We start from the raw sequence: 135,143 nt of genomic DNA on the forward strand, positions 1-135,143 counted from the left end.
CTGTTATTATTTCACCATTTCCACAAGATGTCTTCTTTGAGGATAGTATTTTTTTTTTCTCAGGTACCCGTATATCTTGTCCCGATTACTAGAATGGTCAAAAAAATCATAGTGCACCAATGTATTTACGTTGTAGGGAACTCGAGAGCACTTCAAAAGTTACTTGAAATGGCCACGCCCCTTAGCTTTCTCATGTTAATATATTTGACTGTGTTGGTACCTATGGGGGGACTATTATAAAATTGCATTTAGTAAACAAGGTATATTTTAGACACACACACACACACACACACACACACAAATGCACATGCCGGGTATACCTACCCTTATACAACATTTTTTTTTGTTTTTTCAAAGCATTTATCGATTTTTATAAAATAGTTTTCTCTTATTGGGACCAGGAAACTGGTTACCATAAGGGAAAAAAAAGTGATATTTATCACGTTGTGGGGACATTGTATCCCCGTAAGGATAGGTATACGCTCGCACACACACACACACACACACACAAACACACACACACACACACACACACGTGATACATCAGTAAAAAACACTAGAAATTACAGCTGTATTCTGGCAGTTATAAAAGAAAACAGAATGTCAGAGAGAATATAGCTCCATGCCATGGGAGCTGATGTCGAAGTGTCATATACCCAAATACTGTATCACACAATTAGATATTAGTAGAATTGTTCTAGAAGCTTCTTTAAATCCTTCACATAATTATTGGGTTTTCAGTGGTCTAAAATCACAATCATGGTCTGAAATAGTCACATGATTAAAAATGATATATCTGTTGGTTCTGATTTTTTTGCGGCGGCAACATCCATTTTTATAATAAAGAACTAAAAATGCATTTTCTGTTTTTTAGTATTCCCTGTTGAGAAGAACCACAACAGGCAAATTATGAAGATTCCACACGGTAACCAGAAGAGTTCTGTGTTAATTTAGAGACATGATGGAATCAAGCAAAAAATGGCTTTGAAGTGGTGTTTTTACTGTACAAAGCATTAATCTCATTAGGGGTTTTGTATTTATTTGGCAAATGATGTGATAAATAGCCCTTTACTCTTGATACATTATGCTCACATTTGTTGACAATTTTCTTGAATTGACATTTTAAAGCATAGATCATTGCATCATTGCTTTAGATATGCAGGCCATGAACCACTATCGTCTGTCTCATTTCTGATGAATGCTGAACGCCTTCCTTGAGATTTCTCTCCTTTGTTGGATAAGGGTGACCTCTAGTGGATAATATATATAGCGACTTTATTGAGCATTTCCCAGGCCTGGTCATTGTCGCCTACCACATCTGCCAATTTCCAGATGAACGAACAAACATTTTAAATATTTTTTTAATTTTTGATTTAAAATTTTTGGGGCGGCATGGTGGGGCAGTGATTAGCACTGTTGCCTCGCACCTCTGGGACTCAGGTTTGAGTCTCCGCCTGGGTTACATGTATGCGGAGTTTGCATGTTCTCCCTGTCATACCCGGCTCGTCGGCTCCTCGTGTGTGCCACGCCCCCTGATTACCCACGTGTGCTTCCGTGATTGTTTACAGCTTTGTCTGATTGCTTTGCTTAGTCTTGTCTTATTTAAGTCCTGGTCTTACCTATTCCCCCAGTCCGTCATTGTGGTTGGTGATGGTATTCCGCCTGTCCCCTGGTCCTAGTCCTTGTTCCCTAAATAAACCCTGAGATTTACCCCGAATCTGACCTGTCTGCTTGTTCCTTACCTGCCAACCCGCACGATCGCCGCTCAGCACGCCCACGATCGTGACACTCCCCATGTCGTCGTGGGGTTTCCTCCAGGTACTCCGGTTTCCCCCCACAGTCCAAAAACATGCTGAGGCTAATTGGAGTTACTAAATTGCCCGTAGGAGTACTTGTGTGAGTGTGCCCTGTGATTGGTCGGCGCCCCCGTCCTGGGTTATTCCGTGCTTCCGGGTTAGGCTCCGGACCCCCTGCAACCCAGAAGGATATGCGGTTTGGAGGATGGATTTTAAATTTTGTTAGGAATATGTTAAAAGGATTACACGGCCATTTCCTACATAGAGAGCAGTGTTCCAAACCCTCCAACATTCCACCTTTTTGCTCACTCCTAGCTCCCTACCAGACAGTCCACATTTTTGCTCCATCTCACACAGTTCACATGTTTGTTCCCTCCCAGTTCCCTGCTGGACAATCTATGTTTTTGCTCCATCCCAGCTCCATCCATCCATCCATCCATCCATCCATCCATCCATCCATCCAGTTTCTGAAACTGCTTGTCCTCTTCAGGGTCACGGGGATTCTGGAGCCAATCCCAGGCAAAAGGCAGCGAACAACCCAGGATGGGGTGCCAGCCCATCTCCCTCGCCACTCTCGGTAGAAAAACAGACTGTCTGGGGGGGGGGCCTTCAGGTACCGGCTTGAGAAATACTGACACAGGGCTAGACAGGATGCCAGTCCATTGCAGGGCACACACAGTATGCACCCTACAGGCAATACAGAGATTTATCTGCATGCTGGAGGAAGCCCACAGAACACAGGAAGATCTTGCAGCCTCCACCCCCCCCATCCCCCCACGCAAAGCACACAGGCCCCCGAGTTTCCCCGAGAATCGATTTACACCCCCCCCCCCCCCCCCCCGAATATGAAACCAGAAGCAGAATCCCACCCCTCCGTCTCAGGAGGTGTGAAATAACAGTGCCCCCCCCCCCCCCACGGGTGCTCCCCCCCCACCCAGAGTGCCCCCCCCCCCCCCCCACCCGAGCAATCGTGCCAGAGAAACAGTTTTATTTTCGTAAATATATTTGGATTTTTATTTTTATTTTAAAACAAAACTGTGGCCATTATAAATTCTTGTTCAACTAATCAATAACTACCCCTTTGTAGCCTCTTAGCAAATCAGTAAGAAACTGGTTAATTATTATTTAATGTTTTATTATACTTAGTCAAATGATCAGATGAAGGGAATCTATTTAATGTCATTAAATTCTTAACATAGAAGCCCTGAAATAGCATATTTTGTCATATAATTCAAGTATCGTCATCCATTCTTCAATATTTTAATTTAAAAAATTATTTAGAGCTCAACTGAACTGGGAAATCAGCGCTGGATGACAGATGATAACTAGGGTTGACTAACATTACTCAGTGGTTATGTCTTGGAAATATGTAAAAATTTACAGAGAAACCAAGGGAGGGCAACAATAGCTTCTGACTGCATTTGTGTTTGGATATTGTATGACTGTGATAAATGCTATTTTTCTCCTCGGTGATGCACAAGTACTGAGTACTCACTCACCTTAAAATGTGTATATTACCAAGTGACACCGGGTGACATTCACTGCCAAGAAGGATTTAATAGCTGTCTGGTAAGAAAGCTCTGTTCTCCTGTTTATTAGGATTGCTGGGGATGACACCGAGAGTACAGCTGACCTTTACTTTCTTCTTCGTGCATGTCGCGCGTTGTACGCGCCATCAGGATGTAGTTACGATGAGTCACCACATGATGTCAGTATCTCTCTTTTATTTGCCTCACCATGGCTAAAGTTAGTATTGTTTTCAGAAGGGCAGTTATATGCGCTGTATGATTAGATTTCTATCAAAGGGGTATCCATGTAGTGTAGAGAAGATGGATTTTGGACCCTGAAAGAGAAGAAGCTTTAATACTGACAACTATGTTAAGAAATGGAATACAGAAAGTTAGATCGGTTCCTGGAAAGTACTCTACATCTGGAGCACTTTAGACAAAACTAACATCAGCAAGCCAGAGCCAGTGGTAATGAAAAACCCCTTCATAGATAGAAAGTTTGGGAGGAACCAGACTCAAAGGGGGCCAGCAGAGCAAGTCAAATTAACAGGATTGAGTTATCTCACCCAAAAACCAAGTTTATTGTTTTATGTTCTTTGTACAATGAGATACTAAGCCACCTCCAGCATGTTGTCAGTTACACGTAAATGAAAGAATAACAGTCAGTAGGAAACAATGGACAATATTCACCACATGAACGTCGAGTAACACAGAAAACAAATAACACTGAACAATACTGAGCAATGGGAATCCCAACCATCTGAGAAGGAGGCAGAGCATAAGGGACATATTGGCCCCGCCTACTGACAGCCATGGATTATGGGCCACAGTGAAGCAGCCAGAGATTAAAACCAGGGGTGGAAAGTTCAGGTTCGAAAGTATAAATCCAGACCAAAGCTTGATCAAAGGCTGGAAGATCAGGTGTCCTGATCTTTACACGCAAGCATCCCTGAATGGACCGTGAATGCAGACGTCACTAAACAGAGCACAACTGAAACAAATACACATATCACATGTACAACTAAGAAAGATAAAATGTAGAAAAACCTGAAAATATCTTCCAGTGAGCTAATCTCCGGCTGCTATATTTGGGCAAACCTCATTAGTTCCACAAACTACTGTATAACTCAACAACTTTCAACCTCAATTGTTCTCAATTGTGTTTACAGTAAGGCAACAAAAAACAAACATAAAAGAACATAATGACAAGGGACAAAGACACCAGACAATAAGACAAAGGGCACTGAATGCAACAGCCTGGGAAGCAACAGTGTTATAAACTAAACTAGCAGTTAAAACTAGCATTTTGAAAAGGCAAGATAAAGGCCTGCTGCTGCAAGACAACGAGCTAAAAAAAGACAAGCTACTGCAGAGGGCTCACAGTGAGCTAGGGAAAGTAGCTGGTAGAATAATCTGGAATGTAGGAGGAAAAATATTGTGAGTAATTTTATACACAATTTGCTAAATTAATCATATGTTTTCAAAATAATTATCAGATCATTTAAAATAAGAAATCTGAGTGAGTATTGGTCATTTTTCCAAAAGCGAGTGCAAATATAGAAGACAAACCTCCAATTATCATATAAGTTATGGAAAATTAATTGGAAAAAAAAAATCTATGGAATTCAAGAAATCTGGATTGGATTTATTCTTCCCAAATCCTAGGTGTAAATGGAAGATGGAAACATGATGAGTAATGTTGTTTAATAAAATGCTAATGTTATTTCATATCTGTAACAGTGTTTTTTTTCTAGCTTAACACTAGAATGCCTGTCAGGAGCTGAAGCAAATACAACACAATACATTGTATTGTACAGTGTGTTAATCATAAATTTGCCACCCAAATTCACTCTGACCTTTTAAAGACTATCAGGTTTACTCAACTTCAGTAAAGTGTATTAAACATGGTTTTTAAAACAATAACATACCTATTAAACATTAATGGGCTGCATTTAGGGTTAGTGGCAGGGTTGGGTTTTCCATTAGCATTAGAGCTAAGGGTTCGGGTTAGGGTTAGGGGAAGACTTCTTCTCCTGCAACTCCCTAAAGCCCAAACACTTAGGGTTAGACTGAAGGGTGGGGCCAGGGTTGCAAGTGAGATTAGGATTTGAATTTGGGTTTGGGCTGCATGTGGGATTAGAGTTTAGGTTTGTTATTAGGGTTAGCGTTAGGCTAACCCACGTTTCAAAATGCTTCTGACGCCCCTGCTCTTACGGATAATCCTAACTTTGCTTTTGTACTTGTTATAGAGGCCAACATTTTCTTTTATCAGCCATAGGTTTTACTAATTCAATTTTATAAACAATTAAGATCTTGGGAGATAAACGGGCAATCTGTCCTGTTCTTAGGGTAAATCGGTCGATTTCCATTAGCAGCGGTCCAAGACGTGCAGCTGCCGTAGTGCTGGTCCACAGGTGGTCACAGTGACAGGTTGTAGAACCCTGCCTCAGTTGGTGTTGTCTCATTAGCTTCTGAAAGTCATGACAGCATGCTGAACAGGACCAGGACTGATGTGCAAATCATGTGCAGCAGCTGTACTATAGCTTGTTGCCTCCAAACGTGCTTGGCAGTTCAAGAAAAATATATCACTTAAATTTGAGCCTATGCGGAGTAGGAGGCAAGGGTAAACCATGACCTCTGAACTAAATTTTTTCCCAGCAAATGACATACTGTCTTTGATGCTGTGTAACATCTCACCTTGTGGTAAAAAAAAATCACTGTACTCATAAAATTCGTTCGAAAATAAAAACACTATCAGCTGCATCACTAAAAAGTAACAAGAAAGTAGCGGATATTCCTAAACAATCGTAGAACAGAAAAAGCAGGCAGGTCCGCTTTTAACAGCGTGCATAATGATCTAAAATAAATAATCAATAAAGAAGCCAGAAATAGTAGGCATTAAACTCGTAGAGATTCTAGCAAACTCAAAGTCGAACTGGATGGCACGTTGTTCCAGAGAATGGAGATGCACATCGCGCACTTTCTTTTTCTGAGGCAGCCACATTGTCATTCTCATTTAACCGAAATTTTTACCTTTTTATAATAACATTTGACTGCACGAAAGCATAATATATTACAAAAGCTTTCACGCAGAGGTACCGTAGAGTACCGACACAAGACCTCCCTTACGGTACGTTGCCATGACAACAGTCATGGATGAAGGAGCTTAGTGAGCCAGAGCAGCGCTGCGCATCGCTGTACAGCGCGCCGAGTATGTCGGGGAGCCAAGACACCCACGCAGTCCTGCCATAGAATTTTCACGTCTTCGAATACTTAGACGTAGAAAATTGATTATTTCTTAGTTGGTAGCTCTGCTAGAAGCCACAATGGTGCACCATTCGCTGTCCTTCCAGTCCTTCAAAAACCCAAAGGGTGAGTACCAACGCGCGTTCCCCGCTGATACTGGCGTGCCGGGATGCGCTGGGAAAGGTGCGCGTGAAGCTTCGCGTGCGGCAGCGTGTCAGATACTTTTTCACTGAGGGTCGCTCTTCACTAATAAGACTTTTATTAAACTAGGTTTGCATTCATTATATATATTGACTTGAGTGTTAGGCCTTTGTCAAATTAAATCGCATCCTATTTTGGTACTGTAGTATCCGTAATATTACATTGCCATTTATTTGTTTGATGGTGTTGTTTGTCTAACTTCTGGACTGGAGAAAAAAATAAATATTGTTAGTAAATAAAACTGACAAAACTGTATACATACGATTCTGTGTAAACTCATATTAGACGTACATTCCAAAGAAATTTAGAGTATCTGTCACTTTTAAAATAATTTTTAAATACGTAAAATCGGTGCTGGTATGAAATTATGTATTTATATAACTGTTTGCCCTGGAACATGTTCTCTTGTAGATATTTTAATTGGTTATTAGTAACACCTGGCCATGTGGTATCGATTTAAATATATGTTAAGTTTTAATTTATACCCATGGAACAGAGAAAACAACAGCACACAGTAACCCGGATTCAGACAGTCTCCTTCCATCATTATGCATCTGTAAAAGTGCGGTAAACAAGCTGGTGTTAAATCATTTGGCTTTGCTTATAAGATAAAAGGTTATTCATGTTATCAACTTACCTGTGAGTTATGTATGTTCATGTTATTGATGTTTAAAGATGCCTTATTCAGTATGTATACATGAAGTAAGTGTAAAGATATTTTTTGTAGACCCTTAGGAGGGGATGCTGAGCATTTTTTAAAGTGTAATACATGATTCGTGAAAATGTACCAAAATTGTTATATCAAGTGGGTGATATGGTGGTGCGGTGCTTAGTACTGCTGCCTTATGCCGGCAAGGTTCTGCTTGTGTGCAGCCTGCATGTTCTCCCCGTGTCATTATGGGGTTTCCTCTGATTTTCCCCCATGGTCCAAAAACATGGAGCTTTACTGAAGTTACCAAATTGCCTGTAGGTGTGAGTGAATGGTGTGAGAATGTGCCCTGTGATGGGTTGGTGCCCCATCCTGGCCTGTTCCCTGCCTTGTGCCCATTGGCTCTGGAACCCCTGTGACCCTGGATAGGATAAGCTGCTTCAGAAAATGGATGGATGGATATTATGTAAAGTGTAAACTGGTAGACATCATACATGCTTAGACACAGTTTATTTTAAATGCTCTTGCATGATTAAGCTATTGAGCTGTTATTTACACCATTTCTTTTGAAAAAAAAGCATGTTCTCTCACTTAGGAAATGAGTTAAAGCATCCAGCAGTTTTATCTTCCTGCTGTCACAATAGAAAAGCTCCACTACTTTAGTGCTGAGAGAAGCAATTGCAGTAAGAGATATTCAGGGAAACATCACGCTGCTTTCAGCACATAGCTCTTTGCCTATAGGCCGTTATTGATTCTAGAACAAGTCCTGCTCATCAAAGAACATTAGCATTACACTAATGCAGACATACTTAGTAATTTGTGTCCCTGTCACCACTGTTTAGAATATATCCAACTCTCTTCACGGAAATTTGATATTTTAAGCTTCGGAAATGAATGATCTCGACATTTGCATGATGACTGTATCGTTCACAGGTCTGGTTAATGGGAATGGGTATTCATGTTAATTGTTCTTATTATGCAGTGCATTCAGAATACTGTAGGGCATGTAGTTTCCAATGATGAATGACTTCCAAGCATTTGGGTTATTGATGTTCCACTATTTAGCCATAAAGCCATCGTATAAGCTTTTTCTTTGCCATCTGAATGCCTCTAGTGCTCACTTGTTGTTCCCTAGAGTGAAACTTGTAGAGAGACTGGAGCAGGTGAGCTTATGTTTGAGGCTCCTGCGCACAGGGAGAGTCTTCTGCAAGGGTTGCAGTTTTCTACCTCAAAAGGATAAAAGTACAGGCAAAAGATGCATTCAAAGGCACGAACCCCAAAGCAAGAGTAATGCAACTAAGCTGAAAACAGATAAATGGAGGACTGCTCATTACATTGTGTTGTACAGTGTGTTAATCATGAAAACTACAAGCAACTGCAACAATTTTAACGCTCATTTGTACTACTGTCTAGGCCTAAATGTCAGCTAATACAAGTGATATAGGAAAATTTGTAGCCATATGCCTTAGGGAGACCACCCCCATAAAACATTTCAAGCCCACAAGAACCTTATTTCAACCTCACATTATAGATTTTTTTTGTGAAAACCTGCCTTTTGTGTTGTTATTCAAATTTATCTTCCACTATATTTCTATTGTGGATGTAATTTTGTATTCTCTTACAAGTACTGACATTAAAGTCGTCCCTGGCATTGAGCTTATCAATTAATCAAATGTCATTGCTCAATAAATTTAGAACTTCTAACATTGCCCTTGGCAGCTCTTTAGCACAAGGGATCCTTCTCATTCTTCTTTGCTGGATCAACTATAAAGTAGAAGTATTTTTGACAGGTGTTGCCCAGATCTGTACGCAGTATTATAGATGAGGACTTAGCAGTTTATTGCTGAACCCCACGATGACGTAAGCATTTTGTTTGTATTTGTTCATTACTCAGAGTAAAAATGTCGCATTATTCATAAGAAAGGTTGCATTTTAATCCTTTTCTGATGAGACCTTGGATAGTGTCACAACCAGCTTGATTTTTATTGGCTACGCTAGCTACAGGAAAATATGCAAAAACAAAAACAGCAAAGCAGCCCAAAGGAATAGAGATATGTGGCATATCAGAATTAAGATGTGCTTTAACCATCTTATGTGGCACAATGAAAATAAGAATTATAACCCTATCTTACACTGAATTAAATATTTATCTTCAAGAGAGTAATATTTTATAATTAATTCATGATACAGTTTAATTATAGTTTTTCCACGCTCATTTCAATTGCGTTGTACTTTATACTGTAATAGTGCAATTACTAGATGATGAGTTACCTGATTAAATATGATTTGTGTCATATTTTTAGAAGTTTCTCCCTCATGGTTACTGTGATTTCCTCAAGTCATGCAGTAAGGCTAAGTGGTGTCTGTAAAAAGTCCACAGAATATGATTGCATGTGTTAATGTATATGCCCTGCCATGGATTGACATTCCTTCTGGTGGGTGCTCTGAGTTGCCAAAGCCCCTCTCCCCATTGACCCGACTAAGAGAAGTGATTAGTAAATGGATGAGGAGGTGGATGGATGGATGGATAATCCACTGCTGGCTCTTTTCATACTTACCATCTTTCTTACAAAATTCTTCTATACAAAGAAACATGTAATTCAAAGGAAATATAGAGGCAAATATGTGGAAACGGGAATGAAAGCAGCTTGATGCTGTGCCCTGGCATGGTGGGGCTTGTTGGCCAAACACACATGCCGTGGGCATGACTTGGGCATGGAGCTTGACTCTCCACAGCTGAAAGGGTGACCAGTGGAGTGGAGACCCTTGAAAGTGCAACATTGTCGCAGCTACAGTCCAGCCACCTGTTAGCTTACATCACACAATGGGTGGATTAGGAAACACAAATGTCAGAAGTCAAGTATAATGACACTGCAAGGAGTTATTCAGGAACATGCTTGCCACTGCCTGCTTATATTGTTCATTAGCTGTGCTGTGCATCCTCTATGCTTGGCGTGAGAGAACACCATATTCAATTGCATGTAATCTGCATGACACTAATAGTTGTATTCAGTAATGCATACCGCATTGCTAATAATGTGTATTTATTTTCTTTGAAGGTTTTCAGATAGTCTTGGAAACTGGACCAGTTATGTTCGTCCTTCCACGCATCTTTCAACTGTTTTTCCATGTGAGGGTCACAGTTTGGCCAAATTCCAAGGTCCAGGACTTAGACACGCTGAGACCTTCCAGCCACTTAATCTTACTTGCGCTGCGAAAAGCTCAAGGGCAAGTGTGGCATTGCCATAGGGCTGCTTCGTTGTCATTTTAATCACACAGCTGCTTTGTACCCGAATGTGACGAGAATATGAACCTTGTGGTTCGTTACACTGAGGAAGAGTGATTATATTCTCTCTTTTTAATGAAAAGCAAAATGAATAAACAGGGTGAAACCCTCAAATAATGCCCCTAGATAATAGGCAATAGTGTGGAACTGCATGTTATATGGTATATGTAAATTCTTTTAGTTAAATGCATATGCTAAGCAAATGAATATTGTAAAAAATAATAATAATAAATGCTGCACTTTTCCCCAGGGGTTCTGTAAATTCTCACTGGGCCACTTTCTGCATTCACCAAACCAAAACAAGGACAGTGTATTTAGGTACAGTTTAATCTTGCACACATCAATTTAGGAAAGAATTTGCAGAAATCCCTTGCAGGGTGGTAGTGAGGGCTGGACACATGGAATTTAACATATAATCTGCAAGCAAAGACCGTGACCAAAAAGAGGAGGGGGGGGTAATCTTTTTCAATGATGCAGTATTAGGGATTTAGCAGGATTGTGCATTGTGGCTTTGGACCTGTAAACCACATAATCTGTTTCTACCGCTAACTGTAACTGCATGGCTAAATCATGCATTGAGCAAGTGGCACCTTGGGGATGTTCTGGCAGACAGATTTTACTGTAAAAATTTCGAAATCCCTGGTAGCCCGATGGGAAAATTTGATCTTCCCGGGTCATCAGGGAAGGTTTCAGAGTCTTGCTGTGTCTCTTGTTTTCTTAAGGATGAGCATTAGTTTGTTTTCTGGAATCACCTCCAGGTATTGACAACTTCATACAGTTATACGGCGAGAAAGAACTTTGCCTTCAACTAAACATACTTTTATCTTGTCAAAGCACCTTCGAGTCAAAGGGAGCATTAAACATGATGATGCCATTTTTTGATTGAGGTTGAGTTTAACCGTATCAGTACAGGAGTGACAGCAAAAGAGAAATTAGGTTATAATCTTTTAAATGTAAGTTTTCTGCTGATTGTTTAGCATCTATTTGTTTATGAAGAGGTAAACCCTCTTCCATGAATGGCTGTAGTATTACCAGATATTTAGGTTATCTTTTGGTTAGAGACCGATTTACACTAGAGTAGATCCTAATAATAGCTCCACAAAAGCAATTAAGTGCTAAGTTGAAGCGAAATGCAGCGAAATGCAGCAGAGCCCTGGAGCTTTCGACAGCGCTCGGGTGCCCGCCAGCATTTAAAGCACACTGACCAACATAACCCAGATAAACAACACGTTTTCTCTATTGCTTTTCATTCACATTCCTGTTCCTACTGATTCACATGCCTCTTGATATTTACTTCGATCTGTCCTTAAATGCAAAGCATCCTTTCATGAATCAGGTTTCAACTGCACAGCGTGGCATAGCTTACTCACTAGGACTATATCCAGAGTCCTGCACAGAATACTAGGATATCATTTTACTTCATTGACTGGTATAAAAATCAGTGGCTAGTGTCAGTTTTGGCTTCGGTCTTTGGATGAAGGAAGCAGGGGTGTGGATTTGGCTATGTACAATAGAGACATGTACCTACTAATATTATGGGAGTGCTGTGTGTGTTTTTAGAGGGCTGGTGGGTTCCGGGCTGATTGGTTCTCACTGTATACCAATTTTGAAACCAAATTTATGCCCTTTCAATATCCCTATTAAATCAGTAAGATGCAGAACACCATCCTTCCAGGGAACAGACTTTTTAAGGAAATTCTTTACGGTATTCATTTAGAAGCTAAAATAAGGTTAATGAGAATGTTTTTCTCATGCTTTGCTAAGGAAAAGCAGAAAGAATACAGTATATTCTTTTTCTATTGAATATTGCTGCATTCAAAAGTGTAATGTATACATGTTTAAATGCCACTCATTTCAGCAGTTACTGTATTTAGTTGTATTTCCTCATACTGCCTTGTTGTTCGTTCATACGTATAGAGTATAAATTCTAATGCTCAGAAACACAGTTGTCATAGAGACAGTTTTTTTTCTCTTCACACGGTGCCAGCAAGCGTCATAGTCCATTGCATAAACTCGTGAAGAAGAGAGCAGGGACTAGTGGAATGCTGCATTATGACATTATCGGCACTGCACCACCAGTGAGCCACACAGTCGGGCATCAGCAGTGCTGGTGCAGGTGTGTGTGGCGCAGGAAAACTCCGGGTAGCATCGTAATAGTGAGGATTACTGGGCGGTCTCATCCATTATTTCCTCAGCAGGACCCGCTATATTAAATAAGGCAGGATTGATATCCAAGGTCAATTAGGAAACATGTGAACCTCCATTATTTCCTGTCACTTGGGCAAATAGGAAAAAAAAGGAATTGAATTGCACTCTTAAACTACCAGAAACGGTGAAAATTCAAGCCATCAGGTGCGGTAAAATGTGCAACTTCTGGCCGGAGTGTCTGTCTCAGTTTTGCAGAACATGGAAACAAGGAGTCGCGTGGTACGTTGTAATGGGAAGAGCTGCATGGTAGAGAGTCCCTCTTAAGGTGTATGCGGGACACCTTGCATTATTCGTATAAAAATGTCTGTGTCAGATGTTTTTAGGTGTTTTTACACATGAGTCACTTTCTGTTGTTTCTCCAGCTGTTTCCTCTTAGTGGGATGTGATCCCAGTCCTGGATACTGCGTGCAGCTCTGATGCCGGTGATGAAATCACGCCACACTTATTGTGTGACCTAATTTTTTTTTAACGCACAGTTTCTCCTGTTCAGTTCTTTTCTTTCTCCTTCTCCTTTCTCTCTCTCTTGCTTTCTCTGTCTCTCCCTCCTGCACACACACACAGACATACACACACACACACATGCACACTTCTGCTGCTGTGGGACTATCCAGACTATTCGACATTTGTGACATTGAAAATATAGGTCACATCTCTTTTTGTACTTTTATTAAGGGCTAAAATTACAGTCACTGTTTGAAATAATATGAAAACAACTGGGATTTGGGGAGTACACTGTTTACATTATGGGCTTCCATTATGATTCAGACTTAAATATATATAAGTACTAAGTGATTCTCTTCATTTGATCTGCCCATGTTTCTTCCTGCAGTTAAGTGGCGAGTCAAATGGTGTTTTTTGTGTTTTTTTTCTTTCATTCAGGTTGTTGGTAAGTACAGTGGCTTATGGCGGATTATGTCTGTTCTGACACCCTCCTGTGGACATTATTTACAATAGAAGGACAGTTGGCACGTATGCTCATTTATTTAGTCTATGGGGCATGATGGTACAGGGCCACAACTCCTTTATGGTTGTGCGTTTGCGTCTGTGTGTAGATTTCACACGTTTTCCCATCCCCCTAGACAGATGCATTAGTGATTCTGAAAAGTCCTTTATACGAGTATGCTTGTATATATGCCCTGTGCTGAATGCACCCTACCTAATTCCCTTTCTTTGCAATGATGGTCTCCTAGATAACACAGAAAACGACCGAGGGTTCTCAATAATGCAGTAATGACTGTCTATTGATTTCGAGATTTTACACCTAAAATGCATTCCGTCAGTAATAACAAAACCCAGGCAGTGCTTATTCTTATTGGTTGGTAATACTGTGCCATATGAGACGCCTCAGGGTTAGCTTTTGATCTGTTTATGTTTACATCATGTCATTAGCGCATTTGTTCTGGACAAACCTCAAATCCTGGCATTCTGCGGGATTTAAACCAAGCACTGTCAGTTTTCCTGCCATTAACTTGGTGTGACACAGCAGAGACAAGTAAGCAGGCATTCCGGTCTTGCGGGCAACACCCACTGTTTTTGTCCATCTGTTCGAATAACCAGCCTCTCTTTCGTTTGATTTTGCAGCTCTATATTTGTGTCACTGTGACATCCTGTGCTGGGAAATTGGGCCTTTTTGGGCTGCACTGTTTTGACACGTAACTGATGAACTGATCCCGTATAAACCCTCTGTCCCGTATCAGCTGTACAGTACGGGACCTGTATATTATCATAGCTCAAAGTCATTGTGAAATCCGAGGCTACCGTGAGTGATAATAATGGCTAAATCGAGGTCTGTACCAGTATTTAAATGCCTTTGATGTGCTTCCGGACGCATTCATTGGTTGAGGAGGGACCCCTAAAGATGGGGGCAATGGTGGCATAAATGCTGAAGACCATAGACACAGGTACAACACTAAAAGGCATCGTATCACCTAAATGTGGGAGACAGAGCAACCTCTGATTGGCCCACATGGTCTGTCTGCCTCCCATCGCCTAGGGAGACGCTCCCTGCAGTGGCTACCTGTATCTCGCAGCAAGCTTCCTGTGGTTTAACATCCACCCCCTCCCCCCCACCACCACTGTGTTTTCCCTGGCATCATCCTGAGGAGGATCCAGGAGTGTAAGCGGATCAGAGACAATCCCCATCATGGCCGACGAATGGCCCTTCAGATTTCCTGCCGGCCTGCACCGTAAACACCGGAGCTCAGTGAGTCCGTGCTGTGGCTGCAGGCGTGGGTGTTGCTGAGGGGGAGACTGAAAACTCTCATGTCGCAGCTCGTAATGCGGTGCCACCTTTCTCACTAACACTCATTTTGCTCCCTCTCTCCAGCATTCGCTCTCTCACTCGCCCTCCTTTGTCACACCACTTTAGATTTATCTTTATAAGCATACCTCAGTCTGTATGATAAGGGCTAAATTAGAAACTGGCTTTAACATAAGGAAAAGCCCCAAAATTATGTAATAATTTATGTACAGGAGACCACATTTACAGGAGGATCACGTGAAAGATCTGTGGGAACGTGACTGAAATCATTCCCATGCCGTGGGCTGGAAATCCTGGCGAAAAATTCAGAAAGCGGATCCGAAATGCTGTCGGATAAATATGTTTATGCTTGACAGCAGAAGTGCAGGATATCTGATTAGATCCTGAGAACATCTCCTGTGTACTGACTGATACCTGAGAATAAATGATACATAGATAGTCCAACATAGGTTATGGGCAAATATCGGCCGTTTTAGATGGGCAATATAAAGAAAAACAAAATATTGGATTTTGTATGGATGAAACAGAAAGCACTTGTGTTGTATACATGTTTATCTTCTCTGTTTATGAAACTTGTGTGTTGAGTTGTGATACTGATGGATCGTGAAGCTGAACAGCACTGGAGTGCAGGGTGTGCGGGTTGTGGTGACAGTGGCCGGCTCAGGTTAATGCAGGAAGGGAATTAGGGCTGTCAGGGTGGAGTTTGAAAAAAAAAAATTGTCAAAATAGACAAAAATTACTGTATTATATTCACATTATGAATATAAAAATGAAATTGTCATATTATGATTATGTATGTGTGAAGAGTTTTGACCTGATAGATAAATGGATGATAATTAGACCAGTACGAAACAGAAAACTTAATAGCTCTGGTACCATTTTTTCTCATCATCTACCTGAAATCAAAAACTGGAGGTGATGATTAATGCTTGTGAGTCATTCAGTAAAGGATTGTGAGTTTTAGAATAGACTGGGTATCTGTTTCTACTATTTAGCGAGTCAAATAACCTCCTGCATGCCTCCAGGATTATTACACGGGTGTAGCATTGGAGACGTTCCAGGAAGAATGTAATGGTGAGATGCCACGCTGGCACAGTGAACTCCGAATTAGCCCTTGGTATAGGAGTGGGTGGCCCAGACAGGCCCATTGAAGAGGAGTTATAACTCTCTTGGGTTTGAATTGGCAGGTGGGATTTATCAGCAAGCTACACAAATCGCGTCGGAGCTTACAATGGGAACGAATGATGTTTGACACAATAATGTCTCCCAGTGAATAACTCTGGCAGTGTGACCAGTGTTGTCTGAGATGAGCAATATATGCAGTGTGGAAGCGTCTGCTCAAAGAGGCCAAACTGCCATGAAATCTCAGCCAGGTCTTATATAGTGATAGAAAAAAATTGTAGGACAAACAAAAATTTAATACGAATATGCATTATTTTTTTTGTGACATTAGAGTACTGCGGAAGATTTTTATATTTTGCTGAAACCGGAATGTTTTGTAAATCCCTCCATTTTCCACAATCGCTTAAATCAGTACAGGGTCATGTGAAGCCTGGATCCTCTCCCAAGAAAACGGTGACACTGGGCCAGGGACTGACCCAGTCCATCGCTGGGTCGACACTCACACGCAATTACACACCTCGGGCAGTTCAGAGACCCCATTTCAGCCAACCAGCAGCTTTTGGAGGAATCTAGATTGATTGGACGGTACCTCATAAACATGAGGAGATCATGCAAATGCCGCATTCAAGGACAGGAATCTAACCCAGAACCCCAGAGATAAGCGCTGAGCCGCTGTACCCCTCCCTCTCTTCCATTATACTGTTTTGTAAGCTGTGTAACTGTAATTTAATATATCACTAAATGTTAATAAAGTCAATTTACTAGCATGAGTAAATATTGGGATAATTAGCAAATAAGGCAGTCTGTATGTAAAATGAGAAGGTAACAGACAATGATCATTAAGACTCGCTGCGCTTTTGCAGAGATTTTTGAACAGCCTGTCGGCATATATGAGGGCTTCCTCTCCGGTTTCTGATTCAAAACCTGAACTGGATGCTTATTTTTGTCCTTAACTTTAGTGCAGGCTTTTGAAGTATTTACGCGTGTATTGTCTGTTTATATGTGTGTATATTTTATTATTGCATTATTTATTCATTTACTCTGTACAGCACTTCGGTCAATGACGGTTGTTTTTAAAAGGCATTATGAAGTTTACTTACTTACGTACTTACTGACTTACTTACTTACTGTGTACAGTATATGTGACAGGGGAGATACGTAGTAAAATACAGTATTTTAAAGTCAGTATTTTACCAGGAAGCTGGCAGGTGGGTCCAAAGACACCACAATAATAATAATAATTATTATTATTATTACTATTATTATTATTATTGTTGTAGCTGTCACTGTCGTTGTTAACAACAACAACAACAATCATAGTAATCATCATTATCATCACATTATTTAGATGTATGATTATTTACTATAGATTTCTTCCTGTTCCATGCAAGCATTTTGAGACTTAATGTAGGAATAAGAAGCATCTGGGTTGCTGCTGGTGCCCAGTGAGATGATCAAACACCCACATATGACATATGATATGACGATATATGATTTCGCATTTGATGTGTATATCTGATGGCTTTACAGTTAGGTGTCTACATATTATTGTGTACGGAGCTCCAAAAGCATGAATGCATTTATCAATCGTATTTCTAAATATAAATAAGATACAAAAGAATGCATTACAGTTTGTGCACATTGTTGTCGCATTCTCCTGTCAAACCAGATCAAAATAAATGAAAGGGAATAAAGGATGCCTCTCTTTTGTGTGATGCAATAATATAGCGAGTGGCTTGAGGAACTGGGTGAAGCCCTCATTCTCAGTGGACAGGGTGTGTTCCCTTCAAAGCAGGGAGCCTGTGCATGCATTATGCATCTCGGCAGAGAGTGGGCCAGCGCGATGCCTTCCCCTCCTGTCTGGAGGAAAGCTCCACATGGCATACGATCCTCCTTTTCCGCCTGTGTGGAGAGCGTCTGCAGAGTTGCGTCAAAACCTGCAAGATAAAAATAGAAGATGGTAATCGTGTCTTTTCTAATCAATTAAACATAAACCCTCTGCCTTTAGGAAAGGCCCTTGAATGCATGAATAAACAGTAGGAAAACATCAGTAACAGGAGGCAAAGCTGGGGGTTTGCTGTCTCATTGAATTGGAAATGTCCCCCATTGAGTTTCTCATTAAGGTAATACGATATCAGCTTTCTTCTCTGCTTTTTTTCACTTCTTTATGGTTTATAATCTGCCTAAAATGAACTACAAACAGCTGTAGTCTAGAATTCCCTATGCAGAAACTGTTTGCAGGGCAGGTGCACAATAGTTTCTTTATTCAATTCTTTTTTTTTTGCAAGTGCACCATGGTTAAAAATGGGGCACCCAGACAGGTACTCAGGCAGCACCACCCCTCCCCCACCCCCACGTATGCCTTCATTACTTAATCAACCTTGTAAATCTAAAGTGATCGGTACTTTATTGGGTAACACTTTATATAAACTGCACCTTCATAATGCCTTTATAATGCATTCGTAGAGCATTTAGCATACTTTTATAATGCATTTCTAGAACAATCATAAGCAGCATGTAAGTATACCTGAACATGTGTACATACCTTAACAGCTTTAATATACATTAATAGCAAATTAATGGTCCAAAAGCTATGGGATGTTAGGATGTTACGGTGATGTTAAGGTTCCATGCTGTTTAGAAATGTTCTATGAATGCATTATGAAGGGTCACTGAGTATTCTACGAATGCATTATAAAGGCATCGAGAAAGTACAGCTAATGTAAAGAATTATCCTTTGTTGTGAACACCTACACATCACAAGATTTTGGAATTTTGGGCACTTGACTCTGTATTGTCATCCTTCCATTTTGCAACCATTCATCTAATAAAAGATCACAGGACAATTGTGCTGTTTAGTGAATAGGTTAAATTATTTTGAGTGTAAACATTTATACCAGGGGTCATCGTGGGATTTTCGCCAGGTTCTCCGGTTTCCCCCCACAGTTTAAAAACATGCTGAGGCTAATTGGAGTACCTAAATTGCCCATAGGTGTGCATACGTGAGTGAATGGTGTGTGAGTGTGCCCTGCGATGGGCTGGCCCCCCATCCTGGGTTGTTCCCTGCCTCGTGCCCATTGCTTCCGGGATAGGCTCTGGACCCCCTGCGACCAAGTAGGATAAGCGGTTTGGAAAATGGATGGATGGATGGATGGATGGATATTTATACCAGTTCAAAAGAGAAAAAAGGTAATTTGTGTAATTTATAATTCTAATTAAATTTGAAAGTTCAAACACAGCTTTGGGAAAGGCAGGCATAAGTCCTTATTTCCATAATATTTGTTGCAAATTGGATTTACCAGAGCTTTGTAGACTGGTATTATGAAAGGGGGGTATAAGGCAAATGCATGAATGACATAGCAACTACAAAGGAGTTCCTACATTTACAAAAACAACTAAGTATTATCACCATTCAGACCCTAATCTGAATGTCAAAGACGAATTTTCATTATCTGAGAATCATCATTCAGCCTGTAATCCATCACTGTTATCAGCAGCTCTTGACTCAATATAGGCTTTGAAGGACTCTTTAGTCCAAAGTGTTTGTCTGCCAGCCCACTCTGACTCATCATGTCCAAATAAACAGGAGTGAGAAACTTGAATCCTCTGCCCAAATGTGAAAATATTTTCTCCAATCTGATAGGTTCCAAGAAATGGGTTGTATTTCCTGAAGCAGCAGAATACCTGAATTCAGTCACAATGCCGCAGTTATATGCATATATAGCTTAAGAAATTTCCATCCCGGGTTTATGTAAAACAGAAGCGTGGCTCCAGCTTCTCTAATAAGGTCGATATAAAACACAGCAAGTATGCATACTGGCCCTACTAATGCTGAGCATTTTTCAATTTCTGACCCAACAAAATCTATCACCCAAGAACGATAATTATACCGACATTTATAATTAGCTATATCAGAAATGACATATGTCATTACTGAGGCAGAAACTTTATAACTGATTGATTGGTTTACTCATTTTTTGAAGGTGCTTGTCATGTAGGGAGGCATGGATGTACACTGTTCCCTCACACCTCTGGAGACGTGTGTGTGTGGATGAAGTTTGCATGTTCTCCCTATGCCATTATGGGGTTTCCTGATGGCCCTCCACTTCCCAGTTGAACCAGAGCTGCCAAACTGTGCATTGTGTGAATGGTGTGTGTGAATGGTGTGTGTGAATGGTGTATGTGAATGGTGTGTGTGAATGGTGTGTGTGAATGGTGTATGTGAATGGTGTGTGTGAATGGTGTATGTGAATGGTGTATGTGAATGGTGTATGTGAATGGTGTGTGTGAATGGTGTATGTGAATGGTGTGTGTGAATGGTGTATGTGAATGGTGTGTGTGAATGGTGTGTGTGAATGGTGTAAGTGCCCTGCAGTGGGTCCTGGGTTATTCCCCATCTTGCACCCATTTTTTTCTGTGATAGACTCTGCATCCCTGAATAAGACAAGCAGGTATTGAAAATGGAGAAATCAGCAAGGCAGCTCTGGATTTATCCCTTTGAACAGGCACTCTGAAACATCACTTGGTTTGTGGCTCATTCCCATCAGTCACTGTTGGTGTTGGTGTTGCTTGTTCTTGCCAGCTATGCACACCAGTATCAGTGAGATCATCAAAGAGAAGACGCTGAGACCGTCCCGCCGCAGCCTGCCCTGCTTAGCCCAGAGCCAAACACACCCCCAGAACCTCAACCAAGTCCTGGCTGTGGCTCCCTCGGCGCGCCAGGCCCTCTCCGCCCAGAGCTCCAGCCCCCCCTGCACCCACGTCGCCAGCAAGACGGGTGAGTCCTGTCCCCCCAGATTCCCCAGGGAATCGGTCATCCAGCTCCCTACCTCAACAGAAGGCCCTCTGTTTCTCCCATCCAAACTGCTTACTTCTGCTAGAAAATTCTATCAAATTTCTCTGATAGCAATAAAGCATGCAAATCTGATTTTGTTCTTTAATCCAAGTCCTAGGCTTTGAAGTCTTACATCTTAAATCCTGATTAAATAGTGAGCAAACTTATCTGGAATAATGTTTAAAGTGCACAAGATGAAGTGACCAGCTTCTCAGCCTTCTTATCTTCTTATCTTGAGACATCTTATCTTGGTTTGAATAACCGGACCAAGTTTATGTTTTGGATTTTGTTGTTCCTGATTGACTTATTTCCTTTTTTAGACCTTGTGTCCCAGGTGGTACTGACAGCCCATAATATTAGCCGGCATAACTTCATATGGTCTATCAAACAGACACCACCTAAGATTTTAAACAGTGTTTTACTCCCTGATATGTTTAGGTAAATTACTCAAACCGCAGAAACTCAGAATTAAAATATAAAACAAGGTACAGTAGATCTTAAAACAAGTAAACAACTCAGAAAAAAAGATCAAATATTTAAAGTACATTGTCTGTTCTACAATAGTGCCTAACAAATGATCAAAAAAGCATTCTGTTCTAAAGCTTTTGTCTGGTATAATAGAATTCTATATTTCCATTCCTAGTCAATCATTGACAACTAGGGTTTTAGCAGAGAATCTGAATCGGGGTTGAGTCTCTATGGTATAGCTGCATCAATTCAAAACCTCCAATCCAGCTCTAATTTGAAGGAAAATGGCCAATAACTGATAAAGTCATTACAAATCGCTATGTCTATTTAATATTGTTCCTAATCAAGTAAACTTCAGTCAGCTTCCGTGTCAGATGGTTTTTGCAGTGCTAAATAAATACTACAGCGTAGCCAAGAATTATTTGTACACTGTGAATAAATGGTCAAAAATGGAAGTGAAACTGAGGATATTAAAGAACAAACTTTAAAAAACTGTCTGAAATGTTCCAATTATGTGTGTTGTGCAAAGAAACAAGAAAATCCATTGAGTCTTTTCACTGTGTACAGATAACTTTTGGCTACACTGTATAACTTGTTCAGAAAGCATTTTGAACATGCTCTTACTTCAGTACAAGTCAAATTGATCTATATCATTGCTGGACTGAGCAGAAGTATATAGGGTGTGACATGGTGGGTACACGTTCTGGATGATCGTCTGCTCTGCACACCATGAAAGGACACTGAATGTGGTGTTAGGGTGAGTATAGGGACAGGCAAGCTTGCAGCCACCACACTACCCATGGTGCCGGAGCATTTAGCTAGGCAATTTAGTGAGGTACATGAGTGCTTCAATCGTAAGTGTTATGGCAACAGATCCAGTATCTGTGCCGTTCCGTTACGCATTTGAGTGAAGTAATGGATGCGTACAAGGCAATAAAATTCAACAGAAAATCTTTATCTATTAACGCAGTTTATAAACACCAATAAAGATAAAGTAGAATATGTTTAAATAATTCTTCATTTCATCCAACTTTCTTCTTCCAACCAAAACTGAATAAGCATCTTTATGCACAGAAGGGGTCATATCAAAACTTCAACATAGGGGTCTTGATTTACACATTATTGCTAACAGAAACAGATATTACTATAACTTCAGTGAAATAATCAATACAAAAATAAATTCAGAGGGCTGTGTGGTGGAAGAGCTTCTATATGTTTATCATGGAGGAAAGAATCCTAGGGAATGTTGTTGGGGTATTCAGTTAGATGGAGCATGTGTATCAGAGATCACTGTTTGGGAAATGCAGTTAGGTATCATTTTAGAATATAATTTAAAAAGTTCATGAGACAAGGTTATTGGCACTAATATTAGGATTAGAGTTGACAGGGTTCACATTGTAGTTAGGGCTAGGATTAGGGTAGAGATTAGAGTTAGGGTTATTTGGATTGGGGATTGGGGCTAGGGTTAAGTTTGAGGATAGGGTATTACGATTGATGGAGAGTTAGGGTTTGAATTGGCATAAGAGTTAGGGCTTGGGATTGGTTGGCTTTAGGATTAGGGTTAGTTTTAGTATATGGGTTAGTGCTATGGTTGGGTTTAAAATTTCAGCAGATTGTGTGTTTGGAAATTTGAAGTTGAACATTGTTAAGGCTATATTTCACCAAACACTATTGACATTGTGCGTTGTCTGAATAATAGTACAGCTGTTTTGGTCAAACAGGAACATGATGAACGGATATGGTAGAGTGATAATCTCGTAAGTAAAATTAAATTAATAACTACTTTACACAATTACACAATGATGTTTATTATGCCAGTTAACCAAAATTATGTTTATAGATCCCTCCAAAAATAATAGCAATGCGAAATTAAATGTAATATGTTACCTTTTTAATCCTATCAACAGTAATTTAGTTCAGGTTAATTGATCAAACAGTAAAGGAGCAAAGATTAAATATTCCAGCTAGGTATCAGAAGATGAATAGTAATCTAGTAGTTTGCTCACTAGACCATTAAACTGTAGAAGGAATCTATTATTTTAGATTTATTGGTGAACTTAAAACACACTCTTGTTCTTGTGTGTATGTGTGCATTGATCTTTCTTAGGAAGATGACATGCAGTTAGGCTTATTGGTGCGTCTTAGTTTGCTTGGGAGGGGGTTACAGTGCAGGGTAAACTGTCTTGTGGTTGACCCTGGAGCTGCCTGTTAAGGATCTTGCTCCAGGGCCCACAGGACTGTTCTGTTGAGGCTGGGGCTTGAGCCAACAACCTCCTGATCACAGGCACAGCATCTCAGCCTGCTGAGCCACTCACCACCCTGTTTGCCTATGGGGATCAATAAAAGTGCCATTATTAAATGAGTTAAATGTTTTCAGTGATTTTCAGGAAAATAATCATTTAATGCTATATGAACAGTAGTTATGACTTGGGCAGAATCCCTATGGACCCCTGTCTCCACCAATATGGAAGCCAGATGGATCCTTTTCTCTTCTGAAGTACAGAATGTTAAGGTAATGGAGTAGAACGATGTGTATAGCACCGGTACTGTGGAAACTACATTGTTTGGGCTGTCCGTCAAACATGGATCGTCTAGCCAGCTTTGTAGAACACCCACTGTTACATCTGCTGTTGCGCAGATGTACTGCCCAAAAATGGATGGCACATCTTTGCCAGTGTAGCCAAAGACAGATGCCTGCTTCTAGGCCAAGAACTGTAAATTATTCATGTAGTTTTCGACATGGAGGATAGACAAACATCCATTCCGTAGAGGTGCACATTGACATAGTTGTAGGAATTCGGGAACATATGCCTTTCAGTTCATGGACTGACAGTCAGCTCAGACAATCTAATGAACATTAGGATCTGACAGACACTATCCTGGTATCTTTGCACCTTCTTTATGCGTAGCAGGTAGCAGTAGCTGTCATTGTGGGAACCTGAAGTCCCACATAACCCCAGCAAGGTGCATATCCATTACACACCTGCTGCATGTTTGTTTTCCTGGTTGTGACAATGCCAGCTCACTCCCAGGCTGGTGCTACATCAGCCACTTTGGTGCTGAGATTCAGATTCTACAGCCTGGCAGCTATCAATGAGGTTGCCATTGGTGTTGCATTCGTTTGGGTGTAACTGACTCCAAAGTGACATAAAGACCTAGATTTAACTTGAAATTGGAATTTGATCTGTATCTTAATGGACTGGTCCTTTTATCTTGAATGATTGTTTGTGTGATATAAGGTTATAGGGTTACGTTACTATGTGCACATTTCTAGTGCTACTTTCAGTCCACAAAATATATGCAGAAAGCAGTAAATTGTGATCTATAAACCAATTGTAAAGTAAGAGAGCATGTTTCTGTACTTTAAGAACGCCACTCCTGTTCTAATTTCAGTTGGAGGAAATGTTAGAAAATTGTTCAGTGACATTTTCCTCTGACTTTTCTTTGTTTTCTTTTTCTGTCAAAGAGCTGGAAAAACCAGTTGTGCTAAACAAAAGACCAGGACTGCTTTGGGCAGTGTTGGAATGGCAATCATATTTGTTTGTGGCTCAGAGTGGTGAAGCACATGGTTGTTCTCTTTATGACAGGAATAGGAGTAGCGTCAACGTCAATACAATTTTTTTTGCGTCATTGACTGTTACTGAAATTTGGCAGGACTATCGCAAGTCAAATGCCCCATTCCTCTAGAGGCTGGATTGTCTTTCACACTTTCACTGTGTTGCTCGTCGCTAAGTATTTTCTACAAATCCTCAGAGAAATACTTTAAATTGTTCTGATAAATCAGTACAACAGACGCTCCTCTGCTTACGAACTTTCAACTTACGAACTTTTAGAAATACGAACGAAGAGTACTGTAAGTCCAAATTGTGTTCGTTGGGATCCCACAACATCAAAAATAGTTCTCTGCGCCAATTCTGCCCAGTACGACTTCTGTCCGGTACTCCCGCCGTGCAGCAGTGTAGCGTGCGTACTCCCATCATCCTAGTTCTTTGTACTTGCGTGTTGGTAAGATGTGTTTTATGTATCATTAGTAATGTGTTTTAGGATAAGACAACATGTATTGACATTATACCATTATGTCATTATACTATATCATACTTATGCATGCAGGTTTGAGTACCCTTAAAATGATATGACGACTTGTCACGAATGGCCGTTCGGAACTTATCTCGTTCGTAAGTAGAGGAGCGTCCGTCTGTAATTGATTTTTTTCAACACAGGGTGCAGACCAACTAAGTTAATGTGATGAACTTAAAATGATTTCCTACAGGCTACACATGTCTTGACATTTGATAAACACACAAACACAAGCCCCCATCTGTAGATGCCAAATATGTAGTAATTCATATAATAATTTTATTGGTCAGTGGGGAAAGTGTTTTTGCCATACGGTCAGTATCTGAGTAATGTATTAGTGTGGGTGTCAGACAGAGGATGTTGGGCAATCTGCTGGAATGTGAGCCCTGCCAGGCCTGCATTATTTATCAGGTGCACCAGTTATCCAAAGGCCTGCCTTCAGAACCCTTTTCTTTCCTTGCCTGTATTATCACGTTTGCAGCATGCAGTTACAATTACCATGTCTTATCTAGCCGCAGTGTAGTAACTTCTATAGAAGGATTGTCCCTTTGTAGTGACACACCCAGTTTCTGTTTCATTTCAGCCAGCCTCCATTGTGGTACAATAAAAAGACCAACACTCTTTTCCCATTACTTCAATACTACGATTACTATAGCCAGAAAACATGAAACAGCTGAAAATATAAAATGAATGCATTTTAAAAACACATTTCTTGTAAAATTAAGCTAACCTAGAACTAGTGAATGTTTTGTCCTCCTCGATTTTTTTTTTAATAAGCGATAATGCCATTATGTCATTATACTGTATAATAGCATTACGCGCTTCAAGGAGCTAGATTTCTATTGAGTTTGCACATGCAAAGATTATTGAGGTTCTCATGTTGTGCCCTTGAGCAAAGCACTAAACCTCAATTTCTTGTCTCAAATACTGAACCTGAACTTGGTTGCAAAAACTGGCGAACTGTAAAATTAGAAGCGCTGCAAGTCACTTCGAGGAAAAGACCGTAGTGAAGAATTAAGAGGGTAAGGTGAAAAATTACTCTAATTGTTTTTCGAACGTGCCAGCTTTCACTAGAGGGTTAGCCAGTGCTCTATATCTGCCTGTATATATCCTCACTCTAGTCTGAACCTACGGATTCCAAGAGTGCTTAGGGGAGTCAATTAATTCTGTCAGTGCAGTGATAAGTGAAGCTCCATGAACTATCTCACTTGAACACAAGCCTGGAGCCCTGAAAGCTCTTTATTGTCAATAACTAGCTGAACCTCAGTGAGCACCAAGTGCAGAGAAATAGTTCAGAGACCAAAGCCATATATCAGGAAAGAGAAAACACGATATTCCTTAAAATGCAATGACCTAATTGTGAAACACTATATTTACTGTTTTAATCCAGATGCCATTATCTGACAGCAAAATACTATAAAATGATTAGAAAATGCAATTTTCAAATGCCGCAGCTTTACAGTATGCATTTCAGTTGTGACATTAACCACTACCGGAATTCAGCTTGAACTTTTGTCATCACTTATTCATCAAATCCTGCCACTCAAAATTCAGCAATGATTATAGGTGCAAGACTGGGGAAAAAAAACTGCTTATTTGCTATTTTTTTTTACTGCTGCCTCTCGCCTTCTAAGTTTATAAAGATAGAAAGTATTTCTAAAGCTGTTTCAAATATATTCAAAATACAGTCAGTGGATGGTTCAGGTGTTTGGATGATTATTGGTGAAGCTGTTTTTGAGCCCACTAAAATGAAATATGTAATTTCAGCATTCAATTGAATTTAAGTCAACTGAAAAAATGTAGAATAAAACCAGAAGCATATAGCCAGTCTGCTTAATCATCCTACGTCATCTACCACAGTAATGGAATGAGAAGATCAAAAAGAAATTAAAACTGAGAAATTATCGGGAGTGGCGTGATCCATGGCAGTCCAATTTATGACCATCTTGACACAGTAAGAAAAGCACATACATTAAGTACTGATGTCTGATTCCAGTTAGTCATGCACCGTCTGCTGCCACCTTTCATTAGATAATTATGTATCAATAATTAATTCATAAAACATATATAATAATTTTTTCATTTCTTGAATGTCACACTTTTGAACATTTACTCATTTTGTGTGTATTTTTTTTTAACAGTTTAAGGTGAATAATATCATATTAAATGCAACAGTAGTCCCTGTGCCTTGAACTGAAAACATTCAAAAGTTACACTTTGCATCATTACCCAACATGCTACCTGCCATCCTGGTTAATGTAATTAAATCTAGGTTATACTGCATACTGCATATAAACGAAGCTACCCTGGATATACTTCTGGTCATCTTTGAACTGCGAAGCTGGCCTTTGCACTGCTATCGCAGTGATTTTCAATGTGATATGGAATCCCGCTGAGAGTCAGTTCTTATTTGCAGCCAAATGTTCCAGTATAAATACAGTGCAAGCACTGAATTCCAGTTGGGATGATTAGTACTACAGAACTGGTATGTTCCACAATATCACTGGGTCTCTTCTGCTCTCTTGTAGAAGACACAGAATTTTCATTCAATTCTGACTGATTTTGTGAGATTTACAACAACTTGAATAATTACCCTAAATCAGAATTCATATGTCCTTCTTTCCAGAAGGTAGACAGTTTGATCAGTTATTCATTATTTGGTAACTAAGGAACCCTTTTCAACTTGCAGCTTGTCATATCGTTATAAGTATGTTCACATTAGGACACAGAGAACATATATTATACAAGGAAGGATTAAAAGGGAAAAAACCTCAGCAAAATGTTAAATTCTGTCATGTCAAAGGCAAGGAGGTGAAGGCAGGTGTGGGGAAAAGCAAAAGGGGCTTTATTAAATGAAACTACAGACAGGGCAAAAGGAAATGGAACACGAGGGGTCAAAACGGGTACGGAGGATCAGGCAAGAGCACAGGACACAGGGCAAACTGGAGAGCACACACAGGCAATAAGATGAATGACTAGACTGGGGAGCTTGAGATAGGGAGGTACTATATACATCACTGATGAGGGAGCAGAGAAGAGGCACCTGGGGTGATACACACAAGGGCTGTAACGAGAGGCAAGATTAAACAAGTAACAGGTGTGGCTCGTTAGAGCCACATAACGGAGAGAATGAGGGGAAGGGATGCAGGGTGTGACAAAGGGATGCAGGGTGTGACCAGCACACCATAGTTGAAGATTGCAATTTACATACATTTTTCCAAAAAAGAATCCACAAATATGACATCAAAGGATCCTGTTATCAGAGTTATTGTACTGATATAATTGACCATCTTGGGTAAAATTTGATCCCCTCTGGAAAGTTTTACTTCCTGTTCAATAACAAAGCAAATTGTTTTTAGATGTACTTGTATACTTATATTAACTGTGAATTATAGCTAAATTTATTAAATTTGCTTAATTTGGTAAGGTTATGATTAAATATATATGTTTTAAAATTCAAACATCCAAAACTGTGTCATCTTGGCACATTATTTGAGATGTTCTTTGGAGTCTAGATGTTCTTCACAGTTAAAATCCATGATCCTGTTTTCTAGTTGTTAATCTAGCTAACGTGCACCGAGGGGTTACAGAGTGTAACCCAGCCCGAATGTCACAGTAGGCAGAGGGAAACCTGGGATGGGTGGGTTCACACAAAGCTAGTCTCACTCTAGGTTAATTTCGAGATACCAGAAAATGTCACTGGAATGTGTGAATCAGAGTACTTGAAGGAAGCCCTCACTACGTTGGAACACGCACAGCACAACGGTAGAGGTGTGAACACCCAGTGTGACAGTGACAGCCTACAGTCAAAATATTATTATTCTGTCATGGAAGAAATTCGTAAAGGTAGTCTCCTTTAGTACAAATGAGATTCACATTATGAGCATTATGCAATGCTAGGGGATGACACTGAGGGTTTATTATAAGGTCACTAATATTAATTAATGATTGGAATATGTTTCCAGCATTATGGTAATGGTTTGCGAGGAGTGTGGCCTGGCATAGCAGAGAAAGTGAAAAGGGTGACAGGAAATGTCAGAGAGAGGCTGTAGGGAAAACAGGGTGATTAAAATATTCCCTGGGGATGCATCATGCAGTCAGAACGAATGACAAGTGTCCAGGAAAATTAAGCTTATTTTTAACCACTGTCAGTCATTCTGTGTACTGTATGTTCTCACTGTGTTACTGTAAGGATATTAAACACTAAATTATGAAACACATCTTAGTGTTATTTAAAAACAAAAATATGGTTTTTGCTACTGGATGTTTACAGTTCTGGTTTATTATTGAAGTAATTATCCATATCCGTGGTTTTTGTGTTATGGTGAGCTATTTACCCAGATGGGAATGAGAAGCACAATTATTGACCATATTTGGTGAAGGATTCCCACTGTCAGCTATAAAACACTGAGAAACAGCGGACTGAGAAAGAGACCTTGAAAGTAAAGTTTGGCTGCCCCCCTCCCATCAATAACTTTAACCAGGATACACATTTCACAGATGGATGCTTGGGTGGATGGATATTTAATGACTGACAAAGCTTGAGTATGAAACAAAAAAAAAATAAAGATCATATTTACAGAAACTAATTTTGAAATGAAATGGGGCATTTCAAGACCATGTTTTTTACAAGAAACTTCCATCCATCCATTTTCCAAACCGCTTATCCTACTGGGTCGCGGGGGGTCCGGAGCCTATCCCGGAAGCAATGGGCACGAGGCAGGGAACAACCCAAGATGGGGGGCCAGCCCATCGCAGGGCACACTCACACACCATTCACTCACACATGCACACCTATGGGCAAGAAACTCTAATTTCTTAATTATTTATGTTCTTTACAAAATTATATATTTTACATCAGAGAGTGTGTATACCGAGGAAGCATGTTGGAGTGGTGAGACTTCACACACTATTTGTAAGGCAGGTGGAAACCTCACTGAATGCCTGCTCTCCAAATGAGGTACTGGTGTAACATCCAGCGGAAACCTTTCCAATCCAGCAGAGTGATAACAGTCCCTCTTCCCTACCTCCAGTCTCTCATATACACTTATTGTATGACATTATTAAGACCTGAAGTGTGACCTGAGCACTGAGAGTGAAATCTGTAGTGTGCTTTATCAGCTGGGCCACTGACCCAGAACATCTTCAGCTCTGAGCTTCTGAATATATCCAACGTTCAGCTAAGGTCTGAGCCTGCAGCCACAGCTTAATCTCCCCTTCACACCCGTAAAGCATTACAGAATGTACCTAAATACTTCACTGGTTGACACAGCAATAAGACCAGTGCAGATAATAACACTAGATGAGGTTGAGACAAAGGGCAGACCCTGACATACTGCTCTTCTGATGGGCAATTAGCCTTTAACATGATTATGGCCCTACTTCTGTGACTTTCATATATAAAGGTTAAATATTACAGAAACCAGGTGCTTAGCTGTACAATGCAGGGCAGTTACCACCTGCCAACCGGCCAAGTGACCAAATATGTTCAGTTTGATTAACACGACACAGGGTAGCTGCAGGAGGCACTGTGACGTCGTCAAGGAGCTTCAGCTGTGGCCAGATGGTTGGACCAGATGAGGGTAACTGTTGCTACTCAGAGGGACTTCTTCAGTAAACATCCAAGGTATACTTCTGAAAATATGAGATATACGTACATCTCCTCAAAGTTCACAGAGGATGGAAAGACGGAGCTGAAATGTCACATACCACCAAAAACACTTCTAAAAACAAGCAAACAATTAAATAAAAATAAATGCCTTTATTGTACCACTGTGTCATATTAAATAAAGGAAATTGCTCAAATGATTTATAAGACTCCCAAGAATTATTAAGCCCCTAGCAGTGACATAGCCAACTAGAAGATGACACTTAATTGAATCCTAATTAGCTGTTCCAATTACAAAATTAAGGAAAAGGCTAGGAGGGAAATTACTGAGGAACAATTAAAGTGGTATCTTTATTTACACATTACAGAGCATCTCTAATATTGACAAACACTTTAGGTGATCACATTGGAAGCAAATAATGTTGGATTGAATTATAGCACATACAATAATCCAAAGATGTATTTGCTTTAGGGAATAACAAAGGATGTCAGTACCAACAAGACACAAGCTAAACTTACTTTATATCCGCAATTAACTATATTGCTAGTTAGCTAGCTATCTACCGATCAACGTTTAAGTTGCTAAAATTAGCGATGTAAAGTAATCCATACAAACAACCGTCATTCAAATGTTCATTTGTACAAATATTAGTTAGTTAAATGTAAGACTTCATAAACCATCTTTTAATTGTTAAACACTATCGGTAGACAGGAGAATAGGCATATCCCATCTATAGTACAAAGTCAATGAAATATGTGGTTTTCATCAGACAGAGATGATGCGCAGCTTCACCTGTGAGACGAGGTGGGTGTGTCTGGATATCTCAGTAGGCCATCAGCTCAACATATGGTGTGACAAATTCCACTGTACTTCAGAGGCAAGAAGTGTTTGCAGTGTGGAGAGTAACATCACTAAAATCATGCTGCCTTTTTGATATGCCCTTATTCTGGTTAAAAGGAAATCAGATGTTACTGAAAATATTACATGTTACTCCATCCATCCATCCATTTTCCAAATCGCTTATCCTACTGGGTCGCGGGGGGTCCAGAGCCTATCCCAGAAGCAATGGGCACAAGGCAGGGAACAACCCAGGATGGGGGGCCAGCCCATCGCAGGGCACACTCACACACCATTCACTCACACATGCACACCTACGGGCAATTTAGCAACTCCAATTAGCCTCAGCCTGTCTTTGGACTGTGGGGGGAAACCGGAGTACCCGGAGGAAACCCCACGACGACATGGGGAGAACATGCAAACTCCACACACATGTAACCCAGGCAGAGACTTGAACCCATGTCCCAGAGGTGTGAGGCAACAGCGCTAACCACTGCACCATCATGCCGTAGATGTTACTCATCTCCTTAGATTATTGTTAGTGGTTAAATATATAACTTTTACATTTAATATGTGGTACAAAGGTAGTTGAAGTTATAACTTCCGGTCTGCAGCTGAAGATGGACAGGACCAGTACACTGAGGAATCTGAAACTGGAGGTTATGGGTCTAGGACCGACCATTCGCTTCTGATCCGGCAACCTGTCACCAGACCTCGACTGGAGAGGCGCGCTGAGTCACTGCAGGTAGCAACTAACCTCCACCCAATTTTTACCTGCTTTGAAAATGCACATTTAAATACCATAAATAGAGTAATCCTATTATGAGCTGAAAATTAAGACTTCAAAGTTGGAAGGATTAGTACATGCAATTAATCACTGCTTGTTTGAACTTAATAGCTGCGGCAGAAGATCCTGGCCAGGGTAATATGGGCAATTACGCAGGCTGGCATCTTCGGAGTGGGCATCACCATAGCAATGCCCCCCTCCTCCCCCTCCGCAGTCAACACGTTTTACTGACAGCTTGGGGCAGGGGGTGTTAAGCTTGCCTAGGGCAACCCATAGGCTTCGACTGCTACTGCCTAATAAAACCAGTGTATCAGTGTTAAAACTTCAGCTGGTGATTGACATAACATGATTAGATTGGAAACCATTTATTCTTAAGCCTCCATTTGCATCTCACAGTTTTATCCATGAATCACACACAATGTAAGCCTCTTTGCGTTATAAAGAACAGATTACAATGTGGTGGAGTTACAAAAAAATAGCTATATTCCACCTTTGGTATTGTTGGTAGAAGGTCAGAATGAAACTAGTGGTTGTTCTACAGGAGCGCAGCAGAGCAGCCACTTCTGGACTCACATTCAAAGATGGGAAGAAGAGAATTGATTACATCTTGGTTTACAAGAAGTCCAGCCCACAGGTGGAGAAGCGATGCACGTTTGAGAGAAATCTGAGAGCCGAGGGGCTGATGCTGGAGAAGGAGGTATGGGCCCAATGTATCATGGGTAATGTAGTCTGTATTAGTGGTTTTATTAGCCGCAACATGTCTATAAGTAAAAAAAATAGGGGAAAAACAGAGGCTGGTTAATTTTTTTCTTTATATGTGAGTATGACTTTTATAGAAGACCAAGCAAAGCTTAACAGCAAAAGTTAATATCTGATTTTTTTCAAATTACTTACCTTTGATTTAAAAATAGCTATGTAAATTGAGGCTCCTTTATCTTATATCAACAAGAAGAACCAAATTAGTACAGTAGTTTATTAGTGCAGAGTACTGTGGCGCGCTGTCAAGCACAATGCCGCTACCTGCTGAGTGAGAAGCAACCTGAGCTAACACATTGCTTCTGTGTCTTTTGAAGCCGTCTTTGACCAACAACGACATCATGTTTGTGAAGATCCATGCTCCCTGGGACGCGCTGTGCAAATACGCCGAGCAGATGAACATACGGATGCCCTTCAGGTGACTCCCAGGCCTGCCGGGGCCCCGCAGAGTCGGGGGCAGCGTGGCTGTTAATGTGCGTAGCAGGCAGTATGTCACACATCTGCATTTCTGAAGGAAGTCTGTAGAAAATAAAGGGAGTTGTGACCTTCTGACAATATACACTCAAAGTGATTAATTTATATCGTTTACTACATATTGGGTCTGTTAAAGGTTTTTATGTTCAGTTTGATTTTGAGAAGATCCCTATTCTATATTCAGTATATATTTTGTTGTTTGATTTTGAGAAGATCCCTATTCTATATTCAGTATATATTTTGTTGTTTGCTGCATAGTCCCACATAATTCTATATCCAACCATAATCTCAGTCTACTTCCTGTCTGCATCGATATCAATAATCAGTTCTTTGTAGAAAGAAAATTGTCACACACAAAAATTTGTCAATATCGTGTTGTTAATTAGTCAATGGACGTCAAAATAGTACTGGCTGTTTTTGCTACAGATTCATATATTCGGTGCATGATTTTTACTTCGTTTTATTTTGAATTTTCAGGAAAAAATGTTACTTCACTGATTGGAAGAGTAGGACTATGGGCAGGTATGGTATGTCTAGGGTGAACCATCTGTCTGCCTTTCAGAAGATATGTCAGTTTCAGTATTGTTTTATGCTACATTATTCAATATTATTGTATATTATTCTTATTTCTTAGCATTGTGTCTAATTCTGGACACAATCCACATTTGAGCGAGTCCCTTATCAGATTAAATAAGGCTAGAGACCAGAATATGTATTATCAGAACTGAACCAGATTTTATTTATTGTGCTATAGAAAGATGCAGAAACATTTGTAAATCCTGCAGACAAAGCAGGGGGAAAGTGTTTGCGGGATAGGCCAGTATTATGGCCCTACGAGGACTGCATGGACAATGCCTGCTGCAGACCCAGAGGTAAGGCTGGAACTGTGGGCATGTCGTTGTGTCCCCCATAGGTTTCATCTCCGGCTGCGTCAGGTGAAGAGCTGGCTTCCCAAGAATCCCATGAAGCTGGACAAACAGGCGCTTCCTGATCTGGAGGAGACCGACTGTTACACAGCCCCCTTCAGTAGGGCCAGAATGCACCAGTGAGGGCAACAATGATTTTCTCCCCCCCTCATAGTTCAACTCCACAAATCATTTCGAAACGTGCTGAAGCGATTGTGGAGCCAAAGCTATATAACTGCTGATCCATATCTCTAAAATTAATGTCCTAACCTTTAAAGCAGCCTTCCCATACTAGATGATATTTCTGCTACAGTAAAAACCAACATCTCTGTCGTGTAATGATGAGTGCAATTATGATAAGAGATAGCCTGAAACACATGGCCAGCTGGCTCATGGGTAAGAGGGACTGCCTTGTTCTCATTGGCTGACCTGGAATGACACAGACTGGATGTCCAGGGTAGCATCCCACCCATCCCATTCAATCCCACAGATTATAAGGGGTTTAGTCTGTGCTGGAATGGAAATACCAAATCATTCTCTGGCCTTGGGCCTGGAAGTTATAAAGCAGGAGATGCACACAGCAGCAGCTGTGGTTTACAACCCCCCCCCCCCCCCACCCCATCCCTTAACTCCTAGTTAAGGCAGATTTTAATCCATTTACTGAATTTTCTCTTACCTCCTTTCTCTCATATTTTGCTTTTAAAATATCTCACACCGACAGCATTCAGGCATTATTGTTTAATACCATGCTGAATCACACTATGACATTTCTACCCAGCCCACGGATGCGTTAATTTCTTCAGAACCTTCAAGCGATCGCAAACTATGTAATATTTCATTGCTAATCTAGTATAGTGAACTGAGATCTTTCTCTGGAATGTAAGCATTCTCTTGGAAAAGTTAGATTCACTGTGGTTTTCGTTTTATTTATGCAACTGCTGTAATGATATTTTGCCAAATTTTTATTATATTAAAACAATTTCAAGTGCTGATCTAGGCACATGGTAATGGGCTCGAGATACATCTATGAGTCTTGTACTTTTTTGATTGGCTGGCTTTAAATATATTTAAAATATTCTTTCCTAATTAACTGATTTGGTAGTCAGGCATCTACATTGCAATTCTGCCAAGCATTGTTGTTCAGTTTATCCCCAAGGATTGAAAAACTTTAGCGACTGTGCTCTAGGAATAAAAAAATAATTTTTAAATATCCCATTTTCTTTTCAGTTTTACAATCATCAATAGAGAAACGTTCTTCTCCAACTCCACAAGGAGCAGGATAGTTCACCACGTTCTCCAGCGAACCAAATACGAGGATACAAAATCCAAGATGGGTAAGGATAAACAACACTGGTTTACCATCCACACCTGTTATGTTCTACTACAAATGCATTGCTTGTTTGTTGCTGAAGTAGAACACCTATACCCAGGTGGTGTAACACACTCTCCTACTGCGTGAGGAGCCCTCTACCCTCTGGCTACTTCCCTTCTATGTAGCCAGTGGTTACTCTTTGTCTGATGCCTGGATGCTAGAATGCTTGTAAGTGAAATACTGCGGAAGAGTCGTCTTTCAAATGACGGACAGTTATCTTTATGACATCTGGTCCCCATGGTAACTGGGTCCCATTGTAATCAACCTTCACGGTAGCCGAACCCTACAGTACTTACTTAAACACTACAGCAATTGACTTTGAGAATTTCACAAGCAATTATTTGGCTCTTTGTTGTCATTATTTTTAATCAGCCAGTAATACATACTTGAACTCCAGTCTGAATATGATAATATATAGAAAATACCAGTTAAATAATTTTTGCAGCAAGTAAAATGGATATAGGTATGCCCTCTAGGTGAGAACCATAAGGTGCAATTGCCTAGGTCATAGGTGATCTTTTGTGGACATCCACCAGTCGTCTCTCTTGCTTTAATCAACTTGACTGAAACTTGACATATTTGTATGGCAGAAGGTGTTTCCTTGGGTGATTTGTGTGTCTGGCAAACAGCTGTATTAATGACTCATCCGTCTTCTTAGGCATAAATCGGTTGCTTGGCAATGGGACGTATGAAGCTGCTTTTCCACCCCATGAGGTAAGAAAACTGACTTTCGGAGGCCTGAAGTGGAGGTTATGATTCACAGCTCAGCACTGTGTTTTCTTCTGAGAACCAGAAATATTGCTGATTGTTTCATATTCCATGTTTCTAAAAATAAAACCCAGAAATTTGTTTGAGGGACCTGTAAAATATAGATAACAGCGAAGATCATTTCATCAGTGTTCAAGTTAAAGGGAGGCTTGAGGATCTTCTGGATGGGACCTGAGATAAGCAATTCAATTTATTTTAAGCAGTCATGGATGTTATGGATCATGGATAGGAACAGAACCCCATTCATTAACAAATTTGTTATAAATGGGCGTGATTTTAATGAGTAAGGTACCTAAGAAGGCAGTATCAGAATATGTATGGCTTTTTGGCATTTGTAATGTACAAGTGAAGTAGATATTCACAGTCGAACATAACATTACTACATTCATATTACATCATAAATTAATATTAGTTTGATCCTAGTATGTAATGGAAATTGAATGGAATTCTATCACTATTGACTATGTTACATATATATATATATATATATATATATATATATATATATATATATATATATATATATATATATATATATATATATAGCTCACAATAGCAGGACCCACCTAATACTAGAAATCTTGCTATTTATGTTAAATGTTTGTTGTGGCCCTAAAAATTTTTTTTTAAATTTTGGATTGGTTTGGACTGGGGGGCCCAATATGATATGCTGTCATGGGGCCTACAATCTCTAGCAACACCCCTACCTACAGTATGCTATGTAATGTATTCCAGTTTTGAGAGTTAGTCCATTTAGCTGCGATTATCATAGGTAAACCTCATTAATGCACTACAAAAAGTATGTTTCATAATCAGTTAATTTTAATTGTAATAAATGTATTCATATAAAGCATATGAACAGCTTTTAGGAATTTGTCTTTTGAATGCACACAGAGAGTACACAGCAGCAAATGTGCTCGCATTCATTATGAATAATGATTCTTATGATTATTACATAAAACTCCAATATAATCATCCAGTCTCATCATACACAAACTCTCACTTTGGTTATTAACTTGTTCAGTAATAGCACACATTAAAAAAACAATGTAGCTGAGCAATTCAAAATTATGAGCCGCTGTCCGCTAGATGATGGCATAGTGTTGTGATATTCGCACATAATGAAGTGAAACGGGTATTTCAATATAACAATTATAATGATCTTTAAGCATGTGGAATAAACAAAACTGCACACATCTGCCTTATTGGAATGCAAGCTACATGTGTATTATTAATATTAAGGTTCAATTCAGCTTCCGGAATACACATTATTCAAAGCTAAATTGTATCCTTCGTTATACTCTTTTGTGTTCTTTGCATTCTTTCCAAAAAGCAGAATGAAGGAAATTATGTAAGAACACAGTATCTCATGGCAATTTTCTTCACTCTGTATTAAATATTACATCGTAATCTGCGTGCTTCTGTTGCTTTCTGCCATATGAAAGCAGAAAAGCTTGAGAGAGAGAGCTAGTCACAGCTAAAAGAGATTGTTAAACATGATACAAAGTATACTGTTATAACACGGTTGCCTCATGTTTAAAGCAACATTAAGGGGTTGATTGATTTTATTCATTTAACAGTTGTATACCTATGGTATACAAAAACTACAAACATAGCTGACATTTGCTAGTCTTCATCTTCACTTTCTTTTTCTTCTATTATTATTATTATTATCGTCATCATCATTATTATTTAGTCATTTTCACCACGTTTATGGTAATGTTTTTGTGTTGCAGTAATACACAGACACAGTGAAAAAAAGCATCAAAGTGTGATGTTGTTGTGGGGTAGTGTGTGACTGTAGGATAAGGGTGTGCTTGTGATCAGATTGTTGCCAGTTCAAATCCCAGGGTCAGCAGAGTGATTTCACTGTTGGGTCCTTGAGCAAGACCCCTAACCTCTAATTTCTCCAGGGACCGTCTGAGCCCGCTTTCTTAATTGCATGTTCATGAAAACTTCTGCTAAATAAATACATGCAAATAACTCTGCGGCCAGGGTGGTTACAGAAGCAGACACCCAATCAAGACGCATGGAGCCCAAAACCACAGGCACCTGCTGTATGAGAGGTGGGCCCGGTGGGGAATGTGGTACAAGTACCAGCCGCTTGACCTGATCAGGTATGCAGGGCCGCTGGCTGCCGTAAGCACATGGTACATAGAGTCAGAAACTTGGCTGGTGATATGCTCCCACAGGCTTCATAAAGAGGGGGAATTTAGGGCAATTCCAAGACCCCTCAAGTGACAGGGGTCCTAAAAAATTTGGAACATAATTGGACTGGTCTGGGGGCCCAATATGATATGCTTTCATCTGGTTCATAATCTCTAGCGGCACCTCTGTCTGCAACAGTCTATCTGACACTCAGCACCTGGGCCATACTTAATACATATAGCAACTTATGGAATATATAAGGACAATGTGCTTCCCATATACAAATATTATACCGGTTTAGGAAACTAGAATATTTAATAGTTAAATCTATTTCATGATGTATGTAGCACAGTCTTATAATGAATCCAGGTTAAACCAAGGGAAGTAATTTACTTATTAGCCTTAAAACCAATTCTCTGTCAATTCCGTGGCAATGTTTAAGAAACGTTTCCGCATGCACTTGTCCCTGTCATCCTTCTTCCTGGGCAGGCGATATTTTGGAGAGAAGATTGGCCTCTATTTTGCCTGGCTAGGTTGGTACACTGGCATGTTAATACCGGCTGCTCTAGTGGGCCTCTTTGTCTTCCTCTACGGTCTCTTCACCATGGACTCCAGCCAAGTTAGGTGAGGTCAGAATCCCGCTATGTGGTGCCACCTCTATCACTCTGCCTGAGCAACATGTACCGACACCTCTGCTCTCCTGTTGCATATTTTTACATATGACGTCATGTTCCTGTAGCTCATCAAATACAGTGTTTTGCTAACAACACAAAGATCATAGGTTCAAATCCCAGGGAGCACACATAAATTGTAACCATTCCCTCTACCGGGAGTCGCTTGGGATTAAAGCATCGGATAAATGTAACAGATATTACTCAGAAGGACTTTGAGAGGGAATCCCTCTTGTGCGTCCTTCCTTAGCAGGGAGATCTGCGAGGCCAATACTACCATTATGTGTCCTATGTGTGAGAGGAACTGCAGTCCCTGGAGGCTGAGTGACAGCTGTATCTATGCTAAGGTGAGCCCCGCCTCTGGGTTATCCCATGAATCCCATGTGACCATGCTTCTCCTATCATAGCACCTCACACGATGAAATACCATAGGCATAAGCTACAAATCAAAAATGTCTACTCTTACAAATGCGATTCTTTAAATAAAAAGCTTTACACAAAATTGAATCATAAATTAAAAGAAATTACATTTTTATTAGTGCTGAATTCATCATATTTGGTCTGTGTATTGACTATTTTTACTTTACAATTACAGTACACATTTCACTTGACCACATACCATGTACTTTGTGCAGCATGTTAAGGTTAAGATGTGTATGTTCTATGATAAGTGCCGTGTTAAAAGGCATCTCTCGTTCAGTTTCGCCATATAGAAGAGCAAGCCACCACCTTTTATGTTTGTTGTTCCCGCAGTGGGACAGTGTTTCCTTATCTGAACATTGTTTCATATAAAGGGCATTGTGTCAGACCCATTCCTATGTAAGGATCAATGCATCCGAACCATCCTAAGCTATCTGGATAAGCCCCAGCCAGTATCTGTCTGAAAGGGACTGATCCCTTTATCCTCATATAATTTGCCTAACTGTCCTGCAGTCTATATGTAGGTGCAGATTGTGGGTTTCTTCAATTCTGGATGTAAAATTGCCTCTCTCATGCCTCCCTAGGTCACCCATCTCTTTGACAACGGCGGCACAGTGTTTTTCGCCATCTTTATGGCCATATGGGGTAAGCACGGGGGTCTTCTATGACTTCAGCTACACTTTCCTTTTCTATTACCATGGAAACGGAATGGGAGACCATTTGCATCGCTTTGTCCTTAGTAAAAACACCATTTGGCACCTTATAACATTTTGCATTAATCATCCACACTGTACATTATGGCAGATCTTACATCCACTCCTGTGACTGCTGGGTTTTAGAAGGGTGTTGTGTTCCCAGCATGAATAATTTAGTGATTAAATCATAAATACTTAATTTCTTTAAGAGCCTATGACCAGCTCTTCGTACTCCAGACCTTGTAACCTTAATCAACTGAACCATGTCAGAAAAGCGGACAGAGATTGCCTCACTTTGCTTTCCATGTGAGAGTGAGGGATTTTCTTCAAGCGTCCTTTCATCCATCCAAAAAACCTACTCCAATTTGCAGGCACACCTATTGTGTTAGAAAGTTGTTAGAAAACTAGAATGGAACAGGTTTCTAATTTTTAATTTTATATCGCAGTAAATTTGTTTTGTATATTATTTCCAATACTGGATTAATGTGGCACGTTTTCAGGGCCTGACAGAACTTTTATGCATTAAAAAGGTAGCAACTGCCATTTCTAGCTAGAAAGTATTGGGAGATTTTCTTTAAATAATACACCTGATTTGTCGAGTTACATGCACTGGGGAGAGTTCCTGGGTCTTCATGACTGACTCATTTGTGAGCTATGAGGCTCCGGAAGATTCCTTGGGGAGATTTAGGACAGAGGCCCTGCTTGTTACTAAATTTAACAGGAATAGCAAAGCAATTTGTAATCTCTTTGCTATAATATATTGCAGTACATAAAGCACAGTGCCATTATCTTCCAATGTTGATTTTTTTGGTGTAAAAACCCTGGATGGTTCAGCCCTGTGACTCTTCTTTCAATCCTAGTGCTTGTTCTGTGAGCCGCCCATGTGGTCCATATGGATGTCGTCACCTTGGAGCACGGGGTTGTTGAAGGCCAAAGTGCCCATTCCCAGGTTCTCATAGCTGTCCAGACGGAGCACTGGGAGTAACAGACAAGGAGAAAACATGGGTTTAGAGCAGGAGCTCCAGGCCTGGAAAGCTACTGTCCAGTAGGTTTTGCATCCTACATGGCTTCTGAGGAGCCACACCTGTTCTCAGGTGAATACTGTACCAGAAACAGGTGCAGTTCATCAGAAGCCAGGTAGAATAGAAAACCTACTAGATACTAGCTCTCCGGGATCATAGTTGAAGACCCTTTGTTTAGAGTCAGGACACCATCACATTGGCATGCTTTAGTATGAGGTCCGTTGATGCTATTAAGACCTTAATTTTATTGCATTTCTGTCAAGTGAGATCAGTAAGGAGCTTCAGTCTGATAACCTAAAATGACAGATAAAGTCATAACTTTCAGCCACTAATACTCTAGTAACAGTTCTGATTTGGACTTTTGTTCTCAGGTAGTCTGACTGGTAACGAAAAACAACTTTGCTATGTACATATGAAACATTTAGTACTTTTAACATACATTTAGCACACAGCATACTTCTAACAAAGAGAGATTCCAGAGATCTGATAAGGGCTAGATTGTAAACCAGTTTTGTAAGGACGTTGGTCAACTGTAAAAACACATCCTGGTACAATACTGTCAGACAGCAGTTGTGCAAAATACTGTTCCAATCAATTAGTTGATTGATTTTGGAAATGCAGCAGTGTGACTGATGGTTGAAAAGAGGAAAAAAACAGCACAGTTGGTTCTCTGTCACTGCCACTCAGAGTACAACAAATACCCGAGCATCGTGATGAGGTATGAGCCCCAAGGACGTGCAAGGAGCTGCCCTATCCGCTCTCGTCACTCTAAGGAAAATGAGTCCTGCCTTCCCTCACCACTTTGCACCAGACAAATGCTGAATGGCCCAAATGAGAAAGCTTTCAAAGTTTACTTTTGTCTGTTAAAAAAATATACAATCTTATCGTTGCCTGGGCACTAGCCACCATCTCCAGTCACCACATTTGGTCCCCACAATGTAATATATCCATGACCACACATACACAGTCGTATTTGAAGTACCAGATACGTAGTTGAAGCTGTATCTTTGGGAACAAAGATCTGACTGTTATAAATTTCATATCTATAGTTATAATAGCTGTTAATCAAAGCCACAAACTGAGCCACAACTGACAGCTCCACCCTGACCCTGCTGGAATGCCGGAGATACCTGTCATTTCTGTAGGAAATATAATCATGACTTCTTCTATTTATCACTATTTGTGATAAATAGTCTTGTCACTCCTACCTGGTCCTGCGGGTAGGTCTTCCACAAGCTTCCTGTGGTTGAAGTCTCGGTGGTCCCTCCGTTTCTTCAGGATATAGACGATCAGGCTCACAACACCCACAGCCATAGCTGTACCGATGACTATGGCCCACGCCGTTGCGTTATTGTTCCTTGTGTTGCTCCCCGCTGAATCTAAAACACACAAAACCACAATGAACAGCATGTCAGCCTCTCACACACTCATGATGGGGAGGGCCTCTCTTCAGACACCTCCAAGGCTGCTGCCCTGTGCTGCTTTGTGTCCTCTATTTTATTCGTTCTGTAAATATCACAGATATCAATCTGTAGTTACTAATAATAAACAATAAGTAGTATACTATAGCCTTATGCCCTATCCTGCCTGGGACCCTGACCAGGATCAGCTGGCAGAAACTGAATGGGTTCTTCTCTACTTATGGCTCAATCCCGGGTTACAAATCGGAAAATGACATCATAATGCAGCACACAGCCATTTTCATTATATTCATCCCTATATGAAGCATTATACAAAGAATGTTACCCAAATATAGTCTGTGACTCTACTCAAACTCTCAATAAGTCTCATAAGTGTCAATAAGTTTACGATGGGATCACCGATGCCTATATCTCTGGCCTATGCTTGCAGTACAAGTGAAACTGAAACCAGTGGATCTCTCTGTACATCTATGGAAAATTTTGCATCCAATAGCATAATCCTAGAGAGTAAATATATAAAACATTGCTGGTCTTCTATTGAAGGTGAGATGGTAGAAAATGACAATTCATTTCAAATATAGTGTAAATCACATAAGAAATACATATATGCCTTATTGCTTCGGCATTATTCTCTGTTTCATATATATAATGCTAGATAGTATAACACATTTGCTGCAGTCTCCTCAAGACTCTCAAATTAAATTTTCTAATTCAGATATCAACATATGAATCCCCAGGGTGCCATAATTCAAAGCTCACCTGAGGAGAGGGAATGAATCCACAGCTCTGGGCTAATGAATAAAATGTACGTAAGGCACTGCAGAAGGCCAATACACAGGTATCTGCAGTGCCTTTGTATTCTCTTTTTCTGCCAGATGGATTTTTATTATTGTGGGAAAAAACACAACTCAGTGGTCCTTTATGAAAGTAGATGGTGTTACTACTTACACACTAGCCACATGTGTGAACACAAGCAAGTAAATATTTTTTATAATTCGTTTAGTAATTTTGACAAGCTAACACTATGGTAGTTTCAGTAACAGGATTGTAGCCTTAGTTAAAAATTTGCCGCAATAATGAAAATTCAAAATAATCCTATATGTTTTCCTTCTTGTAGTCCCTGTGAGACATTCCTGTAATGGGTTAAAAGTCGACTGGCAGCCTAGGGGAAAAATTAAATCTTATTTCCATATTTAAACTCACCCACAGCCCTGTTATTTTCGGTGTACACAATATCTCTCCTATCATCAAGGCTGCTGTTGGTGCTGGTGGTGCTGGTGCTGGCGGTAGTGGTGGTGGTGCTGGTGGTGGTGCTGTTGATGCCACTGGTGGTGGCGGCGATTGTCGTGATGGTGGTTATGTCCTCTGGGTTGTTGGACTTCGTAATATTATAGTCGGGGGATGGAGTGGTTTCACCAGATTCTGCATCACTAAAACCAGAACCCATTTCATCTTTGCTTGTGTTAGTGTTGTTTGTGTCGTTAGTGTCTGTGATGTTGAGGTTTGTGTCGTTTGTGCTTGCGTTGTCAAATGTTCTGTCATAATTATCCACGTCCTCTTTGCTTGTCCATGTTTCGTTAGACCCTGTGATGTAAAGGTCTGTTTCTGTGTTGTTCATGGTGGCGTTTGTGACGTTCTCTTGAAATGAGGGTGAGTCTTCTGTTTCATTGCCGAACAGCATGGACGCATATGCCCAGGCGTCACTGTCTTCTGGCAGTGAAAAATTAGTTGGTTGTGCTGAAGGCTCAAGCAATTCTGTCCCTCTGACTGAGTGAAGTAGTAGCAGGAGCACAACTGTCACGTCCATGTTGATTTTTCTTACTTTCTTTTCTAACAATAAAAAGAAAAAGGGGAAATATACATATGAAGGCAATAAACAAGTCCTTTTAAAAAATTCAAATTTCAATTTAAACAAAAAGACAACAGATAAGTGTTTCGTTTTTTCCCATCACCACATAGCAAGAATGCAAGACACATTCCAGCCATTCCTGAATGACAAAAATATTTACACAGTTGCCATCTTTGAAAATCAGTGCAAAAAAGGTCAGGTTTGTGATAAACTCCCATCCATCCATTTTCTTATCCTATGCAGGGTTGCAGGCGGTCCAGAGCCTATGCTGACGGCTACAGGTGCAAGGCAGGAAACATCCCAAGGCACCAAACCCAAAACAGATCACACTCACATTCTATTCACTAACACACACACACACACACACACCTATGGGCATTTTGGTAACTCCAATTACCTTGGTTTTTGGACTGTGGGGGGGAAACCGGAAAACCCAGAGCAAACCTCTCAACGACATGGGGGGGTGGGGGGGGGGGGACATGCAAACTCCGCATACATGGAGACATAAGAGAGACTCAAACTCTGTCCCCCCTTCTCATAAACTTTTCTCCTTTAATTGTAAAACTATTTCTAAGATACAATAATGTTTTCATCAAACCAAATAAGTTTCCTTTAATATCATAAAGAATTATACTTGCTTTAAATCCCCTCAATAACTTTAGCCTTAACTTAAGACTAATCCTTAGACGTACTTCTGCAGTTATATAGTCTGGTAAAAGGCTCAGATGGAGGTTTCCTTGGTTAAATTCTATATTCCAAATGCAGGGATGTCGTGAGCTTGGGTCCTATTCTAGTAATGTGGCTGTGAGGCAGCTGACCACAACATCCCATCAAAAGGCACCCATTCAGACACATAGTCACACCACGGACAACGTCGGGATCTGCCTTCACATAACTGTATGTCTTTGAACTATTGAGGAAACTGGAGTATCCGGAGGAAACCCACACAGAGAAAAACATGCAGACTCCGTAGACAAAGATCAGCGGGAGGGAAATGAATTTACAAATTTGGCAGGTATATGGCCACAGTGATATCCGCCAAGTCACCGTAGTGCACGGAACAGTCATACTATAGCAAACTGTCTATAAACGACTGCGCTAATTTACTGAAGATAGCCTGCTTAAACTCTCTTTTAGTAAAAGTGTTGCATGAATGCAATGTGGTAAAATAATAAAAGTCATGTTTTGGTTTATATCAGAGATGTTCTACAGAGGAGAGAGTTACAGGCGGTCCCCAAGCTCTGGGCGATATTATTTCCCTAAGTTTGTCTTTAAGTCGAATTGGTTGGTCGGAAAAATAATAATAAAATACATAATATTATTATTAGTTATACATTAATAATAAAAGTAACTAAATACGGTACTGTACTGTACCTTGAGCCTACGAACTGCTGAAGCCACACAATGTTACAAAGCTGTGAGTGACTTTGTTTCTACGAACGATTGTATTTAACGATTTGTTTTAGTATAATAGGCTTTATGGCAGTCTGTTTATAAGTATGAGTTGTCCGTAAGTCAGATGCTCTTAACTTGGGAACTATCTGTGTAGAATCTCAGCTTGTCTAAGTACGATAAATAAATTTCTTGCGTGATTATGATTTTGCGTTGAGAGACCATGAACCGAATTCCATTCATTTCAAGCATTCAGCTGCGAGAAACAGAAAGCCATAGACCTGCTTTAACCAGTTTGGGGCAGTGTAATACGTAACAACACACAAACAAAGCTATTATCTAAGAATATGCCTGGCTTTATTGAAATGTGGGAAGGGGGTCACCAGTGGACTGAACCCACAGCTGGGCAGGCCTGGACTGGAATGGAACATCAACCCTGGACATTTGGTCAGACAGGCCCATCATGCATACATGTCAGCCTAGCTGCATACAATAGTGCACCATCAAATTATGCTGAGTATGTTCCCCACAAAATTGAGGCCCACAAACCCACTGGCCCACTGGGAAGATCCCCAGCATGCCAAATAGCCAGTCCAGGTCTACAGCTGGGACAGTGAATGACATATGATATACCTTCCCAAGCTTCTGATTTCTCCCATGACCTCAGCCTACCCACTGTATTCATTTATAATCCCTCTCTTACAAAAATCATGAGATTCACATTGTCTTCAGTTACTGTCCCCCTCTTACCAGAAAAAAATAGACTAAGAAATAAGGACCAAAAGCTTTTTTTAAAAAATATTTATACTGTTATATACTGTTTATGTACTATACAAAGCTCAAAATTATTCACCTCAGAATAAATCCATCCCATTGTCAGACTACGCGTTATTTTAAACATTTAAAAATTCCAAAGTTCTTCTATATAATCAGATATGAACATTTTTTGGCATTTAGCAAAGATGTTAGGAGGGAGAGGTAAAAGACGGAGGTGAAATGCAGCCACCTACCAGGTCAGATGTAGCTCAGAGAGGTGCTAGTGTTGTCGGAATAAAGGCAGCAGGTGAAAAGTGTCTCCTGATAACAAGACCGTGGACCTATAAGAGGAAAGAGGAGTGGAAGGTCGACAGAAGGAGGGAGGCATCTGGCTGAGGCAGGAGGGAACACCACCTATGGTCACCTGAGAACCTGCCTGACTGCATTTCACACCTGTTAATCCCACTCGCTGTATTCGGTCAGTCAAGGCAAAACATCTCTGTAATGTTCCTATGAATATTCAAACCTAAGACTGAAAGCACGTCAAGGCATTTCACTTTATTTTAGTTCATTATCATATGTGAAGCAGCTAAATTTAGCCCCCATGGCTATAAATTGTTTATTAGGAAAATACACCTTCTTGTTTCCCTTTGAGTAGATTCTGATCTTACAAATTTTTTGCATGTCAATGCTTGATGTTTTGTTATATTAGGACATGTTTTCGAAACAGTTAGTGCTAAGTCCACTTCCTCCAATAGCAATATGGATCTCTCTCTCTGTCAATCATCCTCAAGCACACATACGAAAATTAATTTCTTTTCAATAAGAGCAACTCTTAGTGAATTAGTAGTAGCTAAAACTAAGGCTAGAGCTGTGCTATTCACCCAGAAATAACAGAAAGTAATGCAGCTTTGGAAAACAACAGGTATTCCGTCACACGGCAGGAAGGCTATCTGTTTTGGCAGTCACAAAAGCGTCTGCTTTAGGTATTTGAGGTTTCGGTTACAGACACTAAGACATGCCCATCTTTGGCACGTCTGAGTGTATGCAAAGCCTAACATTCACAAAGCAATTTGTTAGCTTTCAATCTTCAAAATATGACTTTTAAATTATATTATAGACTATAAACTATTTGATAAATGTTAGGGGCTGTTTTTTGCTTTTTCATTCACAACATGCATTGAACATTTTGCAATAGAGAAACAATGATTTAGGAAGTTTTTTGCTCATGTTTAATATCCTGCTGATCCTGTGAAGCTAATGTTTCATCTGTCTGGCCATATTTTCATAAACATAAAGCAGTTTCCTTTTTACCCTAACATTATTTGCGTACGTACCTTTGGTCTATATGAATATGAATATGAATTCTTCTCAATATCCTCTCTGCTCATGATGTACTTCATTATAAACCTCAAATTTTCATGAGTTCAGAAAGTTATGGCAAAACTGACACGTTCAGTTCCATACCTGACAAAAACCTACGATTAAGGTATTTAGAATTTTATATAATTATCTTCAGTGTGTAGACTATATCACACTTTGAGAAAGAGAGTTTAAAGTCTCTCCTGGAGAGATTCCTGACTGAATATATGCCATATATAGATGGCGTCCACATTTGAAATCCCTTCTGGAGGGATATGAAGAGTCACAGTGGAATCTTCATGAAGGTACTGAAACACTTTGATATCCCTTATTGTTGCTCACCCATTTGTTTCCTTTCTTGCAGCAACTGTCTTCCTGGAGTTCTGGAAGAGGAGAAGAGCAGAGCTGACATATGACTGGGATTTGATTGACTGGGAGGAAGAGGAGGTATAAAAAATTTAGTCGGATTCGTAAATGGTGATATGCAAGTTCTCTCCCTTTGCTAACCTCCAAAATATGACTGATTATTTTTTTCACTTATTCAATTTACTGGTCAATTAGTGAGTCACATTAAGTTAAAGATCACTGTTTTGTACAGGTGATTTTAGATCGATTGATCTGAAAACATTTTAATTGACCTGAAAACATTTGGTATTAATGTAGCTTATGCTTTTAAAAATAATGTAATTGTATTCAACCTAAAAATCCTCAAAACACATTGGCTTTCTTGCACACAGAAGATTAGGTCTTGTTGAACTTATTATTTTATTTGAACTGTGCCAAAAAAAGCCTTTTACTGTCATTTATTATAAACAATGGTTGCTATTCTGGATGACACACTGGTATTTCCGGAATGGCTGGTTTTAAGCTTACATCTTACATCCATCTCGTCATGTGGAATTCCTCTATCTGATGCACTGCTATCCTCTGTAGACGTAGGCATGTGCGATCATGGGAGGATTTTCAGGGTTGAGTCAGCATTTTTGGGGGATAGTGTTTATTCAGGGTTGCCAACTCTCACGCACCTGGTGTGACACTGACGCTTTCAGACTCTCGTGCTCACGCAAGCGATCTTGTGGCAAGTCTCTATTATACTATTATAAACCTAATATTAGCTATGTCAGAATAGCTGGGGTATTTCGCAAACCCTACTGACTATTTACAAGGTAATAAAACTTTTACATACATGTAAATGCATGTGTAGACTTGTCTCAAATTGAAAATCTCACACCAACTAGCTGACCAAAGTTGGCAACCCTGCTAATATATTAAACCTTTGGCACTAACTACCCATGAGTCAATCATTTAATTCTCTAGCATTCCCTTTAAACAGCTTATTACAATCTTTAGGGTTCTGTTACACTGTTAAAGAGCAAATAGTAGTGTGATGTGTAAACAGTTTTAGTCTTTTTTTCATATGCCTAGGTTAATTTTTTAATCATCTTTATGTTGGGGGGAGCACTGTTGCCTCACACCTCTGGGACATGGGTTCGAGTCTCCACCTTGGCTCACATGTGTTGAGTTTGCACATTCTCCCTGTGTTGTCGTGGGGTTTCCCCTGGGTTCTCCTGTATCCCTCCACATTCTAAATACATTTTAAGGTCAACTGGAGTTTCCATGATGCCTATTGGTCTGTGCCCTGCGATGGGTCAGCAGTCCCAACCCTGCCTTGTACCCATAGCTTCCAGGATAAGCTCTGGACCCCCATTACTCTATATAGGACAAACAAGAATGGTAAATGGATGGATGGATCTGTACATTTGTCAGTCTCAGTGAATACTGCATCACTTTACAAAAACAATGCACATTATGTTTAATAGGCATGTGTGTTACTAAAAAATAGGCTGCTAATTTCCTTTAAGAAAATCTTTGTAATAATCAGGCACACAAATAAGTGTAAACACAGAAATTCTTACTTTATTACTCAAGAAAAGAATGTGTAATGTAAGATTCCTACCACCAGGTGATATAATAAGTTATAAAATTTCCGTGTTTCCTTTTTCAAACTGGCGTGACACCTTGCTAATAAAAATAATATGTCGAGAAAGGCCGTCTTTTGGCTTAATGGTTTTAGATTGACTGAAGGTTGAACAAGGCAAGCCCTTTCCACCCAAGCAGAATACGCAGAATGACTTCCTGTAGTGACAATCAGGGCCGTCGCCTAGGGAACTGCAGCTTAAAGTATTTTTCCTGTTATCACAGTGTCAAAAGCATGCAGGAGTCCTGCACTTGTAGTCCTGCATTATTATGTAGGCATGAGAAAAACAAACGCATGTAAACAACATGCTTGGAAACATGGCAAAAATAACAAGAAGGGCCGAAAGAAATGTCCCCGTAGAACTCGATATTATTGACTGCTACGATGATGTTACTTTTTCTAGAAATGCAGTTGATAAGGATGATTTTATTTATCATTTATTATAAGAATGACAATGTATGTTAAAAAACGTGAACAACAATATAAAATGTGGAGAAGAGAAAATAAAACGTGTAAATAAAATAAAGTAAAAATAAAGTTTAGTTATATAATATGGCCTTCTTATGACATACAGCCACAAAACGCAGTTAGGAAACATGCTGACAATAAAATCTGACAGACACCAAGTCTTATTATTAAAACTTAATTATCAATAATTATAAAACCATTATAAAAATCACCTCTTTATGTATTTAAATAGTGTAAATTACACCAGTTTCCTTCTTTGTACTGTTTTTCCACACCCACAAATGAAATTCTTTGTAGACTAGTGAGTAAACAGAGCCAGAAGTGGGTCATGGTTGGTGTCTGTAAGCACCCACGGTGAGACTTCATCATTCAGCCGGTGTCTGCAGTCCACTGCATGCCCAATCAACTGCAAACTGGCAGTGCACCCAGAACAAAAAAGAATACTAGGCCAGGAAGAAGCTTGCCATATGCCTGTATCTGAAAGAACCTGTCACTTTGACTATTATACATACACACACAGACACACACACACATATATATGGCCTGGATAACTAAGTGGTTTATCCACATTATGCAATAGTACAAGATTTTCTTTTTTCTTTGTAGGAAGAGCTACGTCCCCAGTTTGAGGCGAAGTATTCGAGGGTCGAGAGGGTGAATCCCATCTCTGGTAAACCTGAACCCTTCCAGCCATTTACAGACAAACTCAGCCGACTGATGGTCTCCGTTTCTGGAATCTTCTTCATGGTACATTTCTTCTTCTGCTGCTTATTATTATTCGGATTATTATTAATACGCAGCCAGGTGGTTCAGTAGGCTGCACCACTGCATCATAGCCCTTCGAGTGGAGTTTGCTTTGTCTCCCTTCGTTTTGTTGGTTTCCTCTGGTACCCCTGTGTGTGCTGGTGCCCTGTTATGCACTAGTCCCCTGATTTGTACCCTATGTTCCCAGTAAGGACCCTGTACGACATAAGCGGATGGAAGTTGAAAGAAAATGACTCTTTCTAGAAATGTGCTGGTGGTGGTGGTGGTGGGGGGGGGGTTGTTCTTTTCTTTATTGCTGATGAAATGAATATTCGAAGCAACGATCATTGATTTCACACAACGCATAACTTAATTTAAATTTTTATGATAAGATCAAATGAATGACAGTAGGTACAAAGCAGTGCCTGAAGCACTCAGTCATGCATCTTTGGGAGATGAGCTTTCGGCGGACTGTGTTCCTCAGAGTTCTTCTTTGATTAGTCATTAGCTTTATTTGCTGCCATGGAAGATGAATCAAATGGCAAAAGAGTCAAATTAGGCTTGTGACTTGGATCAATTGGTGTGGGCTTCATTATGCTGCAATATGCTACCCGCAGTGTTTTCACCAAATTCCTCGTCCATCTCGCCATAACCAGATCTCCCTGGTGCTGACTGCTGTCTTCGCTGTGGTGGTTTTCCGGCTGATCGCCATGGAGCATTTTGCATCCTTCCAGTGGGAGTTTGTGAAAAAGAACTGGCAGTTTGCCACCTCGGGCACTGGCGTCTGCATCAACTTCATGATCATCATGTCTCTTAATGTGGTGAGTTGGGGGTGTCGGACCATCCTTGATACAGTAACCAGTCTCTCTGACCTGTCATGCTGGCCTGAATTCCTTAACTGAATCGTCTGCACGCATAACTCAGCCTCTTAGTGCACAGCACAAGAAACAAGTTAATGTTCAGTCTTAGTTCGAGGTGTGAGTTCTTTGGTAATAGCACACGCGCACATACTGAATTCATTAACACCATTCACTGAGTAAGTATACATGCATGCAGAATTCAAGTTCCACACGTGAACGAAATTCCACGCATTGTACACATGGTATCGACCAAAAACTCAGCAATGTTCTGAATATTCTTCGCTGGGCAAGGGACTGGAAAGCAGTGTACAAACAGTGCTGGTGTAGCCATTAGGTGGCACAGGCATCTTCTGAAGGGGGTGCTGATTTGGCAAACCCTGGCACATGGCATCTGGGACAAAGTGGGAGGTGAAGTTTGAGGGGGTGAGGCGGTGGAAAGGCTTGATTAAGAATATTAAGTGTCCATCCCCACTGTAACCAAACCTAGGTACAAATTTTAATCATATATGAAGGTTACATGTAAAACAGATATAGCAACAAACAGAGAAAAGTGCCATCTAAGTATAACTGGGGACTCTGCTATAGCAAGGTAGTGCCAAATGAAAAGAAACACAACACCTTCCAGTTTTTATCTATTATAAAAGTGTTTTTTGTGGATACCTGGTGTATGATAACCTCATTATCCAAATCATTTGTTATCTCAGATTCAATTCCCAGTAAGGAAAGTACAGAAAACTTTTTTTTTCTTCAGAGTATACAGAGGTAAGAGCATCAGCCTTTTTACAAACGACAGTGCCAGAAGAGTCCTTATGAAATTAAATGTTGAAAAGAAGATGTGTCCTTGTACTAGCAATTAGCAGTCCTGACACCCCTCTGCCTGCCTGGGAAGGTCTATGCCAGAGTACAGGAGAGGGGGTCCGTCTGTTAGTTGAACCTCGGATCCAAGAGGAACAATGCAAATTCCGTCCTAGAATGTTGGACCAGCTCTTCACCCTCACAAGGATACTAGTGGGTTCATGGGAGTTTGCCTGGGTAGTCTATGTGTGTTTTATGGACTTGGAAGAGGCATACTACCCAGTCCCTTTATCCTGTGGGGTGTCCTTCGGGAGTAAGGGGTACGAGGTCCGTTATTAGGATCATCAGGTTCCTGTATAACCGGAGCAAGAGTTTGACTTACATTGCTGGTAGTAAGTCAGACTCATTCCCGGTGGGAGTTTTATTCCACCAGGGCTAAACTTTTATGGACAGAATTTCTAGGCGTGGCCGAGGGGCAGAAGGGGTCTGGTTCGGAGTATCTGGTCTGTGTCTTTGCTTTTTGCAGATGATGTGGTCCTGTTGGCTTCATTAAGCTGTGACCTGCAGCATGTGCTGGGATGGTTTGCAGCTGAGCGCGAAGCGGCCGTGATGAGCATCAGCAACTCCAAAGCTGAGATCATGGTTTTCAACCAGTGATGGGTGGATTGCTCAGTCTTGGTTGGGGATGGATTACTGCCTTAAGCAGAGGAGTTTGAGTATTTTTAGGTCTTGTTCACAAGTGAAGGAAGCAGGAAGCAGGAGATTGACAGGCAGATCGGTGTAGCATCGGCAGTTATGTGGGTGTTGTAATGTTCTGCCATCATCAAGAGCTGAGCTGGAAGGTGAAGCTATCGATTTACCGGTCAGTTTACTTTCCTATCCTCACCTATAGTCACGAGCTTTGAGTAGCAACCGAAAGAATGAGATCACGGGTGTAAGTGGTTTCCTTCTCATGGTGTCTGGGCTCAGCCTTAGAAATGAGGATCTTAGACATTCAGGAGCAGCTCAAAGTACAGCCACTGCTGTTCCATATTGAAAGGAACTACTTGAAGTAGTTTGGGCATTTATCTAGGGTGCCTCCTGGAGGTGTTTTGGGCATGAGTAACCGGGTGGAGACCCCGGAGCAGACCCAGGACATGCTGGAGAGAGTATACACCTTGGTAACCCCCTGGAGCAGCTAGAGGATGTGGCTGGGGAGAGGGAGGGAAGCTGATTAATGATGACATTAGGTGTCTCAAGTTGGAATCACTGCCTGCCATTCAGTATTACTTAATGGTCAGCAGACTCATCAGCAAATTCCTTTCCTGTTTTCACCCACTGAAGATCATGCTGATACAACTGCGTAACACCAGTGATATCGGAAGCAAACTTCTCAGTCTCCTCAAACCAGTCACGCAATGTCTGAATATTCAAATGTAGCAACTGCATTATAAAAACTGGCATGTGCAAATCTGTGTCATTCTTTTGCAAATGATCACTTGTGACCTTGAAGCTCCATAGTGCCTTATCCCATAAAACAGCCCAGAATTGCATTCAACCATTTTCCAAGCTTACTAACGAGAGCAGTAGCTGCACACCACCATTTCTCATTCCTATCCAAAGCAAACTTTCCTAGCACCTTTTACAGAACAGTAATTTTCATGAAGAGTTTTTGTGGAATAACTTTGCAGATGATGCTGTGATATGGAGGCTCATATTGGGGATCTCGAGAGACTGACTGAGGAGTCTGAATGACTGGGCTTGCGAGTGTCTTGGACAAGAACCGAGATTTAGGCTTTTAATGACCTATCAGGCACAGCCGTCAGCAGTGTCTATGTCTATGGAGAGAATGTCCACCACTTTGAGGGGTTCATTTACCTTAACGACTTTCTTTGCTGTATGGCTACAAGACATGGACACTATCCAGTAACCTGGGATGAAGACTGGACCCTATGGTACACTGTGTCTCTTTGTAGAATCCTTGGGTACCGCTGGTTTGACTTTGTGTCGAATGAGCGGTTGCTAAGGGAGCCCCGAATGAGGCACATTAACTGCATCGTGAGGTTTAATACATATTTCAATGATTGAAAACACAAGCCTCCAACTAGTACCATGCTTACTGCTCATTTTCTTTGCCAGGTGTATGAAAAGGTGGCATACCTCCTTACAAATTTAGGTAAGTGCTTAAAACACTTTAACATGCACCGGTTTCTCAGCACCTCTTGCTTGGAGAAATAAGGGCCGATGGCATTTTTGTAATTTATCTTTCAGAGCATCCTCGGACAGAATCTGAATGGGAAAACAGCTTTGCACTGAAGATGTTCCTCTTTCAGTTTGTCAACCTGAACAGTTCCACTTTTTACATTGCCTTCTTCCTGGGCAGGTAGGCAATATTTAATATTAGCCGGTCACATGCTATTTTTTTACCTTTAAATGGGGGATAATCCTGAAGAACTGCCACGTGGCTTTCCCAGTTCACAGTGGTAAAGGTGGTTTTCAGGGCCAATGTTGCAAAATTATCTTAGAAATACTATTTTTGAACGGTTGCTTTTAGCTCATTAGTTTTTGTCAGGGGCAGGTGATAAACTGCATGAGGTGTTCATATAACTGGTTTGAATAATTGGTTTTTATAACATTTCCTAACATATATTTCTTTATTTGCCACCACTTTAATATACAGGCATGTATTTGTATACAATTTACGTGCATGGATTTCCATGTCATATACATCTGCATGTGTACAATCTGAGTGTCTCTGTTTTGTTTAACCAGAATCACACAGAAATATGATGGAGAGTATGTCTGTTAGCGGTGCAGGGGATCTGGTTACTGAAGCTTCAGAGCTGATTCTCCAGTCAATCAGTCAAATCACATTTTACTGTTATAATATTTTCATTTTATACACTGATAAATGATCCATGTGCTTTGGCACAAGAATAACTGGACAAAAATGCAGAAAAATAATTTGCGCAGGGTAGTGTAATATGGGAAGGGATGTATAGATGTACAGGGCAGGGAAAAGTTAAGGGATGAGCCTGTTCACTCAGCTCACCTGCTCACTCAGCTCACTCAGCTCGCCTGCTCACTCAGCTCTCCTGCTCACTCAGCTCACTCAGCTCACCTGCTCACTCAGCTCGCCTGCTCACTCAGCTCACTCAGCTCGCCTGCTCACTCAGCTCTCCTGCTCACTCAGCTCACTCAGCTCGCCTGCTCACTCAGCTCTCCTGCTCACTCAGCTCACTCAGCTCGCCTGCTCACTCAGCTCACTCAGCTCGCCTGCTCACTCAGCTCTCCTGCTCACTCAGCTCACTCAGCTCGCCTGCTCACTCAGCTCTCCTGCTCACTCGGCTCACTCGGCTCTCCTGCTCACTCGGCTCACTCGGCTCGCCTGCTCACTCGGCTCACTCGGCTCGCCTGCTCACTCGGCTCGCCTGCTCACTCGGCTCACCTGCTCACTCAGCTCACTCAGCTCACCTGCTCACTCAGCTCACCTGCTCACTCAGCTCACTCAGCTCACCTGCTCACTCAGCTCACCTGCTCACTCAGCTCGCCTGCTCACCAGCTCACTCAGCTCACTCAGTTCGTCACCTTACTCAGTTCACCAGCTCACATTTCTTTACAATGCATTATGAACGTCTGGAAACCAAACACTATATATACTCTGTACCTTACTAGTAAATCTGTCTCGCTCAGAGTGTCCAATTTTTATTTCTCTTTTTATGACAAGGCTGTAAAATTCACATTATACACCATAAGGATATTTCAAAAAGATACATGATACACTTGTAACATCTAACCATTAAGGGTCAGAGGCTTTTTTGTTAATTTTTTGTATGTCTGATTTTGGCTTTATATAAGACGTTTACGACATTGAAATGATGTTTTGAATTGATAATTGACAGAGAGGGGGTGCTTTGGACGCCAATGAGCTCTCAGCTGGGGCCAGTGCTGGTGTGGCCTGTTAGTACTTAAAATGAGGGGCAAATGTTTTGTGCATTTTTATGTAAACCATTAAAAAGTGAGTGCACTACCAGCTCACATAACTGTGTTGTTGTATTGCTAGAGAATCTGTTGTGACAGTTTGCTTCTGCGGTGCAGGTTTGCAGGCAGGCCTGGGAAGTATAACAAGCTGTTTAAGAGATGGCGACTTGAGGAGGTAAGTCATACAACATACAAACAAAGGCTAAAGTGACCATGTATGTACTGGTCTATAATTCAGATGCCGGCATAATAGGATACTGTGCCTTTAAATTACATTTGAGTAGCAGCTTTTTCTAGTATGGGGTGCAGAGTGTGGCTCAGTGAGTTATGCCTCTGTGTCTGTGATAGGAAGGTCGCTGGTTTGAACCTTGACTGAAGAGTCACGTCTCCGTTGAGCCCCTGAGCAAGACCCCAAAACGCCCCAGGGGTGCTAGAGAACTGGCCTGACCCTCCAATCAGGCTCCAAGCTTCACTCTTACATTTATATACATTAACTTTTACAAATATCATACATTGGACGAGCTGAGGTACCCAAGAAGTAACTGGAGTAACAGTTGAAAAAAAGTTTCACAGTCTCTAAAAACTGGAAGTTTTTCCACAATTTTGACCATTAGTGTATATGTAGTCCTGTGTGCATGTCTCAAAGGAGAGGCATTCCAATATATGCTTATGTAAATGACAAATAAAATATTGTTCCTTTGATAGGGACCTTTATTATTCTTAAATGGAGAATTACAATTTGTTGCATCCCTGTACTTGGCATGAAAAATGGATGGATGAAAAGCTGCAAAAAGCCTACAGTAATGTTTATGTAGCATGGAAAGGCCTGATCTGTTGTTAGGTAAGAGTTAATGTGTGACAATCCATATATGTTCTTAAGTGCAAGGCTGTGGAGGCTGCGAACAGCTTGGAATGGACTAACCCACCTATACCATGGTTATTATACTTTTGGATTACACGCTTGTACCTAAAGACATTATTTTCACGTTTAAGAGCTGGAATATTTATTATTTATTAGTAGAACTACTTTCTTCCATCAGTGGTTAATCATTAGTTTTTGTTACTTTTAAATTGTGTTCTACATCTGGAGTTTTAAGTAATGTGAGTGAGAATTAAAAATGTACTTGATTTACTACTGTGATACACTTAGTTGGCTCTACAGGTGCAGTTATAAAAAAGTAACACCCTTCTGACCGATCAGATTTGAGACTTCAGTGGAGCCACAATATATTGTTTGTATGTTAATTAGTAGGTATTACAAACCTCATTGCTGTCATCATGAATACTTAACTTCATTTTCTCCTCCAGTGTCACCCCAGTGGCTGCCTCATAGACCTTTGTCTGCAGATGGGGGTCATCATGGTTCTGAAACAGATCTGGAACAACTTCATGGAGCTGGGCTACCCGTAAGTTTCACACTGCCTGTTCCCTGTGTAATGCGCCTTCACGTTATGCAATGTGTTACTCTCAGTGTTATACTCAGAGGTATTTAATGGCCTGTTATCCATGGCCTGGCTTAATAATAGTTGGGTTAGCCACACTGGGATTCGTTCCACTTCTTTTGTCATCCAGTCTTATTGCATTTTTTTTAACACTGCAAAGGTTGCTCCAAAACTGGTGGTCACGCAGAAAGATAAAGAAGGGCGGACAGAAAGTGGAAAGCAAGGTGCCGCTTCCCCAGTGGGACAAAGACTGGAACTTACAGCCCATGAACGCCCACGGACTGGTGGATGAGTACCTGGAGATGGGTACGATCTAGAGGAAGGCCCAGCGCCTGGCTGGTTATGCTTATAACTAGATATACTGTAGATCGTTTTCTATAAATAATAGATAAACATGATACATTCGTATAGTATGCAGTCTGAAGTGTTTTTGAAAATTTTAAGCTGTAAAAAAGGGGGTCGAATTCATGATGGTGGTATACATCGGTGTCTATGGTAACTTGCTCAGATGGCATTTCGAGTTCAGGCAAGACTCTGTCCTCTTTCCTTAAGCAGGACCTGAGCAGGCTTAAGACGGCAGCTCAGAGCTGCACAGATCTCTGTCACGCCTCCCCAGCTCTGACCGGCTGCCCTGACACTTGCGCTTCCCACACTAGTGCTCCAGTTCGGCTTCACCACCATCTTCGTGGCCGCCTTCCCCCTGGCCCCCCTGCTGGCGTTACTCAACAACATCATCGAGATCCGCCTGGACGCCTACAAGTTCGTCACGCAGTGGAGGAGACCCATGCCAGCTCGAGCCACCGATATCGGTGAGCCCGCCCCCGGGCTGTTGCTCCGGCCCACATGCTTGTGTAATAGCCGTCTGGGTTTCAGACACTACAGAAATAAGAAGTCATGTAAGAGTCTCACTGTACAGCATTCTGGGCGTGCCAAAACGATTCACTGATTTCTTATCACAGAAAGCATCGGGAGGTGTTTGGATGCCATTTTAAAAGGAAGCTATTTTTCATTTTATCAAATACGGAAAAATCTGTCATATTTCCAGGATTCGTTTGGTGTTTAAAAACTGCATGTATAATGTTGACATATTGAACAGCAATGTAACACGTTGCCCTGACCATGACACAGAGTGACCGTCTTCTTGCCTGCCATTTCCCAGGCATTTGGCATGGGATCCTGGAGTGGATTGGAGTCTTGGCAGTCATTACCAATGCCTTTGTCATCGCCATCACCTCTGACTACATCCCCCGCTTTGTATATGCCTTCAAGTATGGCCCCTGTGTGGACAAGGGCTACAAACACGAGAAGTATGCAAAGCTCTATTCGGTGTTTCCCTGTCCAATAGCGCCACCCTATGTCCACACAGAACAACTGACTTTTTTTTTTTTCAAGCTTCCAACTAGCTGGAGAAGATTTACAGTACAGGGGGGGGTTTCCTAAATGCCTTATTTCTTCTGAGAAAACAGCTGCAGCAAGATTTGAGTAAAACATTAAATTGCCTTGCTAATCTGCCTTTGTATGAACCTGGACCAACATTCTAGAACTGCACTCTAAAACATTTAAGAGAACCACACATTTTGAGGTCAGTTTAGCTCTTGAGTAAAATTTGAGCAAATTTTCCTCAAATCAGTACTCCACCAGTGTTATTGCGGCACTGTACGCTACTCCAGTCGTTAATATCTCAGCCATTTTTTTTAAACTGATTTCCACAAAATCATTTTTTTTTCTTTTGTTGAGCTACTTTATGCTAACTTAATTTCATGGTTTCTTTGCTTCATACTGTTTTGTTGCTTCCCTTGGTGACTGCATTTTACTTATTTCTTTGCTCTCTCTTTTTGTGTACGTGTGTTTTATTAATTTGTTGCACCATTTGCACTTCATGGGCATATTTATCTTTGCCTATATGTAGAATTTTAATTAGCAGCTAAATACATCCAGTGACAATTTTTTGCAAATGCTTCCAGATATTTATATATGGGATTTCAAAAATTGCTTATTTATTAAATTTGGTATATTAATCCCTTTAGATATCGGGATTAGTGGTCTGAGAATTCCTCGTTGGTTGGGCTCTCGACAATTTCAATCGGATTTAACTCTTTTTAATTTTCCTGTTATTTTCTCTTCATGCTGTTTTGAGCCCACAGGACTTTCTATTCTAACAAATCTCAGAATAAATAGCTGCTTCTCATCCTTGCCATCTTCACTGACAGTGAAGGCTTCCCACAGCCTGCCTGACTGCGTCTCTGCTCCCTAGGTGTTTACGCGGCTACGTGAACAGCAGCTTGTCAGTCTTTGACATGGGGGACTCTGATAAAGGGCCCAGATACTGCAGGTAGGCACTGGTACCCACGGCTGGTGGAGTGTGTGTATGCATGTGGGTGGGGGCTGTGGGGTTTCCATTGCTAACTCCCCCTCACCACTGCACTAAATATGAATTATTTCTATAAATACAAAACTGCAGAACTAGGTCATCAGTTGTTTTACATCGAAACGTGTTTTTTCGTGACCTCAAAAATTTCCTGCTGGCATTATTTGGAGCTTAAAAAACACAAAAAAATGTTTGCATTGTTTAAGCATGAGCACTTTGGGAGGGATTTCCAGGGGTAATGTTTGATTGGTTCGGTTGTTGTGCTCCTGCTTCTGAGACTGGGTTCAACTCTGGGTCCATGCTGTAATTTTGGGGGCAGTGTGATCAGAAGGTTGCCGGTTCAAGTCCTGTGGTCAGCAGTCTGATTTTCACCATTGGCCAAGACCTAAGACCCAATACCTCCTGGAATTATATGACCGTACTTACTCAAAAATATAACAAGTAAATAAATAGAATTGCACATTGCTTTGTATATTTTTAGCATCTGCCAAATAAATTGATTAGTTGGACATTCAGACAAGAACAAAATCAAATCTTCCCCCACTGCTCCTTGCCAGAATACTGACAACTATAGGTGATTCTGCGCTAATTGCAAGGCTTAATTAACCTATTCTTCTCGTCTTCTCATTGCCAGGCATTAGTTACTGCTGAGTGGTAGCCGAATGTTTGTTCTTCCCACTTTTCCTAGTGTAATTGATTACCATCCTGTATGGCTTGGCCTATGTACCCATCCCAGTTTCCAGCCCAGTCTATGTGTGATCCTTTCCCCCTCTTGAAGCGAGTGTGTTCCACTTTCCCTGCATCTGCTTGTGTGATTGCCTTACAGTGCCCCCCCAGAATCAACCCACCAGCTTTTTGACCCCATGACTCCTGTCTTTTTTTCCTTTGCTACCTGTTTGCTCAGCATCTGTGTCCTCAGTTCCCAAATGGTATCGTTACACAAAGTAAGCAGAGGATTTTAAAAGTTAGTCTCCTGCTTGGGGGCCTGGTAATGAGACACCTACAGTGGGCTGGTCTCCTCATGGTGCACATCATCTGTATTCCTTTGCAGGTACCGGGACTACAGAGCACCCCCTTGGAACCCGGAGCCCTACGAATTCACTCTGCAGTTCTGGCACGTTCTGGCTGCCCGGCTGGCCTTCATCATCGTCTTTGAGGTCAGGCCTCCATGCTCCACCTACAGGCCGCATTGCTGCATTACAACTTCCTATGAGCACATAATAAGCCTTGATTAGATTAGATGTTGTGCAGTGGATTGCCATCAAATCCAGGGGGTGCCCCTGCCTTGTGTCCTTCCTGAGATAGGCTTGCTGTGACCTTGTACTGTGTAAACAATTACAGAAAATGGATGGATGGATGATGGATGGTTGGATGGATATTAGATTTCTTACAAAGGAAATACATAGCATTTTATATATTGGAAATTATTATCAAAATATTATTTGCTTGATTTGTGTCTTTATTTTACAGAGACATAACAGAAAAAAAAAGTTGTGAAAAGCAATGAACGATGTACACCAGGGGTCTCCAACTCCGGTCCTGGAGAGCTACTATCCTGTAGGTTTTCTGTCCCACTTGGCCTCTGATGAACCACAGCTGTTCCTGGTATTTACCTGAGAACTAGTGTGGTTCATCAGCTGCCAGGTAGGATAGAAAACCTACTGGGTAGTAGCTCTCCAGGACCGGAGTTGGAGACCCCTGATGTACACTATATATATACTGTATATATACTGTGTGATTGTCACTGAGATAACAGCCCTGTGACCCTGCACTGGATGCAAGACAGATGGACTGATGTGAACAGCTATTGCACTGTAAAGTCAACATAAAAACCTGACCTGTGATGAAGTAAATAATAAGGTTGTGTCCGTGAAGAAGACGTACATTGCTGAAGATGTGCTTGATATGATTTCATCTACATTATATACAACTTCGGTCAGCTCACTTCTAAAATAGTGCTACTCCTTTCGAGTTCATTCTGTGAAGAACATAGAGAGCTTTTCCTGGTTTTAAAAGGTTACCGTTGAAGGACAGGTTAAATGGCTTAAATGTACTGGGTGTACGACAGTTTTGTCAGAGGGGATACATTGCCCAAGAATGTATTGTCTTGAGGAATAAACAAGGTTAGTTTTATTTATAGACTGTTACTGCTAATTTAAGAAAAGGAGACCATTTTAGTTTAAAAGAAAGAAAACATTTCTTAACACAAAGGCTGGAGCTGTGTTAAGCTGCCTATCTTGAGGGACAACTCTTACTTCCATTCTTGACAGATGCTATGTAGCTATGAAAATTGCAATGAGCCGAACAGAATCTTCCTTTCATAAGATTTTTGTTACTTTGTTCTTAGAAAATGCAGCTGCCATGTGGAATATTGCACAATGCAATACCAGAAGTGCAGCTGGTTCACGCTAACGAGGCTGTCTGCAATTGATCCTCTAGCATCTGGTCTTCGGCATCAAGTCGTTTATCGCCTACCTGATTCCTGACATGCCCAAGGACCTATGCGACCGCATGCGACGGGAGAAGTACCTGATGCAGGAGATGATGTACGAGGCCGAGCTGGAACACCTGCAGAAGCAGAGGAAGAAGAACGGCAAGCGTTATCACCACGAGTGGCCTTAGCCCCCCCGAACCCCTTCCCGAAATGCGTTACTGTGGCAGGGGGCCGGCTGTCTTTGCCTCGCTGAATTTGCACCAGTGAGTCAATTCACTGTCATCTTGGCTAAAGACAGATCCAACCTTGCACACGTCTATGTCCATGGCTTCCACTTCCAGAACTGAGAGTCAGCGCTCATTTTTGGTCCTTTCTATGCTAGCCCCCCCACCTCAGCTTAGTCTGACAGGGTCCTGTCATGCCTGTGCACCGTCTGCACTTTGAAAGAGACCTCACGCAATTGTAATGTTTACTATGCAGATCAAGGGCTGTTAGATCACTGCTCCCTTCACATGTCGATTCTATTTCAATATCAGCCCAGATCAGTACTTCATGCCTAACAGCCCTTTGTGCCGTCCATGGATAATGACATGGACACCGGTTATAGTTATTCTTGCTAAAAAGCCCATGTCACTTACCTATGAAAAAAGCCCACATAGCTTCTTACTTATTCTGTATATTGTCCTGGAAAGCATGCCGATGTACAGTCTCCGGTGATTTTTGTAAATGAGAAGCAGTGGCAGTCATAACAGATTACAATTTAATGCATGACATATATCCTACTGACCCTCTGCCCCATTTCCATGTTCCACCACCCTCTACATTATACTCATCATGGCTGTTTACACCTTATAGTGCTGGATAGATACTACTCCTTTTGCTGCTGTAAATACCTGTGTGGCCACTGGTTCCTGAGTTGCAATTTTAATGCAGGTCTTTCTGTGAGTGTGAGTATAAGCAGCTTTAACAATCTTGTGGGGATATTTTTGTTTCGGTCATGTGGGGACAAAACACAGTTTTCACAAGATAAATGCCTTTTTTCATGATTTTTAGTAGGTTATCAATTTTCATCTCAGTTGGTGGTTTGGTATTAAGTTCAGTTAATTATGGTAAAGTTATATTTAATGGGAAGCCCCCGCAAATGTAGCTATACATCAACGTATGGGTATGCATATATGTATGGGGTGACTGCAAACAACCTAAAGGGTACATGGTTTCGTCTGCATTTGTTTGCTGTGGTATTTCCTCGACAGACAGATTGTAAGAAGAAGAAATGTAATATTCCAGAGATGATTCCCTCCATATCGGGACACTAGCATGTAGCTTTGCCTTCTTTTTGTTTGATGACTTTGGTATCTGACATGGGAAGTTGACCCAACAAAACTATAGAAGACAGCATCTGTCTTGGCTTAGAAAAGGCGAAGCAAGGAGCCATGTAGGAAATGTGTTGCCCATATAGCTGAGAAGCGATGTGATGTAATGGGATGTGATGCTACAACTGGTTTTATCTGGACAGGCTGCCTCAGGGCTCCAGGTCTTGGGTGTGATTCTGGGAGGTGAATCCTCTATGTTAAACAACATTGGCATTTCATTCGCAGATTTAAGCACAAAACCACTGGAGTGGTTGCTTGGAAAATTCTTTATTTACTCTTTTAGGCAGAACAGCCCATAAAAAAGTGAAAAGCACAATGTTCAATTTGGACAGTACTCTGATATGCATTAACAGCTGAGTCAAGCAGAAATTTCATTATGTGTACCAAATGTAAATCACCTTACACTATTGACACTTAAGATAAATTCTGGTTACATTTATATTTTCTAGTCCACCTGTGGCTATTTTTGAGGGTATATGCACAGAAATAATACTGGTAGCTTAGTCAAGTAGTTTTGAAGCTCTGGTGACTCAATATGATTTGATTTAAGTAGTTATAATTGTGACGTGACAGGACCAGTGGGTTGTGGGTTCAAATCCCACCCAGAGCCCAAGCTGTCTAATACTCTATGCACCCTGAAGTGGAACTACAATTTACCTTGGATAATTGGTTACTGAATATGGATAGATATTCAAACAGCATTGATGCATTTTAGCGACTTCTACAATCACAATAAAATTATTCATGAAATCAGCAATATACTGTAAAGGTATTTACATGCCCACTGAGCTGCTCAGATCAGTGCTTTACATCCCTGAACCACAGTGTGGACAACATACTGATGAGAATTATCTAAATTTTGAAATGTTATGGTGAACAGGGAAGAAGTTAAACGAGACATATATAGACGTCACACAAATAGCTATGGTAAAATAAATACACCAATATTATACATTTTTAATTATTTATATTTATGTATAACATATATAAATTCTTTATGTGTATGACAGTAATTACTATCAGATGAAAGATCTACCTTCTGAAACACTTTCATCAGCTAAGACTATTCATTGCTGCTATAATTATACAATGCTTGATTTCCGCACCATATATGAAACTATCGTTAACATCTCATAAATATTTTACAAATTAAAATATAATTTCAAAGTCATAGATGGCATTTTTTGAAGATTAGAAGCTTATTTGCGATTTGGAAATAATTTTATATTTTCATGTGTTTTGCATTTCTCTGAATGTATTATTGCCTGCTTTGATTACTGTATTAGTGGATAATATACAGTTTTTTAATTCACATTAAATGATTCATGCCTAGCTGATGATGAGCCGAGTGCTTTAACCAGTCTTGCTTGCAATAAGGTTACATAAATGTCTTATGTTTAATTTTGGTTTATATTGCAATTTTGTTTTACATTGGCTATAGTACAGCATTAAATCTATACCATATCTTGAGTAAACTGATTGTCCAACACGCAGTATGCTTATAGTAGGAGCACTAAAAAATTTAACTTGTAGGCCACAATTCTACATGTTTCGTATAATTTCTTTCCGCACACATGCAAAATTCTCTCTGTACAATGTTTTCCCAACTAGAACTGTGTATCTGCACCTGTCAGTAAAGCAGGGGAACCAAATGTATTTGAGATCGGTATTCCTAGCTATTCCCAGTTTATTGGTTGTAGTTCAATAGTCTTGAGACTTAAGAAACTTAAAATCATTTCAAATGTGAAATTCAAATATCTGAGCGAAAAGACTGGAATCTGAGGGAGAGGCTTGACCAGTGCTGAGAATTCGTGGGAAGTGCAGTAGTCCCCTCCGTATTCGTAATTGATACGTTCCAAGACCTACTAATAATAGCAAACCATCTGCGAACAACATACATAACGCATACATAACGCATACATAATGTGTTTTTTGTGTACATATATGGGGTAAAGTTTTATTGCTAAATTATGCACAGTAAAACATCACCAAAATCCAGCCGTCCATGGTCTGTAACAGTGTGTCCTATTCAGGATCAGGGGGGGGGGGGTTTGGAGCCTATACTGGAAGCTACGGGCGAAAGGCACGGATATTAACAACATTAAATATAGTAATGATAAAGTTCAATATTATACTGTACTGTGCTGTCTCAAATGAAAGCGATTCTGACGTTTTAGCTTAATTCTCAAGAGACGATAAATCAATATCATGTATCAAGGGGATGCAAAGCAATGAAAATTGTGCTTTTTCTGACGTTTTAGCTTAATTCTCAAGAGACGATAAATCAATATCATGTATCAAGGGGATGCAAAGCAATGAAAATTGTGCTTTTTATACCCCTAAAAGGACGAGATAACAATGAAAAAACATAGATTTTGCAATGAAAAATATTGAATCACGTACTTGTATAACCTGTAATGAGAAATATTTATCTGTGGAAAAAAGTATCAGCCTGTTCTGGGTACTCACCTGCTTATGGCTTGTAGTTGCTTTAAACTTATGAACCATTTATTTCAGGAATTTTTCAAAATAAAAAAAAAATCGGACAGCGGTCACGGATAAGGGGATCCCACTGTTTACTGAAAACAAGGGAAAACATTCTAAAATTTGATCAGTTGACAATTTAAGATAAACAGAGGGAATTTTGTCATGCAAACATAGTTGCAAATTTTGCATTAAGGATTAGTGGGGAAATGTGTTCTACAAGTTACTCTGTTACAGCTTTTAATTTGACTGCATGCCACTGGTTTTTCTTAAGATGTGGGTGCTATTACAATGGCAGCGTATCCTTTTCTGTTATTTATATGCATTATAGGAGTGTTATAGCGAGTGGATTGCGTACAAGTTGATGCATGGCAGTGATATGCACTATGTATGCTGGCACCCCTGCACCTACGTGTTTTACTGTCTGCCTGTCCTTTCTCGAAGAAATTTGAAACACTAAGACGGATACCTTTGTATGTGACTTCGCTTTATTATTGAGCTCACGGGAACAACCACTTCGCTGCCACCTTCGTGGGAATGTTCCAAAGACTTTCTGGTCAACATACTGTAACCTTTATGGGGTACATTCACAGTTTGTGCCCCCTCCTCTGAACCAGATCAAACTGGTTATTGTAGGGGGTGCACTTTGTAACACATATGCCTTACGCAGATTGCATCTTTCAAATATGTATACTTCACGCTATCAGCAAACTGCAGTCCTGGAGCAGGTGGGGTGGGGGCGTCTATGCTTTTGCATGGCCTCTGTCTTTGTGGTGTTCCCGCCATGTCTGCTACATGCGCTCGATGCTCACGCCTTTGTCCCCCAGTCTGCATTTCTTGTCAATTCTAATCAGTACTATGCTCCAAAACATGAGTGCAACACTTAGCTTAAACCTCAATTCTCTTTTAGCCGGGGGGTGTCGTGAGTGTCAGCTGTCTGTCACTCAGGCGTTCTTGCAATAATATGGAAAACATATGTTCCAAAGCTGATTACAAAAATATCTCTCCCTCTACTCAATATTTCTCTTATACCTTGCAGCTGTTTTTCTCAGGTGTCCTATGAGCCTTTCAGAGTGATCGCTTTTCACTTATGTGAACGACAAAGATATTCTGCTTTTCAGACAATATTTTTGCACTCAACGTTTGCATGGAGATTATGTTAATTGTTACGCATGATGTATTATATCTAGAACACTGCCTGCAGTTAAATTACATTATGTCGCGGTTTTCAATCGCTGTGCTGGACATAAAAACATTTTCAAAAACGATGTCGAAGCTTTAAGAAATGAAAGACATGAAAATATATATTTATACTTATTCTTTTCACATTGTTTTGTGAAAATAGCACATTTGAATATGCAACCATTTTGAGCTGATCATTATATGAACAACAGCCTTTTCAATATTCTGCCTGAAGTCTCCATTGAATCATTCATTTAATACATTCTCACGTTCTCTTTTTATAAGGTAAGCCTGAGTCACTTTGGCATGATAGGCTATGGAAGAAAATTAGTACAGAAGACTTTCAACCTCACAATTGACGATTAATCAAAGTAAAAACAGAAAAAATTTAAATATAGCTATATGAAATTAATCTGATTTGTAAGATCCTTAAGATTTATATGTGCCGTTTTTTTAAACGATTTTATAAAGTCAGAACATTTAAGTAACATTGAAAATGTTTACAAACGAGCTTGACCAAAGTTTTTCCTTCAGATAGGTAAACATTTAATCTTCTACATTCTTATTTCAGAGAGAAGGTATTATAATGTAGGCTAAATGTGGTTTAGTTGCAAATTTAGCAAAGCATCTTAGAAATAAAGCAGTTGTTTTTCGATGTTTTCTAAGGCTCTTCACAAAGTCATACAGTACAGCACATGCGAGGGGACACCCAGATTTGCCTGGTGTGGATCCAATCCCTTCATTACGCTCTGAGTGTGAGTGCTGTGTTAGTCTCCCCTCTGATATTTTCACAGCAGTACCTCTTCACAAGGTGAAGTCCGATCCTGTATTGACAAACTCTTTGTGAAGATGCATTTTCCACACTCTGGGGTGGGGGGTGGGAGTTACTGTTCTGACCTGCAGTAATGGCCTTGTGCTTTTCACAAAGTGAGTAGCTCAGTCCCCGTCGGCCGGTTGTACCAGGATGGGAATCACTCTGAGCTGGTGCAGGAATCGCCGCAAAGGAAGGCACAGCAGACTAGGCCTGGCAGTACAAAGTCTAACTGAAACTTCTGCTTTTAAAAACTTCTGGTTGTTTGTTTACTTCACCCTTGTTTACATTTGGAACATGTAACAAATATATGTATATGAACTTATCTGCGAGAAATAAATTTGAATATCACATTTTTTTCCGTAATAAATCGGCAATTGTATCTTTTAAGTAGCACGGCTGATTTTTTAATAACTAGTTTGGTGTATTTTTGCACATGACTTGTACAATATGTTTGAAAAGGATAGTCTGAGGTCACTATACTAACTGTTAATGCCACACACACTGCTCTGCCCTATTCACTATATATACTGACAATAGACTGATATGCTGCCAGGGCGGGACTGGGATCATAAGCCTGCCCTGGACTTTGAGGCCCCATGGTAAATTTTGCCAGTCTACATATCCACCGGGCTGAATATGTCAGATGGTTAGTCCAGCCCTGCACACTGTCCTTCATTGCTCGCGTGAGGCATTTTCCCATCTTCATAATATTTATTTAGATTGGCGTAGCTGCAATGTGGTCTTGATGTTGACAGAGCCGAATGTAAACAGTGCTTTTAAGCAGCACTCTGAGCTGCATTGCTGAATGTGTGCCATTAACTTCTTTAGCGTGTTTTATGAAACTCTCTGACCCTTCAAACCTCGCTCATTTTTTTCTAACTTTAAGAATACTTGTCATTTTTTTCTGTTGGGTTGAATGAAGTTCAATTGACCAAGCCAGCTTGTTATTGTTAAATGCTTTTAATGCTTAGAAGAGTGACTCCTAACTTTCTTTGTGCCACAGTCTAACTTCTTACAGGCTTACTTCATCAGGGACCTTGAAATTAACATTTCAAGAAAGAACACAGAACATCCTCCTTCTTACCAAAAGTAAAAGAAAAATACAAAATTCTTCACAATCCCGTTTTGCTTAAAGATCTAAAATGCCAAAATCCATATTTACACACACAAAAGAGGATTGTTTAGTTTCGTACATTTTCTCAGAAAATCACGCTGTTTATGAAAATTATTACAAATAATTCCTTTTCATCAACACATCCTGCATTTGCCACATTTAGAACGTTTCTTTGACCGTTATGCATGGTATTTCACTATGATCAGCATAAGTGTAGACTTTCTGAAGTTGTCCTTAAACGGTCATTATGCTTTTACAGAAAAACAATCGATAAGTCAATCCATTCCGAGGACGTACAAAAATTACAACTGCAATGAAATAAATGTTATTGTATATTTATTAATACACCCGTATTAATAAAAACATGCTTGAAACAAGCAGAAAATGCGCAGATCTGGAACGTTATTTGCAGCGTTTTTGTTTCCTATCTAGCAACACACCCCAGATAATTAGTGATACAGTTAGACAGTGACAATTGAGCTGTGTCCCAAGGTTTTAAAGCAGGCACCACCAGAAGACAAAGAGGGACGCCAACGTCCCCAGTAAGGGCTTAGAGATCATGGTGGCGGGACTGCCATTGCACAAGTTACTACTGCAGCAACCGTGGGTGAAGGAAGACACCGCAGGAAACATCTGAGACAGCCGAGCATTTTCACAGTCCGTGTGCCGGATGCACTGGCGGATAATCTTCCCTCCTGCACCACGGATAAATGAAATATGGTGAAACTCCCAAAGCACGAGTAATGACTGATGTGCTTAAAATTCACCTAACTGTGTCACACGCGTCTAGATATTCTGAGGAATGAAGTACGTTTAACTAAGTACCTCTTTCATGTAACGTAAGGCAAGCGTCCTCATAGCCGCATTCCTGCACATTAGTGCACTTTCCAGAGTAATTGGTGCATCTATAGCAACGGAGTGCAGAGCCTGAAGGAAAAAGATTCATTAGGCGCAACAAGTAACCATATAAATGCCTGTATACATGTGTACATATAGGAGGAAGCGTGATAAAAATTAAAATACTATGGCAAAATTACTCCAGCTATTTTTTTATTCAATGCAATTTAAAATTGGTCATTCCAAGTGTGCGAATTCGTGGAAACAATGCATTTGTTTAATCGGTAATTCTTACCCAGGCTGAAAATCGCAAAACAGAAAACCAAGCCTGTCACCAGAGAAGCCTTCATTGTTAAAGTTATCTCTGCGCAGAAACAATTAACTGTCAGAAGCGGCAACAAGATGTAAGCGCGCAAGAGGATGAAATAAACATTTTAAAAAGTAAATAAATCTGTAACTGGTAACATATTTATAGTTGTACATGCTCTCTTACCTTTTCAGATATTTATCTTTATAGATTAACAAAAATATTTTAATACAAATGTGCAAGTCTATTTCTATCTCATAAAATTACAATGGTACTCACCAAGTTCACACTCGGTTCACGAAACCCGAAGTGATTTTACTTCACTGAAATATTAGATTTTCTCTCGTGATGTCACCCTTAATCCCACCCCCGGCAAGCAGGGTCCGCTTTTATATTCATGTCCAGAATCAGTTACTATATGAATCTGCTAATTAGCTATATGTCATGATTAGCAACACATACCTATTATTTAAATGGATACAATGTGGAACACTTGGTACATAGTATAATTTGCTAGCTGAAAATATTTTTATAGTCCCAGCGTGCACCAGCTAATGGTTTTGTTATGACTAATTAATTAGACTGGCATGCTAATTATATCATATTCGTGCAAACAGTAGTTAAAGATGACCAATTTTTAAGTCCCAAGGCAACGAACAAAGGAAAAAATTTGCTAGACATTGACCATATTCATCTGACTCAAATAACACCACAATGGGGGGAGATACCCCCTATTATATATGTATATATGTGTAGATATATTTGTATATTTGAATGTCTTTGGGACCCTTTTGTTTTGTTTGTTTTTTGTTGTTTGTTTTCATGTTTATTAAAACAGGGGCAGTACAAAATAAAACATTCACCCTGTATGAGCTTCTCTTGATCATTTGTAATGATAGATGAACTAGAATACAGTGACTGTCATGCAAAGATGCCATCAGAATTGATTCTACTTATGAGACACTTAAAACAAAAATTCAAGAGATTTAACAAATATGTAAGTACAAAAGGACATACATTGTTATTATCTACCAAAATGACTGATCGTGGTTCAAAGGCCCCACTAAGCATTTGTGGCTTATCACCTCCTGTTTTTATTCACTTACTAAATTTATTTATTCTCTGATTTTCCCCATTTGCATTTACTTGTCATTCTCTGTTACTTCTTTTTGCAAGAAAGGATCTTTGATAAACCAATTATCGATCTTTCCGACGGCTCATCCAATATGCATGAGGTTGGGGTGAAATTTTATTTAAGATGGACTTGCAACTGTTTTAAGACCCATTTCAGTTTCAGGGCTTTCTTCCTGTAGGTTAAATGGTCACTTTGTTAGCTGGTTCATGGTGGCAAGTTTGCTTGTTATAAGTGAATTGGGTATCGCGGAACACAGAAAACAAACATGATTGCATCAATTTTCTATGTGCAGCTGGACACAACAAAGGAAATATTGTTTCCTTGTCTTGTATTTTGTGACCTGCCTTCTTTGGTAGACATCTGACAAACAAATAGGACTTCTATAACAGCATCTCGCATAATAGTTTAGTGTTTTGAAAAAGTTACATTACAAATGATAGCACATTATTACACATTATTAAATGATGGATTAAAATGCATTTTTCCTTTAAACATGTTGTTGTTGTTAAAGATATGTTATTAAACATCTGGAATATTTATGGTGCGTACTGAGCTATTACAAATGTTGGATTTGTAGGGCTAAACTAAGGAAATAACTGCAGATACCCATTTGCACGGCCCACACTACACCGCTGGAGAATCGTGAGGAAGCTTTTCTGGTCCTTATTCACACCTATTGATGTTTCGCTAAGCACGGCTAAACAATGAACCAATCACTGGCCACAACAAAGGGTGTTTGAATCTATGCTGGCAGCGTTTGCGCGATCGCCAAGCTGTACATAAAGAGCGGTTGTACATAAGCGCTTGCCACAGAAGATCAGTTGTTTTAGAAGAACAAATAATAGTTAAATCACATTTTTGCAAAGGAAAAAGATTTAACTGTGTGTAGAGTTTTAAGAGAGCCTGTAGTTATTGAGCAAAGTAGCTAGAAAGCTACAAAGGCTTTTTCAAAATGTATTATGTCTTCTCTTGGATCAACACTATATTTAGAACTATGTATGGATAAAGTATCTTCTTATTTGAAATAAACAATGAGAATTGTATTCAGGAATAAAATAATGTTGCCCGAGAAATATATGCCCAATACAAGTAGTAGAAAAAGCAGTTTTAAAATGGGCTTTATTTAGCCGTGGACAAATCAAGTGAATGGAACATATAATGAAAGATGTACTCAGCCATCTTTGGTGAGCCTGGAAATTCTAACGGGAAGCACCGGCTAAAAGGCAGGGGTGGCTCCAGTCCAACACAGGGCTACTCAATGGGCCAGACCACTAAACCTTTACTCACTGAACCAAGAGTAGTTCGAAAAGGTCTTTGTGCTGAGGTCCTGGTAGATTCTAGAACCAATGTATGGCCTGATGCGCCATATCACGTTCATCCACGGACACTGCATCTGAAGCTCCTCTTTGCAGTGCCGGTTCCTTCCAGGATTGACCAGCAGGGATTTCTTCTCTCTCCTGCCTCCTCCCATTCAGCCTCCAACGATATTCTGCAGATTTTTCTTGGACTCCCAGAGGTCCACTCCCTCTATAGATTCCATTTTAGTGACTGGATATAATTGTTAAGTGCAAAAAGGTTATGCATCCTTCTGACTGAAAATCACCAAAGAATTCATATAGACCAGTGGAGGGCTGCCAAAGAAAACTATAAAACCGCATGTCCTGATTTGTGGTTTTTAAGAAAAGTGTTAAATAATACATTAAGATCTCCCTCCGGGACACTCAGACCCTACACTAGAAAGCTACACCAAATATACCACAGCATCTCTCTCTCTGTGTCTTTGATGTTGATTTCTTGGCTCAGCTAAACCCCCTCCAGAGACAATGCACAGTAACACAGGAGAAGAAATCTTCAATAATTAATTCATCAGAACATGCTGCCTTTGGTCTGGGGATGAATACTGGAACATTCTGAGAAATTTACCCAGCCACTGTATGACCAAGACTCTTCACACGGAGCCAAATGTGGCCAAAGAGGCTCAACTGGTTCCCATTTCCCACCTAAACTATTAATTTAATTTAATTTAATTTAATTTAATTTAAAACCTGTGATGTGTAATTCTGTTTCTTATTCATCAAGTTAGATGCAATAGATTCAAATGACACAAACGTATTGAATCCTCAGTACTGTCTATTGTGCAACTTTCTTTGTGTTTCATTTTTATTCATTTCTGTAGAAGCTTTTTTAAATGGGATATATGGTGTGTTACTGCTCATTGTCCCCGATGTCACCTGTTGTATCTCTCCGGGTTGAGAGGGTTTGTCTGTGTGGGTGAGTATTTGCACTTAGCTGCAGACATACTCTGGTGACAAGCTGGCTTGAAACCAGCTGAGGATTGCAGAGATGACTAAGGGCTGGTTAATTCACGGTACAGGAGATCCAGGGATGACAAAACAGAAGAGTGCACGGGGTAGATGGTGAACCCTGAGGATTCTTGCGAAGCTTATTTGCTGCTACAAATATGAAATAAGCTGTTTTCAAATCCACACTGTTACTTTGCAAGAATGAACATCTCGAAAGTTATGTTGCATGCGCAGCTATGAAGAGAAATTAATAAAATGTCGAAGAAGCCTTAATTACTATGTTTTTGACGAGTGAAATGCCAGTTTAATATCATAAAGCAGACAGTGCTCTTATGCAGGGGTGCTGCTAGAGATCTGGGCCTCATGAAAGTGTAACTGCCCCCCAACCCAGATCAATCCAATTGTGATTCAGGTTTTTTAGGGCCCCTGTCACTGGGGTCGTACTACCTCAGTTCCCTTTTACCTGCCTACCCCCCTTTAGGGTTCCTCTGTTCTTATAACTAAATTCGGTGTCTGATTATGCAGTAACGTCACGTCAAGTTCTTCTTTAAGGTTAAATTTCTTTCGTTGTCCTCTAGATGGCAGCAAAGTCATAAATCCTCCCAGTCGTAAATCCCCCTTGGCAGTTTCAGTTGGAATAATACAAATTAAACACGGGCAGGGTCTACAGTAAGGAAAAATAATATTAGCTGTTTATATAGGTTATTATATAAATCTTCCACATGTTCACACTTTCACTTGCTAATTAATAGCATGCAATGAAATCAGAATACGCAAAGGCAGTTTACATAGGCATCGCCTGGCATCTACCAAGCTGTTCTCTCTCTTTATCAATTTATTAAGATGCATCTTATTAAGATGCTGTCTGGGAGCGTGGATGTCACTGTAATCTAAAGCAAACATCACAGAGGTTAGTTTTCTTGATCAAACAGCAGTGTTCTATTAATATTTATTTTCATTCATATTGAAAGCAAAAATGATTAATTCAGTACATCATGAAGGTTATTGCAATTTTCAAAATGAAGTCAAAGAATTTTTGTGGGAATGTATCTAAATATCTTGTTAAGGGCTTTTGTCTGGTCAGGGTCAGGGCTGGGGGATTGGAGAGTTTCCCAGGAAACATACCACACAAGTTTCAAAATTTCAATTAAAGATTCAAGCAACTTCCTGTCATATCTGGAGTACACAATAACATATTGTTTTGCTCATTCGCAATGGTGAAAAACAGATGGAAAAAAGGAAAACAGCAGTGCAGTAGGTATGTGAAATATATACATATTTAAAGTGCAATATATGTATGCTATATATAAAAGTATAAAATATACATAAAAATATAAACTACACATATTAGTATTAGAACGGAATATACAGTGTTTCAAAAATAAAGTGGCTGGTCCACACCAGGCTGAGGTAGACACTGGATGGGATGCCAGTCTATCTCAGGGCACATGGCTGAGGTACAGCCTGGACGGGATGCCAGTCCAGCTCAGGGCACACGGCTGAGGTACACACTGGATGGGATGCCAGTCCATCACAGGGCGCACGGCTGAGGTACACACTGGATGGGATGCCAGTCCATCTCAGGGCACACGGCTGAGGTACACACTGGATGGGATGCCAGTCCATCTCAGGGCACACGCATAGACATCACACAAAAAAGTATGACATACTCTGTGGATAATTTAGAGACACTAATTAGTAACTTCATGTCTTTGTACTTTGGGAAGACACTGGACGACCCAGAGTAAACCCATATACCATGAAGAGAGCATATTGATCTTGCATTCACACAGAGCAGGTGTGCAGGCTACAGTATTATCCACTAAACCAGTGCGCTTCATTGTATATGTATTTCATTTGGTGGTCATTGTTGACACACCACAGCACAGAGTGCACAACCACAAAATGTCTCCTCTGCATTTAACCCATACAGTATGTGAGATCATGACTTAGCAGGGGGCAGCTAATTCAGCATCCAGTTTGGGGATTCGAACCGACAATCGTTCAATTACAAATTCGCTTCCCAAACCATTGAGCCACTACTGCCCCTGTATACATGCACAGTAACGGTCAAAAGCCTGGACACACCTACTTTTAATGCATTTGTCTCTATTGCCATCCATCCATTTTCTGTAACCGCTTATCCTATTCAGGGCCATGGGGCAGGCAGCCTATCCCGGAGGCTACGGGGAAACGGCAGGGAACAACCCAGGAGGGGGCGCCAACCCAGTGCAGGCCAAACTGACACACCATTCGCTAACACAAGCACACCTACAAACAGTTTGGCAAGAACAATTATAATCATGCATGTTTTTGGACCATGGGGGGAACATGAAGTACCTGGAAACCCCACAATGACACAGGGAGAGCATGCAAACTCCACACACATGGATCCATGATGGAGACGTAAACTCTGCCCCAGAGACAGGAGGCACTGTGCCCCCATCACTGCTTTAGCTGTTATTCACTTTATAGTTAAAGTTCTCAAGTCAATGAAGACATATCAAATGCATTAACAACCAAGAGAACCGTTCAACAATGAGAACAATGTTCTCAAGTTTTATTCTTCAAAATAGCCCCCTTTTACTTCAATGGCAGCATTGCAGACTCTTGCCATTCTTTCAATCAGTTTTCACAAATAGTTGCCCAGAATTTTTTTCTATTAGTCCTGAAGGAGATTCCACAAGCTGGCTACCTTACTTTTAGTCTTAGATCCAACTCATCCTGAACCAGCTCAGGATCCTTAAAAGTATATATTAAACGCAGTTAAACACTTTTCATATGCTTCAGTCGAAATTTCCACTGTATAACATGCCGTATCGCTTGGGTGGTGTCATGCGAAAAAGCAGAACTTCATAAAGAGAGTCCGTCCATTTTGCGTGTTTCACAAGAAATTTCTCAATTTGCAGCCTGTTGTTGCATGTGTTCATGGGTTCTTAGCCAGTGAATTACCATACTGAGTATATCTGTTCTTGTCTTTTACGAGGAGAATCTCCTAAGAGTTCTTACGCTGTGGGAATTAATGTCGATAGTGTTTGACTACTCATTAAAACTAGAGACAAAAGTTAGTGCAATTACACAAAACTACTCTAATATACGTCAGTGCTTTCTCTAGATTTTGGTGGTGCACTATGTATGAGGTGGGGGGTTTCCATGGAAACCATGCATGTCTCACTTGCTCTTTTTATTTATAGCTGAAAATTTGGAGGATTTTATTAAGGTTTACATACACAGTAAATTTAAGGAAATCTCTGCCTATAAAATACTAATTTCCTTAAACATCAGTTCATTCTGAATGAGCCGGGTCTCTATATTTCTCTTTTTGTAAGTAATGAATTATCTAAGCAAAACAAATATCACTCAAAAGTAAGCACTCATACCTGCAATCTGGATCATTGCTGCTGTATTTATGAGGTTTTCCACCCTTTTTCTTCTTCATCTTCCCGTAACTAACATCATTTCTTTGTGTGTGTGTGTGTGTGTGTGTGTGAGCGGGTATATCTATCCTTATGGGGACACAATGTCCCCATAACGTGATAAATATCCGTTTTTTTTTCCTTTATGGGGACCGGTTTCCTGGTCCCCGTAAGGGAAAACTCTATTTTATAAAAATCAGTGACTGCTATGAAAAAGTTAAAATGCAAAAAACTCTTGTATTTTGCTTGGTTACTTATGGTTATGGTTAGGGCAGGGTGGGGGTTAAGGTTGTCATAGTTAGCATTAGCATTTTTCCCATAGAAGTGAATGAGCGGGCCTCATAAGGATAGATATACCCTACATGTATGTGTGTGTGTGTGTGTGTGTGTCATTTGTGATGTTAAGGTGTGAAGGAAGTTTTAGTCAGGGATGAAATATTTGCTATTATTACAGATCAATATCTCTGCCAAAATGGGTTGGTTCCATGTAAGGAGATGTGGTAAAATTGCATATTAAGCTCCATATGTAAATCAAGCCATACTTTTAGGAAAAACTATATAAAAGATATTTTTATTATATGGATATAAAAAACATGCTGAGGCTAATTGGAGTTGCTAAATTGCCCTTAGATGTGCATGTGTGAGTGACTGGTGTGTGTGTGCCCTGCGATGGGCTGGCCCCCCATCCTGGGTTGTTCCCTGCCTCGTGCCCATTGCTTCCGGGATAGGCTCTAAACCCCCCCGACCCAGTAGGATAAGCGGTTTGGAAAATGGATGGATGGATGGATGGATGGATGTTGCATTAAGTGCCCAAATGATATTCATTCATTCACTCATTCACTGATACCACTTGTGCTGTACAGGGTTACAGAGGCCCAGAGCCGGAAACAACCGGTGCAAGGCAGAAAACATCCCATACATGGTAAATATATATATCATAAGCATATATTTTATTTTATTATTTATTTTATTTATTTAATTAAACAGTAAAAACACCAAGTTGGTTATAGTCCTTAGTGCAGAAAGATTAATGGCCAGGCAGGCAGTAAATACCAAAATTCTACAGCATGTCTGAATCTCACCCAGTTTTACCAACTCTGCCCTGCTTTTTAACTCCTTATGTAACCACGCGTTACACATCACTGTCCCAAGAAGCGGGGAATGCGAGGAAAAAAGGAGGGAGAGAGAAGCGGAGAGGGAGCGAGATGAAAAGGGCTGTCGGTGAATGAAGGAGACCTAAAGAAGAAATGGCAAGAGAGGAGCGTTAGAGGGGAAGTAGGGGGAGGGAAGGAGGGAGGGGGACAAAATCATCAATGAGACAGGCTGTTTCTGCTGGAGCGGCTCTCAGCAGCCAGCCAGTCCGCCCTCAACTCCCCCCCCCACCCCCCCGCCCTCCCCGCCTTCCCACCTCCCTCTCCAGTGAAGATGAGAAAGGAGATGAGAGCACTGAAGCTCTCCTGCTCTCTCACTCCTCTCCAGCACGAACACTGGAAGACAGACACGCCTGTGCTCCGCTCCATAGGAGAGGATTAACGGTACAGAGCACTATGGGAGCATCTCGCCTGTGATCTGCCTGTCTGCTGGCTTCCCAGAGAAATCAGCCATCGCGTGTGCAGACGGCTCGAACTCTGACTCCCTGGGAAACGGCTCCTGTGCATGTGGAACACTTGACCTCTGACTCCTTGCATGTGAGGACACCTCTTGCTTCATATTTGCGGAGTTTCTGGCTCTGCGGATGAGGACACCCTGACCACTATTGCCGTGGACCATGCTGGCTAAAGCCTAGCCCAGACGCTGTTCCTCAGTCACCTTCGGCATGATTTTCTCCAGCACGATCGTCCTTGGGGCTACCCTGGGCACTTCTGCCGGGGCACTCACCCTCTGCGTGCTTTCCCTGCTCTGCAAGCACTACAAGAAGTGTCACCTGGAAGGGCCGCAGGAGGATGACCCAGAGAAGGTCAAGCCCAGCGTGAAGCACTCTGCTGAGCAGGTAAGAACATAAGACTCATAACTTCTCAGAAGTGGGGAGACTATGTGGAGCAGTGGTTGAAAAAAAAATCAGCATAAGGTTTGCAGGATCGTCAGCCTAGATCAATAGTTAATGTAGCAGTGAGGAGTGAAGGAACTAAATGTCCGCAGACTGATGAAAATAGACATTACACTGGAATAATTCAAATCAGGAACAGGATGTACCCATAGAAATTCTACTGTCAGGCTTTTCAGTAGAACACGTCCATGACTGCTTTGTATAATGACCGCACACAGTTTGATTGGTTAGCTGTCGGATGCCGACTGACCACACACAGTTTGACTGGTTAGCTATTGGATGCATAATGACCGCACACAGTTTGACTGGTTAGCTGTAGGATGCATAATGACCGCACACAGTTTGACTGGTTAGCTGTAGGATGCATAATGACCGCACACAGTTTGACTGGTTAGCTGTCAGATGCATAATGACCGCAAAAAGTATGACTGGTTAGCTGTCGGATGCCGACTGACCGCACACAGTTTGACTGGTTAGCTGTAGGATGCATAATGACCGCACACAGTTTGACTGGTTAGCTGTAGGATGCATAATGACCGAACACAGTTTGACTGGTTAGCTGTCCGATGCTGACTGACCGCACACAGTTTGACTGGTTAGCTGTCGGATGCCGACTGACCGCACACAGTTTGATTGGTTAGCTGTCGGATACAGAATGACCACACACAGTTTGACTGGTTAGCTGTCGGATGCCGACTGACCGCACACAGTTTGACTGGTTAGCTGTAGGATGCATAATGACTGCACACAGTTTGACTGGTTAGCTGTCAGATGCATAATGACCGCACACAGTTTGACTGGTTAGCTGTCGGATGCATAATGACCGCACACAGTTTGACTGGTTAGCTGTCGGATGCATAATGACCGCACAGAGTTTGACTGGTTAGCTGTCAGATGCATAATGACCGCACACAGTTTTACTGGTTAGCTGTCGGATGCTGACTGACCGCACACAGTTTGACTGGTTAGCTGTCGGATGCTGAATGACCGGTTTTCCGGAACCACATAGTTTCATTCGCTGTCTTCTAATGAGGGAAATATGGTTCTTACGGCAATCCAAATGTAGACAAAATAAATATCTGTATAATGTTATAGTAATAATAATACAGTTTATTAATTTCTATAACATATTTATAAAAACAGGGCGGCATGGTGGTGCAGTGGTTAGCACTGTTGCCTCCCACCTCTGGGACCCAGGTTCGAGTCTCCGCCTGGGTTACATGTGTGTGGAGTTTGCATGTTCTCCCCATGTCGTCGTGGGGTTTCCTCCAGGCACTCTGGCTTCCCCCCCACAGTCCTAAAACATGCTGAGGCTATTTTATGCTGAGTTACCAAATTGCCCCTATGTGTGGGTGTGTGTGCCCTGCGATGAGTTGGCACTCCATCCTGGTTTGTTCTCTGCCTTGCACCCGTAGCCTCCAGGATAGGTCCCTGCAACCCTGAAAATGATAAGCGGTTTCAGAAAATGGATGGATATTCATAAAAACATTTATCTTTTTAATAGAATTTATATTTTGAATACAATACAAGTTCAGTATCCTGTAGATTTCACAATAAATGGAAAAAGTCAGTAGTTCAGTTGAAATTGATGACTGTTTAGTACATTATTTTGAGGACATTTTACCAGCCAGTGTCTTGGGGCACTGCAGTCATTATTTTCAGTTTGAATAGGTATCCGCTCCCTGTACTAAGCATTCATACCTGCAGATTGCTGTGCCGGTAGAGGTGAGTCATTTTAAAATGCAGGGGAACCTTTATGATTCAGAGGAAAACTGCTGGTGTGAAAGTCACGCAGCACGGCAGGCCCACAGGAAGCTCGCCACCGCGCCTGCATGCTGGCAGACTGGGAGGTGGGCTCTGCTATTAATAGACATGGAGGCTGAAGGAGACTCTGGATGTCACAAGCCCGGCTGACGAGATTCGCTGGAAAGCCACCGGCTTGCTACTGCAAGTCTGGCTCAAGTCCCAGTTCGGGGCAGAACTAAGGAAGCGACAAACATCAAAGGAGGAAATCTCCATCAGAGACTGATGAGGTGGCTCCTGAACTACTCGCTCTTCCTACACCTGCGGATTTCTTTCACCTGCTACTGACGTACTCACGCTGCGTTTACGTGACGGATAAGGATCTCTCACATAATAAATATATTGTTGCCTCTGAGTACTGAGATTCAAAACAGGTTCATCTGTTCACCAGGACAAAATGATCAGCATCATAAAACAACATAAATATGCATGAATTTACTACGTTGTATAGTTACCAAAGATGGTAATGAGAGTGCAGTACATAATGTCCATACTGTAATTAGAAGGCCATGCTAAAACATAATAATGCAATAATAACGATATTTTATTGATCCCTTTGAGGAAATTCTCTTTTCTCTTTAATCACAGTTAAACTAAGAAAACTAAAAGCTAATTAGAATAATGCCTTAGTAATAAGAATATATAACGATTTATGTTAACTACACCTTCATAAGGCCTTCATAGTGCATTTGCAGAACATACAATGTATGTTCATAATGCATTTATAATGCATAATTCATTCAACCCTAACCCTAACCCTAACCCTAACCAAATATAGATATAGGCAGGGGGCATGAGTGAGCTGAGAAACAGGTAAAATCAAGTTTCTGTCAGCTTGGTGTTGAAGCACTGGACAAGTGTACAAGGAGTATAGATACGTAAAAGGCTTTATGTGGACAGAAATCTGTGACAGGTTGTGAATCATACAGGGTCTCCTCTGCTAAACTTACTGTGTGCATTTCTTTGGGGAAGCTGCTATCCACAGTATTACTCAAATCAATATATTATCCCCGTTTATATTATCGATTTTCAAACCACAGTACAGCTATTTTTGCTATTGTTGTTTCTCCTGTGACCCTGCGCAAAACAAGCAGGTATAGAAAATGGATGGATGGATGGATGGATGGTCATCATTGTTGTTTTGTTAATATTGTTATTAATATTATTATATTGGCACAGCAGCTGTAGCAACATTAATTACTGTCAGTAGAAACATTTAATTTTTTTTTCAGTTAAACCTGAAAATGCATCAGTCATAGAAAACTTTAGTGCTGCTGTCGATTACCAGTCAGCTCTGGAGTCACAATGATTGTGTCACTGAATCATTTTTATTGAATTAATTAAAGGAATTTTCAGTTAATCTTCATGTTTCTAATCGGTATTCCTCACAGTTGATTTTTCTCTTATGCATTTTAGCTGCTAATGTCTCTCTATTTGTACATATAATAATAGTTTTATTTTATCTCATAAATTGTATTAGCAGTAACGTCTGTCAGGATTCACGGAATGACAATCTCCATTGACTCAGTGCGGTATATATAGAGAGATATGAATATTTAAGTGATCCAGTCATATCTGTGTCTCACTACATGCCATAATATGTCATGTCAGTTACATTTACAGGCTGTATGAAGTTCAAGAAGATTTGCTTTTTTTGAGAGCTGTGTAGAGCAGGCAATGGCCAGTGACAGGGAAGAAAACTATACCAGTGTTTTTCAGTCGGGGACCCCCAGGCGGTTCCCGTTTTTTTGGTTGCTCCCAGCTCCCAGCAGGGTGCAATAATGTGGACTGTCTGGCAGGGAGCTGAGAGGGAGCAAAAATGTGGACTGTCTGGCAGGGAGCTGGGAGGGAGCAAAAATGTGGACTGTCTGGCAGGGAGCTGGGAGGCTGCAAAAACATCCCTGAGACCTGGACTGAGAAACACTGTGCTATAGCACCAAAGTTGTGATGTTACAGTCTACGTATATAGACAGGGTACTTCAGAATTATTCTTCAGACCCCTCAGTAACTGCAACCCCCCCCCCCTGCAACAAAAAATTGGGTAGCCATCTATTTTACACCATTTAGCTCAGTAATCTTCTTAGAGTTTAATGCTGAAGCCAATTTAATGCTTTAAACACTCTCCTGTCTTTCTATTTCTAAATTATATAAATAGACTGCCCTGTGATGGGCAGGCCCCCCCCATCCTGGGTTGTTCCCTGCCTCGTACCCATTGCTTTCGGGATAGGCTCCGGACTCCCCGCGACCCAGTAGGATAAGCGGTTTGGAAAATGGATGGATGGATAAATAGATTGGATAGTGTTACTTATGTGTAACGAATCAGTCTAATCACCCAGCCACACAGCAAATTCTTCACAAGGACAGCAAGGTCTGTCAACACGAAAACCACATTGTACAGTCGTTACTCTAAAGGGAAGACTAGGGTCAGAGAATCGGCCAGGTGCACCAGATTCCATGTCCAAATCGGCAAAAAAAACATGTGCCAATAATACTATGCAAAAGTCAGAACAGCAAGACAGGCACCAACAATCAGGAATAACACATGTGCAGTAGAACAGCCACAATACATCACAGAGGACAGAAAATGCTAAGAGTCTTTTATATGCTTCCAATTAGTAAAAGCTACCATCTGTGTTAAGTATTCATGGGAGGCAGAGCGTGGCTTGGGTGAGAATCACTGCAGGGAGGTCTGACTCAGGGCAGGTGTGACATTATGTGTGCTAATCCTGGAATCAGATTGATATCCCTACATCCCCTTTCTTCCTCCTACAGTTTAGTATTGAGAAATCGACAGAACCCATCCAGCCTGAGACTCTCCTGAAATTTCCCAAGACCTACAAACCAAAGCCATCGGTGACCTCTCCCAAGGTCATCGGCCTTCCCTCTTATGCCTTAGAGACAACGGACGAGCCCTCGCCAGATAAAGCTGCCAGTCTTCAGCCGGAACATGGTATCCTAGCAACTGAGGGAACGGTGGAGGTCCCCGTCATCCCTAGGCAAAGTAAGGCTGGTGAACTACAGCAGAAAACCTGGAAAAAAGTAAAAAAAAAGAAAAAATCTAAAAAAAAAATTTAAAAAGCAATCCATTCTTGTTCATTAGTTTTGTGTTGTGTGGCTCTCACAGTGGTATCATTAGGTCTGGGATATTTTACAGTACTGTCGGCGAATTGCACGATTCTCCGACTGCAAGGTCCTCCCTAATTGGTTAGTTGTCATCAGAGGCACATTAAGATCACCAGAGACCCCTTGGCTACTTCAGTTGTCAACTGCGCACCTATAGTCAGTGTTGGGTATTCTATATCCAGAAGCTACAAATCCAACCAAGATTTTGTTTCTACCAACCAGTAGAGTATAAAGAGTCACCGTCACAGAATACTCAACTGGTTGGTAGAAACAAACTCTTGGTTTGGATTAGTAGCTTCAGGACCCGAAATGCCCGACACTGCCTACAATGCTCTGCGTGGAAGCCCTTGAGTTTCAACCTGGGTAAACCAGTGCATTAAAGCACCCTTGAAAGTTATGAGTAAATAAAAATGAACTGAAATATCTGTGTATTTCTAGGGTCAGGACTTGACTTGCAGATGATATCACATTAATGATATGCACAGAACACACTCTTAAAACATTTGCTATCCCAATATCATGCTGTTTCAGTCTATAATAAATTCATTAATAAGGGCCAGAAGACGCTAACAAATATTTAGGCTGAATGATTTTATGTTTTTCTTTAGTATTTGAATACAAAATAACTTCTAATGCTTTGACGTCAATGAAAGGTAACCCTTCTGTATTGTAATGACGCAGCTGGAAGTTAATCTTACACATTGCTGTGAGCTTAGAACTGCAGTCAAGCCCTCAAGGTGCAGCTAAAGGAATATTTCAGCTGCACGTGAATGTTATGCTCAGACAATGGCGCTCGTCTTTCAGGTTGCACCAATGACAACATTGTCGCAGCCGAACCAAAGAAGAGTATGACAGCAAGCAGCTCCATCATCCATCCGAAGCTGCATTTCTCCCTCAGATATCACAGCCAGAAGAAGGAGCTGCACGTCATTGTGATAGAAGGTATAGAAATCCAATCTGCCATTATTCTGCAAATAATATACAATCAGCAGTTTTTGCCTGGGTCCAATTGACAGAATTCCCTTGTCAGTTAGACATGCAAATAACAAAGGCAATTTAAAGCCAATAGCTAGATACATATACAGGCAAAAACTACAGAAACCATTGTTGGGAAAATTACTGACACCTCAGTTTTATGTATTAATGTAGACACAGGGTGGAGTGGTGAGTCAATAAGAAAATGCAATAAGGAACATTTTGATTAGAATAATTTCCACTGTAGTTCCTTCCACTTCGTAGCTACCACTATACGTCCGTTTGTTCTTGTTTTAATTAAGTTTATTTTTAAATGCATTCCAATGTTATATAAACAAATTAAGTAGTTCAGTTAGCTAGTTCACACCCCACGGATGAGTTGCTATAGAACTCATTGTAGTAACTGTTGTACAATTGTATAAAATATTTGAATGAAATACCTAGTCTTATTTAAGTTTCCATGTATAAAACGTTCAGGGTTCCTAAGTGAATTATAGAAACCTGCAATGTAAAATACTTTTATGGCTAAATAGATCTGGATCCGATTGAATGGCTTCCCTGCCAGGGCATAATCCATAAATATAGTGTACACGGTCCATCTTATTATTTTTTTGGCACTGTCTGTTATTCACTCTGTTACTAAAAGTATCTTTGGACAGAACTTTAAAAAGTCTGTTCTTGTAGCCTTTTAGTATAATAGAGGAAGCATAAAAGGCATAATGATTATGGGATGAAACAAAGTCCAAGGTCACTAAAGTGCTGAGTAGCTGGACTAGGAGACCTGTTCTTCTAGGGCTGGGGATTTAAATCAAAGGTCCATTTAGAGGGTCCCTCTAGTTTATCTAGATTTCTGCATTCCTGGTTTAAGAAAGGCTGAAACCCCTCTCGTCCCCCAGCGGAGCACGTGACTGCGGAGGCTGGCTGCGAGGGCTACGTGTCAGGTCTGCTGACCACCACCAGGACCCGAAAGGAGGCCCAGACCTCCATGCGTCGCCTGGCAACCACCATGCGTTGGCAGGAGGGTCTGATGTTCCCCCTGCCGGAGGGCAGCCAGGGAGAGGGCGAGGTGGCCTTGTCCCTCCACAGCTGGGACCGCTTCTCCCACCATGTCATCCTGGGCACCATGCGCTTCAAGCTGGCAGACATAAGCATGATGTGCAACGCCGACTGCTGGGTCGACCTACAGCCTCCCAAGCAGGTACTGGCATGTGTACCAGCCTGACGTCGCGCTTTCCTGGCTCAAACCACTATTTACAGTAAGGTTATTCTGACCACCTGATGGGTACGAGTGGTACGACCCTTACAAAGCCACATCCTAACAGCGCTTATGGACTGTAGGCAGGGGTGCAATAGGGGCATGAACACCCTGGCAGATGTAGGGGTCCCAGCACTTTGCGGGGGTCGAGTTGCCTCCAGTTCCATAGTGATAAAATGCAATGTCCCTTATTGATCCAACATGAGACATGGTATGTCGACCCCCCCATCACATACTTATAATTTAGCCACTACTCCTATTATATTGACTTGGTTCAGGTCTTCACAAAAAAAGTTTGTTTTATTTCTTTAGATTTAGGCAATACAAGATATAGGAATGGAAATGGCCTGTTATCTATACACTACATGGACAAAGGTACTGGGACACGCCTCTTAATCACTGAAGTCAGGTGTTTCATTCAGACCCATTGCCACTGGTGTATAAAATCAAGCACCTAACCATGCAGTCAGATTAACAAAAATTTGTGAAAGAATGGGTCGTTCTGAAGAGCTCAGTGAATCCAAGCGTGATATTGTCATAGGATGCCACCTTTGCAGTAAGTCAGTTTGCGAAATATCTTCCCTGCTAGATATTCTACATAAACAATATTATTACAAAGTGGAAGTATTTAGGAACAATAGAGTTTCGAACCACATACAGTAATAGAACAGGTTCTCCGAGTGCTGAGGTGCAGAAAACTGTAGAATTCCAGACTTCCTCTGGCATCATTCCCAGTATAAAAACTGTACCAGAAGCTTCATGGAATGGGCTTCTATAGCCAAGCAGCTGCATGCAAGCCTCACATCACCAAGCGCCGGATGCAGTGGTGTGAAGCCTGGAGCAGTGGAAACGTGTTCTGTGGAGTGACACATCACACTTCTCTAGCAGTCTGATGGATGAGTCTGGGTTTGGCAGATGCCAGGTGAACATTACCTGCCTGACTGCATTGTGCCAACTGTAAAGTTTGGTGGAGGGATAATGGTATGGGGTTGTTTTTCAGGGACTGGGCTTGGCCCCTTAGTTCCAGTGAAGGGAACTCTTAATGCTTCAGCATTCCAATACATTTTGGACAATTCTATGCTTCCACCTTTGTGGGAACAATTTGGGGAAAACCTTATTCTGTTCAAGCATGACTGTGCTCCAGTGCACAAAGAAAGATTCATAAGGACATGGTTGTGTGAATTTGGATTGGAAGAACTTTATTGGTCCACACAAAGCCCTGACCTCAACCCCATCGAACCCCTTTGGGATAAACTAGAACAGAGATTGCAAGCCAGACCTTGACATCCAACATAAGTGCCTGACCTCACAAATGCTCTTCTGGATGAATGAGCAAAAATTCCCACAGACACACTCCAAAATCTTATGGAATTTGAATATCTCAATATAAATATCTCAATAATCTCAATATGAATGCAGTTTCATGCTCCCCGGTCGCCCAGAGAAGGATGGGGTCCCCTTCCGAGTCTAGGTTCCTCTCAAGGTTTCTTCCTGCTAGAGGGAGTTTTTCCCTGCCATTGTCGCCTCAGGCTTGCTTGGTGGGGTTCTGGCTGGTTAAATGTAAAGTGCTTTGTGACAATGACTGTTGTTAAAAGTGCTATATAAATAAAATTGAATTGAACTGAATTGGAATATGAGTTCTGAGGTCAGGATCGATGCAGATTAAAAGGAACAGGAATTTGATAGCAGATATAATCAGAACATAACCCCATTGTCTCCCACAAATGCCGTGGTGATAATCCATATTAATTAATGCAGACAAACGCCGCACCATACTTGAGTGCTGATTTAAATCGGGCCCTCTCTGAAATTTCCTGCCTGCGAGATGGGTTTGGTGCCGCAGAGCACGAGATTGGATCTGCGTCATCGTGAGCCCCAGGGGAATTCTTACGGACGTGGAGAAAATCGCCAAGACTCACTAGGAATTGGAAGATAGCCGTAGGCTGGAGGGGAGAGTGTGGGGGAGGGTGATGTCACCAGAGATGGGTGGGATGATAAATAAAACGCAAGAGCGCGGAGACAAACAGGACTGCGAGTCGGTGAATGGGGGGAGCGCTCGCTTGAACTGTGACGCACATTCTGCTCTGCTGCTGCAGAAACAGGAATGCATCATTTATAACCCAGCGCCGGGAGAAAGAAAGCTCTGAGCTGCCCTCAAACCACAGCAGCCTTGATCAAAGTGGAGAAGTACGACAGAAATGTATGTGCTTTCGCAACAGACGTAAGCAAGACGAGATAACTTAGAAAGATCTTAGAAGAGCTTCGATCACAGACATGACAGTTACCGCATTTTTCAAGACGTAATAAAAAAATCACATAAATATCTACTAATGTTTCCTTTTTAATTGAGCATATAATGAATGTTAAGTATACAGGTTAAGTACAGGAATACATCCATAAAGACTGTCAAATCTGTAGAGTTTACACAGTAGGTTTGGAGAGTATTATTCTCCTGTAAAGCTTCCTCGGCATTGATTATATCCTCCCTATGTGATCATTATTTCATTCATGGTCAAAGTGTATTTTAAAATTCCGCAGCTATAGTTTTCTTGGTGGCATCTGCAGCCTGGGAGAGTTGCTGGGGAGATGGTGCTGATCAATATGCAAATGAAAGAAACGGACAGCGGCTTTATGTCAGGAGATTACGCTGCCTTTCCTTGCAAGGAGTAACTTCATCTTTCTGTGCAGAAATGATCTAACTCAGTTATTTGTCCCCTTTATAAATATATAATAGAGCATTCTTACAATTATATTTCATGTTTTAGTAGGTACAAAGTCTGCTACCTATGACAGCCTGCTATTTCAGTAATAAGCATTGAGTTTATAATCTCTTAATGAGGTACCGCACTATAACATTTGCATCTAAAGCTGGAAATTACTGAGGACGTCTTTTATTATGAATATTATAACCTTGAGTAAATTAGTCAGCCTTAATTTTCTAGGGGATTGCGTAGTGTCCCTTTTTGCCGCAGTGAATGCAACCTGGCCTTTTATCCTTCCTGTTTTTGGTTCAAGCGGGAACGAGTGCAGCCATCACTAGGCTCCTCTAACACAGCCAGGGAATAATAAGCACAGATCCTAAATAGATACAAATATTTCTCAGAGGAAGCATCGAACTTGCTGTGCTAGTGTTGTAGTATAATACAGCATCGCAGAGTTTATCTATACCAATAAATATGCTAGGTAATTAATTTTTTTTGTCAGTGTGGCTCAGTGGATTAGACTGCTGTGCCTGTGATTGAAAGGTTGCCAGTTGAAATCGCAGGGTTGGCAGAGTAAATTTCACTGTTGAGCCCCAGAGCAATGCCCTTAACCAGCCCCCCCATTGCTGCAAGGACTGGCTTACCCTGCAATCTGTATACGAGGAGTTCAAAATGTATGTTGCTAAAGATAAAAGCATGCGCTAAATAATTAAGATGTAAAACAGAACCTGGCAGATTCGGGCCTCGTGAGGTTTCCTCTGCTTTCCCCCACTGGAGTTAACTGGAGTTACCAAATTGCCTTTAGGTGTGCATGTGTGAGTGAATGGTGTGTGATGGGTTGGTGCCCCGTCCTGGGTTGTTCCCTTCCTTGCGCCTGTAACATCTGAGATAGGCTCCAGACCCCCCGCAACCCTGAACAGAACAAGCAATTACAGAAACTGGATGGATGGATGGATCCTTGGTTTCAAAGTGTCGCCTTCTGGTACAGTGGGTAGCCATTGCAATGTATGGCTTGTGACGACAGTAGCGAGTAATTCTTTAATAATCATATATCTGCAGGACATGAGTGCATCTGCTGGGGAGATCCTGCTGTCCATCAGTTACCTGCCGGCAGCCAACCGCTTGGGTGTGGTGGTCATGAAGGCTCGCGGGCTGCAGAACCTTCGGCTGAAGGACTCCATTGGTTTGTCTCATCTTATGTTTTACTTATTCTTACCAGGTGACATGAGCGGTGCAGTGTGTGGATCAGTGCTCCCTGTGACCAGAAGGTTGCTAGTTCAGATCCCGGGGTTGGGACCCTGAGCAAAACTGTTAACCTCCAATTGCCTCAGGGACTATCTGATCCTTCCTTCTCATTTGTGTGTCACTTGCAATAAAAGCATCTGATAAATAAAATAGAAAAAATGTAACCTACAGTCATGGGCGTAAATTAAGGGGGGGTTGTAGCCCACCCGCCCCCCGACCCCCCAATAATCAGAACCAGCCAATACAGCCCCCTGGACCCCCTTAAATGGGTGGAGACCTCAACCGCCCAGTGCATCAACATCAACATCAAGTGTTACCCTTGCCTACAGTCCTGTGCAAACGTCTTCGGCAGTCAAAGAAAATGATGTTTAAATGACCTTCATGTTGGTTTTCTTTCAAAGTGTGTCAGCTTAGCCACTTCAAAATCTCCTGTAAAATCACTACAGAACATGCAACAGCCATCCAATACACCCATGTATTTTTTTACTCATCCACTAGCGTACCATGTTTCGCTAATCAGTAAATCGCAGCGGAAATTCTCATTAGTTTTAATTGTTACTATTAATTAGATATCGAATTGGTTATTTCTGTGACTGCCTAAGACTTGTGCACAGTATTGTACATTATATGAAAGTTTCTAAATGCATTAGACCTGCAGTGCCGGGTGTGTCCTCATATGGTGTTCAGGGTCAGCTGTTTTTGCACCAGACAGAGGTTGCCTGAAATGCGTGGGCTGCACTCTGACCTTCATGCTGCATGTCACTGGCAGACCTCTCCGTGAAGCTGGCGCTGAGGCACCAGGCCACGAAGCTGAAAAAGAAGCAGACGCGGCACGTGAAGCACAAGATGAACCCAGTGTGGAACGAGATGATGATGCTGGAGGTGCCCCGCGAGCTGCTGGCCAAGTCCAGCCTGGAGCTGGAGGTGCTGAACCTGGGCGGCGACGGCAAGCTGGACCTTCTGGGAAAGTGCCAGCTGGGCCTGCAGTCCTCGGGGGTGGGGCTGCAGCACTGGCAGCAGATGCTGGATAACCCACGCAAGCAGATCGCGATGTGGCACCCCCTCAGCATATGAGCGACGGACACCTGCTTTAAAGGGCCAGCGCAGTGTAGCAGGTCCCACTGGCTAGTCAAAAGCAACACCAGAATCACCAGGATTGTAAAATTAATCACTGTCTTTCAGACCCCTAAATCAAACACAATAATTCCGTAGAATTGTGAGTCCCAAACCCCAAATGACACCCACTGGCTAGTCAAACGTATCACCAGAGTCACCGGAGTTGAAAAATGTAAAATCACTATCTCCCGCACCCTTGAATCAAACAAGATGATGCTATGCACCAAATGTCAGTCCCGAACCCTGAATGACACCCACAGAAAAGCGTATTTTAGTTACACTCATCCTGACGGGGCAGGAGACAATGTGCAGTGAGTGGAGTGAGCTGATCTTATCTAACGTGTATGACGCGTGGAGAATGACACAGGCGAGAGTCATGCCGTCCCCAAAGCTCACAGAAGATCGCTATAACCAGGACTGTCATTTCCTTCTTGACGTATTTCCTCTATAAATGAGTCCTTCATTACCGAGTTCATGGATAATTATCGAACTGCAGAATTGAAGTAGACATTAGATCAATAACAATATTGCAGATGTGTGTAACGGTAATTAAATGTTGACACAGATACAAAAACTTGCTCGTTTAAATGTAGGATTGTTCGATTCCTGCCCTGGGTTTGTATGTTCTCTGAGTATTTGTCTGGGTGTCTTTGAAGTACTCCTGTTTTTTCCTGTGATGCAGGTGTGTGGTAGTTGAATTGGTGTCTCTAAATTGCCCTTAGTGTGTGGTTGTATACATTTCCGTGTGTGTGCTCTGATGGACTGGTATTCCGCCCATGGTGTCCTCTGCCCTATGCTTCCTGGTAGAATCCGGATAGAAAGATGGTGCTCTACACATATATATCCAGGAAAAAATAAAAACATGTTAGTGGAAGGGTGGGATGGTAGGGGAAAAGAATGGCGAAAGTTCATCAGTACCACTCTACAATTATAATGGACAAATTAATAATTTAAGATATTCAGTATAACAGTGCAATACTATTTTAATCTGTCATTAATGGAAACACATCTTACAGTTCTGCATATATTTCATTGTTCACACATATAAGCAAGGAGCACCGATACTTTATAACCATTCCCTAATAAAGCAATTTGTCATACACTTGTGCCGATGATCAAATATAGTGCTACTATTCACTCACACTAATAATTCTGTTGTTTGAGTAAGGTAACAGGAGCTGGATCCATAGAGAAAGTGGTTCTGGAAGCTCATTTGTCCTTTAATAATACTGTATGTTCTCCACCAATACGCAGACAGCAACCAAAAGATGTCCTCCCATTCAGTTTTTGCTGAAGAAACATATATTCACCTCACGGGTGTAGGTTTGGTTTCAACGTCGTTAGGGACCAAATACGCCGCAAAGCCCCCATCCCCCTAAATACACACAGCACTCCCATAATGTTGGTAATAACACATCTCTACCATCCTTATCCAAATCTGTTCCCTTCGTTGACCTGTTTCATTGTCAGAAATCCACTTCCCCTCCAAAGTACCCTTTCATGATTTTTTTTTACTGTTTCTAGTGTGTTTCCCATTCACTGTGGAAATGCCTTACAAGTCAGGTAGGCCTATTATCATCGGTGGATTGGTGCAGTACCTGACCATATCAGATAGGACGTCATTAATGTTGACATAGACCAATAAAGAACTGAAAAAAGGTAACATGCATGCAATAAAAAAAAGTTACACCTTGTTTTTTAACAGTGAGGAATTGTCAATGAAGAAATACAGGTAACAGCAATAGGTGTGTTTACATTGCCTTCTTGGTAGGTGCCTGCACTCCAGTGAGAGATGAGTTTTACCTGTTTTACACTTATTACACAAATTTCAGGTACATGAGAGGCAGCTCTTGCAAAAAGTACATCTTTAGAACTGCCTGTAATAAGTTCTTATTCAATAAGAATCAACCTTCTCAACACTCAAGAAGACGTTTCAATAAAATGAGAAGTAAAATGCCTTCCATTCATATAGTTACTGAATGTACTGAAATGATTGTGAAAACAGTGAAGTGATGTCACAATACAACTGCCTGCCAATGGTATCTAAAGATATCCCTGCATTCAATGTGAATTCATTTTATGCTAATTTCAACCTATTCTAGAGATTCGAGTGATGAATAACAGTGAGTAATACTTCCCAGAGGAAGGACATACAGGAGACACAACAATCAAAAAATAGTAAAAATCAAATTAAATGTCTGTGATTTTTCCTGCATCTCCAATAATCGATATCTGAATGGTATTGGGTTCTGTTGTGAATTTACCATGTAATAAATGTACATATTGAAAAATGACAGTTGACTGCCTGTGCTTTTCATTTATTTGACTTAGCCCAGTCATTTTGTAAAGTAAAAAAAGAATTGGCTGTTGTTTGGTGATGTAACTGTTTATTTTGGATCAAGTGTCTTTTTGGTTGAAATGTTAATAGATATTTGTCATCTTCCCAGACTCACACTATTATTATTTATGGTAGATTATCTGTCACACACACTCAAAAAAACTGCATTGGAGTGTCCCATATTACCTCAGTCCTACTCAAAACTATCTAACATACTGATCAAAGACATGGGAGCAAAATGCTACAGCTACGAAATTACTAGAAATACTGTGTATGTAGCCAGTAACTTAGACCCCCCTTCCTCCAGATGGATAGCTTCACTGTTATTATACACTTTGATGAGTACATGAGTCATTTTAACAAAGAAGACAACAGCTCTTTCAAAAATAGAAGGTCCACTTTTTAGTGACAGCCACTAGTGGCATAAAACTTGCATGGCATGCACACTGGCATGCACACGGAAGTCAACAATTTACGCAACACTTGCGCTCACAGTCACATGGTTACTCGTTAACAAAATACATGCATTCCACAGCACACATTACGCGGTTATGACATTCGTCATTTACAACAAACATGCATGAATAGACATTTAGTTTACACTGTTTACACACACCCACGGTGTGGTGCAAAGCATGTCCGTGCTGGAATAATTAACCCAGCTGACAGACCCTGCAGTGTTCCTTATATATAGAAACCAAGATATATGTGATGGAGTGTGTACAGCTGCAGTGAAGTGATGATTAATTTATACAGGCCCACAATGCATTTAGAGAATGTTGGAGAGCATAACAAGAGCCTTTAGTGCAATAGCCAATTAAACCAAGGTTTTATATGGCAACAGTAACAGCAAATATTCTTCTTGGTACGGTGACGTGCCACATTGACCCTGCTCAACATTAATGTCGCTGGAAAGGAACTCAAAACGAATCGAATTAGAAATCTCTTGAGAATTCATAACAGAAGACAATTTGAATAACAAAATCATATGCGTTTATACAATACATCTCCCTGCGTTAAAACACCACAGGCCAATCATGCATGGGTGAAATTCTGTTAAAAGAGTCATGTATTCTCACATAGATGACATTGCTGATGCTCAGTTCGCAACGCTTGTCAACGCATTATAAAAACTAATTAACAGTTTGGTAAAACTTTGTGCGAGAACGTGAAGAAACTTAAAAGCGTCAGATAGGGCAGGAGTTACAAACTGCTTCTGTGTGGCACTTAGACGTGTCTCAGGCTAATGAAGAAGCTTCACTTTAAATGTTAATTAGTAAGACTGCAGGGTTGGCAAACCAAGCTTTACTTAAAGGGCAAACCTGCTGAGTTGCGTGGCCTTTTAAGCAGTGGGGAATCTCTAAAAATGTGCATATGCATACATCACGGTGAAGGATGCAGTCCAAGCTGAGAGCCAAAGTCTGCTTACTTCCTGATGAGTTATAGATAGAGTGTTACACTAAAAAAGGGACATGTTCAGAACAAAGTCACATTTGCTGCATATTTTACTTTTATTCCTGCGCCTGGAAATTCTGAAGACAAAGTAAAGTTTTGAGAAACATGAGTAAGTCATTATAGGTATTTGTATATGATCTTTGTATCTCAATGTCCCATGTTATAGGCAGAGGTGGACATTTCAGGTCCAGAGAGTACAAATCCAGACCAAGATTTTGTTTCAACCAACCAGTTCAGTACTCTGTCACTGTGACTCTTTATATTGGCTGAAATAAAATCTTGGTCTGGATTTGTACTCTCTGGACCTGAAATCTCCACCTCTGGTTATAGGTTAGGCCAGAAACATGCTATTATTTTAGCTGCCGCTTAATGCCATAGCCAAAATGCTTTTAAAAGCAAATGCATATTACTCTGGTTAGTCCAGCTGTCATGCCAGTATTTTATTATATTGTCCTAGTAACAGAAAACTTGTCCAATATTCCTTGTGTGGCATGGAATAAAATAGGAACTATAAGGACCATGACAATGTACATTTATGCTGTATGCTAAACTTACAGGCATGATATTATACTGAAATTTTGAATAAAATATGTAAGGATAGCAAATGCAACATCTGAACTGTGCTAACTGTTGCTGAATGAAATGTTTAATTCATTCATGTCTCTTCAGCAATCCTGGGTAGCTTTGGGGACTTGTGTCTATGAGAAATAATAGCATGAGTTAATCAACGTGGAGTCGTTTCTAATAGTCCTTCATTATCTTCATGTCGCTTTTCAGGTGTGGTTCAAGGCGGCAGCATGGAGAGCAGGTCAGACCTCTTTTCTCATAGTTACAGACCCTAGCTCCTTCTGAAGTATTCAGTGTTTCCAAGCTGGTTGGCAGATACACTCCTTCAGCACCGCTTGGGTCTTCACTGGGGCCTCCACCCAGTGAGACGTGCCCAGAACAGCTCAACTGGGAGTCGACCAGATGGCTTCCAGGAAGATGCCCCAAACCACAGCTGACTCTTATCGATACAAAGAAGCAGAAGCTCTCCTTTGAGGTCCTTCCAGATCTCTGAACTCACCTTGGCACGGAGAGTGAATCCAGCAACCCTGTGGAGAAGCTTCATTTCAACCGCTTATACTTACGACCTTGTTCTTCCAGTCATTAATCACTGCTCATGATCATCCGTGAGGAAAAGGATGCAGATTGGCCGTTAATCACAAGCCTCATCTGACAATTTAACTCCCGCTCCCCCCGCCACAAACCCCCAGAGCCCATAAAACAGTCATCACTGAATCGAACTCCCCGTCAATCTGAAATTCCCTTTTTATAGCTTCCGATTTGGAGGTGCTGGTTCTAATGCCTGCAGTTTCACACTTCTTATGAAATCATTCATATCACTCATGCTGGGTGTGCTGTTCAGAAGCAGCACATCATCCTCAAATACCCTCCCATAGATATCTGGTCAAAAAAGGTCACAAACTGCAGTGCAAACAAGACACGCCCTTACCAAAGATCAAAACCAACTACAAACGCTATAACTTTTTTGCCAATATACACAGACACAACTCTTACTGTATTCACATAGGGCACTAATTGCCCCAATGGCCCTGCAGCACTTGAGCCACCCCCTCCTGAGATTTCCAAACCAGGGGTATGTACCTGGGTGGAGCCACAGACCCCAGGCAATAGCTGATTGGCCCGTAGAATGCCCCCTCCCCTGTCACTCAAAGTTTCTTGCCTAATGATAAGGTTGGGTCCTCTGTATGAATTATGACCCCTCGTTTCTCCCCATCCTAAAAAGAAAATCATAGAATTTCCCTGATCCAAACCATTTTTGGGGCTACCCAATAGTCTCTTCCCATACCCTCTCCAAACCAGTCCTACGATACACTTTGCAGTATGCCCAAAGTATTACATCTTGCACTGGGGATATAAAACAACATTACTTTCATACAACAATGTAGGTGCAGCTTTGAGGACAGTGTAAAAAGATTCTTCTGCACTAGAAAACATTTGGTGTTTTTCTACAAGGCATGATAATGTGGGCTTACGAACCGATTCAGCGGAGAGAACTGTAGGTCTGGGCAGCGTTGGGTTGAATTTATAGTTAAGGACAACTGTTGCCTTTGTAATTACATCACACCCATTTCAGACCACTCCAGAGATCCTTATCGGCCTTAGACCAGTTTAATGGAAAACGTTAGCAATGGATAAATTTGTTGTTGTATGGCCTGGACAGTCTGAATCACTTGCAACAATGATTAAATTAGTATCAGACATGAACCAATCAGTTTATTTGAACAGAGCTGTCACAAATAAACAGTTTGAAAGCTCTACTTCCATTATACAATGAGTATGGATCTCAGTGTCTATGTCATTTCTTAGTGTTCTGATACAAGTAGCAGAAGTAAAAAAAAAAAAAAAAGAAAGAAAAAAAAAGGAGTAAGGCTTCCTGCCCTCACAAAACGAAGGCGGGAGCAGACCATCAAAGTCAGTCTAAAACACAAACGTCAATGATCACTGGAAACAATAACCCTTTGGCTAGAAATACACTGTTCTTGAGTAATACATGTATAAAGACTTACATTAAGGTTTAAAAAATGACTATCCTATTCTGGGAATTAAAAAGAGGTTTCTATGGAAAAAGAGATTTCATTTCTTTTTGATGGAGCTAATCAGTTCCCTCATCAACAGCATTCTCTCGGCATGCTGTTGCTGCAGCAATGTTCTCAGCTGTTGGAAACGCTCCTCTGCCCTCCGCTCCCTTTCCTGCTCTAGCCTTCTGTCCTCCTCCCTGTACTCCTGGAGGAGCTCCGCCACGTCTGCCAGCCTCTTCCGCTTCGGGGGGGTGGCCGCTGGCCCCCCATGGAGGTAGCTGACCTCCTGCGGGGAGGACGTCGACGGCAAGCTTACTCCATCCGGGGGGCTTTCTGGGACCTCCACCACGTTGAGGAGCGACTGGCACGCCCCTTCCACCTCCGCGTCAGCCTCTCCGTCAAGCGCGGGGCTGTCCACGGCTCCGGAGAGCTGGAGGTTCAGCCGGTGACCCAGCAGATCCTGGAGCTGCTCGAAGCAGGGGGGCGGCTTCCTCTTGGCTGCGTCCGGCCTTTCGGGGTGCATGATGTACTCCTTGTACGCCCTCGACAAGTTCCTCCACTTCTGGAAGCAGCGTTCGCCAGCACGCTCTGGCACGTCGCTTATGGGAAAGCCCTGCTCCTCCAGGCGACTGGCGATGATCTCAAATATCCGCTTGGTCCGGGTTTTGTTCTCCTTGATCAGTCCCTGGATTTCAGGAGACCCGTAAAGCTCCACCAGTGCTTCAGTGGCCTCCACGTCCTGATTGGTCACCTTTCGGTCGGACCACACAGGTAGAACACCACCATTTTCAGCTGTGGCGTGAGCACAGATAGACACAGTCATTCACATATCTGTGAGGAATACTGCATGATAACTTAATCAGAAACAAAGTTCTTTAAAATGATCATTTAGGTTATACTTACGATTAGGTGGATTTGAAAACTCTTAACCATCCAGAACTTTTGCCTTTAATGATAGCTGGCATCTCTAAATCGCCTGTGGTGTTTGCCTGGGATTGTGAGTGAATGTGCATGTGCCCCGCGATGGACTGGCTACCGGTCCACAGTACCCCCCGCCTCATGTCCTACGCTGCCTGGGATAGGCTCCAGGATGACACTGTTACCCTGTCCTGAATAAACGGCTAGAAGATGGATTAATCCGAGCTTTAACAAGAAGGAAAACTGAAAAGAGACTAGCATATTACTTATTATATATATAAAAAAATGCTTTATATAATAGGGACAGTGATGTGCACAACTTGTGTGTCTGAAAAAACCAAGTGATTATCAACTTGAAAACTGCTTTAATCTGTAAAGGGAAACACCTGAGTATCTTTTAGCGAAAACAGTAAGATACTGAGTTAATATAATAATACTGGATTTAAAGTTTCAATTTCAACTTCCATACCTCTCAGCAAGGAGTCTCGTGTTATTCAGTAATAATGTCTATCTAAACAGATACATATGTCACCTTGTATAATTATGTCAAGCGAATGAGCCAACCCACCTTTTTCCCCCAACCAGGATCTTCTCTTCTTCTTCTGAATTCGCTTTTCTGTCCTCTCATCCTTCTGGTCAAGAGCTTGCAACAGCTTTGGATGAGGGACTCTTTCCCTAGCCGACTTCCTCGCCTGCGGCTCTGGCCCAGTGGCGCCAGCGTGGACCCGGTTCTCCGCCTCGGAGGTGGAGGTGGTTGGGATGCTGACTGTGACAGGGTGACTGGCTGGGACAACAATGGCGTAAAGCGGCATGGCCGGGGGTGGAGCGACGGCCTTGGTATTGGCTCCAGCGGCACGGGCTGGAGAATTAGCCGCCGCTGCAAGCTTGGAGCTCAACCGCTGTCCCATGAGAGCATGGAACTGGTCAAAGAATTCTGGCTGCTTCCTCCTTCCTGCGTCAGTCTTCTTGCGTGCTAAGACGTAGTCTTTGTAAGTCCTCTCCAAGTTTCTCCACTTCTGGAAGCAGCGCTCTCCTGCCTTCCAGGAATTCTCACTGATAAGGAAGCCCTGCGTCTCCATCCTTTTGGCAATGATCTCAAAAATCTGTTTAGTTTTGGTGGTCCTGTCATTGAGCAGACTCTGGATATCTGGGGATCCATAGTGTTCTATCAAGGCCTGCGTGGCCTCTCTGTCCCTTGCGGTCACGTTCCAAGGGCTTGACCACACGGGCAAGTCACCCCCTTTCTCAACTGTCAGAGAGACATTAAGGTCAATAGCACAGAATTAGCTGTCGCACGGTTATTAGTCACGAACATCTGAATGGGCAAGAAGCAGAGGAATCACAGGATGCCTATGGACAACAGCTTTATTAGATGAGCACTATTTGCTGTACAAGAGATGAGCCAATTGACATTCTGTGCACCTTCTCGCCACAGGAAACTAATGTGGCACAGAGGGAAGCAAACCTAACTCAGGGACACCCCTCACTTTGATCAGCAGATAACCAATCAGAATGCGGCAAGGTAATTCAGGGCAAAATACTCGACATATGTCATGCTAGCTTCCATGAGTACAGTCAACTGGTGTTTCATTTTATTCAATAGGCCTACAGATTAGTTAGTTACAGATTAGTTACAGCAGTAAGCAAGGTTAGAATACAAGCATCACAACCCAACTACAAATTATATTCTCAAAGCAAACTCATAATTCACAGCTTACTCATGGGCAAACCCAAGAAGCAAACAAGCTAAATTGCCCAGGCGTCTCGACTGGTGCAGCATATCCCAAGAGCTGAACGAAACCTGCTTTCAGTGTCACAGATTGACTGCCGAGCTGGATAATCCTATAACACCATTTTACAGTGCTAACAAATGTCTTGCACTGGGACTGGGCAGAATATTATTCTCATTTATAGCAAGAAACATCGCTAAATATCTTACAATGCATGCTGCTTGTAATCTTTAACGTAAAGTGAATGCATACTGGGTGAAGCGAATGAAAGCAGAGGAAGGTCAACTAGCATTTTATAATGTCTAACTGCTCCCTCTAGTGTCTGACCCTGACTCTGTACACAGTCTGCAGTCTCCACAGACTGGGTGGCAGGCTGAAATAATTCCAGCTATATATTTAAGTACATTCTACCAGCACCTTTCATCTTTCCCCTGGAAAATCCTCATTTTAAAGTAATTCTTAACTAGAAGGAAATAAAAATATACTGTGGGTTATCTCTGAAATAGCTATATCAGTAATAAAAACAGGGTTACTGAATAAAAGTTCCCAAGAAGCTTGGAGTCTAGTTAACGGGTGAGTAAATCCTCCGCAATCTAATTATTCAATTGACCTTATAAGCCATATTTATTAGAGTCTGTTGCTGCTGATTAGCAAATATTTTAAACACCTACTGAGATTCTATAAAACATTTATTCTGTTCCTTACCGTATTTGTTTACCTGCTTACCAAAAAATAAATTTTCATATATATTCATATAGCACTTCTAAACTATGGAGTTTAGATGATCACTCCTCCATCAGTGAACATCTTAAATTTGTAAAAAAAAAAATAGCCCTTTTGTCTCTGCTTCGGTCTAAAAGACACTGTGCCGGAATGCACACGACTGATTTTCCACGCAAACAAGCATTTGAATACCTGTCATGCGTCACCTCTTAACTGAAGGTCCGTTTAGTTTAATAATTAAAAATACTACAGTGAAGTCTGAAATCAGAGCAGAGGATACACAGCGGATTTTAGAGTCTAAACGGAAACGATGATCAGTGCTGGAAGTTTGTTTTGGAGCCATTCGAAGTTTTGTTTACCTAACAAAAGGGTGGAACATAATGCGATTTAATCACGGTAAAGTAGTATAATTACATTTGGCAAAAAAAGAAAAGCAAGGGTATTGTTTACAATACTGGAGAAGGCTGCTTATGAAGCAGGTAGCGGAAAATCCATGTATCAACCCATTTTCTATACCAGCTTGTCCTATGGAGGGTTGCAGGGGTTCGGAGCCGATCCTGGAAGCTATGGGATAACCCAGGATGGGGCGCCACCCCATTGCAGGTCACACACACCATTATAGTGCACAATAGTTAAAAAAAATACAAACTGCTGGTAAAATGTTCTCCCTGTCATTTTTTGGATCCCCCAGCTACCAACCACTGTGGACAGCGCAGTTAAGGGACATGAGTTGTTAAAAGGTGGGTCACCTGAAGTCAGGTCACGTCCGATGCCGTCCGGGGACATGCTGTGCAGCCGGCCCATGTAGTCCTCACTGTACCACACGCGCAGCTTCTCGCCCACCCTGAGGTCGCGGCAAACCCGGAAGTAGATGTGCTCCCCGTGCTGGAAGGCCGTCAGGTTCCGCTCGCCCTCCTCGGCGGAGTTCCTCACGAACCTGGGGCACAGGGGAGCTCCCCCGTCAGGCTCCGCCCACACCGCGCTGGCAGACAAGACTACCTGTGCGTTCCCAATACAAACCTCAAAACTGGATTGGCTCCAGGCCTCAATGAAGAGCTTGAACACAGCAAGGCCCCCCGCATATCATCTGCAATTCCTGTGAGCGTAAGTGAAACAAACCCACTGTGCCCCTCAACGGCTGCGTGACACGGGCCGCAGGTTTCAGCGCCTAGCAAACGCGCAAAGGACCGTAACTGTCCACCTACGGGCCCACCTGAGATTCTGTGGCACCGTTTAACACCGGTGCCGGTTTTGACAGACCCTGGGCCAGCGCAGAAATTTATATGAACATCATGTAACAGAGGTTAAGGCCCCGTTAAGGTCATATGACACTGAGAAAAAAAAAATAAAGGAAATGACATCAAGGAAGTACCTCATCCAGTTGGCTTTTGTTTCATCGCTGCCATCTATGGATTTATAGGTGTTGTTTTCATCAACTAGCTAAGAAAAAGGAAAAACATGCAACTCTAGATTACAATTAAGCCTTAAATTATAATAGTATATACACATTTTTGTATTTCTGCAGCAGATGCTTTTATCCAAAGCAATTTTTTAAGATTAAGCAAGGTCAGATAGTCCCTGAACCAAACAGGGGTTCAGGAACTCGCTCAGGGTTCAGGCTCAAGCACTCTGCCAAGTCGGGGATTTAAACCAGGGACCTTCCGATCACAAGCACAGCATCCGAACCCACTGAAGTACAGACCTCCCCCATGATATATTCATTAGCACGTTATATTTATCTTGCTTTAACCACACAAATGACTGATTATGGGAAAGGGCAAAGGTCACAGACAACATGGACTCACCATCCAGGAAAAGAACCCTGATGATTTGTCCTGAGCGACCACCTCTCCCTGGTAGGGGCCAAAGATGGCCCCTTTCAGAATGCCCTTGTCCACACAGCACACATCCATCTCCCCTCCCTCCTCGACGACCTGGATCCCAGCTGGTGCGGTAAGGGCTGCACGACCGGGCACTCCCACGTGTACAGGTGTGTCCGGTACGAACACGGGGGGGCCGTGGCTGGGGCATTCGTCTATGAAGTACTCCTTGCACTCTTCGCAAACTGCAGACAGACACGGCACACGTAAAGGACCTCGTTCACTCTCCAAATGCAATTATCTTCACTTAATGGCTTCTGTCATGAAGATTAACAAGGCAGGCTAAAAGGACAAAAACAGGACTGGATGGAGTGTGACAATCAAACCTCAACTTTACATACATAAACTGAGTACCATTCTTATGTTGCTAAAAGCCAGGATACAGAGTCCCCAAGGATATGGTGCGTAGCCCAGGCAGCGTTGGCCACCGGGGAGGAATCATCCTTCATGAGCTGCAGGGTCCTTTGCAGGGCACATGTCATTTAGAGTGACCAATTGACCTAACCATGTGTTCTGCATTGCAGAAAAAAGACCAGAGAACCCTAAGAAAACTGGAACAACCATAAGGAGGACATGCAAACCCCACACACAATGAGTCAGAGGCAAACATCAACCCAGAACCCTACAGGTGTGCAGCCGCAGTGCTAATCACTGAACCATCATGCTACAAACACACGTGAGACAGAAAAAATAAACAAAAGGTCTTTAAAATGTAACAGACCGAAGCAAAGTCAAGACAGCAGCGGCTCAGTGCCTGGACTTACACCAGAAATCCAGCTTTGGGGGGCTTTCCGTGGAACAGAAGTCATGGTCAATTGTCAGCTTCTTGGTTAGATCTTCAGACTGAAAAGGCTCTATGTTGTTAATTTCACTGTGGCAAAAGTTGGAGAAAGACATTACCATTAAACATTATCCTTCCTGCAAAAAAAACTATTAAAACAACTACTCAGTTATCTGTGCATCAGATGACCCATCTACAAGATAGATACAACATCTATGCATTTCAATGTTATCTCGTTACCGTACTTTATTTAGCGAATGAAACCCTTACAATTAACTTTTACCATATTACTATGCCCATATATTATATGTTTATATAGAGGAGCAAATTAAGTTATTTAGAACTGAAATTCATTAATCCATACATTTAATCAAACTAGTAGTTCTGAATCTAGTTTCAATATAATATAATAGTAATACTTTACTAATCCCTATGGGGAAATTTTCTTTTCGTTTTACTCCCATCTTGCTCTCCATGACACACAGATACATATGTGGTTCAGAGTAATCTTGGGGTCACGGTTCAGGGTCAGCCACCTTACAGCACCTGGGGAGCTGGGGGTTAAGGGCCTTGCTCAATGGCCCATGGAGAAGTGATCGCTCTGCTTAGGTCAGGCTCAAACTGGCAACCTTCCAGTCACAGGCACAAAGGCATAGCCCACAGAGCCACACACCAAACCCATATCAATGTTCATGAGAAGAGCCTCTGGGTGTTCATGGGTCTTAGGCAGTTAACCATGTATTTATACAGTATGGCAACATACCACAAATGAACACGCTCTACATGTCAAAATAGAGCTTTTATTTTTAGGACAAAGCACCTCATTAGAAGCAACATTAGCAGGTGATTACATATATAGTCAAGCACAAACATTTTACCTGCAGTCAGTCTCCACATCAGAGAGGAAGTCCTTCTGATCAGACGTGGACTGTGCCATGGTTTGCTGTGAGCGATGGGGGAGGGGGCGTGACCTCCAGTCCAGTTTCACATGACAGCACTGAAGAAAGACAGCATGATAGAGTAAACACACAACAGCCGGGTGCTGATGATCAATAAACTGGTCAAACATGCACACTGAAACGCACACCTAATGTATCCCATAATTGCTTATATTTTGTTTCAAATATACTCAATCGCCATAATGGAGAATACAATAGTACTGCACATTTAAATACCATTTTTCATTAAATGAATAAATTAATTTAAAAGCCAGAAAAATTGATAATAAGAGCTAATATAGAAAGATAGAAGTTAGTTTAAATTATAAGTGAAATACATGTTGATATTTTAATGTCAATATTCATCCTACACATTGAGTGCAGAACTAGTGTGAATAACGTGTAAGAACCACATTTACTGAAACGTAAACATTATTGATGCTACAGTTTTGATTCTTACATGAACATAACAATATACACCAGACCTTTTAAACCAAGCCCTCAACCTAAGAATTAAACACCTTGTGACGTACGGTACTAACCAATCAAAGGATCCAACCTAAAAATCCAAGGTTCTGATTGGACGACAAGTACGCCCCTCAAAATGAAACGCGTCGCGTCAAGACGGCACCACAACAACTGGTGTGATATATTAAATCGGCCGACACAAAGCGGAGCGGTCGCGTTTCACCGGACAAATCTTTCATGGGCGTCCGGAACTAACAACTAAAACCTTGACTACACGTTGGCCAGCTTACAGCCGAATTAATTTCTTTTCGCCTACAGATGGCTGGCACTTTGCCTCCAGCTTTCGGAAGCCATTTTTATTGGCCACATTGGCCAGACACACTCACCTTTTGCAGGACGCTGCCGTTCCCGTGTACCTAACAATCTGCACCTATCTTATGCTCAGCACCAGTTAAGCACCACGTACGCTGACTTTAGTTTTCCGGGGAGGCCAAACAAAAGTGCTTATTTGAAATGATTTGAGCGAGTCGGCCGCTCCACTCGGCTTTGACGACCATCTTTTTAGCACAGGAAATGACATGTAAAACGGAAGAAAGCAACAGTGGAGCGGAGTGGAGCGGGACCCCAAATCAAAGACGGAGACAAAGCCTGCGCTTGCATGCCATGCCTCACGGCGTGCTCAGGGTACCCTTACTGATTCCCATGGTGGACGGCTAAAACGGCACCTCCATACCCCGTAGAAGGACATAGCACAAAAGACATATGCAATTATGTTTGGGCCCGTTAAGATCATTTTTAATCTAGGAAGCATGTTTAGAATAAAAAGATTCTGGTGAACTGCTGATCAGCGTCTGCGCCGTGTCGCTGCCCATCTAACAGGTCTTTTCAATACTGAATTTCAGTGTGGATGGTTGATGGTCCAGTGATGCAAACTAAACATTTTCGTTAGAATTCCCGCATTTGTTTACCGTTGGATTTGGGTGACCTATTGCTACAAGCCAGGTTATTTGTTGGGATGTATAAACGACTGTTTGTATTAAACATTTTTACATGTATAAAAAATGACCAGATGTTATCATTGTCAAAACCAGCATTAATAAATATTACTTTTTGCAACTGAGAAAAACCAAATATATGTAGTGGTTTCCTGGTATCAGGCATGTATATTATTGTAAAATTTTCATTTTGAAGGTAAAAAGCCTTCGGCTGAAATCCAAAGTTTACAAATCATAATGTATTTCTCAAATGCTGAACCGTATAGCACGCAGCAGTAGACGAAGGACGAAAGCAATTAAATCTGTTAAATACTGTAGATTACTACTTTGATTTGATTCGAAATATTTGGGTATTTCAAATATAGCTATGAAAATGCATATTTAATAGTATTGCATATTCGCAAAATATTGTTTTAATTACATATTTATACGGTCCTCCTCCCACCACCCGTCCAGTATAGGTGTTTTATTTAACAGTTTATGTTTGGACTAGAATTGTTGTTAATATTTTAAATACTGTTAACCACACTATTGTTTACAGAATATACTGGGGAAAACATTTTTCATGTGAATGTGTCATTTTTTTAATTTAATTGCATTGGTTATTCCTCAGTCAAAAGTCTACATGCACTGTCTAAATTAGAGTTTAATTTTCCTGTTAGTTACTGAAAGATAAGTCTGGTTGGTTAAGAGTGTATCTTTCAGTATTTTCTTCCTAAGGGATATAAGAGAAGGAGTCATATTCAGAATTGGGTGGAATACTGAAATGCTTTGTAAAAGTGGACACCTGGCCTTGACTTTTTTCAAAACTCTTAATTCATGGATGTTTACCAAGTTTTGCTGCCATGTAATTTCAAGTTTCAAAGTTTTATTCCTCACAAACACTATACTGAGTGCAATATGCAGTAAACATTAAAATTGACCCCAAATTTTTATATCCTGGCCCACATTTTATTGGGGTTTCTCCTTATTTTACAATCTTGTAGAAAGATATTTTTTTTCTCTGTTAATAGTCAAGCAAAATAAAATCCAGTAGAAAGAATTTATAACTTTACATATAATTTGTGTTAGCATGGCTAAGAGTAACATTGTGCTAGTCCTCTAAATCTTAACCTTTTCTCTATGAAACCTTTTTAACTGCCAGGAACTAGGTCTAGAACTCTACTACCACCTACTTCCTGTGAAGTGCATTGTTTTACTTGTTTTTTTGAAGAAGGAAAATGCTGACTGTAGATACAGTCTCAGTTCATGTCCCTGAGTAATGTAACCTGTTCATTTAGGTCCAGTTTTAAACACACACAATATCTGCACACAAGTATTTAATTATCAACACATCAAACAAGTGGACATTTCATGAGAAGCCAAGTTTAATTCTTGCTAGATGATAAGGAAGTACATCCATCTTGTGTTTAAAGAGAAAAAGACATTTATAGTTTACCTTTCTTACAAAAAAAACTGTAACTGTTGGGTTTACATTTTAATCTAATCATGATTCCATTTGATGGAGGTGACTTGACCAATAATGAATATGAACAGTTTTTTGTGCAACAAAAATATTCGCCAGTTAAGTTATATTGTTTTTTTCATCAGCCCATCAGAATTTCTAGTTTGACGGCCTTCAGTTTCTCCGTTGATTAAGGCAACATTTGCTTATTAAATATATTTTGCTTTGTTTTAGATCCTTGTTTTGTGGTCTTTCAAAATTACAATTCTAAATATTTCAGTTTTCGTTTTCCAGTTTGTTATTCAATGTTATCTTAAAAATATATACGCTAAATGAATTTTTAGCATTAAAAAAAGTCAAATGTAATTACATTTTGAAATGAAGGGGTAATTGTGAATATAACTATCGTTCAGAAATGCATACAAAATAGCATGAGCTTTATTGCGGGATTTTTTGAAAAAGACTTCCAATTATAGCGGATATTATCATACTTCACAACAATGCTTCGGTGTCACCAAAACATCGACCGCGATGAAACAGATGTTTAGACTTTTAGTTCCCAATTGATCTTAAATAGTTATATTTAGTAAAAAATGTAATTTAACTGTAATCGACCACATCATATTTCCATACGGTTCAACAATTTGGTTATCAGGTTTAAAGAAACGGTGCTGCCTATCTGAAAACTACGCAATAGGAAATGTTCCTCGACGGAAGATGTATGTTGCAATCAACTAATCTCCGACTGCGAATCTTGTTGGTTGGAGAATGGTTTTCCCGGAGTTTCAGCGGTGAAACCAGAAGACGTTGCTTTGGCCAAGTCGTAGAAGAAAACCTATCCCTGAGTTAGTTCAATTTATAAACTCGAGTTTTTTTAGAAGACTTTTGAGATTGCACAGAAGTATATCGTAAATTCGCGTTTGGTATTAGTGCAATTTTTCTGCTAGCTTACCATTAGCACTGCCGAAGAGATGCTTAAAATGCAATTTGTTATTTTAGATAAGATATTGAAAGTTAAAGTTCCGAATTAATTTATAGCGTAGGATTACATGGGGAATCCTCTTTCAGTCCGCATTTACTAGGTTTTCAGCAAATATGAAGGGATGGGATAATCGCATGGCACCTCATCATTTTGCTAACGTTAGACAGCTAGCCAGCTAAGCATCTCGATCGCTCGCTGGGTTTCCTATACTTGTGCACGGTCCTCCCACAGGCAAAACTGAGATCAAACCGTTTGAGATCATTTAACGCATCAAGCCAATCGAGCCTTTTACGGTTTATGTAAAATGGTGTGTATGCGTTATTCATTAAGTAATGATTGTTTGGGCTGGTCACGCTTTAACACTGTTTTTGCTATGCCAGAGACTGTTAGTGTTAGGCAAAACTTGACCACTGTGCTGCATTCTATCTTTTAATACCTCCAGTTTATTATGCCTTCCAACTTTATAGTTTTGTGCTCACGACATAATAAAGCTATCCGTATATTTATGTAAAAAGAGTACAAATAAATTAATTTTCTGCTTCCTATTTAGTGGACTCTGCGATCCAGAAGTCACGGAAGTATCCGGATTATTCAGCCCAAGCCCAAGCATCCCTGCACAGCGTCCTGCACTCGGTACCGCGCGGGCTGACAGTGGGGCCGTCGCTGGCGAAGGATGGCCGGCTGGGGCTGTGGTGTGTGGGGCGTGCCCTGCAGAAAGGGGCCTTGGTGGGGGACGTCGATGTCCAGCTCAGGTCTTTAGATCATGGGGATAAGAAAAAGGTATATTTTATTATCCTTAGAAAAATATGGTATTACAAAGCTTGATATTGCCATAGTTTACAAGGAAAAATATATTATCTGCGGTATTAATATTAGCCTAGAAATTATATTCCTATTTCTGCATTATAAATGATTAGTTACCCAACTGTATAAAACTGCGCCTTTTATTTTTTTTTTATATGATTACCCGTAGTTTGTTTTTATAATTTAATTTTGTGGCATTTTTATGACATATGCGGCCTGTGTACATATTTATCATGCTTCCTTAGGGCAGAATGGAGGATTTAAGTCAGTCTGCAGCATGTGGAAGTCCTGGCAACAGGAGTTATTGGATGAAGTATGTCTGTACTATACTCGGATCTAAAATCTTTTAATGGAAAAACTATATTTTTATAATAAGGTCGATGACAAAAGGCTTAGTATTTTGAATACTTTATGACATGTTTTAGTTTTTTAGCCACTAATTGTACAACTTGATCTACATGGGTTCCTTCAGGTTCGCTTGCACTGCAAATAATAAGGAAGAAAAGAATGTGAGCATCCATACTGCAGGTGGCAGACTTTGCTTCAGGGTTTGCGAAGACATCAGCCCAGGTACAGAGCTGCTTCTTTCGTTGGAGGACCGGCAGAAACTTGCTGAGCTGATGGAAGAGGAAGGTGGCACCCAGAAAATGGAAACCACAATGCCAGATCCGCTTCTTGATAGAGAAGCCAACCAAATCCAGGAGAAGACTGCAGATGAGCAAGAGCGGCAGGCTGAAGATATCAGTTCTTTACAAGCACGTAAGAAACTGACAGTATGCATAGTATCCAAGAACACTTCCTTGCAGGGAAGTGATGCAATATTTCAGATCGATGTAAATTGATGCATCTGGATCTGTTATGATTGGGTCAGTCAAGCATAAAACTGCTGCTTCAGTGGAAAGTACCAGAAAGACTACTGTTGTCTTTAAAATTGTGTAGTACAACTTTAGTTATGCAATATATTGCCATATTACGTTTTCCACAAGATATGCCATTAGTTGTTTTAATTGGTAACTTATGTAAAAATTATATCAGCATATCATCTCTCTCTGATGAAAAAGCATATCTCCAAAAATCCATTATTTCAGGAGCGTGAAAAAAATGCATTTTCTCAGAAACTACTTTACAAAATATTCCTAAAAACACAAATCTTTCTTTACTCAAACATCAGTAAACGGTTTAATGTTTTGAACTTATTTACGTGGATTGTTGCTAGAGAGGCAAAAATGTTGGCGTGAACAAGATACAAACTGTTCACTTTACTCATGATTAACTATAATGTTAGCTACCTATCTAGCTGTTGTTAAGATGTCAAAATTAGCAATATACAGTAATCCATACAAATGACCATCATAAATACAAATGTTAGGAACATATACTACTGAAATTAATCTTCATAAGGAATATTTTTTGTTCAATAAGTTGTCAAATATCAGTAAACAGGACTATGGGTGTATTCCATCTCTAGTATAAAGTGGACATACATTGTTTTCATCAGACAGTGACGGTATACAGCATTAATTGATGTTTTTTATTGAAAATTTTGGCAGAGTGTTGTAAATTTTAGGCCTGAAAAACTATATGTAAATGAAGACCTGGAGGAACTTCATAGTGCAGTGCAGGGGCGTCTAACTTGTGTTTGGGGAATCTTAAAATGAATGGACATTTTCATTCTCAGACAAGATCCCAGTGCTCATTAAGTCTTACATGACTGTAGTCGAGGAATATTAATGTTATTTTTCTTCAACAGATCTGAATGGACATCCCCCTGAGGACCTTGTGAGTTCAGACCCTGCAGTACATACAGTAGATGGGGAGAAGGAAAAGGCTTCACAGGTTCAAACTAGAAGAAAAAAACCAGAGATTTTCTCTGTGAAAAAGACTTTTAGGAGACCTGAACATCGTGACCCCAGAAATTCTGAGAAAAGCGCCAAGGATGAAATGCCTAGAATGAATAATGAGCTTGATGCTCTTCCACAATTGTCCCTTTTGACTCAAGGTGAAGGGGCTCGTCTGATGGAGCAGATGTCTGACTCTGGGAAGGAACAGAAGGTTGCTGTGCAAACAGGCCTAGAGCAAAGACTGCCAGCCCCGCGAGCCAGCTCGCGTCTGGCTGCCAAACCCAGAAAGATGCACAACATCGTAAGTCGGATCCAGAAACGTCTACAGGAGCGGAAAATGAGAGTCTTGGGGCAACAGGGAAAAGAGCCAAATCCCTGTTCAGAAGCTACAGCGCTTCCATCAATCGGGGATGAAAGTGAACAATCCAGCCCTGATGAAACTGAAGGAGAACAGAAGGGGGTTCATCATTTGGAGGAGAACACAGACAGTGTCCTTAAGGACGTTTGTACTGGGAACCTGGGAGCTTCACAAGGTGGTTCCACTCCCATCCCAGACATGTTCCACTTTGACACTAGAGAGAGACGGTACAAATGCAATGAGTGCAACAAAAGCTTCTTCCAGTTATGCCACTTAAAGAAGCATAAGTTTACTCACTCGGACTACAAGCCGTACCTGTGCACAGAGTGCGGCAAGAACTACAGTTCGCAGGAGAGTTTTCGCGCACACCTCCTGATGCACAAAGGGGAGCGGCCCTTCAAGTGCCAACGCTGCGACAAGAGTTACGGTCTGAAGCGTGACCTGAAGGAGCACGAGGTGCTTCACACGGGCGAGAGGCCCTTCGTCTGTGACATCTGCGGCAAAGCCTTCGCTCGTCGGCCGTCGCTGCGCATCCACCGGGAAGCCCACCGGGCCAAGGAGGCGAATGTGAAGGTGGCCAAGTCCAAGTGCTCCGTGTGTGGGAAGGAGTTGGCTAACTCTGGCTCCCTCCGGAACCACATGCGACTGCATACGGGTGAGCGTCCCTACCCCTGCCCCTACTGCGGTAAAACGTTCCGGCAACGGGGTAACCTGCTGGGCCACCTGCGCATCCACACGGGGGAAAAGCCGTACAAATGCGACCACTGCGATCAGTACTTCTCGCAGGTGCCCGAGCTGCGTAGGCATCTCATCTCACACACTGGCGAGGCCTACCTGTGCCCCGTCTGCGGCAAAGCCTTACGCGACCCCCATACCCTGCGGGCGCATGAGCGCCTGCATACGGGGGAGCGACCATACAAGTGCGACGTTTGCGGAAAAGGCTACACTTTGGCCACCAAACTGCGACGTCACCAGAAGTCACATTTGGAGGAGAAGCCCTACAAGTGCCAGACGTGTGGAGCTGGCTATGCGCTGATGCAGAGCCTGGTCCGGCACCAGCAGGCACACAGGAGGAAGGAGGAGAAGGCAGCCGGAGAGCTCGCCAGTGCTTTGATGACTTTAGAGTCTGGTCATTCCATCCCTGTGAAGGGCCGTCCCAGGAAATCCGGGAGGAAGACAAACGTAAGGCAACGGGTGGAGCCTGAGGACGGAATCCTGTTTCAAGAAGAGCAGACTGTAGTTTACGTGCAGGCGATGGACAACCTGGCCCTAGTACCCAGCTCAGGTGAGGTGATGATGAGCACCACCGGGCCCTTCCATGATGGGGCGTCCCTGTCACATGATCATGTCGTGCATGAGGTCATGGGATCCTCTAGCCAAGAACAGGACCAGGAGGCCATGCAGATGAGTGAGGATGTGATTGAGATCATCATCTCCGATGCCTCTGACAAATGTGTCATTGTAGAAGAGCAAAGAACTCATGGCAATGTTATGATATTACATGGAGATGACGGGTTAAGCTCAGTCGCAGAGACTGTGGAAATTGAAACGGGAAGTTAATAAACTGCTCCGTTGGTGATCTAATGCATAAACTTATGCTGTTTGTTTCACTGTTGATTGAAATTTTCAAAAATGTCATAGATAGTAAAGCTACTTTGCTGGAGTTTTTTCCGCCAAAATTACAAAGAGGTTGTTTAAATCACATTCTCAAAAATAAGAAAGCCAAATACCTCGTGCTTCTGCTTTCTCTACTTAAATTTTGAGTTTAACATTTTGACAAATATTGACAGTGAAGTTTGATGGACCTTGTTTCATCACTGCATGTGTACCAAATGTTCTTTCCATGCTCCCCTCTTAAAGGGACAGTAGAATGGGCTAAAGTGTTGAAAACATCCACATTTCTGTGACATGTGGTGTTCAAAAAGAATGGCGTCCTGTTGATTTGTGTTATGAATAACTTTTTACTCTACTGCCCAGTTAAAAAACAGTTACAGAAAGATATTTTGCTTCAGCCCTGTTGAATTACAAATAACTCTTTGTCATGACCTGTGCTTGTTATCCGATTCTTGAAACAAATATTTGTTTAAGCACCACTCACACCTGAATCAATATATGGTTGCAAACAAGTAATTCCAAAAAAAACAAGTAAATTCCCAAAACTATACATCAAATTCTCCTTAAATATCTCCTGTTTTGGGTTGTCTAATTAAACGTGATTTTAAAGTTTTCTTCAAGATATTCAATGGTTCTGTCATAATCAGCATGTCAGCCATTTCTACCACTTCCAGAAAATTCACCTTATTTTTTCCTTGACGAGGAGTCTTCAAATTGCATCTTATCTCAGGTACAAAGCCCTGTTTACTTTTCCATGTTTATTTCAAAGTTGCACAAGGTTCGAAAGTGCAGCTGTTTTCCGTAAAGATATTTACTTTGAGGTGTGTCCATTGTTGTATCAAGAATTCACAAAACATATAATCTTGAATGTGACAATTTGTTGTCACTCAACAACACAATGAAAGGAGACAATGATGTATAGCTTTCAGATAAAACTCATAGAGTGAAATGCCCAGGCTTGTGTACCTGTGTGTGAATGTCCTTGATTCTGATGGTAAGGGTGAGCATTGGTAAGCATCCCAGCTGGATAGGGTGTACAGAGCCTCATCAGTTTAGACATTGTACACCTTTAGGGGGGGACTATGGTTCAATAGTAATTCAATATTAACCAGAAAGGCTCATGTAAAGTGTGCTTCGGGGGAGGGGGTGTTTGGTGAAGATTTGAGGTGGGATTTTAGGCAGGCAGTGGTTCAGTGAGGATCCAGCCATCCGAGACGATGAGCAGAATAGCAGTATCTGTCCTCTTTGTACTTCTGTCTGCTTTCTTTCACGCTGCAGTTGGTGAAAAAGGTAAGCTCTATCTCTGCCCATGACTCTTCAGGGCAAAAAATGTGTCCATTGTCCAAGAAATTCTATTTCTTACTTACCAAATGCCTTACAGTGCAGCAATCATACAGTGAGGTGTGTAGTCATTTAGCTGAAGAGGAAAGCAACTGCAAATATGAGAAATACACTTTTTTTGTGATGTTTTATATTATTCAGTGGCTTGTTAGCATTTCCACTCACTTCCTGTCCTTTTAACTTGCCTGCTAAAATACTGTTTGTTAAATAAAATTTTACTGATCAGTTAGTCGTAACTGTATTGGTAGCATTTTAATTACACAACATGAAAAAAATATCAAAGAACACAAAGAAATGTCAGCTTTATTAAAAAAAAAAATATATTATTTTTTTATTTTTTATTGTTTACTGCTCATATATTTTTGTAAGCAGTAATGAACTGACACTGCATGTCTGATTAAATGTGACTGTTTTCACACTGGCTGTTAGTATTTCTCGATCCCAAATCGGCCTCTCAAGTCTTCATCCGACCGAGGCGAGCCAATACATTGCTAGAGGAAGTCAAGCCGGGGAATTTGGAGAGAGAGTGCATTGAGGAGGTCTGCAACTATGAGGAAGCACGCGAGGTGTATGAGAACGTTGACACTGCGGTGAGAGAATGAACCTTGCAAGTAGCTCCGACCTTGGTGACGGGCCAAGATATCATGCATTTCAATCTAACATCTGAAATTCCCTGCTGATCTCATTATAATCTGGAAGCATTCTTACTTAATGAATAGCTGCTAACCCAAGAGTCTTTAAAATATTCACTGACATTTGGAGGCCAAAAAAATAAACTTAATCTATTTTACATGCGTTTCTTTTTCATTCAGGGGACGTTTTGGCACATATACGAAGGTGAGTAAGAATCTCATGTGAACAAATCGTTTTCAATGAAAAGTGCAAAGTGCTTGGCCAGTAGTTTCAACATCAAATGTAAATATATGCAGTGGGACCAGGAACAAAGTACAATTAAGAAAAATTTGGAATGCTTTGGCACTAATGGCATGATCATGTGGGTATTTGAGTTCTGCAATATGTATGTACGGCATGTCACTCTTCTTTTTTGTCATAGATGACTTGCAAATATGTTTTTTTTTATCAGTTTGTACAGGCACCAAAATGCTGAGGAGCAAAGAAAGTTTAAGTGTACTCAGAGCATGTTTGGATTCCAATGGTAAACATTTTTTCAGTAATAACTCTTCCTCTAATCAAGATACTGTCCATGCTTACATCTTCTAGTCCTGGGCTGTTCAAATCACGGTCCTCAAGGGCCGAGCACTGCTGGTTTTCCAGCCTTCCTTTACCTCTAATATATATATGTGTCTGTATGTATGTATGTATGTATGTATGTATTTATTTTTCCCTCAGGAACTTGCATTATGGGAATTGGACTGAATTACCAGGGGAATTCTGCAGTGACAATATCAGGGAAGACCTGTCAGTACTGGAAAAGTAATTTCCCACACAAAATCACGTAAGTTTCAGAACCCACGCAGACATTACTGCTGCCCCTTTACGACAGTCTTCAAACAGTATTCTGATGCCACGTTTCTGTCTATCTGTGTCTCAAGGGAGTTTAACGTTTCACTTGATGCGAGCCTGACACAGAACCACTGTAGGAACCCTGACAAGAGCCCCGAAGGACCATGGTGCTATACTCGGGATCCCACTGTTAGGAAGGAGAAGTGCCATATTCCCAAATGTGGTAGGCAGCTCTTATCCACCTCTGATTCCAGTGTTTGCCAATCCAGTCCTCATGGACCGACAGACAGTTCACGTTTTTACGTGGGAGCTGGGAGGAAGCAAAAATGTAAAAACGGAGGGATCAAAAACATGGACTGTCTGGGTCCCTGAGGACCAAATTAGGAAATACTGCTCAGTTTACCCCTTACTTGAATCACTTGGGTGTGGGGGTCACTTACTGGCTAAGGCCTCTGTGCCAGTGAAAATAAGGACACCAGTTTGAATCCCATATACAACACAACAGTTAAGTCTCTGCTCGGTGCTTGAACAAAGGCCTTAACTCCTGAAATGCATCATAAAATGGCCTGACCCTACGCTCAGACCCCAAACTTCACTCTTAACTCTGTGTGGGGATGGATATACAAGAAGAAACATTCTGTAGTCCTTGTACTAAACAGCAGATAAAGCACCATTTCATTTCTAGTCTCTAACAGAAAAAATTAATAATTTATCCATTTCACATTGCGGCATGTCATGCAGGAAAACCTGAGGAAAAACGTTGTTGGTTTTGTAATTAAAAAAGGAAGGGAAGGACACATTATTTAAATGCTTAAGATAATTCAGATTATCCCAGGGCGCATGTCAATGGGAAAATTTTAGAGCAAACAGAATGCCTGAGAAAATATCCACTTGTGTCTTTCTCCGCAGGGGTACCCTTTGTTCCCTTACCATCCCAGCCTGCTACAGAGTCAAAAACACCCACCAAGAAGGAATGCTTGAAAAATAATGGCCTGGACTACACAGGAACCCTCTCTCTCACTAAGAGAGGCTTCAAATGTCTCCCTTGGTCTTCCCCAAAAGCCGTCACCCTCAGAACCAAGGCAGACTTCATCCCAGAAGTAACATTGGTGCAGAACCACTGCAGAAACCCTGATGATGACTTTGAGGGACCCTGGTGCTTTGTGGATTTCCCCAATGTCACTATGGATTACTGCGATCTGGATATGTGTGGTAAAATAATATCCACTTATAAGCACCAGAACCTGTTAGATGGATGACATTAATCGTCTTTAAATTACAGAATAAATGGCATATCTCATGACATCTCTCTCAATAATTTAAAAAGTTGGTCACATGTTTTAATCAGTGTGTTGATAACCTTTTTGCAGACTTATGATGATCTTTTCTATAGCATTCTTAGTAAACCATGTTTGATTTTACTGGAAAAACAGATGATCCCCTGAAAAATTTTGATGAGGAGGCTGTAGGGCAAAAAAGGACTTTTGATTCTGGACCACGTAAAGCCTTCTTTGATGCCAACAGTTTTGGTAACGGAGAATTAGGTAAGAAGATAGAGGGTCTTTAATAAACCATAGCAAAAAGAGATTAATTTTTAGAAGATTATGTTACTAGAACTGCAATGCACTTGGTCCTCGTTATTATACTGTGGAAGGACATTAAATAATAGTCTTATTTGCAATGTTCTGCGTTTTTGCTACGTTACATATTTACTTATAGCTACACTTAGGAAATATTTATTATTTTGTGGTCGGACATGATTTTCAGAGTGTGGAGACCGGCCGATGTTCGAAAAAGAAAATAAACAGGATCAAAATGAAAAAGAACTGCTGGAATCATACGGAGGATCCCGAATCGTCAAAGGCTTGGATGCAGAAGTTGGTAGTGCACCATGGTAAGAAATAACATCACCTAATTTTGCTTTTCCACTAAAAAACTTTTTGATATTTAGTCAGCATGAATGCAAATTCATTTTTATCGGCCTTGCTTTATCAACATCCCAAAATGGTTGTGGATGGAATTTTTGAGAAGGTGCAATTGGCCAGTGATGACTTTGGGTCTGATTGACAGGCAGGTGATGCTGTATAAGAAAAGTCCCCAGGAACTTCTGTGTGGAGCCAGTCTGATAAGCTCTGAATGGGTCCTCACAGCAGCCCATTGCATCCTCTACCCGGCCTGGGGCAAGAACTACACCACAGATGACATTCTCGTACGCCTTGGCAAACATTCCCGCACCAAGTGAGTAGAAGGGAGCTGCGACATTGATGTGTCCGGACGGGGGTAAGAAAAAGGAACATCATTCTAGTACCAGGTCAGGTGACTAATGACTGTCGCAAACCTGTTTTTCACACTTCTGACCTCATGCACACAGGTTTGAGCAAGGCGTAGAAAAAATCGCAGCCATCGACAAGATAATTGTCCACCCGAAATACAACTGGCAGAAAAACCTGAACAGAGACATTGCTCTGTTACACATGAAGAAGCCTGTTACCTTCACAACGCGAATCCACCCCATCTGTCTTCCAAACAAGGGAACTACAAGAATGTAAGATAAACTAAAGAATCCACTGGCATTATTACTGCAGAACCAGGTGAAATTACAGCTGAAAGGACGGGTTTATTTGTTTGTTTTTTGTTGTTGTTTTTTGTGCATTCAATGTCTATTCATATTATTGCATATTTGACAACAATCTATTAAGATTGTTCAGTAATGACAATACCACTCAGAAATTGTCTAATTGCTCATACATATTTTCTATACCCAGACATCAATTTCCATAAAAAAAAAAAAAAAAAAGTGTAATAATCAAGATGTATGCAAAACACTGAAGAAATCATCAGTAAATCGTCAGCTTGAGACACAAGGTTTTCTTTCTGGATCCAGGTTGTTATTTTCTGGATACAAGGGTCGGGTGACTGGTTGGGGAAACCTGAAGGAGACGTGGACCCCCGACCAATATTCACTGCCCTCCGTCCTGCAACAGATCCACCTACCCATAGTGGAACAGGACACCTGTAGGACCTCCACCAACATCCCCATCACAGACAACATGTTCTGTGCAGGTAATTGGATGTGGATGCCTCTTTGCTAAAGATTTGTGCTTGGAAATTTCATTCAAAGGCACAGTCTCTGCTCTGTCTAATATTGCACTGATTCAAATATGGGCGAAAGCAACATGATAGCTGCTCTCTACATGACAGGATACAAACCAGAAGCTTCTACTAGAGGTGATGCCTGTGAAGGAGACAGCGGAGGTCCGTTTGTTATGAAGGTAAAATATATTTCTTAACCTTGCTATTTTAGTCATTGATACGGTGTTGCTGTAATAAAGCTATTCAAAAGTGCACAATTATGTAATTTGTGAAGCATTAAATTGCAAAACTGGAGAGCATTCAACATTTCTTCAGTTTCATGGTTACAAACTTGTCTTTAGGTGAGTATGAACTAAGCATTTAGCCAAACCTAAAGATGTGCTGCTTTAGTAAGTATCTTGAATAAATGTCATTCCCCCCTAGAATCCAGATGACAACCGGTGGTACCAGATAGGAATCGTCTCATGGGGAGAAGGTTGCGATAGGGATGGAAAATACGGATTTTATACCCACGTATTTCGCATGATGAGGTGGCTAAAGAAAGTCATCGAAGGTTCTTCTACTGATATTGATTAATATGTTTTTCTTTAATTAAATGTTTTGCTGTTTAGGACAATAAGCAATAAAGGTGAGAGTGATTGTTGCTGTCTTTTATGTACTGTATTCATGATCTGTCATATGACGTCAAGCATGTGCCTGTGAAGTACATGGATTAGGTGATTATGGATCTGCGTGATGATCCAAAAGCATAGCTTGCCCCCAATAATGGTACAATTTATAATTGTAAATAGGACTTTAAATATATTTTTAAAATATATTTAAAAGTTATTATTTCTAGATGTGACAAAGTACAAATCTGTATCTGGGTGCGTGTACACAAAACAAATAGATCCATCTATCTATCTATCGTGTGTGTGTGTGTGTGTGTGTGTGTGTGTGTGTATTTCACTTACGGGAACATTTTACATCCATCCATCCGTTTTCCAAACTGCTTATCCTTCTGGGTCGTGGGGGGTCCGGAGCCTATCCCGGAAGCAATGGGAACAAGGCAGGGAACAACCCAGGATGGGGGGCCAGCCCATTACAGGTCACACTCACACACCATTCACTCACACATGCACTCCTACGGGCAATTTAGTAACTCCAATTAGCCTCAGCATGTCTTTGGACTGTGGGGGGGGGGGAAGCCGGAGTACCCGGAGGAAACCCCACGACGACATGGGGAGAACATGCAAACTCCACACACATGCAACCCAGGTGGAGACTCGAACCCAGAGGTGTGAGGCAACAGTGCTAACCACTGCACCATCATGCCGCCCCTGAATGCAATCAAAAAACTAAAAACGCCAAAAGTCCTGTATTTTGTTTGGTTACTTATGGTTAAGGTTAGGGCTGGGTATGGATCAAGGTTATCATTGTTGTGATCACAGTTTTTCCCACAGAAATGAATGCAGAGTCCCCATAAAGATATGAATTCAAAACGTGTGGGTGTGTGTGTACGGGTGTGTTTGCGCGCGCGCGCACGTACATACACGCACACGCGCACTTCCTCCCCCGCCCCGCCTGAAGCTCTACATCCGCCCACCCAACGGATGTTTGCGTGTGGCGCTTGGCAGGGGCTTTGCAGCTCGCTCACGCGCTCCAGTATATTACGAGGTATTTTATATTTATATGCTCTTTTTTTCCCAATATTGATGTTGCTGTATGTTTTTCTGCCTTCCTTTTGTTCTGCTTGTCCGTGCTGTCCTCGCTAATAGGGGAAACTTCAACATAAAAAGGTGTATTTGGGTTTTTTGACAGTGTGCCCGGTACTTACTTGGTTAGCTGCAGTCCTGCACGGCTACCCAGCGGCTTTTTTTATGTATACATGCATCCAAATGGCGCGTAAGATCGGCGTGTTTCGGCCGCACATCACACGCGAAGCACCTCCGCGTAGCGCTATCAGAGCAGGCGCCTCAGCGACGGCGCTAGCTGCCGTATCCCGGATCGCTTTAGCCTGCTGCAGTGTAGCCACCCACCCAGACGCATCTCCACGGCACCTCGTCGTGTCAGAACTTGTGCTTTAATAGCGCGTTTTAACAACCGACGGACGTCTGGCGTTTCCGACATGTACACAGTGTGATTGCTCCTTCAGGTATTGTTCAGCCCTGGTATGAAGACCGAACCTTTGTCTGCGTCGTCTTCATAACACCAATAATAATAATAATAATAATAATAATAATAATAATAGAGCCAGATAACTCATAAATTCAGTGATTGGAAAAAGACGTTACATTTCGGTGATATAGGGGTCCATCGTACATGAAGTTAATTCTTTGGGACCTCGGTTAATGTCGATGTAGCTTCTATAACAAATATGAATCCAAATTAAATTGCAGCTTTGAAAATTATTTAAGGTAGTGGTCCGTCGTTTTTGTTCTTAGTACTACTGACATGTTGCATGTTATGGGTTTTAAGAAGGAGTTATGTAACCCTGGCTGGCGTGCTTGTTTGTGTGGGTTATTAATAAAGGGAGACAGTGTGTTGCTGGTTAACGTGTGAGATGGTGCTCGATCAGAGTGTAGGGCGATTTTTTTTCCATCATATGCGTACTTAGCTTATTAGGACAAGGTGGATAATTTGCCGTTTATAACGACTAACCAACTTCTCCTTGTTAAGGTATCTTTTGGAAATAAATTAGTACGTAGATTCGCATGTGATTTTTATGCCTGATAACATACCAGCGAGCTCAAACGTGCCCCGAGAAATGCCATTGGATCACAGTATTACAGGCATTTTAGTGAGTTGCATATTCTCATACAGACATTTTATACATATATGTGTTTCTGCTGTGCTCGGTTTTTTTAAATGCAAAATGACTTACATCAAGCTAAAGCTGAATAAATCTATGTTACGAAATACTTAATATATACTTGGTTTTACAGCTTCCCACTACCGAAATGAAACTTGATCTTTATGGACATATATGGATTTTCTGATATACATAATACACAAATGTTCATGGCAATATTATGACATAAACACCTCTAGTCCTGGGACTGTTGGCAAGTACAATGTAATGATGCTGCTTTTTTCCATGTGTTGATGTGGGGATGACTAATATGTTTCAAAATTGATAAGAAAAACATGTCCATGTTCCATAAAATGAATACATCTTGGTATCTATTGACCTTTGGCATGTGACTTGCTTTAGGGTTATAAGATTGTCATCTTGTTGTGGTTTATCGCATTGCAAATTCTAGGAGTTAAGTGTTTTAATACTACAACATAGGTTTTTCTGGCACAGGTATTGCCCACGTGTGTGTCACTCCAGAGTGGCATTGTGGGTAATGGCTTCAGACCTACTAGTTGATCTCACAGATGACCTGAAGGAGGAGGGGAACTTGGATCAGCTGAAGCTGTCAGCTGAGGAATGGCTCCAAGAGGAGTCGGAAGACAGGAGCAGGTCCGGTACGTTCTCCACAGGGTCACTGCTGTATCTGATAGATAACAGGGGAGAAAAGCATAATAGTGTTTTAAAAATGTCTCACTTTGTCTTTTAATGCTGTATTGGTAGCAGGTTGCCTTGAGGAGTTCAAAGATGTGGACCTGAGTGAAACGTTTTTATGACACAACAAGAAAATTTATTTTCATGTATATTTTTGGAAAAACAGTAGAGCAGGTTCCTCTGTTTGCCGGTAAATTTGTTTCTTTCCTGTTAGTAGGAAGGTTTTTGTTATGAGCTGAGATTCCAGGGCAGACGTGTGTTGGAACAGTTACTGTTGCTCTAACACAACAAAAAAAAGCAAGTTGCATTTTTCCTAAGTACTCTTTACTGTATGGGCTTGAATGCACTGAATACTCTAGATGTGATAGACGGCAAACATCGAGCTTTTGTTCCAAGTATTCATGTAAGATCAGGACTCTGGGCCCTGGAAATGAGGAGTTAGTGGTGATGCAGTGAGACACCGAATGTGTCAAGATTTTACCAAAAGCCATAGGGCAGTAAGAGCAAAATAACAAGTTATTGTGTTCTGCGAGTAAAGGAAACAATAAGCACAGTGTAAGACATAAAGTCTGTGGTAGTTTTTTATAGGGAGGAGTGAGTAGCATGAGAGTGAGTGCCCTGGGTGAGCCTGACTATGATGTACGGGCTGTTCCTGACCAGAGGGTGACTCACGGACTCATGGCTTGATCCAGGCCTTACAACCACGTCATGGTTTTAGGCGTGGTGTTAAGCTGTGAGAGGAGCAGCGAGTAAAGCGATATGCTTGATTTCAGATGCCGTAAGATGTCGTGAACACTGTAAGATGCTATGCATTGTTATCTGACACAGAAAACAACATCTCCAGTGAACAAGGGGGAAGTGCATTGCTACAGTGGGATGACCCTTACTACGATATTGCCAGACACCAAATTGTGGAGGTGGCAGGTAAAGTCGCAGTGTGTGTCTGTGTGTGTGTCTGTGTACATGTGTGTGCGTACACTCAGTGGACAGTGCATTAGGTAAGAGTTATAATTAATGCCTGCAGTCTGTTCCCATAAGCAGTCACATGACTGCAACTCAATAGATGCAGCATGCAGACTGGGTCATGACGTTCGGTTATTGTCCCTCAGGGCTTTAAAACGGGCAGTAGGTGTGTTTTAGGTGAGTTTTATTGCGTTGTTATGGTCGGTTAGTTGTATTGGTGCCAGACTTGGTGTTTCCAGCATCTCAGAAATGGCCACCATTTTCACAAACTACAGTGCCTAGAGTGCACAGAGCATTATGTGTTAAACAAAAAAGATCCAGTTTTTCAGAGGGCAGAAACACCTTGTTAATGAGTGCTGTCATGCTACTATCACATATGTACTTCTGACACTCCTAATGAATTGCTGTATGGTTATTTGAAAATGAGGAAGGACAGGAGTAAATGGGAAGCTGATGGCACTGCTTCCTGGACAAACAGAAATGAATTACTCACCTTGTGTAATTAAAACGTTCCTTCGCTTTAACAATGCTCACTGACAACCGCTGCTTCACAGAGGAAACTTGACTGTAGGGTGGCGCTTTCACAGAGCGCAGTGTCAGACGGGCTGCCTCTGCAATGGCCGCCCCAGTCCTAATGGTTCCACGTGTGGAGCATGATGGGAATCTTTAATGGTTGAAGATTTTAAAGGAAAGGAAAATATCTGCATCACATCCTGTATCATACAGTTCTATATTATACTATTGACATAAATGGGTTAGCCACTTTGCTAAATGGAGATATATAAGGTTGGAATGCGGTCTCCTTTGAGTATTGGCTACGGTGCGCTAGGCCTTCTTGCTTATACCGTATTTCTGTCTTGTGCAAAGGTGACGATAACTATGGCAGGAAGATCATCCTGTTCAGTGCCTGCCGTATGCCCCCTTGCCATGAGCTGAACCACCACAGCCTGCTGAAGTGGGTGTCTGGTATACATGAAATTAACCCTCTCAGTCACTCAAATCTGTTTTTCCATGTGATTCACTTTAATATTGATCTGGAGGAACTACAGAGTTCCACCGAGCAGTTTGAATTTGCGTTGTATGTCGCCTTGCTCTTCCTGTCTATTTTGAGAGCCCTATGTATACCTTTTGAGTAAAATGTATTGAAATGTTGGCGATGAAGTGGTATTCATGGAAAAGTTGTTCATTGTCATGGAAAATGCCAGATGTGTGCTAAAGGTCACCTTGTGTAACCCTCTGTCTGACTCCCTTTTAGCTATATGAAGCACACTCTGGACCAGTATGTGGAGAGTGATTACACTCTCATCTACTTTCACTACGGCCTCACCAAAGAGAACAAGCCCTCATTAGGCTGGTTCACTGATGTTTACCGGGAAATTGAGAGAAAGTAAGATTACTTCATTTCCTGTTGGATATCACACAAGGGTACTACAGGAGGGTGCATATTAAATTGTATTAGTCAAAAATGAATAATTGTGAAGTTGTAATAATTTAGCAGCAAATGCGAGCAGGATGTGTTTAACAATTCTTAGCTATATTATTATTGTCTTTTTTTTATTTGTCATGAAAAGAGTAGCACACTAACCATTCAATCCCTGATGTAGATATAAGAAGAACATCAAGGCTCTGTACATCGTGCATCCAACCATGTTAATCAGGACCTTGTTTTTCCTCTTGAAGCCATTCATCAGGTACCCAATCCAGCACAGTCCTAAAATGAATGAAAATGAAAGTATGAATGAAATGAAAGTATGGGCACACATGCAGGCAGGTCTGTCCGTTCTTCTGCCAAAACTAAAGTAAAATTATCGACTTTTCCACTAATCTGTCAGACTGAGCATGTCTTGTAAGAAATTATATTGTCCCTCTCACCCAGAATCAGCCAAATAACATACTTTTTTCTTCAACAGTCTCAAGTTTGGACGCAAGATCAACTATGTCAACTACCTGAGTGAGCTGGAAGACATCGTGAAGTGTGAGCAGTTGGTGATACCGGACATCGTCAGACAGTAAGAACCTGCTTTGTTATTGCCAAGTGCTGTTAGACCTAATTCTGAAGCTTCTGTTTTCTAAGTTGGGGGGCGTGGTGGTTCAGTGGGGTGTACTGTCACTTTACACACACCTGCACTTCCTCCCTCCCACAACCTGGAACTGGATGAAGGAATATAAGGTGGATTGATAAATGGATAGATTCACGATATGTAATGGGCATTGTCCTGGAAAGCAAAGTCCACATATCTCACAGCACTCATGCACTTGCATTTGTAGAACCACAAGAATTTAATTATTTTTAATGGTTAAACCTAGTATTAGGTTTTGTTGTTGTATGGCATTGAGAATACAACTTTGGCCTGGATGTTTGTATCTTATGCGTAATTTATTTTTTTTCCGTCTTCAGATTAAGATTTTCCTCTGACTCTCTTACTAGGTATGACGAGAAGATCAGAGCCTCGCTGAAACCAGCCAGTCAGGGCTCTCAGCTTGCCACACCCCCGGCCCCTCTTCCTCACCAGCAGTTTCGAGTCCCTCTCTCTCTGTGAGCGTCTGTTCAGTTTTGGGCCCCGGCCTGTCTGGGCTTGAGTCCCACTGTCTCCTTGTACGACATGGTGGATTTGGACTGTTTTGTTGACGTTTGTGTTTCCCGGGTGAAGGCTGAGTGAGAGGAATGCGGATAAAGAGGGGATTCCACTGGTGATGCGAGAGACAGTTGCTTTCTTAAAGGAATGTGGTGAGTTTGCTGCACCATCGCACAAGCTTTCATGCCCCTGTCAATGTCTCCTTGCCCATTGCCTTTACACCATCTCCCCCTGCAATGTGCCAGGCCTACAGACAGAGGGAATCTTCCGCAGGGCTGCCAACGTGACCCTTGTCAAGAGCATACAGAACAGATACAATTCAGGTGAGTAATGTCCGCTACAACCTACAGTTGCAAACATGCCACAGTGATAAGTGACAACACAGTAAGTCCCTAAGACAGGAACCTGATCCATTCTGAGTGGTCCGTGAGTCCAAAAGTTTGTGAGCCCCCAAAGTTAGCATAAGCTTACAGTTGATGATGCTCTAACTCCCAACCTTCAGCTCCTGTCGAAAACTTGCACGCAATTTTAACAAGAAACAACTGAGAATATATATTTTTATTTCCAATGTTTTCGGTCAGCTGATCTTTCCGTTTACCATTATGCAGCTAGCCTACACTACATATGCACACCAATCCTGCCTCTCTCTCCTCACCTGCTATCAGAAACATCAACATAAGAACATTCTTTTAAAAGTTAATATTTGTATTTTTGTTATTGGTTTCGGGTGCATTTTAACAACCAACAAGTGAGTTTTTTTCAGTCATTTGATCGTGCTTACTGCTAGCGAGTCCATATCAAGAATACATATGCAGACCTACCTCTCTACTCTCCCCACAACCCTCAACTCTTATCAAAAATAAGCCTGAGAGATGGGAACTAGCTTGTGCGCTGCCGCGAAATTTGAAATTCTGGCACAGAATCAATAAATCAATGAATTAATTTAGCGATTATTTGAACAATTTTTTATTTATTGGAGACGCATGTTTGCATCTTTGAAAATTCACATCTCAAAGGTTTGTCTAGAGGATTTTCTGTACTTGGTCATAGACTTATTGATATACCATGTTGTAGATGTGGCTTATCATAAAATAAATTTGCCAAGATGGGGTATATAACTTTCTAAATAAACATATATATACGTATATATCTGTCTAGTGCTAATTCACTCTGCTCTTGTCATGCAGGAGAGGTTGTTGACTTATATGAGCTGGGCGATGTCCATCTTGCTGCTGTCATCCTCAAGACGTTCCTGAGGGAGCTGCCTGAACCTATCCTCACATACCAGCTGTACAACGATGTAGTTAACTTCTCCAGTAAGGTTTTTTAAACCTGACCTGTTGTTTGCCAGTCAGGCAGTGTCACCTCCTCTGCAGGATGCTATTTATGAATATCTGAAACACAAAGTATTCACATAATGTATCCTACATTGTGAAAGCAGTAAAACAGGGCGGCACTAGCGCTGCCTTCATTGTTTGTTTTTGAGTGATTCAGTTATTTTTGTGATGCCAGTCTGGTTAACGTTTACAGGGTAATTATCATTGCAGGTTTCCGTGTAGGCTACCATTCACACATTTCAAACGCCTAGACAGACCAGACATAGACATTGTAGCCTTCGCTCCTGTCTGCCACTGTACATGCTTGGCATTGAACTAGCGAGAACAGAAGCGATGGCTCCCAGTACTAGCTGGTTGTTAGAAAACAACTCAGAATTATAAGAAATAGTCAGAATTCTGAGAGAAATGTTTTTCCTTACTCCAGATACCGAAAACGGGCTTCTGCACATAATAGAATGGTTAATGTCAGTTAAATGAATTATTCATCTCTGTGGTGCCGTGACATTTTTTAGGTTTTATTTTTCCTTTAAAATTTATTGGATGTTTTCAAAATGTAACCCTGCATATTGTTACAATACAGTTTGTCAGGTGACTTCAGTCATTATCATTTGTCTTGTTTTCCAACGTTCAGATGTGGAGAATAGTTCTCAGGCTGGCGTGATCTGTGACCTGCTAAAGACGCTCCCCAAGGAGAACTGTACTGCTCTCAAGTTCCTTATACAATTTCTGGTACAGGTATGAACTCTTTATGCGGGACAGTTGCTGTACATTTTCATAGCACTATAACTGAAGAACTCTTGGCTTCCTCAAAGTGAATACATGACTTACCATGTCTTACACACATACTGGAGAGGCAAGAGCTGGATGTCCAGAATGATACATGCTGTACTTGGTTGATGATTTACTTGCTTTGCAGCTCCAGTACAAGATTCCTGACTTGCATATGACCTTTGTAAAGTATCATTGCCTTTTCCCTTGCAAAAAAGGTGGAATATTGTAGGGTCTTGAAAACAGCTTTCCTGTTTATCTATTTATTTATTTAACCTTTCATTACCTCAGTCAGTTAGTTGGTTGCAGGACTAATTGGGAATCAGAATCCTTAAATGTTTACATTTTCAACTAGTTATTTTAACCAATATGAGGTTCTACTTCTCTCTGCTTGTTCAGAAAGGATCGCTTGTTTAAATAAACCCGTGGAACTGAGCAGTAGACGATCACATGGAGCAGATCTGGTTAGCAGACAAGCATTCCTCATGTAGCCTCAGGCCCATAGATGGGGACCATGAGACTGCATTTACAGCTGCTGTGTGACCAGTGGCTGTTAGGGATTGGAGGTCCTCTTTCATTACAGTGAATTCCCACTGCTGTGTGTGTGCGCGTAGATATATATTGGCCTTCTTCCCATCTCCAGGTGTCTGCGCAGAGCGAGGTGAACAAGATGAACAACATGAACTTGGCTGTCGTGTTTGGGCCAAACCTTATGTGGGCCCGGGACGCTGCCATGACCCTGAGTGCTATCGGACCCATCAACAACTTCACACGAATCCTGCTTGACCGGCACAGTCAGATCTTTGGCCCATAGCCACCAAACAGGACTCAATGAAGCACTTCCTGTTTTTTTTTTTTATAGCGTCCCTCTCGACCATCTGACCCTAAATCCAGCCCGATCACAGGTGTTGCCCCCTAGTGCCAAATGTATTAGTGTGGCTACTTGTGTATTGTTGTTACTGTACATAGAACAGAATGAGCTGGAGGCTGTATGTTATAGGGACCAACTTAAGGGCTAAGGGTGAGAAGAGGGAATTGGACTGCCTTTTTGTAATTGGTCCCCTCACATTCCCAAAAGATGGCTGCATTATCGCACGTGGTACATGCCTTGGTTGTGCTACTTTTAAGATCGAGGCAATCAACTGTTCTTGAGTGCCTCCAGTAGGATACAGGTGCTCTACTCAACGAGACACGTTTATATAGAAAATGATCATAATGGTACAGTGGTACAGACTTTAAAACTGATTTTTTTTTTTTACAGTACTCTCATCTGCTAGAAATGAAGATCTCATTTATATAATCTGTTGATTTTAAATTGCCTAATTTCCAAGTGGACAGCAAGAATTATCCAATATACTGTTGAAAAACACTTATTTTCACAATATTCTGTAAAGGGAAATTTAGTTTGTGCTCAATATTTTGATTTGATTCAGTATGCAAAATTACAGAAAAAGTTTCCACAGAACATGACAACGGAAGTGCAACGAAACTTGAATAAAATTTGACGGTGTTTTATTTAGTGATTTCGTGTGAACTTTTCCAGCATATCACATACAAATATTGTATTCGATCTGTATCTTCTTAGTGATGTATTTTCCAAATGGTTCCAGACCCTCCCCAGCACAACAGCTGGAAAAAAAGCACAAATTCAAAAGTTAAATATTTCAACTTGTAGATTAATGGTCCGGAACAATTACACGGTTTAAAAAGTTGTGGTATTCACCAGAACACATCTTCCGAGTAAATCGGACAGGGCAGAACTTCAGGAACCACTCTATTTTGTTGTCACCTTTGTCATTTTCTGGCTTCAAAGGACATTGGAGTTACAGTGCAACCTTAGGTGCTGCAACGTGTAACTTTGCCGTTATCCAGCTAGCGAATCGCATCTCTCAGGTGTTATGCGCCAGTTCAGATGTATTCCTTGTGTTAAAGGCATGTTGAGGGCTGAGCTCTGTACACGCCTGCTTACACGGTGGAGTACATGTCAGCAACTGGCCTTTCCCCCTTTCTCCAGAGGCACATATTTCACATACAATAGCTGCTTAATTGGCAGGAAAGGCAATTGGGCCAGTTTTGTTTCATGCTTGAGAAGAGATGGAACCTTGCAGTTGAATGGTACACATGTATGATTACAGTCTTTTGGCAAAGTTGACTTGGGGTCCCAGGTTGCTTTCAGCTCAGGCATAGCAGACAGCCTAAATCTTTCAAGGTCCTACCAGTGACTGGTTCAAGTCGGATACATTTCTGTATTAATTGGATAATAGTTGTTTTAGTGTTTTTTTTTTTTTTTTGGACTTTTCCATGTGCCAAAATGTTTACTTCTGTACTTATGAATTAGTTATGTTCATTATATGGTTTTGTTTGAATCTCACTTTTTAAATATTTCTTTTGATGTTTTTGCCTCTTACTATTTTTGATATCCAGTGTTCTGTGCAACGGGGAAGTGGTGAACTTGTCTTTCTAGAAGCTACCTAACTTGTGTGTGTGCCTTGTTCAGCCATGTGCATCCTGCCCTCAAACACTCCATTTTAGCTACCCGAACTCTCCAGATGTAAGCCATGCTGTTTTCTATTTGCTACAGTGGAAATGCAATGCTGTGGTTTTTTCCCCTCCTGAATGACCTCATTCTAATGTGGTTTTACCGTGGTCTTGTTTCTTAAGACTCAGGAGTTTTTATATTACCTGTCAAAAGTGCAAATTATAATAAATTGTACTATACAGTGACAGAATGTTTGCCCTTTCCTCGTATATAAAGTATTTAATTTTGACAATCTGTAAATTTAGGTTTATATACTCTGCGTTAGCTACCTTTTTTAAGGCTTTAATCATATTAATGAAAAACTAGTATTCATAAAGTCACATTACCATAAGAAGGGACTGCGTAAACATGGAACTTTGAACACAAAGATGAAAGGAAGGAACAGATATTCCCATGGTGGAGACTGAACAAAAACAGTTGACTGTTTCAATGTAAACAAGGGAATACAAGAGAGCAGGTGTTAGGTCAGGGAACGGCTGCGTCAGGATGTAATGATAGATAAACAGAGCTCAGTCTTATTAGATCGGTAATGAATGTTACTTACACTGTGCCATGAAACTCCACCCTAGTCTTTCTTGTATAATTGGACACCAACAATTGCAAATACAAAAAAAGGTGGAACAGCAATGCCTCATTTAATGGAAACTGTCCACGTCATAATTTTAAAAAGTATCCTTCATAATAGTAATGAACTTTAACTCTGATCAGCCATAAACTACTAACTTATTCAATGATATTCACCTGTAGTTTAATCTCATCACAATGGCACCTGTCAAGGATGCCATTATATATCAGGCAAGTGAACAGTCCATTATAGAAGTTGATGTGTTGGAAGCAGGAAAAATGGGCAAAGGAAAGGATCTGAGTGACTTTGACTAGGACTAAGATGTGATGGCTAGATATCTGGGTCAGAGCGTCTCCAAAACGGAAATGGTTGGTACTTATCAAAAGTGATCCAATGAAGGCCAACTGGGAAACCAGCAACGGGGTCATAGGTGCCCAAGGCCCATGACCCCAGTGATGTAATCTCCCCAGCGTGTCCTAGGTCTGCCTCAGGATGCCCAAAGCATCTCCCCAGGGAGGTGTCCAAGAGGCATCCTAGATAAATGCCCTAACCACCTCTGCTGGCTCCTTTCTATGTGGAGGAGCAGCGGCTCTACTTTGAGCCGCTCCCGAATGTCTGAGCTCCTCACCATATGTCTAAGGCTGAGCCCAGACACCATGCAAAGGAAACTCATGTCTGCTACTTGTATCAGCAATTTCTTTTGGTCACTACCCAAAGCTTGTTTCCGTATATGAGGGTAGGGACATAGACTATCCGGTAAATCGATAGCTTCATCTTCCTTTATCATGACAGAACGATACAATGCCCACATAACTCCAGAGGCTGCACCAATGCACCTGTCGATCTCCTTCTCTCTGCTTCCCTCACTTATGGACAAGACCCCAAGATACTCAAACTCCTCTGCTTGAAGCAATAACCCATCCCCCATTAGGACTGAGCAATCTACCCTTCTCTGGTTGAGAACCATGGCCTCAGACTTGGAGGTGCTGATCCTTATCCTCGCCACTTCACACTCCGCTGCCAACCGCCCCAGTGAATGTGCAGGTCACCCCCCAGTGACGCTAACAAGACCACATCGTCCGCAAAAAGCAAAAATGTGATCCTGACATATGCATATAAAATCTATTACTGTTGTACATTGTTGCAACAGTTGTTTCGCTGTGCTTGTGACAGCAAATCTAAAAAGGAACCATTTCTGTGTAGGCTGCAAAAAAATCGCATTGAACAGTGTGGGTTTACTAGAGTAAATTTGATACAGTAGGCGAAACCTACACTTAAAGTTCCAGCATCATTTTGAAAGTAAAGTTCTTGCTAACAAGTTCCTGAACACAAACCTCCATAAGTCTTATTTTTTGACTGGCAGGTTCATGAATGCATATTTGTACAGAAGTAGTACAGATGTCTGTGTTATTCATGTACATTTATGGCAATTATGGAAGCCTGACGTCGTTGTTGAAGTTTCAGTTTGGCTTGTTAAAAAGATAAAAACCAATTTTATTTCGTAGCAGTTCTTTTCCACATCTTTCAGAGCTGCGTAGTAACTACGTGACACTTCTCTACTTCAGTCTGCATCTTCACTACCCAGTCTGCAGCATTCCAACATTCTCCTATGTCAAAAACCACAAAATACAAGTAAACAAGAAGAGAGACTGACTAATTCTTTACAACAATAGCCATTGTTACCCACGGGCTCGACACCATGAAAGAACATTTGCACTTCCCCTGTTATATCTTGTCCATAATAGAGAACTCTTTATTAAACCATGAAGATGCTTGGGTGGTTAAATAGTTGCAAAAGTGAATATCAAACTACATATCATTCTTATTCAAAAGGATACTACAGTGGCCTTGGAAACAGTATTCTGATAAATTATTAACTGCAGTCTATTTTGTTTACAAAATGTTACTTTTAAAATGCAAACCACACAAGTGTCCAAGTATTTTCAATAGCTATGCAAAATTTACATGCAAAAAAAT

General features: G+C 41.2%; 8 protein-coding genes and 1 long non-coding RNA gene across 14 annotated transcripts; 5 read left to right on the forward strand and 4 right to left on the reverse strand.

The window, feature by feature from the left end:
- Positions 1-6,464: 6,464 nt before the first annotated feature.
- Positions 6,465-67,570, forward strand: ano3 (anoctamin 3). Of its 2 annotated transcripts, XM_049030563.1 has the most exons (26): positions 6,465-6,676; positions 20,859-21,053; positions 32,716-32,846; positions 33,430-33,585; positions 33,962-34,062; positions 34,596-34,640; positions 35,032-35,163; positions 36,251-36,357; positions 37,054-37,109; positions 39,159-39,280; positions 39,801-39,935; positions 40,233-40,329; positions 40,987-41,047; positions 49,264-49,346; positions 51,952-52,092; positions 52,746-52,910; positions 55,863-55,899; positions 55,995-56,106; positions 57,822-57,879; positions 59,013-59,110; positions 59,307-59,452; positions 59,803-59,955; positions 60,306-60,453; positions 61,401-61,478; positions 62,566-62,671; positions 63,954-67,570. In XM_049030563.1, the coding sequence occupies exons 1-26, from the start codon at positions 6,631-6,633 to the stop codon at positions 64,134-64,136; spliced, it is 2,892 nt and encodes a 963-aa protein (XP_048886520.1). In that variant the 5' UTR covers positions 6,465-6,630; the 3' UTR covers positions 64,137-67,570. The 2 variants fall into 2 exon arrangements, with proteins under 2 accessions (XP_048886520.1, XP_048886521.1); XM_049030564.1 differs by lacking the exons at positions 60,306-60,453; positions 61,401-61,478 and having other exon boundaries at positions 63,954-64,122.
- Positions 40,497-47,939, reverse strand: LOC125751575 (serine-rich adhesin for platelets-like). 2 transcript variants are annotated; one of them, XM_049030572.1, is made up of 4 exons: positions 47,792-47,939; positions 44,744-45,370; positions 43,328-43,492; positions 40,497-42,072 (listed from the first exon to the last, which is right to left on the reverse strand). In XM_049030572.1, the coding sequence occupies exons 2-4, from the start codon at positions 45,345-45,347 to the stop codon at positions 41,954-41,956; spliced, it is 888 nt and encodes a 295-aa protein (XP_048886529.1). In that variant the 5' UTR covers positions 45,348-45,370; positions 47,792-47,939; the 3' UTR covers positions 40,497-41,953. The 2 variants fall into 2 exon arrangements, with proteins under 2 accessions (XP_048886529.1, XP_048886528.1); XM_049030571.1 differs by having other exon boundaries at positions 43,328-43,498.
- A 3,172-nt stretch (positions 67,571-70,742) lies between the features above and the next one.
- LOC125751576 (CD59A glycoprotein-like) lies at positions 70,743-72,422 on the reverse strand. Its single transcript, XM_049030573.1, has 4 exons — positions 72,339-72,422; positions 72,048-72,116; positions 71,741-71,842; positions 70,743-71,610 (listed from the first exon to the last, which is right to left on the reverse strand). Exons 2-4 carry the CDS (start codon positions 72,100-72,102, stop codon positions 71,411-71,413), a joined length of 357 nt encoding a protein of 118 aa, XP_048886530.1. The 5' UTR covers positions 72,103-72,116; positions 72,339-72,422; the 3' UTR covers positions 70,743-71,410.
- A 7,922-nt stretch (positions 72,423-80,344) lies between these two features.
- Positions 80,345-95,473, forward strand: LOC125751573 (synaptotagmin-13-like). The gene is made up of 6 exons (XM_049030567.1): positions 80,345-80,903; positions 85,536-85,764; positions 86,691-86,828; positions 87,758-88,059; positions 91,878-92,001; positions 92,833-95,473. The coding sequence occupies exons 1-6, from the start codon at positions 80,730-80,732 to the stop codon at positions 93,135-93,137; spliced, it is 1,272 nt and encodes a 423-aa protein (XP_048886524.1). The 5' UTR covers positions 80,345-80,729; the 3' UTR covers positions 93,138-95,473.
- A 3,759-nt stretch (positions 95,474-99,232) lies between these two features.
- LOC125751572 (uncharacterized) lies at positions 99,233-107,569 on the reverse strand. 2 transcript variants are annotated; one of them, XM_049030565.1, is made up of 8 exons: positions 107,382-107,569; positions 106,468-106,586; positions 105,573-105,679; positions 104,734-104,993; positions 104,301-104,368; positions 103,678-103,865; positions 101,044-101,724; positions 99,233-100,349 (listed from the first exon to the last, which is right to left on the reverse strand). In XM_049030565.1, the coding sequence occupies exons 2-8, from the start codon at positions 106,524-106,526 to the stop codon at positions 99,613-99,615; spliced, it is 2,100 nt and encodes a 699-aa protein (XP_048886522.1). In that variant the 5' UTR covers positions 106,527-106,586; positions 107,382-107,569; the 3' UTR covers positions 99,233-99,612. The 2 variants fall into 2 exon arrangements, with proteins under 2 accessions (XP_048886522.1, XP_048886523.1); XM_049030566.1 differs by lacking the exon at positions 107,382-107,569 and having other exon boundaries at positions 105,573-105,651.
- A 1,770-nt stretch (positions 107,570-109,339) lies between these two features.
- LOC125751374 (uncharacterized) lies at positions 109,340-116,076 on the reverse strand. Its single transcript, XR_007400602.1, has 2 exons — positions 116,000-116,076; positions 109,340-111,170 (listed from the first exon to the last, which is right to left on the reverse strand). It is a non-coding gene; the product is annotated as an uncharacterized LOC125751374 (long non-coding RNA).
- On the forward strand, positions 110,135-115,464 carry LOC125751369 (zinc finger protein 239-like). 2 transcript variants are annotated; one of them, XM_049030076.1, is made up of 5 exons: positions 110,135-110,279; positions 110,967-111,196; positions 111,466-111,533; positions 111,693-111,979; positions 112,971-115,464. In XM_049030076.1, exons 1-5 carry the CDS (start codon positions 110,135-110,137, stop codon positions 114,977-114,979), a joined length of 2,739 nt encoding a protein of 912 aa, XP_048886033.1. In that variant the 3' UTR covers positions 114,980-115,464. The 2 variants fall into 2 exon arrangements, with proteins under 2 accessions (XP_048886033.1, XP_048886034.1); XM_049030077.1 differs by lacking the exons at positions 110,135-110,279; positions 111,466-111,533 and having other exon boundaries at positions 111,061-111,196.
- Positions 116,077-116,103: 27 nt separating the features above from the next.
- f2 (coagulation factor II (thrombin)) lies at positions 116,104-121,574 on the forward strand. Its single transcript, XM_049030078.1, has 14 exons — positions 116,104-116,323; positions 116,804-116,964; positions 117,187-117,211; positions 117,459-117,530; positions 117,725-117,830; positions 117,928-118,061; positions 118,748-119,050; positions 119,272-119,382; positions 119,606-119,732; positions 119,909-120,076; positions 120,210-120,383; positions 120,723-120,901; positions 121,040-121,110; positions 121,355-121,574. The coding sequence occupies exons 1-14, from the start codon at positions 116,251-116,253 to the stop codon at positions 121,505-121,507; spliced, it is 1,857 nt and encodes a 618-aa protein (XP_048886035.1). The 5' UTR covers positions 116,104-116,250; the 3' UTR covers positions 121,508-121,574.
- An 882-nt stretch (positions 121,575-122,456) lies between these two features.
- Positions 122,457-132,791, forward strand: arhgap1 (Rho GTPase activating protein 1). Of its 2 annotated transcripts, none has more exons than XM_049030079.1 (13): positions 122,457-122,587; positions 124,218-124,381; positions 125,247-125,342; positions 126,249-126,336; positions 126,637-126,768; positions 126,986-127,072; positions 127,292-127,390; positions 127,810-127,917; positions 128,033-128,109; positions 128,203-128,280; positions 129,145-129,273; positions 129,926-130,029; positions 130,706-132,791. In XM_049030079.1, the coding sequence occupies exons 2-13, from the start codon at positions 124,261-124,263 to the stop codon at positions 130,874-130,876; spliced, it is 1,290 nt and encodes a 429-aa protein (XP_048886036.1). In that variant the 5' UTR covers positions 122,457-122,587; positions 124,218-124,260; the 3' UTR covers positions 130,877-132,791. The 2 variants fall into 2 exon arrangements, with proteins under 2 accessions (XP_048886036.1, XP_048886038.1); XM_049030081.1 differs by lacking the exon at positions 122,457-122,587 and adding an exon at positions 122,661-123,065.
- The last annotated feature ends 2,352 nt before the right edge of the window (positions 132,792-135,143 follow it).

This window comes from Brienomyrus brachyistius, chromosome 11 (genome assembly GCF_023856365.1).
Source record: "Brienomyrus brachyistius isolate T26 chromosome 11, BBRACH_0.4, whole genome shotgun sequence".
In the NCBI taxonomy this organism is placed as follows: Eukaryota; Metazoa; Chordata; class Actinopteri; order Osteoglossiformes; family Mormyridae; genus Brienomyrus; species Brienomyrus brachyistius.

Coding starts and splice junctions, on each gene's coding strand:
- ano3 (XM_049030563.1), top strand. CDS start 6,631: ATGGTGCACCATTCGCTGTCCTTCCAGTCCTTCAAAAACCCAAAGG. Junction 36,358..37,053: donor GGATACAAAATCCAAGATGG/GTAAGGATAAAC, acceptor CCGTCTTCTTAG/GCATAAATCGGTTGCTTGGC. Junction 59,956..60,305: donor AGCTCGAGCCACCGATATCG/GTGAGCCCGCCC, acceptor GCCATTTCCCAG/GCATTTGGCATGGGATCCTG.
- LOC125751576 (XM_049030573.1), bottom strand. CDS start 72,102: ATGAAGGCTTCTCTGGTGACAGGCTTGGTTTTCTGTTTTGCGATTTTC. Junction 71,843..72,047: donor TTTTGCGATTTTCAGCCTGG/GTAAGAATTACC, acceptor TTTTTCCTTCAG/GCTCTGCACTCCGTTGCTAT. Junction 71,611..71,740: donor CCTTACGTTACATGAAAGAG/GTACTTAGTTAA, acceptor TCCGTGGTGCAG/GAGGGAAGATTATCCGCCAG.
- LOC125751369 (XM_049030076.1), top strand. CDS start 110,135: ATGTTCCTCGACGGAAGATGTATGTTGCAATCAACTAATCTCCGACTG. Junction 110,280..110,966: donor AGAAGAAAACCTATCCCTGA/GTTAGTTCAATT, acceptor CTTCCTATTTAG/TGGACTCTGCGATCCAGAAG. Junction 111,534..111,692: donor AACAGGAGTTATTGGATGAA/GTATGTCTGTAC, acceptor GGGTTCCTTCAG/GTTCGCTTGCACTGCAAATA.
- arhgap1 (XM_049030079.1), top strand. CDS start 124,261: ATGGCTTCAGACCTACTAGTTGATCTCACAGATGACCTGAAGGAGGAG. Junction 126,769..126,985: donor TACCGGGAAATTGAGAGAAA/GTAAGATTACTT, acceptor TCCCTGATGTAG/ATATAAGAAGAACATCAAGG. Junction 127,073..127,291: donor CTCTTGAAGCCATTCATCAG/GTACCCAATCCA, acceptor TTTCTTCAACAG/TCTCAAGTTTGGACGCAAGA.
- f2 (XM_049030078.1), top strand. CDS start 116,251: ATGAGCAGAATAGCAGTATCTGTCCTCTTTGTACTTCTGTCTGCTTTC. Junction 117,531..117,724: donor AGCATGTTTGGATTCCAATG/GTAAACATTTTT, acceptor TTTTTCCCTCAG/GAACTTGCATTATGGGAATT. Junction 119,733..119,908: donor GAAGTTGGTAGTGCACCATG/GTAAGAAATAAC, acceptor TCTGATTGACAG/GCAGGTGATGCTGTATAAGA.
- LOC125751572 (XM_049030565.1), bottom strand. CDS start 106,526: ATGGCACAGTCCACGTCTGATCAGAAGGACTTCCTCTCTGATGTGGAG. Junction 105,680..106,467: donor GATGTGGAGACTGACTGCAG/GTAAAATGTTTG, acceptor CTTTTGCCACAG/TGAAATTAACAACATAGAGC. Junction 104,369..104,733: donor CAGGGTTCTTTTCCTGGATG/GTGAGTCCATGT, acceptor CCTTTTTCTTAG/CTAGTTGATGAAAACAACAC.
- LOC125751573 (XM_049030567.1), top strand. CDS start 80,730: ATGATTTTCTCCAGCACGATCGTCCTTGGGGCTACCCTGGGCACTTCT. Junction 85,765..86,690: donor CCCCGTCATCCCTAGGCAAA/GTAAGGCTGGTG, acceptor CTCGTCTTTCAG/GTTGCACCAATGACAACATT. Junction 92,002..92,832: donor TCGGCTGAAGGACTCCATTG/GTTTGTCTCATC, acceptor TGTCACTGGCAG/ACCTCTCCGTGAAGCTGGCG.
- LOC125751575 (XM_049030571.1), bottom strand. CDS start 45,347: ATGGACGTGACAGTTGTGCTCCTGCTACTACTTCACTCAGTCAGAGGG. Junction 43,499..44,743: donor CGAAAATAACAGGGCTGTGG/GTGAGTTTAAAT, acceptor TGTGTGTTTTAG/ATTCAGCGGGGAGCAACACA. Junction 42,073..43,327: donor AGACCTACCCGCAGGACCAG/GTAGGAGTGACA, acceptor TGTTACTCCCAG/TGCTCCGTCTGGACAGCTAT.